This window comes from Diorhabda carinulata, chromosome 5 (assembly GCF_026250575.1).
Source record: "Diorhabda carinulata isolate Delta chromosome 5, icDioCari1.1, whole genome shotgun sequence".
NCBI lineage: Eukaryota > Metazoa > Arthropoda > Insecta > Coleoptera > Chrysomelidae > Diorhabda > Diorhabda carinulata.
The window spans coordinates 8,404,857-8,549,035 of record NC_079464.1 but is presented as its reverse complement, the minus strand read 5'-3'; the positions used below and the strand labels follow the sequence as shown (position 1 = coordinate 8,549,035).

General features: G+C 33.1%; 1 protein-coding gene across 1 annotated transcript; it reads left to right on the top strand.

Annotated features, from left to right (window-relative positions):
* Positions 1–22,789: 22,789 nt before the first annotated feature.
* On the top strand, positions 22,790–138,087 carry LOC130893840 (uncharacterized). The gene is made up of 6 exons (XM_057800258.1): positions 22,790–23,046; positions 85,417–85,625; positions 89,038–89,170; positions 123,203–123,336; positions 134,723–134,924; positions 137,848–138,087. The coding sequence occupies exons 1-6, from the start codon at positions 22,989–22,991 to the stop codon at positions 137,952–137,954; spliced, it is 843 nt and encodes a 280-aa protein (XP_057656241.1). The 5' UTR covers positions 22,790–22,988; the 3' UTR covers positions 137,955–138,087.
* Positions 138,088–144,179: the final 6,092 nt, after the last annotated feature.

Sequence of the window (144,179 nt, the reverse complement as noted above, 5' to 3'; positions counted from 1 at the left end):
AATAAAAATTGCTAATTTCATACTCAGGACCCCTAGATATCCATGTATAATACAGGTTAGTATATATACCAAAATATAGCCCTATATGGACTCACTTAGTCAAATTTCATATTATTCTATTCCAGTTTTGGAATTATGTAACATTGTAAGTTTTTATTGATGCTGCCTTCCATATCTAATGAGAACACTTATAACTAGTGACTGTTAGTTAGTTTGCACATTCTATGGAAACGAGATTTGGTCAAAGTTCAATATACTTCGCGCCATCTCGAAGTAGCAACTAGAGATCTCATTTGACTTTATGAATGGAAACTGTCGACCTTCCAATTGGATAACTTGAAAAATTGAAAGCTTCAGCTGATTCATCTGGAGTTCATTCTTTGATTTAAACAGTGTATATGTTACTGTAAGGATGAACCGCAACCGGAGTTTGTTATAAGAGAAAACACTATTCAAAAATATCTAGTACGACAATACCTATATACGAGGTGCAGCTATTAAATAAATAGACTTCAAAACATATCTCTCCTGTATTTCTTCATTGCTACATGCGAATCTTCCATTGTTTTGCCCAAACTTTTCGAATGTTGAAATTTTTATGTAAAATTTGCGCAAGTATTCGCTGTCAATTCGTCTAGATTCTTCCGTTTTTGACATGGGGGACCGAAAACATTTTCTCAGCAATCTTGAAAATGCTTAAATCACTTTGAAACACGTGGATACGTGGATGCGACAAACATTTATTGCCATACACTAGTTCCAATAAATTATAAGTCTCAGTTGCAGTTTTTCCACGTGTCACGTAGAATTTCACAACAATCGTTTTACGTCGATCATATTTACGGAAATCAAAAAAACAGGTCTTATAGAAACGTAGGTTATGGCTAAAATGGTTCTTCCACAGACACGACACAGACACGGTAGACACTTCATTCAGGCTAAACAGCTGACAGTTGCTAACCTCTGTTATCCACACCTCGTAGTACTAAAAATTGGTAAAAATAAATGAAAAAGATGAAGGGATTGATAAATTTCTGATATAAAGCGTGAAATGTATATATGTCATTTTGTTGCTTCATAAAATTTGTATAGGGAGCAGTTGCATATAAAGCTCAGCCTGATAAAAAATTTTTGAGAAGCTACGTCTAAAGATGGCAGAGGATTCTTATACCTGAATGATAAATTTCTCAAACTCAGCGAGGTACAAATTGAAGAGGAAATATTCATTGGTAAAATATATGGGAACTAATGAAGGATACAAGCTTTGAAGTCGACATAAAGGGAATAATTTCAAAGACTCAATCAATGAGCTTATAATTTCATACAAGACTGAGATGTGATATGTCTTCAAAAATGCTTATCCTGCACCCCCTTCCCCGAGAATTTGTGTTTTGTGACTGACGAATAAGGCAAAAAATTTTATCAGGACCTTTCCTTAATAGAAAAGAACTATCAAGGGAAAGTGGAAGAATTCTAGCAGATTACTGTTGGAGATCTAAAAGGTACCTACCAGAAGTCAAAAAGTCATGATAGCCTTTTATTGTACATTAAGGAATACGTGTTAGTGATATTTTTCTTCTTATCAAGATAGAATATGAGGAAAAACGAGTACATTCATTTTTAGTAAGTTTTTTTCACTTTAAAAATGATTTAAGTTGTTGTTGTTTAGGTACCTGTATAATGTATTTAATCACAAGCAAATAAACAACGAAGTAAAGTAAATAAAAAGTATGTGATGACATTGTAAGTACGGAAAATACTCGAAAGAATGAATGAGTTAAACCACTGCCAGTATAATAGAAATATGAGCCAAGTAGTTCTTCATGACCAAATGTCTTTTTATTATACTCCGACACGCAAAATGTTACCTTTGTATAAGAGAATTGGCGTACATATGTTACAGCAACATTTGCGAAATTCTCATAAATTGTATAATATTTTTCATATAAAGAATGAGAAAATTTTATAAGCTTATAATGTTGAGAATTTGTTCTTAGAAAAGGGTCAAATAGCAGAAGATACTAACTATAAGTATTCAAAGATTCAGTTACGGAATGAGTACAATGAAATGCTCAGAAAAAATGTGGAATTCTATATGAAAAGAGATGAAAATAATCATTTAGTACGTCATGACAAACCATCTAAAGATATACAGAGATATTTGATCAAAAATGTTTTATACACTTCAATATTACAGTATCTGGATGACTGAGGTTTTAGAAATCATATTTGAATATTAATTACATATGCACTGTCGACTTAAATAGAAAATCATGAGTGCAATTAGTTTTGTCATCACAATTTCAATTTTGGAATCGGGTCTTAATCTAATACTTCCTTCCATACTATATTCCGGATACGTCAAATATTTTCATTTCGTGTATAAACCCCTAACGTAGCTGGTTATTTAACTCTAGTAAATGTCACATATAACATGCCATGCATGAAGACTGGACTTGACTTCAAGTCAACCCCAACAGATTCGAATGTCAAAGGTTATCGTTGGTATATCGTCGGTGAGCTACTAATACCATCTATCCACAAATTCCGAACTTTACAGGAGACACAAAAAACTTATTTAAATGTTTATTTCTTACTTATAAGCAGATTATTTTATTTAACGCTTTGAATTGAAATATGGAATAGCCGATTGATATTCAGTTAAGAAATACTTGAAAATATATAATTGCATCCACTTAGGAGACATTCGATGAATGTCACATAGTTGGTATTGTTGCACAATAAATATCTTTCTTTTAAATATTATGTTCTTTACCATGACAAGGAAACAAAACAAAATTTGGTAGTTGATAGATTTTTGAACTTTGTATAATTTCATAAAATGTTTTTTTAATACTTTTTCAAATACAAAGCAACAGAACATGGAACATAACTTCATAAACATTATAAACCAATTTAAAAGCTAAAGTGGAAAACATGGGAAAAAGAAACTATCCACTCTGAAAACTATTAATGCGGGATAGTATCGTAAAAAGCATGACAATCAGATGTTGATACGCTTTTTAAACTCTGCAAATGTTTGAACTTCTTCTGTGAAACCGGTAACTTGTTTGAATTGAGACTTGGGCAATTTGATATAGGGGCAACTATTTTTGCTTTAATTGGCAATGATGACCATCCATCATCTTCAAACCAAGTTTTTACTTTAATTATACCGTTAGGAGTATATTTTATTTGTTTTAAATCAGTTACTGTCGGATCGTCCCCTTTTTTACCCGGTCCGATTGATGAGTATCGCAGAAATTGACTTTTAGAAAAATCTTTGAAGAAAGTATGATCAACCATTAAAGCTTCGTGCTTCTAGTGTTACTTTCAGGTAATCACTGAGTAACTTAATGATTCGGTTTTTCGATTTTCTCTCGACACAACTATAAACGGAGTCACACTCTATCTGAATGTGACCCCGTTCTAAGAACTTTTGTGTTATTGTTACGTTATGTAACATCGAAAAATTTAACAACGCATTTGACATAATGCAGTTCCTATTTTGGTACGTGCATCCGTCCGAAAATATTACAATTGGTAATTTTCTTTGTAAGCAGTGACGTTCTAAGTAGTCTAACAAGTAAGAAACGAAGGTTGAGGCATACAATGAAGAATCAATTTCAGTAGCACGATGCGTCGCTGGTGCCACAATCAAAGATGGTAAAAATATGGCAGCAAAGTTTCGTTTTAAAATATAGATTAAACATTAGGATAAGGTGCAACCTCCACTGCCTGCAAGTCCATTGTGAGCAGAATAATTTTGTTATTTTGAGCTTTTTGTTTGTCTCTAACTTTTTCGTCTCTTGCTTGATCGTTATTCAAAATGTGTTTTTTCTAAGTCCTTCTACATTTTGGACTTTATGTTCGCAGCATAGATCACACAAATCTTTTTTGGATCGAAATAGCGCCAAGTTCTCTTGATAAAACTTTCTGTCGAATATTTTTCTGCATTCTTTTGAATTTCATGGAGTTTTGATAATGATTTTATTTCCTCAATCAAAAAAAGCTTTATGGAGTCCCTGCGTACATAGTGTGAAGGTACTTTTGCCAACTGATCAAAAAATTCTTTTATAGGAATATCACAAGATAAAGATTTTCGGACATTATAGCTATTTTCTCTGCGTGAATGGTTCAATTTTTCCTTTCCGGTATGTATTGCTAGCACTGTATTCTTAACCCAACTCTGGACTGTGAAAGGTTTTAGTGCAAGTGTATTCAGAAACATTTCTCTGCATACAGTCCAGGTGTTCTCACAATCATTTAGAGTATATACGAAGGTTCCAAGTCTCCTAGAGTTTTCATCGCTACTTTTTGTACACCTTTTAGTGCCAATTCGAGAAACATGAGATGAAACAAATACTTTTCTTTGATCCCGCGTCATATTTTTCCAAAATTCTTTGAATATTTTGTTTCTTGTATCCTCTAAAAATTTGCTGCAGTGGTCCAAGTTTTCTGGCACTTCTCATTGTATCATGTTTCACTTTTCCTTCTCTTGAGCGAGAATAACCTAAATACGCCTGTCCTGTCATTCTCATGACTTTGTTCTATTCTTTTCCACTTTTCTGGATTACCATTCTTGCGTCTTTATCGGCATTCGTTCATATTTCCATATTCGTTTGCGGTCTCAGTAACGTACTCACTTTCAGAAGAAGAATCAGTTTCAGGAATGTTAGTTTCGGAAATATCATCTGCATCATCCTCATCAGTTTCTTTAGATGTACCGGCTTCACATTTGTTTTGAACAGCAAAATTATCGATGCTTGATAATAATAATATGTTGTGTTGTGTGACGTTTTCTTCTTTGTTAATCATATTATCGTATTCATTAGAAAGTGAAGTAAGACAGTGACTCACATTATCACAGTCAGTGTTTGTAGCATTAACATTATGACACTCATTTGAAAATGAAGTGAAGGAACGACTAATATCACAGTCTTCGTAGTCTCATTTAATTCTTCATTACTATTGACATTAAGTCTATCACTGATGGGCACAGATTCTATATCCAGTGAGTCTAAATCTATCAACTGATGTTGATGCACAACTACTCCAGCTTCTGGTTCATTCACCATTTCAGTTTCAGTAACGGTGTTGTCGAATTAGAGTTTTTTTTCATTGTTGTGTACTTTTGCAGCTAATTCTAATAGTTTCTTTGTTCTATTAAACATTATTTAAAATTCTGCAATTAAAAAAAACTAAATTATACATTACGAAAAATCAAAAACGTAGATTTTAATTGTTACTTCTTGGTTATGTACTATTTTTTTAAATCTAAAAAACAGAAGTTACCCGAACTGTTTAAAATAAATATCACCTACCTGAACGACAATTAATTTAAGTGATTTTCGTAGTGATTACATTAGATAGCATCTCAAAAACTTCACAAAAAGCAGACTATAATGTTACAGTTGGTAGCCAATGTACATATTTTAACCTCCAGGCCAATAACCAATTAAGTCTAAGTAGTCATTTTGTTGGTACTCACTTTAGCAGAAACAGTCACATCATACTCCACACAGTAACTGCCATTACGGTTTCAAATGGAGATATTGCCCTACGCAGTATAAAAGTAGTTTGAAATAGAATACAAAGATTATTTACATTTCTGAATTTTTTAGCATTTCAGCGCTATTTCTATTCGATCCGCAAAAAACTTTTACAGGTTTTGGTACCAGTCATAATTTCCTCCTTCATTTTTTGAGTGCATAGACTTTTTTTCTCAATTGTAGTTGGTGTAGTGGCAAGTTGATACTATTGAGAAATTTTGTTGTAAATTCAACTGCTCCTTCAGGTTGATCATTCATTAAGTAATAGCTGTAGTAGATTTTGTACTCTCCGGGAAGTTTGGCAACTATATCATCAATTTTTTCAATATCTTCGTTAACATTCGCGAGTATTGCTCTATGTTTCATCGCCTTCTAATTTCCATTGGCTTAGCAGTTACCAAAATAAGATTATTACTTGAAATAATATTCTGTGGCAAATCAATTTCTTCCATAGTATTTATGGTCAGTACGGCGTTGTCTAATTTCAGTAAATAATAAGCGAATTGTCCTTGCTCGCTATCAACGCGTATTTGTTTTTCTAGTTTAAGATTCTTAAAAATAGTCCATAAGGAGCATAGGTTCATAGAAAGATGTAATAACTCAGCTCCTAGTAGTATTATTTTTCTACCGAGAGATTCAAGATTATTCCGAGGCATATTTGTGGGTCTATGAGCTATATTCGGTTTTTTGGTGGATGGGCTGCTATCCCGTTCCACTTACCCTCCTACTTTTCTCGGGCTTGGGGTCGGCAACACAATCGCTAAGGTACTCAATCCACCCAGCGATCATGCAGGCGGAGATTTATCAGACCTATATTATCCTATGCAGCAGAGACTCGAACTGAGACCTCTAAAACGAAACGGATATTGGAGACTAAAGAAATGAAAATAGTTCGAAGAATAGCGGGAAGAACACTAATGGATAGAGAAAGGAGTGAAAACATAAGACGAATATGCGGGATAGATAATATCAATGACTGGGTACTGGATAGAAAGATAAAATAGAATGAGCATATTGACCGCATGACGGAAGAACGAATTGTGAAAATATCAAGGGACAAATCACCAGCAGGACAAAGAAGCCTTGGAAGACCTAGGAAAAGATGGAGTGACAACCTCCCAGGTGACTGAGCAGAGGCAATGACGTGAAGAAAAACAGGCGATGATGCCTATACCCAGCAGGAAGAAGAAGAAGAAGATTCAAGATTGGAACTACCCAAACGCCACCTTTTTATTGTTATTTTACTTCCAAGTATACTATTATTCTCTCAATGAAAAAGTTCATGTTTATGATTATCGATGAAGTTGATTATCGAAAACCCTAATAAAATGACATTTTCTAAAAATGAGTCTTAGCTAGATCGATTTATCGCTCCCGAAACCCCCTGTGAACCAAATTTCATGAAAAACGTTGAAGCCATTTCCGAAATTCACATTATACATATATACAAAAAATGTTCTTTTAGTTATAAGATTTTTGCTTTTATGAATAAAGTTTTCACTTTAACTACGAATCTTTCATTTGATTCATAAGAATTTGTACTTGGGCTCACAAGTAGTCCGTATTGAAAAATAACTGTATTGAGGGCATATGAGCGTTATAAGAATAGGTTTTTCCACATGTACTAAAAATAATAGTAGAATAATTATTGAGTTCAGTTAAATCAAACTACTGCCAAAGTGATAAGTCTGGTTGAGGAAATCGAAGAGAGTGAAGTGTAAATAATTGGAATAAGTGACACAAATAAAAGAAATAACAAGGAAGGAACGAAACAACAGAAGCTACTTTATCCACAAGTTGCAAGAAGGAATTTGAGCAAAAGCAGGATGAGAATGAAAAATAGCGATTAATGTCAATGTAGGAAAGTGATTGTTAAGATCCAGATCCATTAAACTCCTAGGAACGAAGCTTTCATTTTTTTCAATAAGCTATCAAAAATGAAATGATGGATTTTCGTGAAAATCGAGGTATCCATGTTTTAATAAATAAAACAGGGCTCATTATATTTGGTAGATATTTAGCAGAAGTGGAACTATTGTCAAAAAATCACAGGTATTCTATGAAAGGTTGCAACGAGAAAAGTATGTTATTGACCCAAGAAAATGTATTGATAGTTTACTTCCAATAACTTGCTCAACAAAATTAGACTTAATCTTTGAGTTTTTACATTAATGCTTTCTACGAGTACAATTTGATTTTGCGTTATTTTCTCAATGAATATTTTTTCATTTTGTCCTTTTATGCTCTTTTTCTTCAACGACTCTATAACTACCAATCGTATTTTTAAGGAAACAGATCATGTTGTGTCCTACTTCAACCGATGTTAGCTACTTTTGTTTCTGAAAGTGTATTTGTGCCATTTTTACGATGGAATATATATATTTTTCCTTCCTAACTAGTTATGAGTGCAGATTTGAATAAATATACTGTCATTTTATTTTTGAGTTTCCTCATCAAATCATCAAAGTATTACTTGATCATAGTGCTTTTTTTCGCTAACTAATATATGAACTGAATTGTTCAATGAATTGTATTTATAAATCGTCGTTATATTAAAATTCCTGTTTCACAATTAGAAACTCAAATTGAGTGAAAATCGATATAATTATACAGGTTAATTTAATTAAACGATAATTGAAGATTTCAGGATAAAATCCATTTCATTGTATTGGACACGGTAAAAGCTGCAATTCGCGAAGTGTCAATTTATTTGTTCTTATTGTACGTGTTGATTAAAACTTCTGTTAGGAATGCCTGTTTCCGACTTTTCAATTGTTCTAACAATTATCTTCCTATTTAATACTCGATATAATGACACGAGCTCACTAAAAAAGAATCAAAATGAAACTAAAATCGAAATTGAGTTCCGTTATTTTAGCAAAGCGATTTTTATTCTATTTTTTTTTATTCAACTCAAAGTACAATATATCTTAACGTTCTTAGGGAATTGTATGTGTTAATTCCAAACTTAAAAATGTGCAAGACAATAAACAAAGAAATAACTAACACTTCATTTTAGATATACTTTTTTCACCATATGGATTGCTTAAATGCTCCAATTATTTTACCTGAGAACCTAAATAGAAGAAAATCACATTTTGCTGGCAACTGTGCTGATTCCTTTCCCTTTTCCCCACCCTGTTCTCTGCTCAGTACGTTACTTTGTCATAGCGCTTGAGTAGTCAGTAGAAAGGAATTTGGATCCCATTACAGTTTTGGAAATTTTATACTTTCGCGGTCCCCTCATTTTTTGGCTCTAGAATATCATCCGATTTCCAAGAATTTTTTTTAAATCTTCGTTTTTACGGCGGATTTATGAAATAAAAAATATGGGAATAAAAAAATGAAAACTTATATTGGTTAGGTTAGGTTAGGTTAGGTTAGCTAAGGTTAGTTTAGGTTAGGTTAGCTTAGCTTAGGTTAGGTTAGGTTAGGTTAGGTTAGGTTAGATAAGACTAGGTTAGGTTAGGTAAGGTTAAGGGGGTGTGTTAAAAATTCAGAGCAAATGTTGACATTTTTTGTGTAGATTAAGAAAAAAATATAACAACTTCATTAGATTATTTGGAAAAAAGTTATCAACAATTATACGTAAATAAGTGTATTTTCATGAACATTCAAAGCCCTGAAACCAATATAAGTTTTCTATTTTTCAATTCCCATAATTTTTTCCCGTAAAAATTGACGTGAAAACCAATAGCTTAAAAAAATTCATCGAAATCGGATGATTTTTCGATTTTCTAGAGCCTCGAAAAGATAAAATTATCCACTTTTTTTTGCAGTCGAGTGTTTTATTTAAATAAAAGCGCAGACAATGTTACTACAAGTGATAAATGTAAAGAAGCGAAAACTAAACGAATTGTGTTTGTTTTGTGATAAAATGGTCGATTTTGTGAAAAATGCAAGACCACAAACGTTTATTGTTATTCAAAAAGCAGCAGTCCGCATAAAAGATGATATTAGTAAGAAAATAGAAAGTGATACAGACTTTATTGCACAGAACTGTTCCTTACATCCAGCTTGTATTGCAGCTTATATTAGTAAAGAGAAAATAAGGCGTCAAGAATTAGCATTACCAGAAGGAGAATGCCTCTACTTTCACCTCTTTCACAGAAGTAAATGATTCAGGTAACCAACGTGTCCGTCAGTCATCACAAAGTGAATTAAAACTTGATACAAATCAGAAATGTTCAATTTGTAGTAAAGAAATAAGAATATAACTAATTTTCATTTCAGCAGTGGAACAAATGATAAATACTGCCTGAAAGAAGCAAAGTGATGTTTTCACAAAAATTGACACTTGCAGATGATTTATTTACAATGGAAGTGAGGTATCATAAACATTGTTATTGTGCGACTACCATGGAATTCTGAAAATCCAGGTGGAAAAAATTCAAGTAAAATACAACATCACATACTAATAGAGGAATTTGAGAAGCCGATTGATGCACTGAAAAATCAATTCACATCTCACTCTTTTGTGTGTCATTCTTGGCCAAGCGACTAGCTGAACTCACTGGAATAGAAGATGCAATTGTAGAAAATGTTTTATTTTCATATCCAAATGAAAAATCAAAATCATCATTGGTGTTTATGGGCAATATACCACTGAATGAAGTAATTGAACATATTCGTAACGTAAATTCAACAAACTTCACTGTTCAAGTAGCTAAACAACTACGAAAATAAGTATTGAATGAATAATACCAGATTGGTATTTATGTAATGATATTTCAACTGTACAGTTTTTATAAAAAGTACAATTACCTAATACTTCGCAAAGGTTTATGCAAGCATTGTTAAGTTCATTGTTCAGAATGACAAATTGAGTGAGAATTATAATCGACGAGCGTTATCATTGTTTCATGATATGTATATCACGAAGAGTACGGTTCTGGCAAACGGAAATAGACACGTGTTAAAGTGAGCGCTTAGAAAAATTTAAAAAAGCAATAGAACAAAACAAAAATTTAATACGAATATCAACCTAACATAACGAAACAGAATAAAAATGTACAAAACCCTAATAAGACCAGTAATCACATATGCTATGGAAACAACAGTAATAAACAGAAGAGAAGAAAAACTTGAAAAAATCGGAAGAAAGATAATGAGAGCTATAACAGGCCCAAACATAACACAGGAAGGAGAAAGAATAGCAAAGAAAAACAAAGAAATAGAGAGAGAACTGGAGAAGGAGAATATAGTGAGATACATGAAAGCACAAAGGCTCAACTGGGCCAAGGAGAAGGGGCAGGCCAAGAAAAGCTCAATATAGAAAACTGGAGAGCAAAATGCCGGAACCGAAAAGAATGAGAACTAATAACAAAAGCAGCCAGAGCAAACGAGAAACTATATTGTCACTAAAGCTATCGTTATAATGATACTAAAGCATACGTTTAGTCCATTTACTAGATGTCTAAAAAGGTCGGGTGTAAAACAAAACTGGACCAAATACGACTGATTGGCGACATTCAGAATCATAATCTGCATACTTTTCTGAGTTTTAAACCATACAACGGTCCTCATATTTTCTATTCTCAACTCCATCCAGTGCCCGCTCTACGAGTTGTAGAAATTTTTCCTCAGTTACAGCTAACTTTTTTCACCAAAGGTTCCTCAATACATAAAGGCATCTATTAATTTTCATAGTTTCCACTACATTAAAATATAACTTGCGCTGTTAGATAACATGCGGCTGTGTACCTATCACAATATTATTCTATTTTGAACATGTATTCCTTAATGAAAGAATAAATAACGATGAATGACAGCAGTCATAAGAGCACGCGCATATTTTACAAGATATTGAGCAAAACTGACAATTTGATTATTATTATTATTATTATTGCCCATGAGTTGAATGTCATGGAGCTAGAAATTGATGTTTTTAATCGCAAATCTCTCAATATAAATTGAGAATAATAATACCTGAAAAATCGCTATTATTTTTGTCTGTCATCGGTTTACTCCACAAAGTGTAGATACTGATTTAAAACCACTTTTCATTATTTTTATTCACTCTGGTATATATAAAAAAAAAACAAAGTAATTGAGGATAATAACTTAAGGATTATATTTTTTGAGAGCCCATCTACAGAAATAAAAGTACACTGCTCTAGACAGGAACCAAGTGATTGAAACACAAATCACGTACTGAATCATTCACCTCTTTTTGAGGAATCACACTTAGAACTAGAACCAGGCGTGATTATTTTCTAAAAAATATTTAGCAAATCCTGAGGCCATCGGCACTGGCGAGTAAGCATATTAATGGCAGATTTCAAATTTGCACATTCGATCTTACTCCTTTTCTTTTTTGGAATAAACTCCATTCCTTTCCATATACAACAGCAGTCATCAAATTAATTGATTGGCTCACGTCATACAGCTAGAACTGCAAGAGGTAAACTACTCGTCCTGTATGAAGAATTCTACCTTGCTCTAATGGAACGATGGTGAGATCGTTTTGTTGAATTTGGCTTAAAAGATTAATGATCCATGATTCAAGGCCCTGTCAAGATCTCATAGATGTATTTTGAAACACCGCGATTGAAATTTTTCGGCATTTCTTTCCGCCAATCGACACGAGTTGTTTTGAGCCATTATCAAATTATGCGGTATCCAACGCGGGCAAATCTTTTTGATAGCCAAAGCTTCATGCAATATTGAAGGTATGCGGGTGGAACTAATGCTCAACTTTACCTCAATCTCACGGTATATCACACATATATATATATACCTTAGAATATCAGTTTACAAATAGAATTGATGTTTTCTAGCACAACAGTCGTTTTTGGAAGACCTTTACCAAACTTATACTGTAGCGAAGTGGAACCACGTTAATAATAAATAAATAAAGATTTACTACAAATCCTATGTGGATGTGAGAATCTATTTTTATTAAGCACATATACACTTGTTTGATATCGTATAATCTAGAAAACGAAGTTTTCCAATATTATGATAAAGAAAATAGTAGAGAAACTGCTAGGAAATAGGATGATAAATAAGGTCAACGAGTCACAGACTAACTGTTTGATGGTTGTTATAAGCTGTAACTTCTTAGATTTCATAAATATTAGCAGCTTAAAGCTCAATTTCGTAACCATGAGAATAATTATGTCGGTATTACTGTCTCACCTTTAGTAGTTGATAATTTCCTTTATTCTTAACGAACAAACTTTCTGCGAGTTTCTTCCATAATTACATTGAAATTTACCTTCATTAAAGAGGTAGTGTTCAAATTATGAAAACAGTCGGTCTTATTTTAGTTTTGAGAGTGTATAGAGGCGACTTCTAATTAAATTTGTGAATTATGCCCCAAGTAAGTACAAATATATGATAAAATCTAGAGAGAGAGAGATTCTTATTGTATATGCCACTCACGATGTACCTCCGATTCTCACGAGACTTGTATTACATGAAACGTTTCCATGCGGAAGTTTTCATAGCCAACGGTTAAATAAAATAAATGGCTCTTCACAACTTTTATCTTACTCAAGCTTAATAATTGGGGTTTTCTCGGTCTTAAGTATGACTTCACATTCCAATATCTTATTGTAATTAGAATTATCAAAAAGATCAATTTAATAAGAATGATTTAGATGGAATCTGAGTAGTTGAAATAGTATATACACATACATACCTAAGGCACTTATTAGACGATGCGGCTAAGTTTTGCAATCAGTCGGGCATCCAGTCGCTAGCTTCACTGTCTAACAGAGGCACCAGTTATGCAGTTAGAAAATTACCGGCTTTGAAAGAACTCGAAAAAGCAACACAACTCATAGGTTAGTCCACTGTTCAGTATAGACAAGAGTGTTTGATTAGTATGACAGTCAAGATGCTTCTTCAGTTGCTATTCGTGAAAAAAAAGGTGATGAAACAAGTGGAAACTGCATATGCATCTAATCGTTTCTTTGAAAACATTAAAAGGATGAACTATGTGCAGATGATAATGAATTTTCCAATTACAAATAAGAAAAGAAAACTAGAAAAGATACTAGATTGAGAAAATGTATCTCAAAGCAAGAAAAAGAATCTTGTAGTTAATTTAAGGTGAGTCCTTGACTTGAGCCCTAATAATAGTTTTTCTCAAAAGGTAGGGAAGTTAACTCTATAATATGTTTTAAACATATTTTTTAAACACTACTTGTTTCCCCATCACATAACAATATATCACTCAACTTAGTATCAAAAATTTTGGTTCCAACAATTGGTGACTGCAAGGGCATGTTGACAACATGGTTTTGTTGTTGCCTTTAAAAAATGTCACCCTGTCTGCATAGGTTTCAGCATTTGAAATTTCTAAATAGAAAAATTAAATTTTATAATTTCATTGCTAATTTGAAATTTCTGGAACCGTAATATTCATACTGAATACAATGTTTACACCACCACTACACCACCACTCACAATTACACCGTCTGATGCGCGTTTCGATGACCAAGTTATTTTCTTCAGACACTGAAGGTAAACAGTAAACCGTGTAATTGTGAGTGTTGGAGTAGTGGTGGTGTGAACAGTTCAGTACAGTTTGATTGTCCTACCATTTGACGTTGCAGCATAATGCTCTGCTACATAAACGTTTGTTGGAGTGATTGATTTTCCATAGGATTATTGATAAATTATCCACGTTGTTGCTGTCATTAATATTAAGGAGATACTTTAGGTGCTTCAGTCAACAAAGACAGCAAAAACATCTTGTCTTCATCATGATCATCCCTAGTACTTTATATTTCTCTTTCCTTATACATCCTTTTTGTTGACTCTCTTTTTAGATTCTCTACCAGTTCTAATGGAAGTGACACAATATAATAAATTAGGAGCTTCAATTTCCTATTTTTCTTCTGAATTAACTTCGTCCTCGCTTGAACATTGTTTTTTACTGAACTCTCCAAAATTTTTCACAAATAAGGGTCGTTTTCGAAGTCTTTTACAATTGACTTGGTCTCAGTCATTAATATTTGCTTGCTAGTCACTGTACTCAAAATTTTAGGATGTTTTTCAATCTCACAAATCAAATTTTCCGTATTAACTTATTGATTGATTAACATCTGGCACTTCAGTAGCTCTTCTTATTTCTTCTTCTTATTAAATCCTGATGCAATAGCTTCTCTACCATCTTCTTCCTTCTTCTTTTCAGCTATTGTCAGAACTCCCAACTTCACTCACTTCACTCGTATTGCAATCTTGAGACATTTTTGAGGTTAGAACACTTATACTCGTAATATGGAGCGCTATATACATGGATAAATAACGTAGCGATACGTACTTGTTAGATTAGATACATCGTGTGGTCGTAGTGTAGTCATTCGAGTCATTGGCATTGGAACGTTGGCATGGAAAGTCGATTTTTTTTACCACGCGTGAAAGGAGTAGCCAACATTGAAACCCATATTGGAACCAACATTTGTTGTACAACTACACATATTTCTTGTCATTTTGCTACGTGTTTTGTATGAAAAAGTCGAAGAATTTATAACCGTGTGACAAACACTTTCCATCCAAGCCCAAGAGCTGCTATCAGAGCTATAATGGACGAACTGGTATACTCTGAGCTGGTACTGGCTGATCCGCAAGACAGAGTGGAATCAGTAAAAGCATTAGTGGCTTCAGAATTTATTTTTGGGTAGGTCAATGTATAGTATATCTCATAACTCTTTCTAATCAGCAGCGATTGGATATCAGCGTAATACGACTATTTACTACGAGATGCGGTGATCTAATGCGTTATCTTGATGCTGTAAATATCATGGACGGTTCAAAATTTCGTTGTTGCATGAAGAACGAATAAATTGCAAACTACGTCATTGATAATTGTCATGTGCTACATTTGCGAGGGTCAAATACTTGGAGAAAGTCTAAAAATATACCTGATTACATTAAATTTGAAGCTTTTCCAGGAACATCGGCTTTAACAGTTTAAGTGAAGCACGACTGGCCTAAGAGGAGGCTTCTGTGTGCGACAGTTGCTGATTGCCCACTGTCTTTTTGATCCTCATGGTTAACGCACGGTAGTATCATATGACATAGTAAGAAGTTGGTGGTGTGAGTCTAGACTTGATAGAAAGTCTTGGACAGAAGAACATGTAGGTGGAAAATTCACAAATCATACACAAAAATAATGAAAAATTCAAAGATTTCGTATTGCATCGTGGTCTCTAGATCATGTAGTACATAATATACTTACAGGGAATTGGAAAATCAGTGGTTTTCAGAGTTTGTACGATCTTTCCAGATAAATTAGAAATACTATGACATCGATGATAGAATGTGTGAACATTAATGGAAAGTATGTCGAAGGATATGAAAGATTCACCTTCCTATTTTTCTTTGGACTTGTGCGAGCGGGAAAGCAAAAGAATCAGCTGCAATTCCGTCGATCAATTCTCAACATCATACAATTTGTTTACAAGACACTTGTAAATAAAAATTATTGTATTGTGTAATATCACAAATTGTGTTCATTGAAAATGTCGTTTTTAGTATTTTTGTTCAGAATTATTTTGGATCAATTCAAATAGCACACTGGTTAATGGAATTGACCATTCCATTTTTTATAATATTTAAATGTCCAAATCACTCAATTGTTTTGTGCTTTATTCCTAAAGTCATTTACGGACTGAGCACGCCTATGTGTGAGATGCCATCCAATGTGTCGATTTGCCAGGCAACTTTAAAAGGAAAATAAAGTGACACCACCTGTGAAAAGTGTGACAAAGAATGGGGAAAGACAGGATTCTCAGTGAATTTAGCGTAGATAGAACGTTATTCAAATTTTATGTGCAACTTTTTTGTCAGAATAAACGGAAATTTTTACGATACTGCATCAATTTTGTGATACTTTGCTTCGACGATGTTAACGAATAACTACGGTAGAAATTGATTGTTGTTACATTTTTGAAAAATAAATAACAAATATCAACAAACAAGTTTGAACGTGATTTAATCGACAAAAATATTTTTATTATCCATTCCATTCAATTGGCCGAAGAAAGAACAAAATCTCATATTTAGTCAACATTGTAGTAGTGAAAATTATTCTTTTAACAAGTGGAAGAGGATCTTACATTACCTCAGGTATTATCTTTTTAGATAACGACTTATGTAGTTATATTATTGAACACATTAGAGTCATCAAATTCCATCTCAGTTTCTGATAGATGTACGGATAGACTAGAAATACAAGGGTTGCCTGAAAAGTTTCCGACTTCAACCTAAAGATTCCCGCACTAGAAGTTGAGAAATATATTGGGTCATGCCTTGAGAGATTTTAATTGAAATTTCAGCCATTTTGAAATCTTAATTTTTGTTTTATTATCGTATAAATGAACATTTTTATGCAAATTGGAAATATTGAATAAAGAGCTCTTCTTCTAAGCAATACGACAGAAATCAGTACGTCACTTTAGATATAAAGAGAGAGCAATCATAAGAGTTCAACAATTGACTATAACATAACAAAAAAATCCTTTATCACGAAACAACGAGCAGCAGAATACAATGATGAGAAGGACCTCCAGACACAGTGATAAACTGAAAAATAATGAAAGTGAAGAGAAAATTGTATCACATCAAATATATTTGAAATAGTTAACCGAGAACTGCATAGAAGGAACTGCAGATTAATAAGAAAAATTTGGGAAGAAGAGCCGCTATCAGATGATTGGAACATCGAAGTTATATGCCCTGTATACAAGAAATGTGGCAAGACCTGTTGCGAGAGCTATAGAGGTATAGCAATGCTGGATATAACTTATTAAGTTGAGGTCATAATAATAACAAACTAAGATGAATTTATAACCAAGGAATCGGATATCATGGAGGCTTTAGGAAAAAGTGAAACACGAGAGAGCAGATTTTTAACTTAAAATCATTTCAGAGCAATGACCAAGATCAAAAATTAAAAATACATCTACTGTTCATAGAATGAAACAAAGTTACGATACAAGATAGGGTACAAAGTTATACGAGGATGATTCCAGAACTACATGGCTTGACTTATGGATGGTGGTAGTTGTTTGAAAAATATCACTGTTTTAGTGCACAATCTATGCAGCATATGTTTCAATTTTTTTAAATTAATTATCTTTATGTCACACAATACTTTTATAACAAAGGCCTTAGCGTCATCAATATAAAAGCTGAATTAGATTCTATTCTGGGCTAGACTAATCCTTCTTTATTAACAGAGGAATATTGAGTAGCAGAGTTTAAACGAGGCCGTACGACCTACGAAGACTAGCATCGAGGTGGTCGACCAAATGAGGTAACGACTCCAGAAATGTTGAAGAGAATCCAGAAAACGGTACTGGATGATTGTTGACTGAAAGTGCATGAGCTAGCAGACATAGTAGATGCTTCAAACAGTGGGTCCATAGCTTCACACTCGAAAAATCAAAACATTGGATCTAAAAGGAAGAACCAACTCCAAAGAGGGCAAAGACCGTTCCATATGCAGGCAAGGTTATGGCGTCGGTTGGGATGTGAGTGGGATAATTTCCAACGACTATCTTGATAAATTATCAACGGAAGTATTATGCGAACTTATGGCAATGTTTAAGCGACGAAATCAAGCAAAAAATGGCCGAATTTAGTAATAAAGTGTTGTTTCATCAAGACTATGCACTAGCTCACGTCCGTTATTGCAATAGCCAAAATTAATGAATTAAAGTTTGAGTTGCTACCTTATGCACCCTATTCGCCAGATTTAGCCCATTTGTATTATTTTCTGTTCTCAGTAGATTTTCTGGTGGATGAAGAGGTGATGTCGGCAGTTAATGACTATATTGAGAAGTTAGACAATAAAAGGGGTATCAAACTATTTGAATAACGCTGGGCATGAAAAAGCAACTATTTTTTTCAAATATTTTGTGTTTCTTAGATTCTTAGGTGTTTCAAAGAAACAGGCACGTTTTTGTTCATTTTAGTTCTTGGTGTCTCATGTCACGTCTCCTTGAAACCCATTCCAACAATGGAGTATTATGTATGTTCTTGGAATATAATACCGTCAGCACCGTCTTGCTGAAACATGGAATTTAATGGAAGTACCAAAGGGGAAAATTTTGCACGTATTTTCCAAATTGATTGATTTCAAATTACAATAACACAAAAACTCAAGTATTGTTGATCACGTCACTACAGAAGAAACTATCGAATATTATCAAAGAAGATAGTGAATATAGTTACTTGAAGAGTAGATACACGAACAGAAATGAACAATAGTTTGTCTAGATCTCTCAAATTTCATTTTTTTGATGTGATAGATTTATTCCTAGGTATACAATCTTATCCAATCCGTTCTATTAGTTTTACCATTATAAGCAAACACACAAATTTTACTCGATTCCTTTATTGTTATGAGGGTTGATACTGAAACAAATATTTATAATTGGATATGGTTTTATTGTTTTCCAAAATATTCTCATATTGATATCAATGAACTCTTGCATGCGTTTGAACCAATTGTCGAAACATTTTTTTGATTTGAGGTACCCCCAAAACATGTGATTTTAATGCATCAACTGCTTCTTCGAGCGTAGAAAAATGTTGACCCCACAATTTATTTTTGTTCTGAGACAATAAGAAGAGATCATTGGGTGCCAAACAAGGACTGTGCGGTGGATGTTTTGAGCTCATGTGTGAGAGTTCGCATTGTCGTGGTGGAGAATAATTCGTCTTCTCTGATTGGTCTCTCTGATTTTTTCGCACACCTCTGGATGCTGTTATACCATTCAGAATTGACGGTTCTAAGTTCCCATGATGGAACGGTGGCGACATGTTTAGTTGGCGACCATTAGCTTTGAAGTGATTTGTATCTAAACAACTTATGATGTTGTTTCAACTCACGTCGAAAGTCATAGAAAATTATCACACGAACGGCAATGTCAAATATGATATAATCACATCAGTTTTGCCATATCTCAAAACCTAAGTAGCGACCCACGTATACTTACATTATTTAGTACCTATAATTATTATTACATTGTACTTTTCTGATTGGTTTCAACCCAACGAATTTGCAATATTTTGCGTGAAAGGTTGCATACGAAAAAGATATTTGCAAGATGGGTTCTTCAATTGCTTCCTACTGATCAAGCTCGCTTGTATTAGAAATAGAAACGATGTGTTTGGATATTATCAAACGTAATCCAAGTAAGCTTTTTCGTCTACATCTTATAGTATATTAAACTTGGGTACATTATCTTAACCCAAAAACAATAATACAGTGTCAACTATAGACTTTATCCAAGGAATATGTTCACAAGCTATAGTGGTTTGGGATAATTATTTGAAGAAAGTGGTTGTCAGTATCATCGTGATTTGTTGACACGTTTTGATGCCACAAAAAAAAAAGAGTTTTGGTTTATTATGACAAACTTTCAACGGACTCCAAGATACCAATATTCCTACTCCTTCACTCTTCTGGATATTTCTGGAAGCTTTGGTCTAACAGTTTAAGTTGATAAGACTTATAAATGTAGAAAGAAGCAGACCCAAAAATAACTAATACGTTCATTATTTTCAAAATTAATTTGGAGTACTCACATTATTCTACAAAACGTAAGTATATTTTACAGAAACAATATCGAGGTATTATAAGCTAGTAGGTAGAGAATTGATTACATTATTAGAATATACGTGATGTGAGAAAGTTTTCAATTTATTTTGATGATCCTGACCACACGCAATGTCTGACGTGCCTTTTGATAAAATCACTACTTGCTTTGAGCCAACTCATAGGCTAGACGTTTGGACCTATTGGCGGAACATGTCTTGTTAGTGCGTTTGGGAAGTGTGTTATAAGCCTGACGGGTAATAAATGACTGGTTCTTGTTTGTCCTCGAAGTTGTAGCGCAAAAATTGGTTCTGCTTACCGCTTATATAAAAACTCTAGTTATCTCTGGCTTTGAGTTTTAACGGATTGGTCGTTTTTTATCTTCATAGCTTCTCCAAATTTTTCTACTTTAACGAGGAAAGTGGAGCGATGGCTTCAGTTCTATTGAAAATGGTTGTGTGTCCGGTATGAACACGATGTTGTACCGGAATGGGGGAGATATCGTAATTTGTAGCATTCAAGTGCTCCTTTGTCCTAACGGAAATACGTTATTGGTTTGACCTATTTAGGAACAGGGACAATCCAAGCAGGGGGTTTCACATACTCATTAGGTGTTTTCTGCAAAGCAGATCTTATTAAAAGGGAGAGTTCCCGTTAGCATTTGAAGATTTTGCGAATACCGTGTAGCTAGTATTATAAGTGGCCTTGTAAGTAGAGTAAGTGATTGCTGCATTCACCAAATTTTTTGTATCAAATGTCTCTTTCCAAATTGATAAAAAACTGGAGATTTACCAAATATTCATTCAAAGCATGAAAATTATGAAGTAAAATTAATTTATGCCTATACTTATTTTGTTTCTGCTCCTGTAGTTTCGAAAAACCAGAATATTCCACAACAAATTTATTTTGCACATTTTATCGAACCTCTTAAATTTGAAAAATATGTTGGTTTGCGAATCAATGGAAATTTATAGTATGAATATCGTGATAAACTAAAAAATGTTTTCGTTCTTTATTCGATAATGTCTTCATAATCGGTTGAATTAACAGTCAAATGAACAACAAAGAAAAACCTTTGAAATCAGTATATTGAATGAATGCTTTTTATGATGCATACAAGACTTAACCAGCTATTCATGATAAAGATTATTCAATCAAAATAGTTGTCGTGTATTTGTGTCTCATAGTTTATATAAAATATTCCCGTCAAGGTTATATCTAAGTGATTCAAACGCAATTTTATGAGGTGAAATTATTTTTTTTTTTTGTAAAATCACAATCTCAATTCATTACAGTTTCTTTTCAATGAGGTTCTCATGAAAACTGTCATTATATGTGTGAGGTATTTTTTTAAATCATGTATAGTTTTCAAGTCCCGACTTGATAACAGCACGGTCGGGGAGTTTTCCGCATGCACGATATGTACCTATATAGTGTTTCAAAAAGACGTGACTCCGACTCTAGGATAGGCAGAAAAGTAGAAAATGATTGGGGTTTACTCAGAAAAATATTTCTTAATGTCATTCGTATTCAAGATTAAGTACGTAGGAAAAAAATGTTTTGACGTTTCAACTACTTTTAGTCTGAAATATCAAAATTTTTATTTATTCAAAAATTATCAAAAATAACTTATTTCTTAACAGAAGATACCTAAAATCAAGAAGAATGATTATTAATTGGTATGCAGTATGTGAATTGCAAATTTGTGTGTCGCGAATATGAGACATCCATAAACCGGATAAATGTTTAAAAATTTGGATTGAGGGCTTTCCTCTCTTTTAACGTTTCACAAAAATCCATTCACCTGTATATTTTTATTTTCTCGAAATTTTCCATTGAAAACTGTCAATCATTATTAATGCTATAATTATATTTTTGAAACCTTGTTATTTGTAAAATTAGATTATCATACCGGCGACGGAGGTGGTTGGGGTTTGGTATAAGGTTAGGTTGAAGGCGAGGACTTAAAATAAGAAATCTCATGAATAAACGATACCAAACGGGCCTAACCTAACCTAACCAAACTTAACTTAACTCAACCTAATTTGACCTGACCTAACTCAACCTAACTCTTTCTTTAGGAGGGTAAATCATCATTAACATCCGACATTTTTATCGGGTAGTGTCGGACTCTTACGGACAAAAACCCCTCATATGCTGAGAATACTGATTATTAGTAGAGTGTATTAACGAAGTTCTAGATTTAATTAGGAACTGAGCTTCGGCTTTAGTATATGAATTTGTCACTGCTGCACCTTACATACATTCAGTATTTGATGATTTTTCACTCAAAACACAGAAATAAATTCTCAATTTTTTTAGCAAAAGGAAATTGATGTACAAATTTTTAAATATTGATATCTAATTATGATTATACAAACTGTTATTTTTTCTAGTCGACAATTCTGTTCATATTTGTTGGAGATTTTTCTCAAACCATATAGTACATTTATTCTGTAGAACAAAAGACAATTCCCTTGAAAGAAATAAGTAATCTAAACTCTATCCCAATATCCATCATCAACCTTTCTGAAGCCTTACCCAAATCCCCAACATCATCCAATTAATAAATTATTACATCCCTATTTTCGAAAATCCTTTTGGACCAGGGATAAGCGAAATAGAAAGAGCGAGGCGCGCAGGGCTCCGGCAGGATCGTGGTACAATTCTGGATTGCTCCTTCATTTGTCTCTGAATCTCGCCGAGGGGCACTTCATGTGTAAAGGATTTGTATCAAGTTCGGAGCGCGTCATTTCGTAAGTTTTGCGTTCGAGATATAATGAACTTATTCCAAAGTTTTAACATGGTTAAGTGATTATTATAAATTAATTATAAAGTTCAGAGTGAGATGTGATGAGGTGATTTTGTAAACAAAAATGACAAATGTATTAAAATTTGATGTGTTGTTTTTAGTTTCTGCTATTTTTATCCAAGGTAGGAATTTTGAAATACTTCACATAAATACATCATGAAATTTTGGTAATTTTTTAGAATATGTATATAGGATTTAAAATCGGAAATAGGAGTACGAGTTCAACTGAAAGATAAAATATTATTTTTGTGTTCCCGCTTTTAACGTGGGTGTGCGAGGTAATCGGTATTTTCAAATACTCTCATTAACAACTTTATATATAATTTTAATCATTCCTGAAGCAGTGGTTCTAGGACAAACATGTGAATGGGCAGAAACGAAACAGAACATTTGATTTTATTCATTAATAATATCAAAAGAATGAGACCTATGAGATCTACATTTCAATATTTCTTATTGATTCATCAGATGTTGTTTTTCACCAAAATATATATTTGTTACACATACGAAAAAAGAGATATTTGAATTATTGTGGATTTATTGACCTCCAGTGATGAATATAATCATTTTGAGTTTGTAATTTTAATGTACGGAAATTATTACCAAACATTCTGATTCCAATATTTACACCTGAAATATCTGAATGAGTAATGTTAGGTCGATTTTTAATATTTTGGAACCAGAAATTTTGAGTTCGTATTATCGCATTCTGTATATGAAATAGTAAAACAACAGTTTACTCAAATTTACTGAAAAGTAGGTCTTTGTGTAATTCTCTTTATTGCTGTGTTACCAAACTGTCATTTGTCGTACAACTATACGAGGAATCTCAACAAAATTGGGATATTTCCAACTGTAAATTTCGTAGGCAAGATGGTTGTTTGAGACAATTATGTACATATTATTGATGACTAAGAGTAAAGCGATCCCATGGTGAAAATTTGTGTTTCTCGAAAAACTTTATCGCTTTCTATAAAAGACGGTTTCGTATATAGATAATTTGGGTTTAATCAATTTGATCAGTTTTATTCCAGGAGTCTGCAGTCAAGGCATGTTTCTTTTTACAGAAATCCTATTCAATTACTAAATATCGCCTTTGTTCGACCTTATATTTTATTATACTCTTCATTAGTTATTTGGTCGACATACCCTCTCGATATATTCGTCGTTCCAGTGGTGCCCTACCATATGCTTCAATGTTTGGACTCCACATTGAGTTTCATTGACTGTTCGAGCGCGTTTGACTGAAAAGTGACCCTTTGAAGTTGACAATATTTTTGTGTCTGATGTCATCCAGCAAAATTTTACATCAATTGGAGTGATAAGTTAGTTTTAATACTCCTTTACAGTAAACTGTTGATGTTGTTGACATATTACTTTCTACGTAGAGAAACAATTGAAAAAACCATGTTGATATTCTCTTGTGTTTCGTGCCATAACATGTACCAAGATAGTCTGCTTTTAGAAGTATATGCACACGAATAATTTCGTCAATTGAAGACTTCCTTGGAATAACAGTGTAAGCAACAGGATAACCCTTTTTTTAGGAAGCCGAGTCACAATTATGAAAGTTCGTGAATTGTTTATTGAAATTTAGTATTGAATCACTCGAATCAAACAAAAACAACACATATATATGTTTTATTACGCAACAACAGATATTGTAGAAAAACATTTCACGACTAACAAAGGTAATGCATTTTTAAAGTGAAAGATACAAATTTACTTTTGAAACATAACAGGAAATCCCAAATTAATTGGGTAATTATAAACATAAAGTTGAAATATTAATAAGTTTTTTCTTCACTTGGTGAAGTGAGAAAAAAATTCCACATAACATACAATGTTTTTGCACTTTCCAGCAATGGTCATTGTTTTACAGGTTTTTCTTGTCCTTTGTTTGTCACATAGCTTTTCCCTGCTTCTCTTAATATGCGTCTTTTATCACCCTTCCATTCTGTGACGTTGGTTTTTCGTTTTTTTGCGTTTTTAAACTCGATGGTGACATCACATGTCTGCGACTTGCCAACTAGTCCTACCACTGTTTTTTGTCACGCCACAGAAAACTACCAGCCACGTCCATAGGTTAAATTAAATGTTATTCCACTAAAATCGCCTATAAGGCAAATATGTCGGTAGCAACGTTTTTCTTGGGAGGTCTTCAATTAATTCCGTAGTTCTGGAGTATTACATTTGCTAACTCGTTATAATGCCAAACTCAAGAGAAAAATGAATGTATTTCTTAAAAAAAAATATTTCGCTTCATGACGACAATGCGTTGCCTATTCGTCCACTAATATTGCAAAAATATTAGACAAACTCATTAGTCATGATTTATTACCTCCTCTGCCATATTCACAAGATTTCAGAGAATGAAGAAATAGTAGTAGAGAAAAAGGCCTATTTTACATAGCAAAAAAATATTTTTTCTTATGGTTCGAAAACATTTTAAACTCTTTCATTCAAAAGTACTTACTCCTCGGTCAAACTGCCTTTGTACTTACTGCTTTACGTGATATGAGACTACTTCAAATAATATACAAGTTAATTCATTGATTGACTCAATTCGTACATAACAAACAGACTGGAAAGTTTGTAAGCTAGAATACAAGAATTTTTTTCATTGAATTCATCGACACAATTTGTTTTATAACGATTTATCTCTTTTATCAAAATAGACTTCAGTTTCGGTGATAACCTCTACAACAGCGCAAAATTTTTATACAGCAAGCATCCTCCTGAGGTCTAAGAAAATATTTTAAGAAGTCAGATCTGGTATACCATCGTTTTCATCGATTTGTGATTTCATTTTGTTAAAACGATTCATTACTGTTCAAATGAGGTCTTTTTCTGCGATTTTATCCAATATTGCTACATAATAGTCACGTTGCTGTTCATGGTTTTCCTTTCCTAAGATAGTCAATGAATACTATACCATGCCAAAATACATGCCATATCTTTGCTAGCCGATGTTTACGTCTTTCCTTCCTTCATCACGGCTGACCTTCAACTGGATTTCGGCGTTAAAAAATATCAATTCGTTGTTGTTATTCGTAGATTGTGAACTTGCGTGTCGTTTTCAATTTATGGTTATACTGAATTATTATGTGGACTTTTTTAAGTTTCCGTCAGTAACACCCTTCTTGTGGTGTCCACTGCATGCATCGTCCTCGGTAATTATTTCACCTTGTTCAGATTCGGCATACCATTTTTCGATCGTTGAGTTTCCTGGGGCAAAGTCCAAGGAATATTTATCAATCTAAACCTGGACTTTAATAAATTTTTCCCCAACAGCATTTTTATTAACATACGATAAACTTTTTTATCCATTTTTTCGAAATAACAAAAGCCGTTTTGCTCAAAATGCTATAACTCAAAAACTACTTGACTAATAGGTGTCAATTTTATGAGCACGTCTTCTAAATGCTAGGGCTTTTCAGCCCACGTAATTTAATTCTGAGCCTAAAATATCAATATGTAAAACTCATTTTTTCATACTCATTTCCTATAAAATCTGTTAGAATAAATTATTTGGACTTTTCCAAATTCTTTGATACCACACATCCTTTAACTTACTCTGTTAGTTTGTCGCGTTAAATGGAATTTCTTAATCAAATTTTCAATTCAATAAAAAATTGATAGGATATTTAATTATATAGCGTTCAGTCTTCATTTAAATTTTTATAGGAAAAGGTTCTAAAATTTACAAATCAAACGGTGAAGTTTTATTAATGTTTAGCGCTACAAATAAGAGAGAAGATTCATAATTTAACCAAGAGATGATGTTACTAATTTCAAAGTGAAATTGATTGAGACAATAAAAATTATTCGAAAAATTATACCAATTATTCACCGACTACAGAACAACCTTAAAGGGTATCTTCACTTTGGATATGGTACGCCTTAACCGAATCTCAAACTGCAAGATACCGAAAGAAGCACACTTGAAAAGCAGGCCAAAGAAACAAATTTTGAATATTTTGCTCCTGCAATGATATGGGCAACTGTCAACCTCATATTTATGTTCCAGGTTAGCTCTTTATAATACAATAAATCAACGAAATCATGAGTTCTTTGATCGTTTCTCCATCATCACGGATATTAACAAGAATGTGAGAGGATAGGATCTACAGATAGTAGAAAGTCATTTAAATATTTCGCCATTTGTTCAATGTAACTCTAGTCAATTAATTGGTTAAGTATAGAAAAGTGTCAACAAATCCTATGAGGTCTCGATATTTGAAAAAAAAAATAGTTGTATTCGCTTTTAATAGGTCAGTAACAATATAAGAAAAATATGGTTACCCAAGCGAAAATACAATTCAGAAAATCATAAAACAAAAGAGGGGACAACAGAAGTTCGATTAGATGAGACTGCTGACCGACAAACAAAAGATTAAGATGCGAATTTTCCGATTGCAAGGAATTTTCTGCATTGGACTGCAGAAAATAACACTCCTAATGCATAATGTTGTATTTATTCACAGATATTAGAAAATTTTGTTAGTAGAGTATGTATCGTTTGGTTCAGACATTTAAAGGTCAATCCGCGTCTCGATGGGAAGATCCTTATTGTGCTTTGTGGATTCTTATCGTATTACCGGTTGGCAGAAAAATTTTTATCTCGTCGTCGATTTGCGGGAAAAATTTTTATCGCATCGTCGATCGGCGGGAAAAAACAGTTTACCTTCAGTCTCTGGTTTCAACCTCAAGTACCTTATTTATTATACAGAAATTATTCCACAAACGGAAAATCTCAAGGGATGTACTTGAAATAGACATCAAAAATATAGAAGAAAAATTTATTTGTTATTTTTTTAATATACATGCATAAAAACTTGTCTAGGAGAATTGTTTCCTTCGAAAAAAATCAAGCGTTCAAGAGATAAAAATCATAAAGAGAAGAATCAATAGATGAATACTTGACTATAAAACTATAAAGGTTAATAATAGTCGAAATACAACTGTTAGGATAGAATTTCAAATGATATAATAAGTAGTAAATCCTGTATAATGTCGCTAATTGGTTGTTATTTTATGAATACACTCCCTAAAATCAATGCATAATACCAATTAATCTGTTCATATTACGGAGACACTTGAAACATATTTAATAAAAAATATTGTGAAGGAGTTCCAAACAGAATATTAATAACAAAATATTCTTTTTCAATAGCGCTTATCTCTTCCTTTGAAGTTAGTTATAGCTTATTAGCATGTGGATTCGAATCTCATTTCTAATTTCTTTTTCATCTCATATTTCCTTGGAACCAAGATGGAGTTCATGTAAATTATGGGTCTCGTATGTGATTACTCTAATTTACAAAATTGAACTTTTTTTCATACCTCAAAATAACTGTAAATAAATATGTTAATCCACTTTCCTTGAACCTAAAAGTGTTTTCAGAAATATTTTATAACGCCTCAATTTCCTCCTGCAGCTAAATGTTTTCTTTAACTACCTAAAGTGGTGATGACACTTTATTATTTATTCGTTTGCTTCAAACGATCATTATCTTGTTTCGGATTGATTTGAAATGTCGAGTAGAATGTGTAAACAAAGTTTTTGTTACGTTTGTGGACATTTTCAAAAGAGAGAAGAGATTCGTATTTGAATTATTTTGGTTTTCCTATTGGAAATCTAGATGAAAAGTGGGTGCCTCATGTGTTTTGCGAGAGTTGTAGAATCGTCTTACTCCAGTGGTTATTAGGAGAAAATGTTGTCCTTCCATTTGGATCAACAATGCTATGGAAAGAGCCTAGTAAACATGTGTAACGAAGGCATTGGAATATAAAAAAAATACACCGAAGTTTCGTCTGTAAGGTGATATCAGGCGGTTCACTTGTTATTCATTTCTGTCTTTCATTCAGCACCCTTCATTAAGAATGGAGTGTCTAGGCATTAAATGAATCAAAAGCGATGAATGAATTTGTTAGTGAATCAATCCAGCGATGTTGAATTTCGGCATTCGGCATCAATCACTTGCACCCGAATGAACGAAAAATGAAACGTATGAAAACGAAGAGAACGTTCACTCGAGTTCGTTTGACGGCATATTCGAGGAAATGAGCGAATAAAATTCATTTTTTTGTCATTTTGTGTGTGTATTGTAAGTGTGGAATGAAAAAAAGAGAACATTCACTTGAGTGATCATTCATCCGAATGAACCGAAAAGTGAACCGTCTGATATCACCTTAAGCCTGTATTACATTCGAAAGATATACCCTATCCAGTGTATTCCGGTAATTGAGTGCTTCTGACCAGTTCTCATTCAAGAAAAACTCCACATTCAATTAACGATCTTATTGGTACAACAATGGAACTTAATACTACCAAAACATTTTTCAGAAATTAAAGCAACGTTTATTCAGAATATTTCGAAAGAGAAGGTATTATTATTGTACTGATATCCTGGAACTTTTTGAAACAATGAATCAAAACTGTGATAAAACACGCTCATTCACAGACTCTTCAAAATAAATTTTAAAATATTTTATCACACGATGGTAATAGAAAACCGTCCATATCAATAGTAAACCCAGTCAATTGTGAAGAGAGGCATGAAACGATTCGATGAAAACTGTTGGGCGACCTCTAAGTCATTGGTATGTTATTTTAATTGCAGGGCGAAGCAAAAGGTTTAAGTAAGAAAAGAATGACTTATTCAAAATGAAGACATTTCGAGGAAACTGACGAGCTATTGTTAGATCCTAATATCATCACACTAACCCCTTTACACATCCAATTGGGACTCATAAAAAATTTTGTGAAGGCGCTTGACAAAAATAGTGATGCTTTCTGGTATTTACAAAAAAACTTGCCAAACATTACAGAGGGAAAACTGAAAGAGCGTATATTTTTTCGCCCTCAAATCCATGAAATTATGAAAGATTCTCAGTTTAAAAGCCTTACATCTGTTAATAAAAAATCTGAAGAAATTGTTACAGATTTATTTGAAAAACTTTCATAGGTTGAGAGTGAACATATCTTCAAAGATTCATTTTCTGCACTAGCATTTTAGATTTTTCCCTGAATATTTGGGATGTATAAGTGACGAACAAGGAGAACGTTTCAATCAATATTTGAAGGTTTTCGAAAAGCGACATTAAGGATTTAGGGATGAAAACATCTTTAGGGATTCCTGTTGGTCTATTATAAGTAAAATTCATTCGAATAGCTATAAGAAGAAAGCAAAAATTATTCATCTTCACGTTTTTATAGTATTAATACCAAAATGATGTTAAATAGATAAATATTTCTTGAACCAGACGTGACAGATTTTTTTTATTTTCTACGGATAATTCTACTTAAATGAATAACAAAACAACAACTTTCAGTTGGGGTATGAAAATCGTGTAAACTACATCTCAACAGATTGAAATTAGTCCTGTCATCTGGCCATATTATTTCCTGGATTTCCATTCAAGATAACATGATTTTTCTGCATACTAGGACATGTTAAATATGGACTTTTTCTGCAACAATACAATAGTCCACAGTTATAAATAAGCTTAAGTAAACAAAAATCGTCTTTTTTAATTTGATGAAGTTATGGTAGGTCTAGTTATTATGATCCTTCCAAAGTCGTCTCCATATCATATGATTTCTTATTGGTAGCGCAAAGAGAGAGGGAGAGAGAGATTTTATGGGCAAAGCTACATACTTTTACATTACATAATATAAAAATACAAAATAATGGTTGATTTCAACAGTAGTAATTATAATGTATATAATATCTTACATAACAAATTGAATTATGCCTGTCTCTAGACTCTATGGTAAATTGTCAGCCACAGAATAATAAGAATAATAAGCAGAAATGCCTTTGTCAAACCTCGAAACTTATCAAAAGTTTTTACCATTTTCACTCAAAATTTTTTCGCACTCAAAATAATGGCATTTTTCACCAGATCAGTAGGTATAGTCAGGTAAATGTCAATCGTCTTTCTTCTTGTAGGGTAGGTATTGCGAACCAAACAAACAGATTCTAAAATGAAGAGAGCGGGCAGAGTTAGAATTTTGTGTTTTTCAAAATATAATTCGCAAAGCTTTCTACAAATCATAAATATAACGAATGGCTCTTTTTTGTAATTTGAAGATAGAATCGAAGATGTGCAAACTACAAGATCCCCAGAAAGGCAAACCATACCGAAGATGCGATTCGAATAACGAGTAGTAAGTTGTTAAAGCAGTACGAGAATCGAGCTGTTCTAACACAGATTCAATCGCAAAACAAGCAGAGTATAATTTTTTGTCGGGTCTTCTATATGTACAGACCATTGAAGGGCACCGTCAATATGTAGACCAAGAAATTTATCGAGTTTTGGGAACGTATTAAATCATCGTTGAGTTTTAGAGGATTTAAAGCTCCTTTAGAGGATAGAACTAAAGTTTTCTCAGTGTTTGAGCAGAGACCGTTTGCGTCAGACCATGACATAATAGTTATGGGATCATTGCCCATGGTCGAAGGTAGAGCTTGTATATCTGGAATACTCCAGGTTATACTGGTGTCATTCGCGAATAAAATGAATTGACCATTGATCAGTAGGTCTGTAGGATCATTGTGAAAATCAAAAAAAAATTGGACCCAAAACTGAACCTTCAGGCAAATCACTGCCAATTGGCAATTTACTCGAAACTCTATCATTAGCTCGTACCATTTGATTGCTACATTCAAGGTGAGATACAAACCATTTTAATGTAATATTTTGGATGCCAGGAGCGATGTTATTTCAATTTTAAGATACTGTAATAAATTATAATGAGTTTTTAAAATAAATTTAATATAGTCTTGAAATTTGGACCAAACATACAAATCTATAGTGAAGAAGTTATTAAGGTGATATTACGTTTACAGGATGAGTTTTTTTCTGACTTATAAATACAACCGCTTTCCCATTATTATACAAAGCCAGATATAAAACATCAAATCTGATTTTATGATTCCTAAGGGGTATGGAAATAGAATAAAAAACTTTTATTCTAATTCCAATCAAATTTCAGACAGCGTTTTTTGATATGGGGATTACAAAAAAAATATTAGTTTCTAGAGAAAAAATGAAATAATAAGAGAAACATTGAGAAACATCAAGAAACTTGGTTTATCCTGGAAAATCATACCTCCGATTTGAAACCTGATATGATTCCCTAAATTCCAGGCGGAGAACATACACCATTTACAGTATAATATAATAATAAAAAATGGATAAATTTCAAGTTTATATATCATCAACTTCAATGTATTTTCCGAAGAGGAACGGCGATGTCGCGACCGCATCTAACTTTTAAACTATGAATACATAATGTGAATACAAGCCAAAACAGACAATTGTGAATTGACCATTGACCCGTAGGTGTGTGAGATCATTGATGAAAATCAAAAAAAGAACTTGGCCCAAAACTGAGCCCTGAGACACACCACTGCCAATTGGCAATTTACTTGGAACTTTACCATTAGCTCGTACCGTGAAGAAGTAGATTGATGACACCTATATTTCGGATTCAATTAATTAGAGTTTCCACTAAGTTTTGTCAATTTTCCGTACATGAATAAATATTTTTATTTTCAAATTTGGGCGACTTATTTAACAGTAATAGATGTAATAGAGATATAATCTGATTTATATATTTTTAATATTGTTGCTAATTCATTTCTATATCAATTTCCTGATTTTTCTAATAATTTTTTTATGTTTATAAGATCAGAACAACGACATAATAGCGTATAATAGCGCATAATTAGAGGGAACCTAGTTAGGTGAAATGTCATCAATGTGTGATATCGATATCAAGTTTATATAAATATTTTTGTATATTGTTTAGTTTGATTTTCAATTATTCAATCATTATCAATCCAATTTCGTAATCCGTAAATATCTCTGTTTATACTAATGGAAATATACAAAATAATGAAGAGATCATTGATCTGAAATAATCAAATGCTAATAAGCTATTTCACACATTCCAACGATAGCCTGAACAATAATAAATTAGAGTTTGCAAAAAAAAACTAAGAAAGTAACGTTTCCATATTTCATCAAAGTAAAAAAAAGGTATACTAATCGAAAATAATAGATTTCACTATTATGAAACCATGAAATAATTTGTATGACATTTTTGTACAGCTAACTTTTCATTTCGAAATAACACTGGTGAGTCAAAATGTTCTAGTTTATTGTCATAGGTCCGTCCAAAAAGTGTGAAAAAAACTCTCAGAGGTTTGAAATAGTCTAAAGATTTTATTACCTGCTACCCTGATAATCCTAACAAGGATGATAGTAACCTTAAACTGGGGACTGAAAGGAACTTCGGAGATGGGAACTTCTACATCACTCAGTTTCTGACGGGACTTCTGATGGTATATCCAGTACAGGCACGTCTGTGTACGTAATGTGAACACGACTCAGATAATACCGAACACGCATTTTTTGTGTGTAACCAATTAAGAGGTTTGAGAAAGTAAGTAGAGAAAACTGTCGACAAAAAAATCCAGATAATATCGTCCAGGTGATGTTGCATGAGGTAGAATAGTGGAAACTGGTTCCTAACTACACAGAACGAATTCTTAGGCAAAATAATATGGACGGCTACCTAGCTTGATAATATTTAATTACAAATTAATTAGATGTGCTCGAAGATTTCATTGCATCGACATAAGAAGCTAATAAATCAGAATGACTATCATCTTGGTAATATCAATCCGTTCATTTGGTTAGTTATGTTATGATCAATTTATATGAATAGGGAAATACGAGAAAACACTTTTACTAAGAATATTCAAGAAATCTAGTAAAGCGACCATAGTCCCCGGCGAATGGTAGTTAGGAGTTCTGACTCTGATACATAAAAAAAAGATATCAGGATTTGTACAAATTATAAATACTTCACCTCATTAAGTATTATCTTAAGACTATATGAAGATATACTAAAAAGAAGCTGATGACAGTAATTGAGGATTTACAGAGTTGGTTCAAAGTGGGTTTAGAGAAGAACACAGTGCACAAGATCATTTATAATTAAAAAATTTATGGTAAAGATCAGAGTAAAAGAAGAATATATTGCCTTCCTAGATCACAAAAAATTTTTGGGATTTTAGCATAGAATATCAAAGATTTATTATAAAACACGTACTACGACAAGGTGAGGTACTCTGTTTTTCGTAACAGATAATATAATTTAAGCCATAAAAAGAGAATGCAAAAAAAAGGTTAAGCCCAGTACAACTGCTGGAATGCACCATTGGTGAAATGTTTATAAATCGGTATATAAGTATATAAACGGAAAGCAGATAAATAGGTAGAAATGATCGACTGCTTACAAGTGAAAATATAAAGAGAACAAATAGACTACGAGGGAATAAATGAAAGAAGAATATCTAGTGCATACGAACTGTATCATTCACTTCCAATGTCATTCATGGGCATAGAAGCAGGAAAAAAAAAACTAAAATAACGTATAAAAGATAGTATACCGGCCAATATTAATATATGTTGTGTGGAGTGAAAGCTGACTACTGAAAAACAGAAACAAAGAACAGAATACAAGCAATGGAGAATATAGTAAGGGAAGAATTGAGTATTCAATCTTCTTCTTCAAGTACCATATACTTTGCAGCGTGTATGTGTTCTCTTGTTCAAAACTTCTAATTTATTATATGAAGGCACCCCTTCTCCACGTCGACAATGGTCCTCTCCTTCCTTCGATCTTTCCCGTCATTATGAGCTTGAGAGTTGAATATCTCGGATGTGTCCCAAATAAGATATTTTTCGTTGCTAAATTACCGCTATCAGTTCTATTTCCATACCCGCTCTTCTCAGTACTTCTTCATTCGTCATGTGCTCGGTCCTTGGGATCCGCAAAAGTCTGCGCAACAACCACATTTCCATTGCTTCTATTCTGTTTAAGCATCTTACTTTCAGGGACCACATCTTCACACCATACAAAAGGATTGGCCAAGGCTTCTCGGTGGATTAGGAACTTAGTAAACTTTGTAAAAGCTGTTTTTGCGATTGCTATCCGAGTTTTAACTTTCTTGTCGCAAACCCATTTTTCATTCAAAATACGTCCAAGGTATTTATACTAATTGACTTTCTCTATGTTATTTCCACTGACTAGTAATTAAGCTTCGCCGTGTTGTTGTCTGCTTATGACCATTAGTTTGGTTTTATGCGTTTTATTTTGAGTCCAAATTTGGTTCCAATTTCGTTGATACGATTGACTAGCTCTTGTAGATCTTATACGTTATGGGCGAATATTGCAGTATCATCGACATACCTAATATTATTTATGAGAGTTTCATTTATTTTTAGCTGAAAAATTTGTTCTACGTATATGTTAAATAGCATGTATCCCTGACAGACTCCCCTAAGTATCTGAAGGTGTTCCGTAGTTAGAGAGCCGCTAGTTCGTAGTTCCTCTGTTTGATCTGAATACAGCTTTTGTATGATCCTGATGTCTTTACTATCGATATCAACATTCTTTAGGATGTCAAACAGTAAGTCATGCTTAATGGAGTAAAACGCTTTTTGGTAGTCTATAAAGCAAATGAAGACATCTTTTCTTTGATCATAGCATTTTTGAATCAGTAACTACATACAGAATAGTGCTTCCCTGGCACCTAAGCTCGTTTTTAAACGCAAACTGCGTTTCACCAATAACCTCTTCGCACTTTTTATTAATATTCAATCAATTAATTGCATAAAAAAGACACCTAGCTAAAATAGTTTTAATACAAGGGTATAATGAGGGACGATCAAATAGAAAACGACGAGAGGTAGGCCCAAGAGAAGCTGGAAGCAAGTGTTAGCAGAAATATTGGAACAAATAGGAACAAAATGTACACCAAGCAAATAGCTATTGCGAATAATGAGAAAAAACGTGCCAAGTTTATGCGTGAAATAAAAAAATCGTAGGGACTCAACCCTACTCCTTCGGGTAGACAGAGCTTTATGATGAATTAAATATAATTTTTGTAGAAAGTCCATTTTGGTTTATTTTTGTTTGTTATTATACAGCTAAATCTTATTTAAAGGTAGAATAATTGGTTGGCTATAAATTCAAACCAGATAAAATTTTTTTCAATCTAATAAGGTATGCTTCAATTTAGACATAGACAAGAATGAATATGTATCAACCATTCATACTAGAGATAAACTTCTTTATTTGTTATCCATATTGATTTCTTTTTCTATTTCTGTTTTGAAGCCAAAAATGACCCACCACAATTTGATAAAAAAATGAGGTGTAATTATCTTTGTGATTTCTATACCAAATCCATAATTTTTCTAGTGGAAATATTTTTGTGATGTTTTTCATATCAGAATAACGACATAACATGAGCTATTAATAGAGAACCTATTCAGGTGAAAGGTCATCAATGTGTGATATCGCTTTCATATTCATATAAATATTTTCGAATATAAATTGGTTTGAATTTCAATTATTTAATTAATATCAGTTCAATTTCGAAATTCGTAAATATTGGTGATTGTAAAAATGGAAATATACAAAATCATCGAGAGATGAACGATCGGAAGAATATCTGAAATAATAATGGAAAAACTAGAAAACATGTTTGATAGTCAAAAAAGTCAAAATTGTCGATTTGTGGTTCGAACTAAAAGTATCCGGTTTTTAAAAATAATTGATAAGAGCTTTGAAACAAAATTTTTCAATTAGTTCATTTTCATCAGTCCTTGATAATTGTATAGAATTTTGTATTCAGCATTTAACAAAAGTAGAAATATTACTCCAAGATCTCGATTCTGCTCTTCTGGTCATGAAAATATGAAATTAAGGTATTGACATCGATTCTTGATAATATAAATTCACCCAATCGTTCAAAGTTGCTGAGGAAAATCTAGTTCAAAGATTCAGTTGAATGTTATCCTAGCCAGGATAACTATGAAATAAATTGTACCATCATTGTCTAAGCAAATTTCCAGCACAGAAGCCCTATTATCTTCATAAGCTCAGGTAAATTTATAAATTTGTGATGAATTCCATTTCAAGTTCAATTACAACTGAATAACATTCACACAATCCCCTGAATATAACAAAACAATAAGAGCAGATACATATAGCGCAGAAACTATGACCATAGATGCACTGCACACAAAGGAACAGAAAGCCTTCGTTTAGTGGTTTGCGACAAAGTAGCTTCGTAGTGTTGTCAATCTAAATTTGCTTTCTAACGAGACGCAAAGTCGTAAAATTATCCATTATAATCGCGTTTAGTCAAGGCGCTGTCGGGGCCAGGCATTGAGATAAAGATGCGCCAAGTCGGGACAGGAATATTTCAGGTAAACGAAAAGGTAGTTTGATTAAATACAATTCGTGACAGATTCATTAAGAGTATTACCTGGAAATCAGTACCTAATCCTCTTTATGAAGTTCGAGAATGCAGAAATTATAGCCTAGAATTTGTTAACCCTTTAAATTGCACTTTTATATTAAGTTGGTACTGGGCAATTTACTATAGAGAAAAGAATTTCTAAAATTTGTATAAAAACCGTAATTTGTAAAATTCTTCATTCTTCAAACAGATAACGTGATGTGGGTGTTTGTGACAAGTTAAAAATGGCAGTAGATTTTATGCTAAGTCGGCAGAGAAACAAATTGCTTGTTATTAAATTTAAAAACGGAGACTTCGAAAAAGTAACAAAGTTCTTTGGTGCTGCTCAGTAGAAGGATGTAAGGCAAAGTGCCATACCGATTCTATGTTCTACGTGACATTTTCCAAATTGAAACATGTGCTGTATAGATCATGAACTTTCTAATACAGTGGTATTTTTGGAACAACTACCGCCATCTCGAGGTCAAGTCAGGTATTTATGGGAATATCTCTTATATTATAATCCAGGGACGGCAAATTGAAGAAGTAAAAATACATAAATATGTAGGTGCAACAGCAGAAAGCGTTGACGGAGTAGAGCAGGGATTGAAAGAGAAACTAGAAATTCTTGATGCAGTGAAAGCATCATTTTTTAGGAAAAACAAGTACCAAAAACCATACAAATAGGAATTGTGAAGGCAGTTTTGATACTATACCGTACATAGAAACATGGACACTGATTCAAAATCAAACATCCTGCATAAATGCAATGGACATGAAATTCCTCTAAAAGTACAAAATAAAACAAAAAACGATGGGATACGAAAAACCCAACAGGGATGGCAAATTATGAAGAAGCAGTGGTAGTGGAAGGGAAATAATAGGAAGGGATAAAAGATTGAAAAAAGAAAGCAAGGCAAAGTAAAAGAGTATATGTCAACTATAATGAAACTGCCTTACACCCCATGGTAATCTTATTGGCCACAGTCAACTTACACATGGATATTAATTTAAAGTACACGAAGCTCACACTATGTCACGAGACAACATTAGTATTATACAAAATCGAACATTGAACATATTTCAAAATAGGCGAATTAAATTATATACTTACCGGATGGAGGATAACTTAGTTACAAAATACATTATAATTTATTCCTCATATAAATTGTAATATAAAAGTGTGGAGACAAAAAATTCGTACAAACTGTTTGTTAAATTCAATTATCTGCACTTTACTCTATAAAACAATGGTTGGTACTACTCTATAATTACAAACATTCTATATAACTGAATCAGCATCCAGTCGACTTGCTTTCCTAATTTTTGTTTTTAAATTATAAAATACTGATTCTGGCGTTTTCACAAAATTATCTTTTTTAATTATCATTCATAGGTAGCTGCTTTCCAACCTTCAAAATATAAGTTTGGTTTTTTCAAAATTCACCAGAAATTTTCAATTTGACTCAGTTGAGAAATATTCTTTACATAATGAGCAGTTACTATATCTGGCCAAAACACAAAACTTCCTTTAGGATGCTGTTTCTTCATGAACTGTATTAATATAGATCTAACACATTATTTTTCACGTATTTTGGCGGTTATAACATTTCGAGAGGGACAAATGTATGCTGAAGAACGACCACGAGAAGATACCTACAAACATACCAACACTTTCGAGTTGAAATTTTGTGTCAAAAGTAAAATATGGCTCGTCGTCAATAATGATTTCCAAGCTTATAACGGCGAAAACTCATTGTCACTGAAACTTCCAAGTTTTGATTTTTGTGCCATTAGTGGCTTTTCAGAATATTTGAGAACCGATTTTCTTGGATTTTGAACTATAATCTGCTTTTTTAGAATGTTGCTCACAGTGAGCCGCTTCAACCAAAGCTTCTTTCTTTTTTCGACATTCTTTCGCTTCTCTGTCTAATTCTGATTTTCTTTTAATAGAAATACCTGCCTCAATACGTCGTAAATCATTTATCTGACTATTTTCATTCTTATAAAGTGGTCACCCGCAAACGATTTCTTAAGATTTTTATTCTGTTCATGAAACAAGATGGAAGATTTGACACCTGTCGAATTAGAAGAAACAATCAATTAACATTCTTAGTCAACACCTACTTTACTTATTAAGCTGTCTAAAAATGTACGGATTTTTTGTCCCACACCCTTATATTATGAATTCCTTCGAAGATTTTTATACATAATATACTTTTGTGTTGTAGCTCCTGCTAATGGTTTCAGCTGTGACAATCAAGTAAAGTAGAATATAAAAATCAGTAAAAGAAATTTCCGCAAATTACAATACTTCATGAATTCCCTGAATATTGATAATTGATTAGTGATACATTCCCTCATCCGTCGATCTTTTTCAATATCCTAGTGCCATTCGATTTGAACATTACTATTTTTCAAGAATCTAATCCCCTAGATATAAGAGGATAATGGGAAGAGGCGTATCTCAAGCTCGGTTCTAAAATAATAATTTATGTTGGATTTAACCCGTCGTGCGAGTAAATAACCTCTTCTCTTTACTAGTGGAAGACCTCCAACCTGCTTCCTGTCATATATTAGTGGCTTTTTTGCCAAGCTAGAAAATTGACGCCATTTTTTATAAATGACGCATACATTCGACAGTCATTTATTTGGGAGCCGACTTTTTCTTGACTCGTCTGGATTTTGTTTCTATTTTCTTGGAATCACAACCGCCTCTCGATCGGATTGAAAATAACAGTTTGTTGCGATATCGTTGAAAATAACTTCAGTTAATAGTCTTAATATTCAAAATATCCATTGTTTTCACATATAGGTTGTTCCAGGACTTGATACAAAAAATTCGGGAGTGAGTAGATGACGTATAAATACTGCTATAATATAAAAAATTTCTCTTTTGAGCCCCCGTTTCTGAGTTATAGGCTTTCAAAGTTCAAAGGGGAATCAGAACTTATATTCAAGCATATTCTATAAATTATACACTGAAACATTATGAATTCTCAATGCATGATTACGTATGTCTATGTAGTATGTTTTTAACGGAATAAATAATTCCACATTACTATTTAAAGGGCAGGAGTGGCTCATGCCCAATGGTTAACAATCCGTAACTTCTTAAGGGACTAAAGAAAACAATAAAAAATTTTCAATCGATTAAAAAAAGGTAGGTAGAAATGTAAATTTTTAGATCGTTGTACATTCCAAGGAAACCGTTCGTCATAAAGAGCCATTCTGAAGAAAATTATCATAATGTTATTATAATTGAGGCGTTTTTTTACAAAAACGATCATAGTCCTAAAAATTCAGATTTGACCGGGAAAGTAGGATTCTACGAAAAGAACCATAGTACGAATTTACAGCGCCAGAAGATTAAGTAGTTATACAAAACCAGCCATAATCCAACCGAATTCCTGCAAAAAGCACCATTGTCCCGTTCTGTTTGATGAGTAAGCATGCCGTGTATTAACGATATTTGTGAAAATAATGTTACAAGTTGGCATAAAAAGAAAAAAAAGTTGTAAAGAAAGAAACAGTTATAAAAGAAAATGTACGTGGTGTGGCACATATAAATCATGGGGGAAAACAAGTCTAAGTATTCAAGTTATTATTGAATAAATCTTTTGTCTTAGGTGTTCGTGTTTAAAGTGCTTTCAAAATATTAACGAGGATGATCGACAGACTTTGATAACTCTTTTTAATAACATGGCGTCAAAGGATGAACAAGATTCTTATTTAGTTGGCTTAATATCCATAAAAGCTCCGCTTCGCCGTAGAACCAGAAAAGTTAGTAATACAAGTGATGAAGAACAAAATGCGGAAGAAGGAAATGACAGAATGAAATCGTTTAGTAACAGTGCAGTGTTGTTTTTTAAGATAAGAGTGGTTTTAAAAGGAAAAACTACGTTGTTTTTCGAAATGTCACCAAAATTTTGATCAATTTTTCTGTTAATTGTTCGTTAATTATAAAATAAAATATGTCGTACAAAAGACAAAACCAAATTATGCAACATGTTGGGCGACATAAAGTTTTTCTACTTTCTCAAAAAGTCAAAACTGGACTATGGTGGTTTTTCTAAGCAACGCCTCAATTACTTATTGAAAATACTTACAGGAAGTATTAAAACACAATCAAACATTTCTAACTGAACATCGTGTTACTTGCAGAAGGAAAAAGTGGAATATAGAAAAATTCAGTTAGTTAGCCTAAAACTTATAAAATAAAAGCAAGAAAAATTAGTAATGATGGTTTGAAGTGGGCACCTTGCACTTCTACACTTCTGGAGTCTACGGAGGACATTTCATTGAACTTTGAAGAGCATTCGAATTTACCGATGTTGCAAATACCAAGCTTTTAAGTAGGTCCATATTTTTTTGATAGTAACCTGAATGGGCAGTGATACTTAGAAATTCTTATGTGATATTCCTCTAAACATACGCAGTGACATATGGTTCATGCACGATAGAACTCCTCCCCACTTCCTAAATGATGTAAAAATCATCTTAATCACATAACTTAATAACATAATAGGTCTCATTTTATTTGGGATATCTTAAAAAGCTTGGTATATACAAGACTGGTAAACACAAGGAAAGAAAACTGCGTGTTTCTTTGTGTATACACGGTTTATTCTATATATCTGGCAATGTGTACGCCTAGCAATCACATTTAGCCCACATTTGTTATGGTTTGTGTGGACTGCGCATATTTTTTTGGATACTGCCGTTCAGGATGTATATTTAAAAAAAAGAAATAGTTCTATAAAAAATACACAACAAATGTTAACATTTTATTTGAGAATAGGATAAAAATAACTGAATAAAAAATATTTCAAAAGTATATTATATTGAAATTATATGATTTTTAAGGAAGCATTCCACACAAAGTAATTTGTTGTGTAATTTTTATCACTAACTTCAACCTCAAATGCTAAGTAACACATCACAAATTTTGTGTAAGCAGGTCGATATATACAGGGAAAATGTCAAATCATGTATTTCAGTATAAGCATCGATAATAGACTCAGTCACTTTAATTTGTTTCTTTCTATTAGAACCGAGAGATTATACTGATTATAATATACACGTGGGGTATCGATACATGATTTGACCTTTTTTTTCCCTGTATATTTCGGCCAGCTTGCATAAAATTTGTGACTTTTTACTTAGCATTTGATGTTGAAGTTAGAGAAAAAAATTACTTTATGTAGAATACTTCTTTAAATTTTACGTTAATTGTGATGAAAAAGAGTTTTGGCTCTGATGGTCGCTTTTTTAAAACTCGGTTTGCACTCGAAGTGCTAAAATTTGGATACGGGAATAAGTAAGCTAACGCCACATTATGTTCTTTTATGATCATGGTGAAAATTTAGTGAAAATCATCACACTTTCATGTTAATTAAGCAACGTTGGATATACCCAATTACGATCAGCAGATGTGATTAATGACAATAAGAAATTTTTGAAATAACTCTATATTCCTAATCGCCTTTTGCAAATGGGCAGAATTCAATCAGAAGGAAAAAAAATACATTAAATCATTTTCCTCAGTTCAAACTTTGGAAAATTGTAGTTAACCCAGTTTTCCGAGAAAAAAAAATAATCCTTTGATGCTTCCAATTATTTTCTTTCGAATAAAAATTTACCTCATGATTGCTTATATGCAACTGTGGATAAATAAATCTCCAGGCCCGGGTCAAATAGCACCAGAGTTAATTAAAAATGGAACTGAAAAACTTTTTTCTCATCTGCAAATGCTTTTCCAGAAGTGTATAAATGGTGAAGCGCTACCCCAAGAGTGGAAAACATCTTATATGACTACCGTATATAAAAAAGGGGGCAGAGAAAATTGCGACAACTACCGGGGACTTACAGTGCTGTGTACAATATCCAGAATTTATGGAAAAATCATAAAAAATAAAATCGAACAGGAATATTGCAACATGGAGGCAGAAGAACAGGCAGGCTTCAGAGCGGGGAGGTCGACTATTGATCATTTATTTACGATTTCGCAAATAATTGAGAAGAAAACCGCCAAAAATCAAGAACTCCACCTTTTGTATGTTGACCTTAAAAAAGCATATGACAGCGTACCGCGAACAAAACTATGGGATGCCTTGGAAAGAACAAATATAAATGCGGCCCTAATAAAAGCAGTACAAAAGCTTTATGAAAACAGTAAATCACAAGTAAAAATAGGAAACAAGGTCTCAAAAGGATTCTGTATCAATAAGGGGTTGAAACAAGGATGCTGTCTGTCGCCCACACTCTTCAAGATATACCTGGAACACGCACTAGCACACTGGAAAAGGAAATGTAAGAACATGGGCATCCCACTAATCGATTCCACACTATATACCCTGTGCTTTGCAGATGACCAAATAATCTTGGCACAGGACTACGAAGACTTAGAATATATGACAAGAAAGCTAGTAGAGGAATACAGGAAATGGGGTCTAGAAGTAAATTTTAGTAAAACGGAATATATGTGTATTGGAGGAGAACAACAAAATTTAATACTTGAAGAAACACAACAAAAAATAAGTCATTGTACAAAATACAAATATCTAGGCATGATCATCACTGATGATGGAAGATTAGATGAAGCAATAACACAAAGAAATAACCAAGGAAGACAAGCAATAAGACAACTAAATAGTGTATTGTGGGACAAACAAATATCCGAGGAAAACAAACATCGAATATACAATAGCATAATAAAAAGTATAACAACATATAGTAGCGAAATCTGGCCTCTAAAAGAAAAAACAGTCAAAATGCTTGAAGCCACAGAAATGGATTATTGGAGACGCGCGGCAGGAATATCAAGACTGGAAAAAATAAGAAACGACAGAATCAGGGAGATCATGAAAGTGCAACATACGATTACGGAAGACATTAGGGTGAATCAGTTAAGATGGTACGGACATGTCCAAAGAATGCCTAAAGACCGCATACCCAAACAAATTTTAAATTGGACACCACAAGGAAGAAGAAAAAGAGGAAGACCAAGATTAAGCTGGAGAGAAGGTATCGAGAAGGATATTCGAGAGAGAGGATTGGAAGAAGATCTTTTGGGAAGATCGAGAAAAATGGAAACTGGGAATCGGAAGACGGCGAAGAACGTTTTAACCCGATTAATATATATATGGATAAATATATAGCTCAGATAGTTATTTAATTCGATGTCTTCTATAGAATTACGTATTGATCATTGCTACTGCATCTAGATAAATCTAGATTAATAATTTCATTTTTTCGTTAGTTTCAATAATGAGTTCTGCGATAGTAACCACCTTTTGTAGTTTCTCAGAAAATGGGAAAGATCTCTCAAACGCAATTAATCGCAAAACAACCGAAGCAATTAGAATTTTAACACTTCTGAACATGCTGAAAATTTAGAAATGTGTTATTTTTGGCATTCTATTAATATCCTGTCTTGAAATGAATAGTTAGGTAAAAACCTCTCACAACAAACTCAAATTACATTCTAATCTAGTTTCAAATAATAGCCTATATGAGTACATTTCTGTTTATTGTCAAAACTAAGCAATCTATGCCGCACCACCACGCCATTAAAAAGCGTTAGTCATGACAATAACGATTATAGAAGATAAATTCTTTTGTGTTAAACAGTTTGCAAAAACGAAATTTTCAGTTGTTTAACAACCTGTGCTCGATTATAATCCTTTAAGCGTCAATAACATTCAAAGACGATAACATCAGCGACTGCATTTATTTAATAAATAGCATGGAATAACCAAAAGTTGGTGAAGAAAGCGTTAAGCGAGTGCTAAAATCGTTCAATGGTTACTTAAAGAGATCCGTTCTTAAAGCTAGTCGTGAGTTGTAAATGATTTTACATTGTGTAGACTTTTGTTTGCTGTTACTAGTGACCAATTATATGCTATCAGGCAGTCGTGGATATAACAAATAAAGATCAGAAAACTTTTTCTACAATTTTAAAAGACGGAATCTGTAATTACTTGAAAACGTAGTTATTATTAATCAAACAATAATAACATTCAAAGACGGTAACATCAGTTTGAAAATGCCAACTGTATTTATGGAAGGGAAAGTATTGTGCAATCAAAAGTTAGTAAGAAGAGGGTTGAACAAGTGCGGAAGTTGTTCACTCGCTACCCAAAGATATATGATCGTAAGGTTAACTGTACATTAGCAATTTCTGTAACGATTTCTAGAGCTTCGCTCTCATCTTCTGTAGTTGTTACAAACCTGCATCAGGGTTTTTGTTGATAAAGGTGACTCAATACTCAATGATGGTACAATTATAACAAGATTAATCTACATCAGTTCAGAACCTCTAAGGATTCATTTGTAAGAGTTGTCGTGAATACTAATTCACTGTAACTGTTTGATACTTTTACTCTCACTCAATTATCGTATACAGTTGTTATAGGCATGCATGCAGACTATGGTTTTTGTAGCAATATGTTACTCGGTACATTTAAACCTATTTGTGGAACTGGGGATCAGAAGATCCTCATGCGATGGTACTGGTTATTCTACCGTCATGATTCATTCCCCAATTGGAAGAAAATGGACCAAAGAACTCCATTGTTCAGCAAGATGGAGCATCACTTCACATAATGGTGCGATTGGCTGAACGTCATTCAACCCGTCGGCTGAATTAGTCGTAAGGGGACCAAAGACAGAACTTCCACGGTCACCTGACCTGACACTTCTTAATTCAAGATTTGCGAATATGACTCCACTAACAGCCACTCGCATCGTTTTCAAGTCTGCGGTGTTATTGATGGTACTCACACTTTTACGTATTTATGTGAAACTATTTTAGTTATTATTTCTTCTAATGCTATTAATGAACATACTTTTATTTTATATCGAGCTCATGATATTGAATCAAGCAGCTTCTATTGTGTTTTCAACCTAGATGAATAGTGTTCAGGCTAGTTTGTCATCTTATTTTGCACTACGAGGTTATCCATTAAAATATTCTTTTTATAACTGTACACGCTCACCTGAACAAGTTAAGTTTTGTCAAACTTATCCATAAAATGTCTAAAATCGCTATTCGACAAGCCATATTTTGGGCTTAATAATAACAAAGTTGATAAGGGGAAGCTGAATCAGGTGAATATAGCTATAAGTCAATAAATCGTAACGTAGTTCGGCTAATTTACCTCAATAATAGTAGATAAATGGACAGGTTCATTATTGTCAAAGAACAAAACATTTTCCTCAATAAATGCATTCGTTGCTTCAAAGTTCGGGCCTAGAATAGGACAATCAATATGGATTACACGTTTGGAATTTCATATCACTATGATTATAACCTTTTTGGCCGAAAAAATGAGAGCACGTTTTTTATTCTAGGGTATAAGGTGTAACCAAGCTTCATCTACTGTATCATATAGCGAAAGAATTCACTTGGATTACGTTCGAATGTATCCAGAAATTTCTCAGAATTTTGCATATATCTGATGTTTTGATCCGCATTAAGTAATTGCGGTACGCACCTTGAAAATGACTTTTTTAAATATAACTTTCCAGGCCAGATATTGCGTACCTATTCGGTTAAAATCTTCCCTGTATTAGCTATCTCAAATACTTTTATTCCATGATTGGTAATAACACGGTCACGGATTTCTTCAGTCAATCAATTTCATCATCAAATATAGAATCATCCGTTTCATATGCATAAGTAACATAATAAACAATTCAATCACAGCAGCTGAATAACCACTTTTTTTTCAAACCGGCCTCGTATATTAATAAATAAGAAATGTATCAGTCAGCAAAAGTATTCGAAGTAAAATTCAAAATATTTCTGGCAGAGACAACATGAATTTTATAATTAAAGATATACTAATTAAACTTGAAGATCTGGGACCGGTTAACAAACAAATTAAGTTTGGTTGGATAAAAGCTCATCGAGGAATATTTAATAATGAGAAAGTAGATAGCTAGCAAACAACTTTGTGAATTATCCATCTGTATCGGGAAACTTATTTAAAATTCAAACTGAAGTGGATGGGTAAATATAATAATCCCACCAAAGAAAAATTTGATGGAATTATTTAAACAGAAATCCAAGTAAACTGGAGCTTAAGGAAAGATATCAAACGAATTATACTCACAATCCAATTTAACAAAATTCAAGGTCTTGTATAAATGTTCAAATTTAAAGTTTTCTACTTTTCAAATTGAGGACATAATTATTTTGAGATAGCAGATACATTTGCACATAGTAAATGCTCATAAAAAGAACCAATTTAATAAAGAATCACATTTGAGGAAAATATTATTGAGAATTATGATACAAAAAATATAGAATAAAATTTAACCAAAATGGAAGAATGAAAAACTTAATGAGAACAAGGGAACGAGCTGAAACAGCTAACACGACAGGAACTAATAAAAAGCAGCCGATTTAGTATTGATGTATCGTAAAAATAAATATATACTAATGAGATAAATTGAGGAAGCAGGACAAAGAAGGAAGACACAAAGAGAAAAATGAATAAACAAAAAATAGGAATTAAGGTATGAAACTCTTGGTGAAGCTGGAAAATCAATGGAAAATATGGGCTTAAGCTGCAACCTAAATTTGCTACCTGAAAATAGAAAGAAATTAGAGAATTGATAATATGTGAGGATTGTGATGAAAAGAGTGACAGACCTGAAGGTTTTATTGAAATTTTGACATTACTCTCCATAGTCCGTCAATGCACTATTTTTGCTCTTAAATCATTTACCAGAAATGTTCTCTTAACAGATGGAAATAAAAAGAGTGATTCTACGACAGTTTTTTCAGGAGTATAAGCAGAAGCATAGCAATGATGTCAGTCAATCCCACACACACCTAAACTTTCGGTTCCAGGTTTTAAGTCCACGGATATATCTTGGAAATATAGAATAATATTAAACTGAAATGAAGGTATGCAAATTTGAATAGGATGAGAAAAAAAGCTAACACAAGTAACATGACAAGAGTTGATAAACAAAAAACAGCTGTATTAGTATGGATGTATCGTAAAAATAAAGATAGACTGAGCAAAAAGCAAAAAATGCAACGGAAAGTTAACAGACGAAAAATGAATTAACTAAGAAGGAAAATACAAGAAAAAGGAAAACTTCGAAGGGAAGTTGGTAAGAATAGATAATATGGCTCTAAAAAGGAGTCGAGTCGATAACTCATTTCTAGCATAAAAAGAAATTAGAATATTGATAATATTTGAAGATGATGCTGGTAACTATGAGATATTTTTTGGAAGATTGTATCAGAATTTTAAAATTTCCTCCTCAAAGGCCCTCAATGCATCATGATTGTTGTTAAATTATCGAAGAGATTATTTGAGATTAAAAAGGGTTAATTAGCGACAGCTCTTGCAGCATTTTGAGCAGAAGTATAACCATGATGTCAATCAATTCCGCACACCAAAAGCTTCATAGCTTGTCAGACACAAGTCGCAATTATTTGATTTCATAGTGCACTCTTATTTTATATTTTTCTAATATATAAATATATTTTTATGGAAGATAGTTCCTTTATGAAACACCAAATTTGCCAAATCAGAACTTTTATTGAAGTGAATATTTTAAATTATTCATTCGAACCTCAAGATGAGGGTGTTCTTTGTTTAATTTGATAAAATTCATGGTTAAGGAGATTTCTATATCTAGATTTCTGAATCGTTGTACATGCCAAACTAACCTAACCATTCGCCATAAAGATACATTCTGGAGAAAATCATTATAAATTGTAATTATTTGTTGAAAGTACAGTTGGTTTGCTTACAACTTATCAAACGAAAAAAAAACTATAATAAATTTTTTAAGTATGCACTTTTCACTTAAAAGAGTTGTTGAAGAAGTTCACAAAAACCGCATTAGAAAAAAATTATAATATTGATAATGTTTGAACGTGATGCTGAGAGCAGTGAGAGATTATTTCAAAACTTTTTTCTAAATTTCAAAATTATTCTCAAAGTTCCTCAATGGATTATTTTTCCTATTAAATTATCGACCAGGAACTTTTGACTGAGAATAAAAAAAGTGAATTGGTGACAGTTCTTGTAGCATTATAAGCAGAAGTTTAACTATGACATCAGTCAATCCTGTACACCAAATAACTCACAGTTTGCCAGTCACAAGTCCCAATTGTTGGCTCTTCCAGTGCAGTCTTATTTTATACTTTTATAAAAGGTAGTTCCTTTTCAAAACACCAAAGCAACGAAATTAGAACTTATATTAAAGTATATTTGCTGAGTTATACATTCGACCGTTATGGTGAGGATACTCTTTGTCTGGCTCGATAAAATTCATGGTTTAGGAGATATGTAGATTTCTAGATAGTTAGTACATGGCCAGGCAACCGTTTGCCATAGAAAGACATTCTGGAGAAAATTATCATAAATTGTAATTATGTATTGAAAATACTTACAGGAGGTATTAAAACACAATCAAACATTTCTAATTGAACATCGTGTTACTTGCACAAGGAAAAAATTGATATGTAGAAAAACTTAGTTGGTTAGTCTACAACTCAACGAATAAAAACCAAATAAAAAACTATAATAAATGTTCGAAGCAGCCTACGGAGGATATTTTTTTGAACTTGGAAGAGCATTCCAAGATTCTGCTTCATAACGTCACAATGGAAGTCTATTCTACCTATCATTTTGTTCCTTGTGATTCCGTAGACTCCAGAAGTGTGTAGAAATACAAGGTCTTCGAACATCTATCATTTATAGCTTTTTTTTTCTTAAAGGAAATAACGTAAATAACAATCTGATGTTACTAAAGAAGCACATATGAGTATCTCTAAGAACAATTCTTCTTTAAGCAAATATTTAGTACGTTTATTGTGAACTGATTAATTTATTGCCCCATCTGATTTGTTAATAACCTATAAATAATCATGCATCTGTACTGGAAGTATATCTTTCTAGAATCTAGGTATAATTAGCGATAAGAAAGTACATAGAGAATTATGTTGACAAAAATCGAATCTAAATATATGTCAACAAAAGTATGATATTCTATTTTATATATGGAAACTTTACATAAAAAATGATTGCACAATCACGACATTGGTTTCTGAACTGTTTCGAATCTGATATATTGTAGTTATACCCAGAAAATCTGGAAGGTCCCTAAGAAATACAAAGTTTTTTCTGGAAACACCGGAAGAAGAGTGATGTTTACAGAGTGTCTTTTCGAGTTGTGATCAGAACAATACAAAAATTGTGCAGTATTGTCAGGTCAAACAATTGTCTTTTATCGTTTGGTTTCTGGTGAAGTTGAATGTTTTTATATCAACTACTCAAAAAAGAGGGGCTTTTGGGACTTTGAGATTTGCAAAATAATATAACGAAGAATATTCTGTTAAGCACTTTTGCCACCATGTATAAGTACTTTATGAATCGATGGCCCAGGGCAGCCCCCATTACAGTCACAACAAACCCTTGATCCATTGCCAATTTTCAGATGCTGTATCTGCGATAATAGGTGAGAAAATTCAACCGGCTGTACAAAAACATATTTTCTCTATTCTCTTTCACAATATAGATCAATCCTTAGATGACAAAAAAAAATTATATTTCAATTGTTCCTTAAACTTTACCGTGTCAAATATATAAGATTTAGTAAATTTTTCCGTCACATTCAATTTTGTTGTTGAAAGTTTTGAAAGAAATAACGAGGAAAATAATTTTTGTGCATCGTATATCTAAAAAATTCCTCCAACTATGCGTCTTAATTGGTTTATAATGACTAATTTTCATATTAGTCTGATACGTTCGACTAATTCAATGAGAGGTTCATTTTTCATTGTCAGACATCTTGCGTTACTTCCGAGCTGCAAGTTTTTTTAATAGATTTTTGACTCGACTCAATATCTGACGCTGGAAAATTTTTTATCTAAGGATACCCAAAGTTAAATACGACTTTGTTAACAAAATCAGGTAGGAATACCCAAGTTATTGATATCTGACATGCTCTGATGTTTCCATGATGTTTTTTTACATGTTTCAAAGTTGTTTCTCCTACAATTAGAAGAAGAAATATTTTACGAGGGGTATTCTATATATTGTGAAGCAATGGAAACGCCCACACTACATTTTCAGGTACAATTATCCTTTAGCAGTAAGAGAGAGAGAGACAGAGGGAGAGAGAAGCAAAGTTAAGCTTTATTGTTATTTGAAAAGTTTATGGACAAAGTGATTCAATTATATATTAGATGATAAGATAATATAAAATAACAGTTTTGTTTGATAATAGTAATCGTAATACATAAAATATCTTAATTCACACTAAATTGAATCATGCCAGTCTTTGTAGTCAATGGTAAATTGTAGAATCCTGCCACAGAATAATAAATTCTTTCAAGCAGAAATGCCTCTGTCAATCTCCGGAACCCATAAAATGTATTTGCCACTTTTATTTATAAAATAGAATTCGCAATGCGGATCACGAACAACTCTTTTTTGTAATTTGAAGATTGATCCAAAGAGGTGTAAACTACAAGGCCTCTATAAGGTAGTAAGCTCTGGTATCACAGTATAAATTGTTGTACCCATGATTTGTTATCTAAAGATAACCTAAAGATTTGTTCCAGTTGAAAACGAAGTCTTGAAATGTTACAGATCGCATTTTACTGGAAAGACTTATTATTTTTCCAAGTCCCAAAATATTTAGCATACATTCTATCATCTTTTCAACAATTTAAACTTTAGAATCTGACAAGTTGCCTTGAGATCGAGTAAATCCAATTCAAATTGTTGTTTTCCACCACGTTTACTTACGATTTTAAATCATTTTATTATTACGAATGCATTGCTCCATACTCTATATTTCTGCTGTCAACTCTTGCTTCATAATCTCACTAATCACCTGTCCGTTTAAAATCACACTCATTTAACAACAAACTTTAAATCTGAATTGGTTTTGTCAACATTGACAAATAATATAGCCACAGTTTTAAACTATTTTTGTTTTTTAATAAGAAAGGCTTTTTAATTAGCAACTATCCATGGTTACTAAATATCCAAAAAGTTTAATCTTGAAATACTGGTTTAACAAATATAACCAAATAAATTCCCTTTTCCTTTTTTTTCACTTTATCTATTAGGACGAGGCTCTTTATCATTAGTTTTAATTTTGCTTTGTAGAGTTTAACATTGCTGCAACCATTTTAGATTATAAAATTTGTTATATTTTGTTTTAGTGAATTTATTTGACATTTTGCATCTCATTATTTTAATTCGGATTCAACATTAACTGGATAATGAATAATCAGCTATATACATAGTATCATTAAACATATTCTAATTATATACATGCAAACAAAAAAGTAAATTTGTTAAATAATTCCGAACATCGGAAGCTTCTAATTACAAATATGATACTGAGAGCAATACAATCAGCAATTTTGTTTGCTCAATGTAGGTGATTCGGTTTAATCAACAACTATCTTTGAGTCCATTTGGGATAAGACAGCGAATTAGTATTTCAAAATAAACTAGGAGAAAACTAAGTGATAAAAATGCGATATCTCCAAATTATTACAAAAATTTTATAAACTAAGATGATTTTGAAATACAAGAAATCAGTATATTAAGGTGCTATATCTTTCAATATTGAGAAGGTACCATATTCCTAGGAATCAGATGGTGATTGGCAGCTTGATTCCAATTTTTATGAAGAGAAATTTGTTTTTTGGGAAATTGATTTCACAAAAAAGTAGTTTAAGTAGGTATAATTCATCAATTGAGGCAATGTTGAGTTTGTTCTTGAAATCTTAGATTTGGGTATCATTTTTCTAGTTAGTTAATCAAACCTCATCAATATTTTCTTGCATTATTTCAATGTGGGTACCTATAGTTTCGTAACATAATATTCATCCATAGATAATAATTGTTTTTGAAACATCTTACGGTGCGGTTTTTTGTTGTAAGCAGTCCAAACCAATTGTCTGTGTCTTTCAAAATTTAAATGAGAGATAACTCATACCGTTGGTATGAATCGATGGAATCTTTGTTTTTGATACAATATTTATTCGATTTGAATTGTTTATAGGGGTTTGTTAATGTAGTAAAATTGATTGCTTCTCTTACATAAATTCTCTGTTTACTATAACTCCGATTATTGGGTGAAAATTGACAACAAAGTTTTATACAGAGTGATTACGAATTATATTTCGTGATGATTTGCGTTGATTTAAGATTTTAATGAAACATCAGTATAAAACAATAGGTACATGACCCAGTACAGTCTTCATATTTTGATAAAAGTATAATTGTTACATTTTATTTCAAAGTGTTTTTTATGAAAAGAGACTAAAAATTTAAACAATTTATCCCGAAAGATATATAAGTAAATTTAGGAAGGAAAGGGCTAATTAAAATAAAGAATTATGGTCCTTTTTTTTAAGTATGATACAGATAAATGTTCAATTTGTGCACTTTTAGCTACTACAAATACCAACGCCGTAGCCAAAATCATCCTACACCCAAAAAAGTGTATCTGCTTCCACTCAATGTATGACTAGCATACAACTTTAAAGGTATTAAGATATAGTCATATGGTGATTTAATGTCAAATGAAGTGTGAAATCTGAGTAGTCCTCATTGATTAATTGAATATTAGACATCTCGTTACCAATTAACAAAGGTGTTGCGTAATCATTAGTCCAACTTACTAACAAGAAGAACGACCTAATTCAGATTACCAAATATAATAAAAGATAAACATTAATAAATACTTTCTTTTCATGAAGAAAGACCTTCACTATTGTCACTTGTTGAGGGCTTTCTATACCATCAACTACTTAACAGAAATAAACTGTAACCTAAAAGGTCACATTTTGGGCTCCGACTAAGCTTATCATGTTAATGTGTGTTGTCAGGGTTCATTGCAAGATTTTGTTGTGTTTAAGATGTACAAAAATTTTGTAGGCTTTCAAATTTCGAAATGGGGCGCCACTCAATTTTTTAACCTAAACTGAGAAAGGTAAAGAACTAGGTTGAGGTATCTTTTGGGAATAAAGCTACTCGTTAAGACAAAGTACAATGATCTATATTTGAAATTTGAAGTAGTAGTAGAAGAAATGAAAAAAAACCCAGGTTAAAAAAATACCCGCAAAAATAGGACCATATCCATGGAATGTGGTTAAGAAATAAAGAAGTTTAATCAGTTAGTTGTCCCGAACTAGGTAGTTCCACGAGTCTAGGTTTGACGTTAATTCCAAATTGAAGTTGCCTAAGTTTTAAACCCCAATAAAGGTTGGTGATCCCCAATAAAGGTCCTATGTCTAAAACTAAGTCCCTAATTAAGTTAAAAAGAAAAATATACAACATGCAGTCTGTGAAAAATTTTACCAATTTATGAACTACAAAAAAAAATAATTTATAACTTAAATCTTAACATTTATCCTGAATGCAATAAAAAAAGGTAGTCTTTAATTTGGAGCTTAACCTGTTCACCAAGAGAGGGAAAAAATTAAAATATACTTGAGATAAATTATGTCGAATGTTTTATATGAAACTAGTGGATATAATGACCTAATAAAAATGTATATATTTATATATATATATATATATATATATATATATATATATATATATATATATTTGATTAAACATGAGTATAATTAATATAACAATGATACACGAAATTTACTTCTACTTCAACGATCGGAAGAGATATCGAATCAAACGAAACGGGTCATTGGAAAGAAAATAGCGAAATTACAATCAACCAACTGATTAAACTGTTAAAATCTTTAGCAAAAGTTAGAGACAAGGTAGTTAGATCTTTTCAGGCTTCAAACGTTCCATACTTCTGTTCATTCGATGACTCCCCTGATTATCTAAGATTCTTCTTGGATGCTCTCGAATTGTTAATGGAAGATGCAACTGGTCACGAGGATAATGCTTTGGCTTTCATTCGCACTCGTACCAAAGAGAAAAATATCAATAACTCCAGATTTCTATTTGCCAAAATATTGAATCTTAGAAAAAATAATGAGGATTCGTCATCTTATGCAGCCGAAATCGAAGCGTTGGCCGAAAAATTGAAAAAATCACACATATCCTAAGGAGCACCATACACACATACACGTGCGCATGTGAAGTCTCGTCCCTCCAAGCATTCACCCCCGGAAAAATCCACGGATGGATGCGAAGAATATTCCACCACCCCCTGTCATGTCGACAAGTCCTCATCCTCATTCGTATCGCAGTTTCGTGTGTAGACTACTTCCTTTCCTCTAAGTTCTTTGGAAGATTCTTGTAACTCTTATCTTTTTTTAAGAGTTAGCTTGTTGGCTATAGACTCTTGTCTTCTTCTGGACGAGTGTTTCGCTGCCTCGGGTAAGCCCTTTCCAACTTTCTTTGGCAAAACAAAGATCTAATCCGAGTGGTCGTTGGCCTTCTTTACAGCTGTCCTTGATGTCTAGCTCGGCACTTGCCTATGAAGTGTGGATTTACCGTATCGGGTGGTGCCCTCTTATGGGCTGTCGGTAAACCTAGGATCTTGGAAAAAATTTTTTTACTATTGAGTGTGCTGCATGTTCTGTAGCACACTCAGTAGCTCGGGTGTTCCTTGTCCTTCTGGAACTGGCGTTTTCTTAGCAGCTAGTGTGTTGCTGCCTCCTGTTTCAGTGGTGTTCGTGGCTGGTTCATTTGTTTGTGTATTTTTTGTGGATTTTCGGGTACTCTCTGTCGTTATCCAGGTACTCTCCTCTGCAGTTCTCACATTTTGGCTTCTTTGTCCTGCTGAGAGTGCAATGCAGTGCATATTCATGCTGCACGTGCATGTTGAAATCCTTGGGATCTGTTCAAGTCCGTCGTGCCTTTTCTGCTCAACTATACTTATTTTAGGAGCATCACCGGAAGTAGCCGCAGATTATATAGTCAATGCTACAGTGAGAACTTTGAGTCCGATAGGACAAAATTGATAAGCGAGCAATTGGAGCATTTTCCACTTCTTGGGAAGTACTTATTAATTTGTTTACACCTCCGCTACTAATACTCGACTATTCTTCATTTGCAAACCAATAGGAATCCCCTTATTAGAACTAACATTTTTGTAAATCAAATTGCAGTGACAATTTTCATATAGTCGATTCTAATTTCCTATACCCGGTGACGGCATCTTGATGTGTATATTGAGTGATTCAATATATCTTCTACAGTGTGAGATTTGGGAATATCATTCGTACAAAAATGTAGATCCAGCGTAGGGAAAAGGAGAAAACAACTACTTATCTGGCTGATACGACCAAGAATATAGAATTACATCTCCACCGAAATTGGCATCCGTAACAGCTCGATATTACAAGAAGAGAATCGTCTTTCGGAGGCGATATAATTCGTGAGTCTCCGTGGTATTAGCCAGGAAAGTAATTGATAATATAATTCACATATTGCCGTCCATGGTTAGAGATCTACTTGGCTAATGGTTCGTAGTAAGTAGTAAGTAAAGATGTCGCCAGAAGACGTGTACTGATGAATGTTTAACTACATGAATCAAGTAGCAGCGCTGGCTGGCTATGTCTTCAGTGCGGATTGGAGACTTCGATCGAGAGGTCGTTACGCCATTCTGAAGAGACGCAACAACGTCGAAACTAGTAAGTGGTTACGTCCCTCTCCTTATAATTGCGAGCTATTATTAATGCTAATTTAGGCGGATTGTCGATGACATCACATTCTTCGGAGGAGATGTAATTCAATATTGTTCGTAGCACTAGCCAGTAAAGTAGTTGTTTTCTCCTTTGAGTAACTTAGGAAATTAGTTTCTTCTATAATTTTTAAAGACAGATTGATAAGGTCACTATAAGTTGTTGTTGGGTTAACTAAATACGTAATAACTTACGACAGAAGGGACTAAATCTATTGACCTATTTCATATCTTATGAATCTCACAATTGTATGCTATAGAAGAATTGAGTTGCAAGGTTTGTTTTTTTTAAGTTATCTTAGAGTAACAGTGAGAGGCTTAATAGTTCACCATATATTGATCGAAGAATTGCTATTCTATGTACTATATATAATGGCTCTGATAAAATATTTATTTGATTTTTTATGCATCTTGGTATCCACTGTAAGATGCAGTAACGAATGTTTATTCAACTGAATTATCGGTACAAGTCCTTTGAAGTTTGCTTCTCCGCTGAACGAGAGGCAGAAAGAACATGTTTTCTATCAAAAGTATAATTTTCCCTTTTAATGAGACTGTCTCATCGTAAAAATCTAATTCGTCGTTTGACGTTAACATAAAATTAAAGATAACGAATACGAACGTCTACTGCTGTACCATAATTAGGAGGACTGAAACTAACAACATAAGGTCCTATTATGGACAAATTAAAGTTATTGGAACTATAAATTTGATATAACGTACAGCGAGATACTACAGTCAGTTAATATGTTAGAGATCACTGTTCAGGTTGATTGACAGAATCTCCAGAAATTCTGAAATAGTAGAAGACGAATGTTGGAGAACTAATTCAAGTATGACAGGAAGTATCTAGGTTTATTCATTTAAAATTTAGATTAATTCAATTCTATGTACCGGGTGGTCAACTAAGAATAGCGGCTGGTCATATCTTAGGAACAGAATATATTACAGCTTGAACGAAAAAAAACGTGGCACGAAGAAACAGGTGGAAATTATTTTCAGAATTTGAAGCCCATCAATATAGGGCGTATTTGCAAACATGGAATTGAAAAAGTATTTTTTTTAGAGAGAGTTAGAGGGAAACATTGCAAATTCAAGAACAAAAGTCAATAAAAAATCATAACAGTACATTAAGAAAACTGTGAAAACCTTAGAGTTTATATCAATCAAATACTTCTTGTTTTCATTCTCCTTTAATATCTCGTAACTCTTGTCTACGTATCCCTTCAGGATTTCATGAACTTTTTTAGTACCCCTAACCAAATTATTGAATGAAGTGAAACATATAGTTCACTTTGTTAATGCACTCTTTCTATCTAGTGGGGGATTGACATTACACGAACTTTTTGTTACGAATAAGCGATCAAAAGATGAAATTTTAAAGCGTTCCAAAAATTGAGCAACCTTATGGTTCACGTGAATGACACTTAAAATAATTATTTCCTTTTCCTTTCCTAAATAAACTTACTCCCATTAATTATGTTCCTCTTAATTTCATAATATCTCTCTAATTTAAAGTTCAACTCCATCTGCCACATCAACTTCGATTGAAATTAATTATCGTGATATTGTTTCTCATTATTTTGCTTCAAACAACACTATTGGACTATTTAATTTCAGATGTTTTATTAACTGAATTTGCATGCGAAATGTACAATTTGAATAACAGATAGTTCTCGTGTATTTATAATGAAATAAATTTTATTTGGAACAAATATATTTTCAATAATCTTCATCTTCATTCCCACATTGCTCTATGTGAACCTTCCATTGTTTGAAACACTAATTAAGACCCCAACTTGTCTTTTTACGATTTATGTTTTTGTTTTTTCCTTATACTTAATCGATGTTCAATGATAACGTGAAGGTAGTGAAATTAATGTATAGCTCAACTTTGCAGAGTCTAATGAATAATCTTATGAATATCACTAAATAAAAATCATTGCTTCGAATTCCAATCTCCTCATTTGAGCTTTATTGGTTCTTGGTAAAGTTGAATTAGCTCTTTGTTCATAGTAGTGAGTAAAAAACATTTTTTATGAGCTTCTGGTTGTTCAAATAAGAGAATTTGGCATGCTAACTCCCACGATTCTAAACAAACGCTGAGATTACTGATTATTTTGACATACTTATTGGTTTTTGATATGAAAGTAAGGCCCGGACTGGAACCATTTAGCACATCTACTATTTTATCTTCAAAACCATTTAGCCACAGAAAAATGCATGCACTCTCTAAAAATCTACTGCTATATACTACGGTTGTCCGCAAAGTGTCCACTAAGTTGGAATTTCTGGAAACGTTGGCAATATTCTGTCTCTTCAGTCTGTGATAACGATAACGGTTATCGAAACGTGCGTCAGACGGTGTGATTGTGTTGGTGTAGTGGTAGTGTAAATAGTGTGTTCAGTACGAAAAGTGTCCAACCTAAATCGATACTCCTCTGGCGTATTAACTCTCAAAATAGGAGTTTATGTAAGTAAAACGAGGGTTGCATCTCAAGTCTTGAGATGGACAAATAAAAAAAATATTTTTAATTGTTTTTCAAAATACTCTTTGTTGAGATCAATACACTTTTGCATGAATTGTCGAAGCATTTTATCCATACCAATTGAGTTCCCTCTAAAACATGTGATTTTAATGCATCAAACGCTTCTTTCCATTTTTCCATATTCTCAAGATATTTTTGGCATAAAAATTAATTTTAGTACGACCAGAAAATAATGTCAAGCCTACGCGTGTCGAAATTTGATTGTCATTTGTAAGCTAATTGTGTACTTAGAATTTATTGTATAGTTATTTTAAAATTATTGTTCCTTCTTCATTCGTAAATAATCAAATATGAGTCTTATTTTTTTCAATTAGAGCTGAAATATTCAAAAAATATTAAAGGAGCATATCGGATATCGTAGAATTTTGGAATCTTTTTAGAATAGTTACGAAACATTTACGATTTGTGGTCGGATCCGTGTGATCTTTATCTCTCTGACTCTTACAAATCAGAAAGACTAAAATTAAACAACGGCATGCTGAGAGCAACAGTGTTAGCAAATCCGTTTCAGACAATAGAGAAACTCCCAAATACCCGTTACTAACCTTGGTCGACCCTTTTAAGCAGATTGGAAAAATATACAAAGTATGTGTTTGGATCCAACATAATCTGGTGGAAGGAAATAGTCAATAACCAACCCATGCAATGTATAGCTTCAGCAGTACCATATAAAACTGTTGATTTATTGCAATGGTTCCTTCCAAATTATTCTCAACGAAGTCCGAAACCAGGTTTACGAGGTGCTTTTGTATTTTTGGTGTAGTATACGTGGAATTCATCATATTCAGACACGACAATACAATATGAATGTTGGAAAATATTGATGAAATGAGATAGGAGGTACTGCCTCACCTACTATACTCCATCGATATCACATCTTTGGAAATTTATTCGCTTATTGTTATTAAATGAAACACTTGGGTGTGTTGTGGAACGTTTCATATATTTGAGTGCACTAAATCGATCTAGAATATAGTCCTAAGGTCACTATCAAGGAAAAAAATAAGTGCAATCATCCAAATTAGCCGCTTCATCATCTGGCAACTTTGGGAATTCAATCATAGAAGAGTAACCTACAAGATGAGGACAAATTATCGGCAATAATTTTAAAACGAATATTGGGAAGTATCGTGAACTATTCCAAACTATTTATTCCAAACACTACAACATTTACTTAGAGGAAAAAATTGTATGACTTGAAGTACTTTATCAAGATATTGTACTTAAAAATCAATTGATTGTCATTGGTCTCGCTTTGAAAATTTGCATACTATATGGGAAATATTGTAGATATTGATTAAAAATGGAAACTAGTTAAGAAATATTCATTTGAATTCAATATAAGAAGGCGACATCACTTTTCAGTCGTCCAAATTAGTTATTCTTCTTTTTCTTCTGCTCCTATTCTTGTTTCTTCTATTATTCAGCCTTTTAAGAAATAGACATCCAGCTTTCGTGCCATATCCTGAGAGGTGGATTTCCAATATCATCGTCTCGATCTCGTGAATCGTAATATTTCAGATCTTCTCTCATAATTTTGCTTCTTAGTTAATATCTTCAATTAACTAAGAATTAATTAATACCTTCAATAGTTCTCAATATTTTCATCTCTGCTGGCAGCAACAACATTTTTTTCCTTTTTTGCGTCCGCTCAGGCTTCTCCTGCATGTGTTAGTTTAGGTCTTACGATTGTTTTGTATATGCGTACCTCACTTATTGATATATTTGTTTTTCTATACGAGCTTCCCCAGATAGCAAGAGTTTCTTGGGGCCTTATGTATTTAGCTTCGTATATCTTGTAAATTTTTGGCGTTTGTGATAACGGCTTTTGAGTACATACATTGTATACACTGGCGAATGAGGTTGTCGTTCACAACTAGTTCATATTTTGTTAGTTCAATTGATTCTGTTTTTTCTACGGATATTTGCATACTAAGGTTTTTGGATGTTGTTTGGATTCTATATAGCAAACGCTTCCTGGTATTCGGCTATCAATATTGCATCGTCCGGTGTACATAATATCATTATTGATCTTTATCTCATCTTGTATCCTCCAGAAACTTCTTTTACGCTATTAATTGTTTTATTCGAGCAGAAATTGAACAAGACTGTCTGCCTGATGGTGATAGTCTCAGCCCAGACTGTCACCATGTCGAATTCCTTGAACTATTTTGTTTAGAATTAAGTAAGTAAAAAATTCTCATACTGAATAAATTAGTTCGAAATTTATAAACTTTTAGTTTAATTTTGATTATAAAGTTTCCTATCAACAACAACTCCTTCATTTACACTATTACCTGATACTATTACTTATTAGCTTGGGGATATTTCTCTCATTTTAATAAAATCGATATAGCGTTAGAACTTTGGTGATGTTGTTGCATAATGTTCCCTGTCAGTCAAGTTGATGTTTATCATTGAGTTAAGTACCCAGTAATTGCGTTAACCTAACTTCGTAGGAGCGCGTTTGCTGTTTAAAGTTGAGACACTTCGGAACAACTTTCCAGTTATAAACGAGTTATGTCTATGTGAGATATATGGATGGCGTTTCACCGGTAAGTGAGTTGAAAATAATTAATCTTGCTTTTAATTTCAGGAAAGGTATTTGTTATTATCGCCAGCTGCATTTCTAAGAAACTTTTCTGAAAAATTATGATAAAAAACTGCATTCATTATCATTCATTATACTGTTTGTTATCCTCCCGCTTACTTCAACAACTACGTTGTTTTCTTGTAGGTCTTATCAAATATATCTACCTATTAGTTGCTCACGAATATTTCCCATACTTTTCAACTTCATTAAATATCAAAGCATCATCAACTGTTATCATATGTATTCTATTTTTTGTACATGTTCAAGTTTACTTAAATTGTTATGCATTTATATAAACTATTCAATTTGTTGAATTGTTAATAACGATTTCAGCAAAAATAATAGATTCATTCATATATTATATATATTTATTTTAATATGAACAATTGTTGGTAGGAAAAAAAAACCAACACAAGGAGAAAGTGAACAGCAAACAATACATAGATTACAATAGATTAATCTAAAATGACATAAAAAGAGATAACATATAACAGGGGAAGAAATAACAGATGCAATTACAAAATATAGACAGGATTAGCACTAGAAAAAGATTGCATTAGAGTGGACATGCTGAATGAATCAAATGTATAGATGATACGAGGTCTGGCTATTAATTAACATCACTGCGCGCCTAGAGGGCGCTCTAGACGAGTGGGCTAAATAACGAATAGTGCGTTGAGTATCTAGATACCTTGTTCATTCACTTCACGTTAAATTTAAAAAAACGACTAAGTACTATAAATTATTGCAAGAGGCCTATGGAGATAGTTCTCTATCTCGTGCACATGTTTTTGAGTGATGTGAGCGCTTTAGTGAGGGCCGAGAGAGTATATCACAATTCAAGGCAATGTTAATCTTTTTCTTTTTCGACATTAATGGTATCGTGATGACTGAATGGATTTCAGAGAGTAAGATTGTGAACCAGGCTTACTATTTGTCAGTTTCGACAATACTGCGAAAACGAGTACGTAAAAAACAGCCCGATTTTTCACCACGACAATGCACCTGCCCATAATGCGCTAGCTGTGAAGCAGGATTTGAAAAGTAAGTGCACTCTAGTGCTCGAACACCCATAGTACTTACCAGATTTGGCACCGTGCGACTTTTTTTGTTTCCTAAGATAAAATATGCTCTGAAAGGGATCCGATTTGAAACGACGGAACCGGTAAAGCAGAAAACGGCAGAGATCCTAAAGGCGCTCACCAAAGACTTCCAGCACTGTTTCTATTAGTGGAAAAAATATATGGAAAGGTGTGTGGCGAGGAGAGGTAGTGGAGGAGAGAAGTATATTGAAGGTGAGAATTCGAATGTATAGTAATTTTTATAATAAAACCTTTTTCGTAGCCAGTCTCGTTATTTAATAGCGATTGTCTAAAAACTCTAATGATTAACCAGAAAACTTGCATAAATTATAGAGGAATCATACTAATAAAGTACAGTTGATGAACTGTATCCAAGGGTAATAGAAAAAAATGAGAAAATTAATTAAAGAAATGCCAGAAGACAATCATTACAGCCTCAGACCAAATAGAAAAATAATGGACGCGATCACATATAGAAAACTATAATATAATCAGGAGAGACGCCCTTCTGTTTCATAGACTTTGAAAAGGCTTTCGATACGATAAAGGGGAATGACGTGTGGAGAAATGGGAGGACTACTTAATGATACAACGAATGCTATGAGAACAATTCATAAAATCTCAAAAACATACAAGATAACGCGATAAGTAAGATAAGGATGTATACTAGGCCCACTGCTCTTCTCGGTTGTGTTTGATAAGAGTATGATGGACACAAGAAAAATTACCAACATACTATTAAATGGAACATTAAAATATGAAGGAGAAAATAACCAATGCACGTGATTTTGTACGAATCCCTAGTATAGAAAAAGCTATGAACAACAACTCCAGATTATACGAGTATAATAAATAATAATAAAATGAGAAAAAAACAAAAGCATGATCTACGATCCATCGTGTTCCCTTTCTTGCTGCGATACTGGGGAATCTAGTGTTTACAGCTAATGTGTTAATCTTACTTCTTTCAAAAAGTTCAGAATGTGGGATAGCTGTGGTTGCCACAGGTCTTCGTCTCCTCTACAGGTGTTTGTTGAGGCGCCAGTGCCCCTATAGGACTTCTGTTAGTATTCGTAGATTGTTTTTACTTAGGTTGATACATTCAGCATATCTCCTCTGGTGCAGTACATGGAATATATCCAAGTGAAACAAAGCTGGAATCAAAAGGTTTGAATATTCATGCTTAAAATCAACGAAAGATGGAAGAGTTGAGGATACAATTGAGGAAAATTATTTGAATGTATAGAAAATAATTCCATTAACGATCTCAGGGATAAATCTGCAGTTCTAAGAGTAATTCGAATAAACTCTTCAAAATGCTTGCATATTACTGGAACTTAATATATGTTAGGCACTTACTCGTTATGTGTATCTACCTTTACAGGTGTAAGACGTGGGGTTGAAATCTCGTTAGAACCTGTTTTCCAAAATTTTTTCAATTTATTTCGGTCTTTGATTGTGGTAGTAGTTTCTTTCCTCCATTCTCAGTCGCTTTGTGGATAGCGTCCATCTGGGCCTTCTTCTATTTTTTGCTCTTATTGTTCTAGCTACTATTTTTTTTATTTCATTCTTCTCCTCTCTCATCCTCTTCACATTTCCAAACCATTTTAGTTGATTTTCTTCAATGTACTGTTCTACATCTAGTCGTATACTCAATTTTCTGTGGGAATCTCGTTTCCGTTTTTTCTATTATGTTCCTGTGACTTTCGGTTGTTTATATTTTGGAACCAGATGTTTGTATGGGTATAGCAACTCTCATTTGATATTTCCTCAGGTACTTCATTGTTCCCTATAAAAATGTTTTTATCCCATTAATTGGTTTTCCTTCGTTTGTCTTGTTTTCTGTCATTTCTTTCTCTGATTCTCCAACCTTTGCTACCATTCAGTCAAGGTATTTGAAGTGTTCTATTTTTCTATTTATATGTCATGTGTCTTCTCTCTGTCCTTTTTTGTGCTTCATCATCGTCATGGGTCTTATTTCTTCATGTTCATACTGTATTTTTCAATTATTTGGTAGTACAAATCAAAATTATGGTTCCTTCATCTTCTGCAAATATGACTACCTTATGAGCGCAACATATTTCTGTTAGTCTAAGTTTTATTTTCCATTGCCCTACTATTTCCAGCATTATATATAGCACACATCAGAGAAAAGAAAATACACAACAAGAACGGATTTTTCATACTAATTGATACAAGGTAGTTCAAAATTAAGTCTCATAACTTTTTTTTTAAATCAGATATTTCAAAAGAAGATCAGTCCGTCTTCTAAGAGCACTAACAACTAGTTAATACTTTCATATAATAACTAAGTCTTTTTGAGCAAAAATACAAAATACATGCTTCTGAATTTTTATTAAAACAAAACCAACTTGGACTAATGTGATTAATAAAACAAAGTTCAAAATAAGTAGTATATCACATATGAAAACTTCCTAAACATGGTCCCAGAAGTACCTGGCCTGAACTAGAGATGGCGGTAGTTGCTGGAAAAATATCAATATATTCGAAAGTTTGAAGACGCTATGTTGTTTAGTATTTGATTGGCAGCCATCAGTGGTGAACGGTTTCAGTGATTTGTATACATGGAAAAAATTGATAGTTGCTAATTTGAAGGCTACAGCCCAACCAATATAAACGTCGAATCAAATTCTACGCTGGGTGAGATTTCTTCTTATTTACTAACAGTGAAATGCTTGAGCAGAATTTAAACGACCTGGGAAGACTAGGATCGCAGTGGTCGACCAAATGAGGTGACGATTCCAGAAATGTTGAAGAAAATCCACAAATCGATACTAGATGAAAGTTCGGTACATCGCATATTAATTGAAAATTTGGACTTGCCCAAGATTGGTGCTGGGTGCCACAAAGGGAACAAATATGGCTTTGTAAAGAAGTTTACATCGAGTGTTTGGCACTGTTCGACAGAAATAAAGCAGAATTTTTGCAACGTTCCATAATCATGAAACGTGGGTCCATCACTTCACATTTGAAACCAAAAGACAATCAAAACAATGGACTGAAAATGGAGAACCCACTCCAAAGAAGGCAAATACCGTTTCATCTGCAGGCAAGGTTATGGCGACGGTTTATTGAGATGCGCGTGGAATAATTTTCATCGACTATCATCGATAACCTGGAAAGAAGAAAAATTATCAACGGTGAGTATTATGCGAACTTATTGCAACGTTTGAGCGACTAAATCAAGTGAAAACGGACGTACTTGGCTAAGAAGAAAGTGTTATTTTATCAAGTCTCTGCACCAGCTCACACATCCGTTATTACAATGACCAAAATTAATGAATTGAAATTTGAATTGCTACTTGTTCCCAGCTATTCGCCAAATTCAGCCCTCTCGGATTATTTTATGTTCCCAGACTTGAAAAACTGGCTCGGCGGTAAAATTTTTTCCAACAATGATAAGGTGATGCTGGTAGTTAATGGCTATTTTGAGGAGCTTGACGATTACTAATATAAAAAGGGTCTGGTGTATGGAACCAAGAGAAGATCACGTTGAGAAGTAAATATATTTTTTTCTAAAATTTGTGTGTCTTCTTCGTTGGGCCAGATACTTCTGGGACCATCTTCCTATAAATCCATTCTCATGAATGTGTTGTCAATATTTACAGAATATTTTCTGGACAAATCTCGTATGTATATATTCATTTGACTCACAAATGTTTGTGCAACAAAAAAAAACTTCTATTACATAATTTTGCAATATCTTCCATCCAATCACTACTTCACCGATTTCAGGAATGAATTTACAGTTTTGAGAGCAGCTTGACTTTTCAATATTTCGTATATATGATATTCATGTGTCTTTAAGCGACATTGGAAGCTGATATAAAGGCAGAATATTAAAAATATTTTCCCAAAAGTGGATATTGTTTCTCTTATTCTATCGTTGTTTCCACATATACCATGACTATTGTTATCTCAAATGGATTCAATGAGTGATGTTCTTCATTTTATATTAGAAAATTTTGAAGGAATATGAGATTTCTATTGTGGAACTGATAAAATGCATAACATAGTGAATTTATTCCTGTTTACCCGCTTTTGTTCAGTTTTCGGCCAGGATATGGGATTATAATAAAATATACATTCGTTGTCTATTGAAATAACTGGAATATATCTGCTCACATGTATCCAACATTTTTTGAAACACTTTAACATAATGCTGAAATTGCATATATAATGTCCAGCTGATATTATAGAGATTTGAAGTACGTATTTGAACAGGATGTTAGTCGATTAATATGATATAAGATTGCACATATTTGAAAAACTATGTTCCACTCCTGACAAATAAATCGATAATTCATCTCAATCGAGCAAATGATTGGATGAAGAGTGTAATGCTACAGACGCAGGGATCCATCACCATCGACTTCAACGTTATTTTCAATTTTTATATGAAAAAGGTTGTCGTTGTCAATATGCAAAATAAATGAAAATGGGTTTAATCATCAATTTTATCTGGCAATATAATGGATCATGAGGTGAAAAGGAGGATAAGAAGGCGGTTGAATGAATGAGGGACAAGGAAATAAAAACAGAATGCATGATATGAACAAAACACTAATTGAAACTCAAAATAATTTGAGTATTTATAACATAACGAATTTGAGGGGATGTTGGACCAAACCTTCCCCTAGCAAAATGAGCCCATCCAAGAACATTGCTCAAAATTACTACTCTCTTATCTAATCATGTCCAATGATGTTTTAGCTGCTTCTTGCTACTTTAATGCATAATACATATTCTTATTATTCCATTCAGGATTGTGCCAAGCACTTGCTTTTGTTGAGTGTGCGTTTTCTCATCCGATTGATTACGACTAATAACGATCCTGAAGAGTGGATCAATTTTTAGTCAATGACTCAGCAAGTCATCTAAAAGGATATCCATAATTTCTTTTTGTTCCTCTTAGTGACTCGAATTTCAATTCTGTAGAAGCTGTGATCCGGACATAAGATATTTAACGTTACCTTCCATTCCTCAACTGGATGTAAGTGTTTGTCCTCAGTTCTCATAATCGTCTGCTATCAGTGTTACTTATAGCTTTTAAATTTTTTTGGTCCAAGAGCTTCTCCCAAGGTGATGTTCAGCTGATGTTAGATATTCTTTTGAAAGCTATTGACAGTATATCTTTCTGTCGTACAGATATGAGTATAGCCTCAATCAGGTGGATATTGATTTTAAGTCTCAGTTTGGTTCGTCTTCCGATGATTCTTTGTAGTAGTCCTTCTGCATTTCTCATATTCTCCACTAGATAGTCGTTACGGTCCTTGAACTCCTTGGTTCATTAAACTCTCCTTTTAGTACTTCATACAAACTAGTTCATATCTAGACTTCTTAATCTTGATAAGGAATCTTCTTTTCTCCGTTGATTTGCGCAGTAGCTTCGTGAGGGCTTTGGAAAGCTGAGCTTCTTTTATGTTGAATATCAATTCTTTGTGCCATACACGGTTGGAGATTTTGCTGATGTCCAACAAGATAGTCCTGGTTATAGGTTCTAATTGAATCCATGTGAAGCGTATTCTGTTATCTTCTGTTATTGGTTGCTTCTTGAATATGAACTGTTATTCTAGCAGAATCCCTATGTTTCCTCCAACAGTTTTATCAGGAATTCATAGAGTCCTAGTGTGAAGAAAAAATTTTTAATTGGAGGATATATATGAATAGCTAGTTATTGTTAGAATTTGAGTTGCTACTTTAGGTTTGAGACTTGGCAACATTGATGTGAATATCTCAAATCTGAGATTGCAATCATAAAGTTTGATATTTTTGATAGCTTACGTACTCAAAACGTGTTGCCCTACGACTGTTATTTGAGCTGTTTACAGATATTTGAGTCATTCATCTTAGTTAATAGAATGGAATTGAATAGCGTACATTTTCGTGCGATGATTTTCTATTACTTTCCACATGGATTAGACAAACAGCAGTGTGCCGATCAATTCACTCCAACTTCTAGCGAAGAAGTATTATCTTGAGCTGGATTTCCGAATTCAATCGTGGTGGCACTTAGCTACAAGTAGAATTCTATGAAGATATTCCAGAATCGGCTGGTATACCAGAAAACATTAATGCTGTGCGTAAATTGATATTCAAAAATCGTCATGTGACATACCGTGAGATTGAGACATAATTAGGTATTAGTTTCACTTACATATATTCAATATTGAATAATCATTTTGCTGTCATAAAGATTATTCGCGTTGAATACCGCATAATTTGACAATCGCTCAAAATAAACTTGTGTCGAAAAATTCAAACGCGGTGCTTGAAATGACGTCTACAAGATCATCACAGGCAACGGATCATGAATCTATGCATATGAACCCGGCAGATCAAAAATAAATTGCGAGTTCAACGTTTCTCTACAGCTGATGAAGCAGTTGATGCATTCAAAGCACATGTTTTGGAGGTATCTGAATCGGAATGGAAAAAATGCTTCGACAAATGTTTCAAATGCAAGCAAAAATGTATTGATCTTAATAGAGAAGATTTTGAAAAGCAATAAATATCTATATTATCAGAACTTATGCAACCATTCTTATTTTATTAGCACAAAGATTGATATGAAAGAATCATAGGGACACGTGAAGTAAGGCTGACAATAAGTCAAAAATAGATCCTATAGACAAAAATTCGTGAGAGGAAAATCAATGTTGAAGCAGTTTTAAGCTAGTTTACATTTTTATTATTTTTGAAAATTAGATTGATTTGAGAGCTCAGTCTAGGTATACATAACAACAAGCACTACCTGAACTTAAAAAACATTCTTCTTGCTTATTATACTCATCACGTGTAGACAAAACATAGTTTCATCTTTTGTGACTTCATTCCGTTACCACAAAAAATATTATTATTATCTTGCACTTATTGTATAGTTCAGTTTCTGATTACTGACCACCTTATAGGCTTTGTATTTTCAATATTCACGATTTTATTAAAATTGTACAAAATGTTCTCACCGTACGTTCCACTAAATTTCATGTTTAGTGTATTCGTCTGGAATAATTTTCTTTGTGTATGTCGTTCAAAATGTGTATGAACATTTTCACCAAAGCTTCTCAAAATTTTAACCCTAAAGTTGTCTTTTGTGAGAGACATTTTAAAACTTGATTCAATACTCCTTTCAGTAGATGCTGTGAATCGTTATTCTTTGAAAGGTTCATTGGCAAAACGTTTGATAGATGCTCTCAGAATGACGTTTTTATCATTTCCTAGAAATATGGCACGTAATAAATATCGTTTTATTATCCATATTAAGCTTATCTTCCAAAATTCATTGTTAAGTTATTATCAAACAAATTTATTTTAATTGGTAGCGATGATGTTTTAAAACAAATATTTATCAGAAATTTATTGATGAGCTACAAAGTAATATAGCAGGACAAGAAATATATTTTCTTTTTCAAAAAGAAAACAATTATATTTTTTCCCTTTTTAAGTTGACCTTCCACTAAATGATTCCTCAGCCAAGATCCCAAAATAATACTAAGAGAATTAGATTATTTTGAGATCTTGGAGAAACTACAATTACAGAACACGAACAGATGAACATATTTCATAATCAGAATTATATAAAAACAACAAGCGTTGAACCTTTACCCCTTAATTTCTCTTAATACTTAATATCTAAAATAAAATACTTGAACCGCAGCTTATTACATGCTTGTGTTAGTCCTATAATTGATTTTAAAAAGAAGCAGATATGCACAATAAAGACTCAAGTGAATTATTGATGAAGAAATCGAGAGCACCATTGAGGATAAGGAAAAGAACTGTCGCAATAAGAGCGGGTCTCAAAGTGTATCCTATACAAGATATATTCAACGGTAGTGCTATGTTGATACGATTTAGACGTGATTTGGCATTTAGGTAGTAGACGAAGTTCTTATAAATAATGTTGACGATAAAGGTAATGTATGTGAGCGTTCAAGGAAAGAACTACGACGAATAACGCAGAAACGGTGTTTTTTTGCACGAGGCAACGATGTTCCTAGAATGAGCAACAGGCATTAAAAATAAAATATCCAAGGAATAGTAGTACAAGGTAATAAAGTCAGCAGGATAAGCTATCAAAATTACGATTTCGTGAATTGGAATGAAGACGAAATTTCCAGAAGAAATAGATGTAGAGAATAGGCACAGGCTACGGTGGACGACCTGAACTGTGGATGCAAGCAAGCCCGATAGTGAATTCGATCAGCGGCTGAAAAGAAGATCGATGACAATTGTCATATTTATGTAGTTTCATGGGAAGTGTCAAATTTCGTACTGGAGAAGAGTTGTGCACAAGTTTTATATGATGAGTTAAGTGGTGAGAGTCGCGTCTGTTCTGTAGAATCATTTCAAGTCGCATGATTCCATGGGGCAGCATAACGAGAATACGAGGATGTATTGATATCCAGTTAGCCTTGACCAGTTCCATGCATAAACAAAATATTGCGTTACCATAGCAACGAACAATAACTTATTAGAAGTGTTAGTGTAAAGTTTGACGCCAAAAAATTAAACGAGAGTTACGCAATAAATAAAAAAAATGTCCACCAAAATTGTGGAAATCGAAAAATTGGAGTGTCGAGCCATCATCATGTATCTATATTCAAAAGGGTTAAGAGGTAAGGTAAGATATGCTTAAGACCCTTGGTGATCAATTGGCGCAAATATCGATGAAGTTCATGTCATGATGTTATCATACCGCCGAATTGGGCTAAAACGGATATCTGAAGCACTGAATATTTCATACGAATGCCTTCATCATATAATTCTCGTCAATTTGGTCATGAGAAAAATTGCTGCAAAATGGATCCCCAAATGTGTGAATATTGATCAAAAGCGTGCAAGGGTAGAAGCATCGCGTTCGATCTGAAATCGATTTGGAAACTACGTAGACTTCTTAAGCCGAATTGTTACTATGGATGAGACTTGGGTACATTTCTACGATCCAGTACCAATGCAACAATCGATGGAGTGGCGACACTCTGATTCTTCAAGACCTAAGAAGTTTCGAGATTACTCTTTGACATTATTGACCACTCTATGGGAAAAAATTAAAGAGAAGAGACGCGAAAAGCTATCCAAACGTGTTTTGTTTAAAAGGTCGTAAATTTTCTTCCAACGAGGAGGTAATAAAAGCTGTAGAAGTCTGGTTCGTAGAGCAAGAAGGAACATTTTTTTTTGAAAAGTCTAGAGACGTTGCAGGATCGCTGTAATAAATGTATCCAATTAAGAGGAGAATATGTTGAGTAATAAAATATTTTGACATTGAAATTTTGTTTGGTTTTATAGCAGGCTGAGAATTTTTCAATATATCCTCGTATATATTCTTTTCTCTTCTGTAACTTGGTCTTTGCCATTATATTTACGCAGTCATAAAATATCGCAAAATAAATTGACAGAACTTCATAAAAACATTCAAATTCGTATAAAAAGTGAAAAATTTTTATTTCTGTGATACTTGTGCTCGTGCGTAACAAAATTCTGCAATTATAAAAATACAAGTATTTTAGTGAAAAGTGGTATTTGATTAGAAATGCTCTCAATCGTACATATAAAAGTATGCCAATTTCATTGTTTTCAAAAGTAATTCTCAGTGAGCTTGATTTAACTTCAACGATCGATTTCCAATTTAAAAGTATATCACAAACAGAAGAAGTTTATATATACAAACCTAGTTGATATTTCTTTAAATATTCATTACATTATTTGAATAAGTAGAAACACTTGCAGCTACTTTCTATGTAAATGAAACTTTATGCAATTTTAGAAGCATTCGGAAACTACAGCATTATAGCAGCTCTGTTTTTCAATGTATATAAGGAAAATAGTCATTTATTTTTATTAGATCAGATCGTTGAATAGATAACAAGCTATTTGTATGGAAGAGATTGGAAGAAAAAAATCAATTTTTATGATAATCGTTGATGAAATTTTTTTATCAGTGGTCCTACTGGGGGCACATAATATCTCTGACACCGTAGATATATTCAGCATCGCTTCCTTTATTTAGTTCTTTGTGATAAATGTTGTTGAGTTAGCGCCTCCAGATATTAGTCTCTAGAGACAAAGTGGTAGATAGTTTCTTTATTTGCGGCTCAAACAAGTTCAATGTGTTGAAAATCGGGGTGATATGGTGGCAACATCAAAGTATTATACCCATTCTGTCCACTCCATAGTTCCTGGACATTGGCTTATACGAATTTGAAATTTATATGAATCAATTTTCAATATATCATCTAGAAATAAAATATTTTTCAAAGTAACTGTATTTTGTATGTTTGGTTTCAGGCCATATTTTTCAGTTGGTAGAGTTTATACCGTCATTAAAATAGTTGAAATTATTTATTAACTCATCCTGCGTGAACTATGTAGTAATCATTTACTTACTACAAACAGAGAAAATACACTTTTATTTTTTATTTTAGCAACAAAAAACAATTTATTTTCTAATTAGAAAGTATACGATATTTGGAAGTATCTATGTTTTTCTTTATGTATATGGTGAACTTCAGTATGAAATATTCATACAAAGAGCTTGATGGAGACCTTCATTAGGCAGATTTTCCGTTAAAAAAAACCAGAAGCACGGTCTCTAAACTGCAGTAGCAGTTTTGTTGTTTGTTACCATGTTAGCTTTGATATGTTTGTTCATACCTTTTTCTAGATTTTTCTGGCAGCAGCGACAGACATGTAAAAATTACTATTATCCATTTGGCTCTCATAAACATACATAATTTTAATTCCTCTCAAATAATAAACTGTCAACTTGAAGTTGTTGATTAATTCATAATAGTAAAATCTCACGTTGTCGCTCGAGGCTGGCCAAGAGCGTCAAATGAGGTCACGTGGTTTAATTTCGACTGAAGCGCCATCTTAAATTAATGTAGCTTCGAATATGAAATTACAATTTCAAGTTAACGCTCGAAACTGGCTTAGAGCATCAAATGTAGTCATGTGGTACCATTTTGACTAGAGCGTCATCTTAAATTAATGCAGCTTTCTAAATCAGGTATATAACTATTTCATCAATATTTATCAACTGACAATTATATTTATTTGACGCTGCATTAATTTAAAATAGCGCTCCAGACGAAATTGCTTATGAACTTACAGAAACTGATCGAAGCTGTCCGTAATTTCGTACCAGGAGTATCGAATTAGATTAACATTGAATCTTTGAGGGAATCTTGCGAAAAGAAGAAAAAATCTTATCTACTTTATGAGATGTATATTTCTGTTCACTTAAAAAGCATACACTTATATGTTTTCTACGTAAATCAGAGTTCCTACCTAATGTCATTGACAAATTCCAGATAATTCAATAATTTGAGTTCAGTTGAAGTAAAAGTGTAGGTAGATACATAATTACTCCTCAGTTAACTGAAATTTAGAAAACCACCATTATTATCATTGATGACAGCATTGAAAGTGTTAATAAACATGGTGTAATGAAAATATTTTTGTGAATGCCTGATAACTTAATATTAGTAAACATGGCAACCGGTGTCAAGTAAATTCACACAGCTGAAAAATTGCAAAAATCTGTCCCAAGGCTTGTATGCTATTTCAATGAACGGAAGTGTAAGCATATTTATATGTGATATCGATTTTGACTAGTATGAAGAATAACTGTTATTTTTCTCATTAAAAAACGTCAAGCATCAATCATAATACTTTGTTGTAGTACCTACCTGGTACTTGGTCAAACACAAGACAACAACGATGGACTTACCATTTGAATATTAATTTAACGGAAACGTTTCTGTAACTATTTCTTTGATATTGACGTTTGATTCATATGTTTAGTCGTTTTTAATTACACTGTGAAAAGTTCTATTCCTTTTTTAATTTGAATTTAACCCAAGCGGTTATAGGCACATATTTCCGCGAACTGTAAGAGCTGAACACATGGACGTGTCTTAATCAAGTTTATTTTGTGAACTGGTGGGTGACTGTGTGATTGTCATGTCATGAATACGTCAGGATCATTTGATTTTTTGAGAAACTGGTGTATCAAAGTAACTGGCCTCGTTGGAAAAAGCAAATCACCTTACAGCTGAAGCATCAAATGGTTTTAGATGTCGTAAATGGACTTATTGTTTGAATATTGATTTCACGAAGAAGTTTCTGTAACTATCTATTTTTTTTTCATAATGACGTTCAAATTGTATGTGTAGCCTTTTGTAATTACACTGTCAAAAGTTCTATTCCACAATTTTCTTAATTTGAATTTAACCCAAGATATTTGTAATTTTTATAGCAAGCATTATCATTGATAACTTTTCACGATAGTTGGTTGAGCTCACGTCAACAATTCATAACACAATATTGTGAAAACTCAAATACAAGGTCTGGCTATTAAATAACGAGACGGCGCGCTTAAAAGGCGCCCTAAACGAGTGGGGTAAAAAACGAGTAATGCGTTTAGTATCTAGATATCTTGTATATGCTCATTCCAAAACACGTTTCCGTCACTATTATAGTATTTTTGCAGTAGCGGTTTGAAACGAACATGTTTTTTTCTCGTGCCGAAAACCATGTGTGACGAAAAACGGGAGCAACGTATCAATCTCAAATTTTTCGTTAAATTGAAAAAAACTCCGACTCCGAGTGCTATAAATTATTGTAAGAGGCCTATGGGAACAATTACCTATCTCGTGTACGTGTTTTTGAAAACAAAATTAACCAAATTGTGCGTTCAGATCGTCGAATGAGCATCCGGATGATTGCCGAGGCAGAAAACGCCGATAAAGAAACGGTTAGAAAAGTTTTACACGAGGAATTACACATGACAAAAGTCTGTGCGAAGCTGGTGCCAAAAAATCTGACTCCTGAGCAAAAGCTCTTGCGTCCACAAGTCTGCTCAGATTTCCTTGAAAGATTAGAAAAAGATCTGCTTTGGAAGGGACCCGATTTGATTCGGCACTCACCAAAGAAATTTCCAGCACTGCTTCTATCAATGGAAAGATTTGTGGCGAGGGGAAGGGAGTATATTGAAGGGAGCTTTCGACTGTAGAATAATTTTTATAATAAAACCCTTTTTCGTAACCACTCTCGTTATTTAATAGCCAGACTCAGTATATTGGTTAAGATTTTTATTCATTATTTCCATTACAAGCTATCATTTTAAGCGAATTTGAAGACAAAATATTTATTTTAAGATGTTTCTATTCTACATGCATTGATAAGGATGATAAAGGATTCGTAATAAATATATTACAAAATAAGAGAAAGTGTGGAAAAGTGATCGAATATAGGAACGATTTTTATCGGAAGATGGATGGATTCCCATTAAATTACTATCACGCATTTTGAAACTTGTTCCTCCTTCTTTACCCTGATAAATCGTCGTTTTTCTACCTACACCTCCAAGTTATCTCTTGAACGTACCAAGTCCTCATTTATCAGCGTTTTCTTCATTGCAGCTTCTTATGTTTTCACTTGTACAAAAACGTTTTACCATTCATTTATTAGTCTCATATAGTTTGTTTCTCACAACTATCTTCATTCAATTATTTGTGTGATTGTTTCTTATTTTTCTTACAAGGTTTTCTCTACAAGTTATAAACAATGTAATGACAATCAATAATTTCTCTCTATCTATTATTGCTTCAGTGTTTTGTTCTAAACCAAAGTATTTAACATCTATTTTATTTTGAAATAATTTTCTATTTTCTCTTCAGTAGAATTTTTAAGATTGTCATGCATTTAGTTTTCTGGACCGATAATATCATTATAATGGTTTAGGAATGCAGTTGCGTCGATTTAATAGCTGTTGTAAATCGTCACCATCTCAGCTTCAAGTACGGCATTATCGACATAACACAGAATAGAATACTCACAATCGCTTATTTTGTATTCTCCCAGTACACGTACACTTTTTATTACCTAGTCCATAACGATGTTAAAGAGAAGAAGGATAAGAAATCGTCCCGTCGAATACCACAGCTATCGATTAAGTAAGGACCCCGTTTGCTTTGATCCAATTCGATTCCTATGATTTTGATGGGGTGATATAGGATTTATTTTATTGTGGAGAAGATATACAACGTTATGATTGCACACAGTCAAATGCGTTTTCCAAATCGCGTAAACATTTACGAGGTTTACAATTAAGTAATAATACGTTTTTTTATCATGATTGTGATAACCTTGAATCAACGAAACTTGTACCAGAAACAAAGTGTTTTTTTATGATTTAATTTTTTATGTGACAAGTGTTTCGTTTGCATCTTCAAGGAAGGTCGTGGAAGACGAAAAACTCAGGATTTCGCGATGGGAACTTTATTAAAAATTTGATGAAAAGCCTTCAGAAGCGCAAATGTAATATCGTCAACTGCAGAAAACTAGAATGGGCTGAAAGTAATCCAATGCTACTCCACCGTGTTATTACGGGCGATGGGATTTTGATTTTTCCAGTAAACTATAAAATGAAGCACCTGCGTTACAGTAGTCACTATCAAATGATCCTAAGTCAAAAAATATGGCAATATCAAATCCAAAATGACAACTATGCTCATGTTTGTTTGATAACCCATAAACCTAGCCTAACCCATAGTCCATAAAGAATTTTTTTCATCTATATAAACCGTGATTTGATTATTTTATAGCGCAGTACTTTATATTGGCGTTCGATTTTATATAGATTTTGACTTCCAGGAAGATTCCGGTGTTACAATAATCATTCTGTTCGAGGGAAATATCGTCCAGTGATTTCTTCCTCTTCCTCAGAATAGAAGCATATTTTGAATCCATTTAAAACATTCAAATAGTTGTGACGCGAGTGTTGTCAGAGACTTCAGTTAAATACTTTCTACAACGCCTGGTAAAATCGCTGGAGGCAGCATATTAATGGGGAAGGGAATTTCTCTGGTTTCATAAACTGTTTGTCATACCTCGTAGATTCTAGTCTCTATTAAGTTGATATATTTGTTACGAAAACGGCATATGTTTATAATTTGTCTGAACTGAATCATTGTTGCTCATCCGCTTAAGAGGTTTGATAGTTATAAATTTATGGAGCCTTGTCCAAAACTGAAATAAAAACTTATACACGAGAATTATTGAATCTTTTATTGTAGGAAAACTGGAAAACAGTGTATTTCAATCAAGTATTCCCAAGCTAATTTTTATGGTATATCTGGTGTGACTTTTGAGATTTTCACGGAGGGTAAAGTACCCGACTATGGTACTGGTATACCTGTTGTGACTTTTGAGGTTTTCCAGGTAGATATAGTAGGCTATTGTGGTACACGGCGGCTGCAGCAAAATGGTGTGGGTTTACATGACTGAATTAATGAATTGTTTGACTGCGAGAGCCGCACTCCACAAAGTACGAAAATGTACGTTGCTGCTTTCATTTATGATACTTTTTGCATCCTAAGATTCCGCGCTACAAATTGTTCCATACTCTGACATGGTTAGGTTACATTGGGTAAGATTAGGTTAGGTAGGGTTAGGTTTATGTATACTCTGACATGGTTTCATGAAAATAACATCGAGCACAAAAATTGGTCTGCCCAGATCCTCGACCTGAACGCTACAGAACATTTATGATTTTTATCAAAGCACATTTTTTGTTGTGTCCTGTTATGAGCATCTTATATATGATGAAAATAATGGCAGATGAATATGAGTATTCCAAATTAGATGACTCAATCAACTGTTAGCCTAGCCTAGGAGACGATTAGATTAACCAGCTATCGACAACAACAAGACATCAATGAAATCCAAAATCCAAAATCCAATTATTATAAAGTAATAAAAGCAATATGAGAATCTGCAAAATATGCGTAAAACATATACACACATATAAACGCAATAAAAATTAAAGGGAGGGAGCCTCAGAGATAGATAAAAAGTCAGGATACTAGAGAAAAATTAAACATCAAGGATATGATGAGATGGGTTGGAGAGTATGAAAAAAGTTGGGCAATTCATATCATATAAGAGAATACCAGAGAGTAGATAGACAAGAAAGATGAAAACAAACACAGAAAGACCACTAGGCAAACCACTATAAAGGTTGTATACGGCGTCTCAAGTATATCTCAAGAGGAAGCTGAATATCCGAAATTAAACAGAATAGGGTTCAATTGAAAGAAAAGGGAGAAAATTAAAGCACAGAAACGGGCGTCACTAACCAGATAACAAAAATAATTGTAGCTCCCCAAAATATTGAACACTTTGAAAATTTTTTGCTATAAAATTAATAGATTATAATATTTATATTAATTACGTACGTAGGGTGTGTTTGGTTGTATTATGATAATATCTAGCGTCACCAGTATTACAAAAACAAGCGTAAAATTCATAAACATTGTAAATACACCCTATAAAGGTGTTGTTTAACACGTTTTATATGTTATTTGATATAACTTCACGGCTACCGTGCATACATAATGGTACGAAACAGGGTCAAAGAGAGGAGATAAGTGGTCGAGAGTGGTTGCAATTATACAAGGGTTTTGTTACATTGCTAAATGTGATCGTTATATATAACATAAAACGGAACAGTAAACGCTAATAATTGCGCTTCAATTATCATACGTCCACTTGTTACGTAGCTCTTCAAAATTTCATTTGCTTGGTGCTTTTATTCGATATGTTCATAATTTAAATAGATTTTGCAGATATATAGGCGGAGAGAACTGTTTTTGCATCAAATACTGCAGATTCGATTATATGCCATTTCTGATTCAACTTTCATCCGAAAAGGTGAAATAAATTCACTTCTATGTTATCGAACATTGATTGTGCACATGAATTATAAATATAAGCGTATTCTATTTGAAATTTATCAGAATAATATTTTATGGAACAAGATGTCACGATAATATTATATTCATGAAAATTCAATTGATTTGCAATTATTCAGAAGTTCCTTATAAAATGGAGTTTTTGAAATCTTCAGTTAAATTGATCCTGAATATATTATTTACCACTGCTACTAAACCAACAAGATATGCAAGGGTACTTCCCAAACTGTTGAAATGTGCAGGAACGATTTTTAGCTAGTTAGTCCACTCTACACATTTTTTCGCTTTGTGAACATTGTTGTTTTGTATATTTTATGTATTGGAACAGAAAATATATGTATAGCAGTATATTAGTTAAACAATCTCTCTCTGTTATTTTTTTATGGATTCCTATTTTCCTATTCCATACCATTTTTCTATCTATTGAGTCTTTTCTCTGTTATATTTGCATTATTTAGCTACTTAATAGGAAGATGATCTCTGAAGTAATCTCCTTTTAGCTCCATACACTTTTTCAAACGATGTTCAATAAGTTAGAAATCCTTTTTATAATAAGAATCGTCAAAATAGCCATTAACTACTGAATCACCTCTTCATTGTTGGAAAATCTTTGACCACCGAGCCATATTCTCAAGTCTGGAAACAGAAATTAATTCGAGCGGGCTAAATCTGGAAAATATTGTGCATGAGGTAGCAATTCAAATTTTAATTCATCAATTTTGGCCATTACAGTAACGGATGTGCGAGCTGGTCTTGATAAAACAACACTTTCTTCTTAGCCAAATGCGGCCGTTTTGTTTGTTTTCTTTGCTCAAACGTTCGCATAATACTCACCACTGTTAGTTTTTTCTATTCTAATGACATTACCTGCAGATAGAACGGTCTTAGCCTTCTTTAGAGCCGATATTCACTTTTTAGTCCATTGTTTTGATTGTTAGTTGCGGTCATGAATTGGTGAACCCACGTTTAACCCATGTACATAGAACGACGCAAATATTCATCTTTATTTCTGTGAATCTTCAACAAACACTCCATGGAACCATCTTTACGACGCTGTTTTTGTTCCATTGTGAGTAACGCGGCACCCATCTTACGCACAGCTTTTCAGTTAATATTCGATGCCCCGAACTTTTTGAAATACCTGCTATGTCTGCTAGCTAACGCACTCACGCTTCGACGATTTTCTTCAGCATTTCTGGAGTTGTCACTTCCTTTGGTCGAATGAGCATTCGAATAAATTTAGAAATAACTTGCTGTGTTAGTATATCTAAGTCTTTATTATTAAATTCATACCTCTTTATTCTCACTAAGCTGTGTAATTTCATTGTCTTTATTTAAAGAAATTTATGAACGCCACAGTTTATCGTAAACTGTCTGGCAGGAATATTTTGAAAAAATTTTGTACATACAGCTCCGGCCAATAGAAATATTTTTATGTTTACGATTCCATGTTTTTATTGTTAAACCACGTGGACTCATTGTCCACCATTGTCAACAACTTGACTGTTCCTCGCATAACTGTCTTCTACAATTGATATTGGAAGAACTATACCAATTTTAATATGGAAATGGTCATATATTTCGCAATGGAAGAATTGCAAATTTTTAGAACGAGATGTTGCATTGGACGAAAATATAGATATTAGTATATTTCCCAGAGAAAGAACATGTTCTTTAAAATTTTCTCAAATACTTTTCTTAATAATAAAATAGTTCAGTCTTAGTACAGCGTTTGTTATTGATAAAAATCAAAGTTTCTCTAGTTTTTCTTATCGTTTGAGAAAAAGTTAAATGTCTTTAAAATCCCATACAATTTTTGAATCAATCGAGATTAAAGCTGTTATTCATCCTGATGTAATTACACCGTATTCCCAATAATTCATCCGTATTTTACCGGAGACATACACAATCTAAGTAATTTATAAAAGGTTCCAGAGGGATTAGGCGCAAAACAAGTAGAAAAGGCAAAAACAAGTGAAGCATTCTAAAATGAATATACGGTCCCAAAAATGTTGTCCCTTCACAACCAAAATCTCGGGTTTTTATCGTATTATTTTCTGTACTGTCCACTTCCACGCGGAACGCAGGTCGAAATATTTGGCTTTAATTTATCGTTGACCTGTCTCTCGTGAGTTTTTCCTATAAATATCTAAACTCTCATGTTACACTAAGTGGACCTGAAGGCACAGGAAAAACGTGATTAATGTAAACAATGTATGAACACGGTTATGTAGCTGGGATGAGTGGTGCGGTTGAAATTTTGAAAATGTCATAAATCACTTTAAAATAGTGAGGATTTTACGATGGCTAATATCTCTATTCAACTCTTTGTCGAATAAAAAATTAGGAAATATATCATTCATGTCTCAATATAGTTTTCATAAAGCTTAACAAATTCTCCCATCAATATCATTTCTAAAGTATCTCGAAGGAAAGATTGTACTCTAAAAAATATTCATGTAGCACGTAAGTTATTCAAGCTGTGGAAACAGCTGGAGCTCAAATTTGGAACAAATAGTGGGTGTCCAATCAGCTCTACGCCCACCTGAGCTATTGGAGTTGTCGTAATACAGTGTAACTCGATGCCTTTGTCTGTTGCAAGACATCACCTTTGGCTGATTAAAAGTTCATAAACAATTTTTTCTGTTTAGCCATGATCAAACACAAATGAATAAAAACGTACCATGAACAATTAGATGTTAGCGCGACGCCTTTCAGAAACTAATTGGTGTGAACTGGAGGTCGTATGTTATCGGTCGTGAAAATCAAGCAGTCGTGAGACATACGCAGAACGAGTAGTATTCTCGCCCAGTTTACGACTCCGTTACTTATTTGAGGTTGTAATAAAGTTTTAATGCTTTTTGGGTAATAAATAAATCAATGTTTCTAATTCTATTTTTTAATGAAATAATCTCACTTTGATAATTTTGTGCATGGTTACTGTTTAGTTTTTGGCAACTATTCTCACGGTCATCGCTCAAGACGTTTACCACTACTAGAAAGCTGTCTTTTCGCATATATATAAAAAATTATTACCTGAATCAATGTTTCAAAACATGATGTTATTAACATTTATAAGAGATTTTCAAAGTTGTTAATGTTTTTTTCGAAATTAGTTTTACTAAGCTGAATTTACTAACGCTACGATGTATCTTCTTTTCCTCACCAGTTTCTGGTTTGTTACCCCAGTTTGCTGTTTCTTCCCGGCGGTTTCCGTTTCAGTATTCATATATATATATATATATATATATATATATATATATATATATATATATATATATATATATATATAAATCAATTTCGAAGCTTCATTTTTTGGGCTTTTGAATTCAAAATTTTTAATTCATGAAACAATTTTCATAAACCCGAAGGATTATCTACATTGATCACTTTACTCCCATTATCAGCCATCGGTTAGTTAAATAATTTAATCACAACTTTGTAAAATCTATTTATTTAATATATTTATCAAATATAAATGAATAAAGCGGTTTCAATATTCTGACTACTGTACTCGTTGGATGTCAATAATAATATTAAGAACATACTATGCGTGTGTATGCTCTCTTAAATACTAATCCTATTGTATACAGAAGCTATGATTGGTCGTTAGGGTTAAATTAATACAAAAATAAGGGTAAGCAATTCGATAAGTTTACAGAAATTTAAGTGTCTAAGGGACGTATGGAACCTCTTAGGTGAGAGTTGGGTTCCATCAGGGGACGGTCGGTTTACAATAAATTAAATCTTAATGAAAACAATAACAACTCCTCACAGTCACGTTAATATGAGACAGGAATTAGATAATCCGAGATGATACGTTAATGGAGCATAGAAAAGGGACACTTGATATATGGTTAACAGATCCTAATGGTTCTCATCAGCAGTGGTGAGATAATAAGCTTTCATTTTAGTGGTTGTTGTGACTTGTACAAACCAATTTGAACGTTCTGATTTTGTTCCTCATTTTTGTTATCATTGGCCAAATGTCTGCCCCACAAAGATGATATTTTCTTATAGTTTAGAAGATCATTTTTTGTCTACGCTTGAAAGTTCTTTCAAAGGAGTTGTGGAGTACTTGTTTCTGTCTTGTCTACACATGTCTCTGTGCTTCAACCAAACGTAAAATTTCTGTGTATTGTGAATTAACACACACACACATACGCCGTCCCTCTAAGCATCCACTCCCGGATAAATTCACAAGTGGGTGCAATGAAGGACATTCCATCCACCCTCTGTCTTTTCGACAGGTCCTCATCCTCATTTGCGTTGCAGCTTCGCGCGTAGACTCCTTCTATGGGAGATTCTGGACGTCTTATCTTTTTGTTAAGAGATTAGCCTGTTGGCGTGTGTGTGTGTGTGTGTTTCTCTGCCTCGGGTAAACCTCTTCCAACCTTCTTCGGCAAGAAAATGTCTAATCCAAATGATTCTTCGCCTTCTTTATAGTTGTCCCCGATGTATAACTGCACTTGCATATGAAATGCGGAGTTACCGTGTCGGGGGGTGTCCTCTTGTGGGTTGTTTCGGTGAAACCTAGAATCTTGTAAAATGTATATTTTTTTGTTTTTTATTTTTATTTTGAAAATTTTTTACTAACCTAACTTAACCTAATGAACTCCTCCGTTTTACTTTACCTGATGAGCAATAAGTGTTGCTATAAGTGTCTGCATGTTCTGCAGCATACTTAGTAGCTCAGACGTTCCTTCTCCTGTCGTTTCTTTAGCAGCTAGTTGCGTAGTTGCGTCCTAATTGTATTATTTGTGGCTGGTTTGTTTTCCAACTTCTTTGGATGTTTCGGGCACTCCCTGTAGTTTGCAGGGTGCTCTCCTCTGCAGTTCCTACAATTTGGTTTTTCTGTCCTGTTTATTGTGCAGTCAGCCGCTCTGTACTCTCAGGCGCATCTCACACAGTGCACGTCCATGTTGCACGTGCTCTGTTCGTGGTGAAATACCTGCAACGTCTCAAAAAAAAATGTTTCTTCTTACTCTGCAAATCAGACCCCCAGCTTTTATTACCTCCTCGTTGTAAGAAAATTTACTACCTTTTAAGTTTTTTTTTCAGTTAAGGAATGAGATTATAGTCGGACGGAGTCAAATCTGGTGAATAAGGGGGGTGTTCCAGTAATTCAAACCCTAAATCACGACTTTTTTTCGTGTCAACATGAGATTTGTGTGTAGGGGCGTTGTCCTGCAAAAACAAAACATCTTTGGATAGCTTTTTTGATAGCTTTGGATAACTTTTTTGACGTCAAACTTCATACTGACACTTCTAATAAGTTATTGTTCGTTGCTATGGTAACGCAATATTTTGTTTATGCATGTAACTGGTCTAGGATAACTAGATATCAATACATCCTCATATTTTGTCAGCTCTAATTAACCAAATGTAATCTTTGTTTGTTGACTCAAATTTTTCTTTAAATTCGTATCCGTATAGTAAATGTACAGTTCATAATAAAATAATTTATCTATTCATCCTATTTTGTTTGTTTTCAGGTATTTTCGGTCTAAAAAACGTGAAGCTGACAATAGAACCTAGTATCGTTCAGCGATTCAATCAGTCTGTTCTTCATTGTTCATACGATTTGGAAAAAGACATTTTATATTCAGTTAAATGGTACAGGGGACGCTTCGAGTTCTACAGATACACTCCCAGTGAATATCCCAGTATCAAGACATTCGCGTTGAAAGGGATAAATGTCGATGTAAGTTGAATCCTAAACAATGATAGCATGAATTGAGACTAGTAAGGTGCTTTTAGAGGAAATTTGGCATTAAAAAATAAGAAAGGACACCAATGAGTAATGTAAGTGTTACTGCACTATTATTTTTCATTTCCACTTCCACATAGGCTTCACATATCAATCAATAACGTAATTTATTTAATTATTATCTACTTATGAATTTTCATGTTTAACACCGGAGTACTCGTATTAGGTCGGACAGATTCCGCGGTCCGGAATTATTCGCATTTTACCGCCGATAGCTTGGCGCGTCTTCATAATTTCTTAATTTACGGCGTGGTTGAATAAATTTAGTGTTCATGAGCGGTTGTGTAAGTCGTTGTCTGTCAAATGTGATGAAGAGTCTCCTAGATTAGACTTTGAAATCAGTTATTTATAGACAAAAGTAGATTATGAGAAGAAAACAGCAAAAATTGTTGCGACTATGGGAGGAACATGTGTAAAAGATGATGTCGTGGAATATAGATTTGATAAAGATACCTGTTAAGTGGATAGCTCTTGTTCCTATGACTATTATCTTGCTATGCCATCAGTAAAAATGACAAGAGCTGCTTCTTATCTCAGCAAAGACAAAAAAAGAAAATGGAAGAAGCATTCCCAGTACAAGAGTTAAAGTAAAAAGTTCCATCGCCTGCTGGAATCTTTTTGTGAATGACGACATAACAAAGAGATCGAGACTACAAACAGATAAAACTGAAATCAAAGCCCCGATTGGTTTGCTTTATTTGTCCGCGATGCTGAGAAGTACACTTCTGTTATTATTTCATCTTTTTGAACAATGAACTCATGACTATCTCAAAAAACTGTCGCCATCACTTTTCTGTCCGATGAAATCGGTCTTCGTATTTTTCGGAGCCGCTTAGTCCTTTGCAAATGCATTTTTGGCCGTTTCTATTCCTCTAATCTTGATCCTATAGTCATCCAGTACCATTTGGTGGAATTTTCCCTATAATAAAAGCTGATTATCATAATTTTGGTTGCCCCCCTCGTCGTCAATAAAGTTAATAATGTCACGTTAGAATTCAGCTGCCCCAAAAATTATTTTCGTACATGATGGTATAGAGTTCAAAATTTCAGTGACGCATGCAGAAATGTATTTTCCATCTTATATTAATAAGAGCTGATATCTTCGAGTTGAGGTTGGAAAATTCTCAGATAACCCTTATACCTTCTGGTGGTTCCGAGAGGGAAACTCTCACAATCTTGATATTACAGCCGAGGAGACGTCTCATGAAGATTCTTTCCTCAACTAAAATAATTTGAAAGCGAAATATATAATATTATCCAATGAAGCGAAGTTGTTGACTAAGAATACGATCCATATAATTCTTATTGTAATGTTTTCTTATTTATTTAAATTGGTTTTCAATAGTGGGGTGAATTTATTCACACAGTATACCTTAATTATTTGTTTTCCAACTTTATTTATACAGAGGTTACTGGGTGTATGTTCGAGAGTGTTGGAACATTTTCCATTTGCCCACGTAAATCTTCGAGCATTTCCAGATAACTTTGGCCCGTCACGTGACGCTTAAAAAAGTATGGACCCATGAGACCTCCCGCATGGATACCTGCCCACACCTACACCCCAGGCACGTTAAATTCTTCTTCAATGAAGACGTGAGGATTCTCGTCGTTCCAGTACACGCAGTAATGTCGATTGACCGTACCGTTCAGCCAGGTTGTTTCATCCGTCCACAAAATGGAATGTTGGAATTGCGGATCAACCTGACTACATCCGAGGTACAAATCACAAAATTCGAACTGGGATCGTGATCATCCGTGAAGTGCATGGAAGGTAAATTCGATAGTACATACGTCGTAAAGAACGATCGGATATTTGCAATTCTCCAGAAAGCTGCGATGCAGATTGGTTCGGCTACTCAACTGTGGCAGGTCGGCAACAGAGCCCGTTTTTAAGAATTTCTGGTATGTCTTCCATACTCTTCAACGATTTGGTATCTGCGAGTTCAGAAATTGTTGTTCAGATTCGGTAAACATAGTAAACTTGGATCGGTTCTTCATTCTGAAAACGCGTCTACTCGACGAGCACGTGTTATCATGACACATACACAACTGTCTGAAGAGCTTCAATTTAATCTTTTTCGAGAGCGTTGCCTGACTTATTTCCACCTCTGTATATTAATAATAGATACACTATACTTTTCACTATTCACCCAATTATCCACTAAGATTTAGCTTTTAACTAATTCATATAATTTCTTCATCCAATTGTTCAGTAATTTTATCGCTGATAAGCAAGTGCCTATTTATATAAAATATAAATGATCTTTCTAGAATTTGCCCTCCACATCCACCAAATTTTTAAATTCGATTAACATAATAGAACAGGACCGGCTTCACGATCTATATTATTAGACAAGCTCGTAACATCATGTTGGGTATTTTTTTTGTAATATACTCTAAAATTTTTGTCAGTTCTCTAGCAGTAATTGTGTCGATTTGTGGTATCATTCACTAAAGAGGAACATCCCTGCAAAAATATATATTGAATGAAAATATTAGTTCTACGAGAAATAATGTCAGAAAAAATAGTAGAAGCCTGATTGGAACATCTCCATTCTCACCCGCACCAAATGTATTTTGTAGGGATGAACTCTCTGACGTTACACAACCCTAAAATAGCTACCCTCAGTTTTCTCTTGATATTATGAAAAAAAATAAATAAATAGTAGCAAACTATTCCTCTGTATAAATGAAAAAATCGTTCACGATTATTATTATTTACACATTAGATTACTTTCTAATCATAGAAAGTAATAGTCAAGAAAACGATTCTATAGGCAATAGAATGGAAATCTTGGGTTGTTGAGAAAGTCCCCATTTTATGAAAACAGACTTGCTTAATAATTCACATTGTTGTTCGGAAATGTGATGGTATTACTGTTTAGTAGATAATGTACCATTTTTAAAAAACTTTGCAATTGAAGGTGGAAATGATTCATTCTATCGAGCGTATCGAGAGTAATTGCTTTGATCTAGTATTTTTCAATAATATCAATATGGATAACGAATTCGTCTGTACTCTATTGAGAAGAATGACATTTGTTTGATGTCCGATAACATCCATAACGGTTTTTATTTTGTAAAAATCACTATCGAACAGGATAATTTATTCGATTGAAATTGATATAACCACATATTTTTTCAAAAATATTATATTTCCATTTCAAATTTGGTTCTTCCAAAGAGAATAGGCTGTGAAATAAATCCGATTATATTTTTTATCATCGTTTCAAAAAAAGCTATCCCATTTCTTTCACGCCTTAATTGTATTGAATGGGAACAGCGATCGACGGCGTGAAACTCACACAATCTGCTATCGTTTAAAGTATTTCTTTGTCTTATGCAGGAAAAGAAGTCGAATTCAACACAAGTTGTATTGAAAGATATCGACTTCAGTATTTCTGGAAACTTCAGCTGCGAAGTTACTACCGATGCTCCATTTTCTACAGGGTTCGACAGGAAGACGATGATAGTGATACGTAAGTATTGAATCCAATAACGTTTTCGTAAGGTATACGAGGGTTTCTAATTAAGATTTGATGTAGACAAATTAAAACTAATATTTATTATTAGATATTGCTTTATCGTTTTTCAAAATATTCTCCATTGAGATCAACAGTTTTGCACGCGTTTGAACTTATTGTCGAAGAATATTTTCCATTCCCAGGTACCTCCAAAACATGTGATTTGAACGCATCTACCACTTTTTCAGGTGTAGAAAACCGTTAACTTCGCAATTTATTTTTAATCTACAATAATAAGAAGAAATTATTGGATACAAATCAAGAAATGTACAGCGGATGACTCGTCATTTCGATGTTTTGACTGTCCAAAAACGTATTTGTTTGAATTGATGTATCATAGCTCGTATTGTCGTGATAGAGAATGATTCGACGTTTGCGATTATTTCCCTTGATTTTTTTGAACACTTCTTGCAAACAAATGCTGATGTACCATTTAGAATCGACCATTCTACGTTCCTTTGATGGAATAGTCGCGACATATCCAGTTATTCTAAGAAAACAGGTGACCATTTCTTTGGATATGCTACATGCGAAGACAACTTTTATTGTATTTGGATCGCCTTGAAAAACTCACACAGTCGATCGTTATTTAGTTTCGAATTCCTATAGATAGATCTATGATTCGTTGCTTGCTACGATATTTGTAGCACCGCGACTGAATTTTTTCAGCATTTTTTTGGACCAATCCCGACGAGCTTTTTTTGAGCGTTTCAAATTATGTGGTATACAACGTAAATAAATATTTTTGACAACCAAATATTCATGCAATATTGAATGTTTGCAAGTGAAAATAATGCATCAGTTCTCACGGGTTATCATATGGTGATTTTGCACAGCCGATTTTCGACGACCATAAAAACCAGCGAAACATGGTGACTCGAGATGGTGTTTCATCACCAAAAGTTGAAAGGATTTGATCGGCACACTGCTGTTTGTTCAATCCACATCGAAAGTCATAGACAATCATCGGGCGAAAATGTTCTCGACCTACTTCCATTTTAGATCAAGATGAATGTATCAACTGTCTGTGAACAGCTGACCTAGAACTCGTATTTCAATACGTTCTGAATACGTTAACCGTTAGAAACTTTAAACTCTATTATAGCAATGTCATATTTGTCATATTCATATCACTGTTGCCAAAACTTAAGTAGTAACCTTCGTATAATGTTTAAGTATTAAATGTCCATAGACATTTAGTATATTACAATTTGGTCAACGATGACTAATGATCAATTGGATTCAAAATTAAACTAATAGAGTTTGAAATTTTAAGCTACGGTGTACTCGTTAGCGCTCTATAGAATAGATTCCTCTATAATTTATAGGGACAGATCACATTTAAAACACTGAACTAACTTAAAGGAATTGATTTTTTCCTTTTCCTAACCTAGTATTATGTTTGTTGTCCAATCAGGTTTCTGAAACATTTGATGCTATCTGCTCATGATACAATCAATCAAATTTGTTAAAAAAGGTATAAGGTAAAGGGTGATGTCAAACAAAAGTTATTCTTTCAATTACTTCAAATCGGAGGAGAACGTATTGAAATAAAGGACTTCTCAAAAACGACATTACTTGATTTCACACAACATTAGTTCTGTTTCATATAACGATCGATTAGCTTCAAAAACCCTGCAGATAACTATATCAGAAGTATCCCATATTAGAGAGAAGTTGAAAAAGTTTTCATCTTTATACGATGCATAATTTTTAAACACCTCAGAATGGTCTACTCAAAGGGTATTGTATGAATGTAGCGATTAAAGATGGAGTATGACGAGTTAAAAAGTTTAATATCATTTAATATCAAAAGTTTCAATGACTTGCTATGTAGAAAATAATATACTAACTATTCACCTCATTCCACTTTTTCATATACACAGATTATTCATAATCCATAATCAAAATGAGGAAAGCCTCTTTATCTACGTCCAAAAGTTAACCCGGCATGTACATCTACACATACTGACTTAGTTGACTCAATATTGAGAAAATTGGACAACAGAGGAAGAGTTGCTTGAGCGATCTTCAGCGTAGAAGATGATCTGGATATCACACAAAACAATCAAAGGATCACCAAATAACAGAGATGTAACTAGTACGACATCAAGGCTCATGCCAGAGATTCTCATCATTTGACTAGAAGGGGGACAGTAACATCTCATCAGTTCAACCAGATGATATCCAAGGATGGAGTAGCATTATAAATGTGGATCCTAATAGTTTTGGCATTCCTAAATGGACTTAACGACCTCGTAATTGGAAAATCTAAAAAACTGTTAAAATCAGCTGATTCCATTTGAAAATGGCAGCCGTGGGAGAAATAAATACATTTTTCGCTATTTTCTGTGTGGTTTGTGAAGTTATCTGTTGGATTTTATGGCTTATTATCTCCAGTTTCTTTTTCAAATAGCCTTTCAAAGAGTTGTTATTTTTTTTTTCGACTTTGCTTAATGTAGACGAGCGGTAAATATACTCTGGAAAACTTGTGGAAGTGGGCAGGGTTGTGTAAAACTTTTTTCCTCTAATGAAAAGGGGTGAAGCTTTGAGGTTGTCTTTGTTATCACTCTGCAACTTTTTAAATACTCACTCATCTTTGATCAACTCGATCGCATTTATGAAAATTAATTTTCAAACAACTCCCGTTATTTAAGCAGCCAATAAATACAAATACTCTTAATTTTGTAAATTGCTTGCATAATGACTGAAAAAAACTAAAGAAAACAGATATCAAAAGTATTTATGGGGTCCTCTTAATACTATAAAATGAAGAAAAACAATACAAAACAAATCTCCCTACCGGAAAAAAACCAAGAAAAGCTTAGATGGGTACATATGAGAAAATCGATTGTTCGCTCCACGATCACTATTTTGACGTAGATCAGTTGTTTTTTTAGATTGTCTGAGAGCTTTTCTGAAACCTACTGCGATTTGGTACACAGAGGTCTCAATTATATGAGTAGCTTATGTAAAAGGATGGGATTTAATATGATTTCTTACAAGTTTTATTGATAAAAATAATCTTAATTTTGAACCCATTAAAATTTATGCAAAATATATTGAGTGGATAGAGGTGGTTGAGTGGTTGATGCAGAAACCTTTCAGCTATTTCTGTCTAAGTATGAACAATCTCTGCAGAATTCGAGGAATGATTTGCATACGTATAACAAGAGGAATAAAACATGGCTATAAAAGTAATTCTTAACTCTGCATATGGCAAAATTTCAGAAAGAATAAGACACATATTGAGATAATAGGTAAAAATGGAAAACCACTTGTGAATCAGCGAATAGGATTTCAAGAACATACCACGAGACAAAACTTTTTCTTGAATAAATTCAGTACAGTAGCAACGTAGAGTGGGTTCAAAGCACTATCAATAAACAGAAAAATTATATCATCATATGCAACATTGGTTCGAGAGGAGAGGAATAATCTGGGATAGGAATATATAGGACCGGAGCGAAACACTGAAAACCTAAGCACGCCAAGTGGGAAATGTGTCGATTTCAATGTCATGAACAAATTAAGAAGGCAGAAAATAATTTATAAGCTAGATAGCCAATCAATTTAAGCGTTATCTATTGTGATCTAATCTAAAACGAAGCTAGACATGTTGCAAAATTGTCAAATAATAGATAAACGAAGAGAATACTAGAGTGGCATCCCAGAGATTGGGCATACAGAAACAGCGGACAACTGCCAATGGGATGGATAGATGATTTGAAAAAATATCTTCCAACTGGATGTAAGATGTCCCAGACCGATAAAAATGGTCTAGATTAAGAGAGACTTGTTTCAATCAATGGACGAGACAGGCTGCTGAATGATGATAATAATCATCAATCAATAATTAGCTCCAAATGGTTCGGAAATGCTTAGATTGAACATAAAAAATTATGCAGAACTGATATAGTTGTCATGTTGTGTAAACCATTCAAGAAACAAAATAATTTCATTGGATCAGCACATATAAATAATATTGGAATGAATTTATGAAAAAGGGGTAGAATTGCTGTGTTTTTAGAGGTTAGACAACTAGCAAAAGATGACAAAGAGAAGTCTGATATAATCATTGGCCAGCGTATATTTACAGCTAGAGATCTACCAAACGTTCTAATAAAATGCAGCCTGAATGGATTGAATATCAAACTGTAGGAAAATGTCGATTAAGCTTCTTTGGCTTAGAAGAGGAAACTATCTATCTAATTACTGAATGTAATGCATTGCGGGATCTCAGGATTGGATAATAGGGATTTTAGTAAAAATATATAGAGTAAAAAAAATTACTTGAACTGTAGCAAACGGATGATTCAAAAATCGTTAGAGGATTGAGAACAAAAGGACCACTAGTTTCAGACCTCAGTGTATCATCAAATGAAGCATAGATTCTTTCCTGTGATACTTTCTCACAAGTTATCTCGAGTTTTCTTTGTTTGTTCTTATTATTACTTTATATGAAAGTTTTGTAACTTTTAGCTAATACAAGAAATTATATCTTTGTGGATATTTTTATTGAGTTCTACATAGTTTATGAGATAATATATAACAAATTTCTGAGAAAGGGCTGTGAATAACTTTTTCATTAATTGCTATCCTCAAAGAGAGCTCAAAGTAAAATAGTTAATCACTGTCAAGACGGCTTTTGGCTAAATTCGGTAATTAGTTGGAAAGGGAAAATATATATCATTTCAAAGCTATTTTTGATCAGAAATCTCGTCGTAGAAATGGGAATTGATGTACGGTCCCTTTCTTCTTTTAATAAACTTTGTAGGTTCGCATTCTTTTTTTAATAAAAGCTTCATTTTTTATGAGTAATTGTAGATTCCGTTCTGGATTTCACAGTTTTGATATTGAAATTGAGATATATAATCTGATTGGCTGAAAGGACAAATTTCAGTTATGGAGAATATGAAATACCGTGATCGCATTTTGGTTCCTTCAAACAAAAAAATTTAGACCAATTAGAGACTAAGTAAATACGAGGGTTGCTATGAGAGACGAATAAAACAAATATTTATTACTTGATATGACTTTATTTATTTCCAAAATATTCTCCATTAAGATCAATATCCAATTGCATGCGTTTGAACCAATTGTCGAAGCATTTTTTCCACTTCGATTGAGGTACCTCCAAAACGTGTGATTTGAACACATTAACCGCTTCTCAGGTGTAGAAAAACGTTGGCCTCGCAATTTATTTTTGATTTTTGAGAATAAGCAAAAATCATTGGAGCGATTGACCCATCAATTCGATGTTTTGATAGTTCAAAAACATTTATGTTTGAATCGATGAGTGAGGGCTCGCATTGTCATGGTTGAAAATGATTTGTATTGTGCGATTGGTTTCCCTGATTTTTTTAACACTTCTAGCAAACAAATGCTGATGTACAATTTAAAATTTCCAGTTGTTTGTTCTTCAGTTTCGCCTGTCACAATCTAATAGACGTTTTTTCAAGCACCGCGAATGAATTTGTCTAGCATTTCTGCATACCAATCGAGACGAGCTTTTTTCAACGATTTTCAAATGATGCGATATCAAAGGTGAACAAATGGAATATTGAATGTATGCGAATTAAACTAATGTCCAAATATTCATCAATATCACAATATATCACATGACGATATTGCAATATCAGTTTACGCACATCATCGATGTTTTCCGGCACAACAGTCGATTCTAGACGACCTTTTACGAAATTCAACCTGTACCAAAGTGCGACCACAATTGAATTCGGAAAACTAGCGAAATACGTTGGTTCGAGACGGTGCTTCATCACCATATGACAAAGCGAGTTGATCTCACGTAGCCGAACCTACCAGAAAAGGTGTAATGGACACCATCAAAGCTATAAAGACCCAAAAGTCCACAACCGAAGATCTAATATCTGTAGAACTTCTTAAGTACGGAAGCGAACAACTTAAGGCAAGGATCCATGAGCTGATCAGGAAATTGCGGCAAGAGGAGTTTGTGCCAGAAAAATGGAGCACAGCGTTCATCTGCCCTATCTACAAAAACGGTTCATTACTAAAATGCACCAACTACATAGATATTTTCCTTCTAAACATTACTAGTAAGTAAGGGCCAGTATAGTGGTCTACACAAAGCGAGTGATAGGAGAGTACCAATGTGGTTTCAGGAGAGGTACAGAGAGGGTCAGTCCCGTCCTAAGGTCAATTGTCATGTGCTTCTGAAGCCTACGGCTACAGACGAACTGAGACTCAACTCTTGGGAGGGAAAAGTACTTCGACGCATCTATGGCCCAATCCAAAACCAAGGAGAACAGCGCATCCATACTAACACTGAGATTGACGCCCTGTATGGAGAGTCCAAGCTGGTAGCAGAGAGCAAGAGTGCGAGTCTAAGATGGCTTGGATCGTCGAACGGATGCCGGAGAGCCGAGGGGTCAAACTTGCGTACCGGAAAAAGCGTCCGAAACTAACGAAGAAAAATACAACATCGAAAAGAATGAAGGACAGAGAAACCATACCGCCAGTTGGTGAGGTAAGGTAATGTCAAATTTGACATATTCACATCATGAACATAAAGGAGATTAACGATACGGAAATTATCATAAAAATATAGATAAGGACATACATCTTCATATACTTCCACATACCAGATATTGGTTAACAAATTTGAAATGACCTTTTTCTGCCGTTAAGAGCTGAGAAGCTAAAATGAAAAAAGGCACTCATTTTTATAATTTCAAGTGAACTAAATATGGTTACACATGTTTCTATTTCACTTCCTGTTGCGAAAGAGATTTTTTTTTGGTAATAGGTAGCACTGGATCAGTATTCTTTTTCCTATTATAAAAATGACAATAGTCCAGTTCCTTTTGGTGAGCATCATCTATAAGATTTCTGTAGCTGTGACAGTTTATCGTGAAGGTATTTTAGAGTGGAAGAATCATAAAAATATTTCTCCATTTCTACGTCCCCAGACACGTTTTAGTCACTATTATAGTATTTGTGCAGTAGCGGTTTGAAACGAACGTGTTTTTTCTCGTGCCGAAAACCATGTGTGACGAAATACAGGAGCGACGTATTATTCTCAAATTTCTCGTTAAATTGAAAAAAATTCCGTCTGAGTGCTATAAATTGTTGTAAGCGGTTTCGTGATGGCCGAGAGAGCACTGAAGATGACCAGCGCCCAGGTCGCCTGTAACTGTTTCAACTCCGGAAACAGTGGTCAAAATCAACCAAATCATACGTGCATCCGGATGATTACCTAGCCTGTAAACGCCGATAAAGAAACGGTTTACTCGAGAAATTACAGATGGCAAAAGTCTGTGCGAAGAAATTTGGCTCTTGACCAGAAGCTCTTGCGTCAACGGGTCTGCTCAGATTTTCTTGAAAGGTTAGAAAGGTTGTCGCAATGTCAGCAGTAATTGTAGTGCGTACTTGTTTAATGTTTATCTGTCGCTCATAATCTAGCTGTTAAATAATACATTATTGGTGACTCTTGTATTTTTATTAAAAATCATAGGAAGAATTGATATTTTACAAAAATACGGTATATACTTACACCAAAAACCCCTACTAATTCTGAAGAATCGATTCTAAAATTGGTTTACTTTGAAGGCGATATGATATTTTTTTGGGACATATTGTCAAGAAGGATGGAGAAGAGAAGAAAATGATGAAGTACCAACAGAAGAAGAGATCATAGAAGCGTTAAAATAGCTGAAAAATGAAAAAGCAACAAGATGAGTGCAGAATTATTGAATTGTAGAAGAGATAAGTTGTATGAATGCTGAAGAAGATACGAAGAAAAAAACGCTGCCAATAGATTGGAGGGAGCTTTTGATGGTTACAATAACATAACAATGATATCCGAAAGATTGCGAAAACTTGATGATTACTGCATACAACTAACAATACTTATACATAACATACTAAGTGTAACATGTAGAGTAGGAATAGGAATTTTATTCTTAAATTTCCAGAGAGCCTTTGACGCATTTGGAAGAATGAATGAAACTTTGAAATACAAATTGATGAGATCAAAATGACCGTGGAAAACTGTGTGCTACAGAAGAAAAGGCAATAGAAATAAAGGGGGCTGATTAAGAACGTACGCATACGATATAGCTTTGGTATCAGAGAATAAAAATTCAATCGAAAAATTGGAAAATAAATCATAAAATTCGAATACTGGGTCTAAACATAGAGACATAGTATATTAAGTGTAGTGTAGCTAGAAAGAAGAGAAGGCAGAGTGAAAATTTGAAGATGTGTGAGTTCTATGTAATGAAAAAATTCCACTACCTAGGTGTAGTAATAGTGAACATTGGAGATAGACCAGAAATAGTGGGAGAGGAGATACAAGCAACAAACAGAGCACTTGGTGCAAATAAAAATCCAAATAAAAACAAGGTTTGGAATATATAAAACAGTAATGGGGCCCAACATGACTCATGCTGCACAAATATCGAGTATGACAGAAGTTGAAAATAAGTAAGAACGGTGAAAACATTTATAGTACCGAAAAACGGAAATGACGAAGAACAGTGAAGAAATAGGAGTGGTAGAAGCAGAGCAGGTGTAAAAAATATTGAGAAGTGGGATGCCTGCGGTATACGTAAAGAACTAAAAACAATGATAAGAATAGGGCTTTGCAAAGGTCTGAAGAGTGGCCAAGCTCTACACATGTCGTGCCATTCTATATAAAATTGTTCGTGAATAATTTTGTGATTAATTATGGAAATCGTTGATATGATTTGAACAAAATATAGAACCCACTGAATGTTTGGTCAATTATTTTTATTATGTCGATAAAAATCAAATTTGTTGAAATGCTTCATGCACTATATTTTCTGATCGGTATGATGATTGTTTTACTACTCTATTATAGTTTGTCGATATAACCCTGAAAAGTTTAATAGCTGAAGTTTTATGACAATTTTTCGATTTATTTTCTGGTTTCACGCAAATCTACGGCTGTTATTCGTCGGTAATAATAAGAAACGAATTTCCACGAACTTCATTTAGTTTTATTTTTCCAGCTAGACAAGTGTTCGGAAACAAGTTATTCCATTTTCAGTAGTTTGAAAGAATAATATCCGTTTCATGACTCCCGAAATTCTTATTCTAGAAGTGAGTGGAAAAGTAGGAAAACAATATTTCTATTTCTTCTAATTCAGGAGAAGTACATTCAAATATTTGTGATTCATTATGAATCATTTTCAGCCTACTCATCTTGTTAAATAATAAGGATGATCTTATTGTATATGCAGCAGACAATAATATGATTAAAAATAAATTATTTATGTACTGGATGGACAAATAAGAACGGCCATATCTCAGAAACGGATTATAATACAGCTTCAGGGAGAAATAATTGTAATAAAAGTGGCCCCAAGAAACACTTTAAAATTATTTTCAGAATTTCATGTCCACTACTAGAGGGGGTATTTGGAAATATTAAATTAGAAAATCCAACTTTGTATTTAATAATCAAATTATTCAACAAATTTTGCGCATATTCTACTTCTCAAGTTTTAGTCTATCCCTTTAAATAAGAGATGGGGGAGAGTGGGCACCCTGTTATGAAAAAATTTCTCTAAATCCAGTTCTGCTTATAGTCCAGGCGCTGGATGGAGTCGAGTTTGTATATTGTGAGGACCGGCAACTATGCTCAAATTCTTCTACCTGAGACCCTAAATAATAGAAAATCACATGTTGCTGGCAGCTGTGCTTGTCCGTTTCCCTTTTCCCCTTCCCCTTCTCCCTACTCGGCACGTTGCTGAGTCATAGTGCTTGGAGTAGTCAGTGGAAAAGAATTTGTAGTCCATAATGGTTTATTTTTGCGTATTTGAGTAATAATATTCAAGTTTTTTCGCAGTCGACTGTTTTATTAGTAATATTTATTTACATAAAAGCAGGGATAATGTCACTACAAGTGATAAATATGAAGAAGCGAAAGATAAATGAAGTATCGTGTTTGTTTTGTAGTAAAACGGGTGATTTAGTGAAGAATCCAAAACCACAAACGTTTATTAGTATTAAAAGAGCAGCGGATCGCAGAAAAGATGATATTAGTAAGAAAATAGAAAGTGATACAGACTTTACTGCACACAATTGTAACTGGCATCGAGCTGGTATTGCAACTTATATTAGTGAAGAGAAAATAAGGCGTCAAGAATTAACATTACTAAAGCAGGAGAATGCCTCTACTTCCACCTCCTCTACAGAAGCAAATGTTTCAATTAGCCAACGTATTCTTCGGTCATCAAGAAGTGAATTAAAACTTGATACGAAACAGAAATGTTTAATCCGTGGTAAACAAACAAGAAATAAGAACAAAACTCTTTTTTTATGTTATGAAATTTTAGCAGTGGAACAAATGATAAATACTGCCTGAAAAAAGCAAACTGATGTTTTACAAAAATTAGCACTTGCGAACAACCAGCTGATTTATTTGCAATGGAAGTGAGATATCATAAACATTGTTATCGTGATTATCTGCGACTACCAAGCAATTTTGACAATCCAGCAGGCAGACCTTCAATTAAAATAGACATACTAATAGAGGAATTTGAGAAGCCGATTGTTGCACTCAAACCTCAATTAACATCTCACTCTTTTGAAGTGTCATTCTTGCTGAAGCGCCTAGCTGAACTCACTGAAATAGAAGATGCAATTGTATAAAATCGCGTTATGAAATCACTGCTCATCAATATGTATGGTGGAAATGTTTTATTTTCATATCCGAGTGACAGATCAAAATCATCATAAAGTCATTGAATATATGCGTATCGTGAATTCAACAAACTACACTGTTCAAGTAACTAAACAACTAAATATTTGATACTAAAGTAATACCAGATGGATATTCATGTGATGAAATTTTAATTGAACAATTTTTACAAAAAGGTCAATTACCGAATACTTGGCAAATGTTTATGCAAGCATTGTTCAGTGCAAAGGATAATAAATTAAGTGAGAATTATAATCGACGAGCGTTATCAGTGTTTTATGATGTGTATTACACGATTACTGATAAACAGGCTCCAAAGCATATAGCTTTAGCTCAATCCGTACATCATTTGACTCGATCGAAACAATTAATCCTTATATTGGGTAAATGTGGGCATTGCATCAATTACAAAGCATTAAAAAACCTCGATAACGAAGTAACAACGTCAATTGTGTGTGAAGATATAGACAAAAAATTACTTATACTCAAAAATATAGTTCGAGATTCATCGTTACTGGAAAGTAGAAAAATATTTGCACCTATCTTTTTTCAAAAAAAACTTAACAGCTGATGACCCTCGGTATAAGTTAATTTCCCAAAATATCGGTTTTGGCTTAAATTTATCAAAAGTTATTTGCACATCAGATGTTCTACATTTAAATCTATTAAGAGCTTCAGCACAAACATGTATGGATAAATGCTGACCAAACTCAACCACAGTCAGTTGATTACACCTTCTTAGGCCTACGACAAATGACCAAGCAACCGGAATTGTTTATTCAACCGTGTAAATGTGCATCTAATTGTAAAACAATGGCTTTCTCTTATGAAAAATTACATATTTTTTGTATTCCTTTATGCAAATGCATAAATGGGTGATTCCGTTCTAACTGTGATATTCAATGTCCTGTATTGTTTTTTTGTACTAGTCATTAATTAATAATCAATTAATAAAAATTTTGTGTTAATTGAATAATTCTTAAGATATTTAAACATTATTTTTATACAATATAACTTGCCACTTAAAGAAAACTTATACTACATCACTTGAATGTCAGTACCGTGTCATGTCCATTCCTAGAATTTACCGATAAATTATTAATTTTTTTTGTCGTAACAAATGATTTAAACTAATTACCTTATAAATTCTAATGTTTATGATCAAACTGAGGAAAATTGATGCACTTGTTGTTTAATATCTTAAGTTACCATGTCAGTACCGTGTCATGTCCATTCCTAGAATTTACCGATAAATTATTAATTTTTTTTGTCGTAACAAATGATTTAAACTAATTACCTTATAAATTCTAATGTTTATGATCAAACTGAGGAAAATTGATGCACTTGTTGTTTAATATCTTAAGTTACCATGTCAGTACCGTGGATAAATGAGTCAGTACCGTGGAACTCAAAATCCGACATTTGTGTCTTGCTCGTGATACTTTGAAGTTGTAGTAAATTCCTCTTAGAGTTTTATTTTTACAGTAAAATAGATGAATAATATGCATAAAAAAGTTAGAAAAGTTAAATTTTAAAATCTTGAAATTTTGAATACAAAAAATCACAGTTAGAACGGAATCACCCAAATAACGATTGTCAGAATAAAAAAGTTTGATAATTATCATTTTTTCATTTATAATATATGAAATTGGATATTCTCACTAAAACAATCGTTATAATGATATCAAAGTATGTGTTCAGTCCATTTACTGGATGTCTAAGGGCTGGGGTGTAAAAAAATTGACCAATAAGGCTCCTGAAAATATCCAGAATCCTAATCTGCATGCTTTTCTGAGTTCAAAACCATACACCGAATGCGGTCCTCACATTTTGCACACTCAACTTCATCCAACTCCCGGTCTATTAGGAGATGTTGATTGGAAAAGCATTGAATTGATTTTTCTTGACAAATATGAATCAAAACATAAAAGTTGAAGTAGGTCTCTCTAAACTGAACTGAATTAACATTGAAATAACGAAATCCGCATGTCGAATTTATTTTTTTCTGTTCCGAGATATCTTTAGAAATGTGTAAACGGCGAAAATTTCTTTTCAAAAGTCTAGTAAGCTAGTTCACTCGAGCGGAAGTTGGTTTATTCTGGATGGTGAGTGCTTACATTGGCCTACATGTAACAATTTAAACTATTCTCATAATAATCTAGGCTAAGAACTAAGTTTCTATTTTCATTATTTCAAAAAGTTATATTTGCTTGCCAGTGATTATAAGTATGAAATATAAGTTAAAAATTACAAATTCGTCGGACAATAGCAAGTAAAATTTTAAATGTGATATAATTGACGAAATCAAAACGAGGAGGTGATGTTTTTACTATGACAAAAATCAAATTGCCTGTTGAAAACAAGTGAGCGATGACTTTCACGCATATGCCAAAATCCACTCATCATATTGAAGTTAATAATTAATTAGTGGCAGTTAGTACAAGCGTTTGACATGTTAGCGTAGAATGTATGAAAAATACAACACCATGGTAGGTGTATAGGAAGTTTATTTATTCAGCCAACCAAATCTCCAGACCCAAGTTGCTCAGATTTGTATTTTTGGGTCCAATAAGAAATCTATGTCCTATTCACCCCTCAGTGACTTATTTCATGTATAGAAAATGATTGACGATATTTTGAACACCTCGGCCGCCATTAATTACGTAGGTAGTTATTGAGTTGTTAGTGTCAGATTAATTTAATCGTTTATTTCTTGATTAGTTCTCATTATTAGTAATATCAAATTAACATTTACATTACGCCATCAGGCGGCAATAATAAGATTATTTTTTAAATCATTACAGTTGGGCCAATATAAGAACTTTCCATCCAGAATAAATTTCCAACTTCTGTTTGGACGAATAACTCTACTGTATGTTTGATGAAAAATTCTCGTCATTTTAAGGTTTACACTTCTTTCAAAATATTTTGCATGCAATTCTCACTCTTTGAGTGTTAATTTGAATTAAAAGAAATCACAATATATGAAATATATATAACATCGACCTCTAGCATTTACGTTGCTAATTGAATGATTAGAATTCATATATTTAGAATTACTGAAAAAAGCTTTTTTCAATAATTTGTTCGCGTAAGATACCAATCAACAAGAGAGATGTTTACATAGGGATCCATAAAAGAGATGTGGTTAAGTCCTACAGCCTGTAATAATTTAGTAGCTTCTGGCTGTTTGGAAGCGTATCATATTATAATGTTTTTCATATTTATTCGAAAAACTTTCATACGATGAGTTACATTTATATACACGATGTTTCTTGCTTAATTACCTTATGTATAGAGGGCAGCGGAAATTAAGAAAAGGGATTCGAAAAAGGCAACTTCATATGTTCAAAATGATACACATCTTGATCAATGTACTTACGGAAAGACATATCCGGCGAAGCATATCAAGCTATCTGCGAAGAGTTTCAAATTCTTCATAAATTGCAGTTTGGAGGTCGGGAAGGGTGCGTGGTCCTCTTACAAAAATGCGGTCCTTGAGAATGCCTCACAGGAAGAAATCACATGACTGCGCGGCCCACTCAACGAATACTCGTCTTCCTATCCATTCTCCAAAATAAATATTTAGGTATTAATTAGTGTTAGATCATTGTCCATTCGCCCACGTGAATCTTCGAGTATTTCTCGATAACTTTGACCCGACAAGTGACCCTCTAAAAAGTACGTACCCGCGATACCTCCGCATGAATACTTGCCGATTTTATACACTTACACTAAGAACATCAAGCTATCCACTATTCACTAAATTATACACTGAGACTTATTACTAAACAGTCATATAATTCTTAACAAATTTATTCATTTGAACACGCCACCCCGTTCACTTGTCTATTCCGATGTGTACGGGATGACATCAGACTTAATCGCTAATAAATCCTTTTCATCCAATTTTTCGATAATTTGGTTCAAGAATGTAAGCAAACAAAAGGCCTTCCTAGAAATTGATTCTAAGAAAACGTCCTCAGAAATTTGTACCCGGCGCATTCACCAAATATTAGATCCCATTAAAATAATCGAACAGGATTCGATTCACGGTCCACGTGGTGGACGAGATCGTGACAAAATTTAGGTGATGAGGAAATATATATTATGATCAATTGAAAACCAAAACAAACAAACCAAACAAAGCATAAGAATCTCTCCTCGCCAAATGTTCAAAGGTTTCCTCAAGCTCACCAACTGTTGTTTTTTCTTGAGATAGATAAAAAAACCTCATTAGTTTGACCAAAGTTTGTAATAAATTTTGTAAATATCAATGTATTTATTAATAGAATGATAGTTATTTTTTTCTTAGTATATAAAAATATGGAATATGACTACTATTGAAAATAAAAAATCTCTCTCAGATTTTATTTTGATATTCATCCTAGTTGATAGAAATGAATGTTAGACTTGTCAGTATCAGGTTTTATTCTGATAACGATGAAACTTATTTTTCTCCACGTCATTTGTCCGTAGGTAAAGTGCCTATTGCAAAAAAGTGTCACAATTTTCAATATTCTTTTATATGCTTAAGTAAGTAAACCTTGGATAATTATATTAACTGGTTTCTCGATGAAAAGACCCGAGTAAATTATGATTCTATTTACTTCAGAATAGAGTTTGAACTCTAATGGTTTTCCACCCTGACCAAAATTTAGTTTCATGCAAATAGAAAAGTCCCTCGAGAGTAGTTTGAAGGATACTAGTGAAAAGCTTTCAACATTCAATGGTCTCCCCTGGTCCCATCTCGCATGAGTGTGTAAATTTCCAGTTTGACGTTATACAAATAATATAATATATCTTGCCTCTCTCAGATTAAAGGAATTTGAACTTTATTGGGAACGGAGCGGAAGGCTGCTCGAACCGGTAGCGTTTCGATCGACTGATCTTCAATAACAATTCTGTTCATTTAGATCAGTAATTGCCGTTTTGATTAAAGACAGAATATTTATTTATCTTATACTACAATTACACAGTCTATAATTTTCAAAGATACATCATGGGCTTACAAATACAAGATATAACTGAAAGGTAGATCGGGAATTGGAATACATATTCAATCGTTAAAAATAATGTAATCTTTTTCTTATTTATTCATATGATTTCTATCTATGGGGTTAATTAATAATCACTGCCTCTTACGTTCTCAATTTATTTGAATACTTTACACTACTTCTTCTTCGGTTGCCATCTCCATTTAATGAAGGTTAGCGACAATTTCGGCATATTTATTTCGGTCCTGAGTGGTGTGAATCAAATGTGATGTGTTCATACCAGTCCAATCACGTATGTTTCTTAACCATGAATGTTGTCTTCGATCAGGTCCACGTTTTAATTCGATTTTTCCTTCTATTATTAATTTCAGTATGCCATACTTGTTTTTACGGTATATGTGGCCCAGATAAGCGGCCTTTTTTCTTTTTATTGTTATAAGTAACACTCTTTCCTTTCCCATTCCTTTTCTATACAATACACTTAATTAACACTACACCTACACTTATCACTATCACTTTACTAAATGAAATAATTTATTTTTTGTAATTACTTCGCTAATTCGTTCTGTTCACCATGACTATTTATTATAAACTGAACTAACTGCGATATATAAACTCCTTAATCCTAAAAGAATTCTCTATATCTAGAAAAATAGAGAAACAAAATAAATGAATGAATAGACCTTCATAGGAAAAGAAGTAAAGTGAATAAACCACTTGCTATAAAAAATTGCTTACTTCACACCCTTTCTAAACTCACAGTGGATATCATAATAATATCATCAAGTGTGATGTTTGTTCTTCTTCTTCTTCTTTCAGTGACTGCTTCATTCTAATGAAGGTTGGAAGGTTGGAATTCCTCACGATCTTTAGTCATGCGTATTAGATTTACGGCATCACGTACATGGAACCAATCTCGAAGGTTTTTCAACCACGAAAATCTTTTTCCACCCAGGCCGCGCCTGACTAACAAGACATATTTTTTATTTTTAAAAAAGTGGCTAAAGTAGGAAGCCTTCCTTCTCTTTACAATGGTTAATAGTTCTCGTTCTCTGATCATTCGTCGTTGGTCGTTGGTCACCCGATCCGTCCATGGTATTTTAAGGATCCGTCTAAAGAACCACATTTCAAAAACTTCCACCTTACGCATGCTGGAGACCTTCAAAGTTCAGCTCTCAACGCCATAAAGTAGAGTAGTCAAAGCATAGCAATATGATTGTTCACTTTATGTTTCAACTCAATGACATTATTTTTTTAAAGCCATGACAATAAATTTCAAATTTATTCAGTATGAATTTTTCATAGTTTCTACATGATCAATTTCTGTACTTATATTTTTCAATATATTCTTTTACATCTTTGTCATGATCAGCATCTATTATTTAAATCATTATCAAAGATCGAATTCACCAAGATTCACTGCTAAAATTTAAAGTTAAGTTTCCAATATATATTTATATTTTTTCCTATTTTTTATAGCTAAAATATCATTATGAAATCGAGTTAATTTAATTTGAAATACTATCATTTAATTGTAATTCTGATTCAAATAAAAAATTAGTATCTACACGCGGTGTTATTAAATATTTCAGGAATATTCCCATTTTTTTAAATTATATCAGATGAAGTATGCGATTAATCAATATGTTGATTAAAAGTAAGGGAAACTTTGATTGGGAAATTTCATCTAAACAAACAGACAAACCAAAAGAGTAAGTTAAACAAAGTGTGGTCGAAAGAGAAGGCTTTAATGAATCAAGAGCGAACAAAATCGGTATGGTTATCTAGAAATACAGATGTAATTAATATAATATATAAGCTAGACATTGAAGAGGTTTAAGAACTGAAGGACAAAACCTTCCAATCAGGAAAGAAAGTCATTATACTTATATAAGAATAATCAAGGATGTGAAAAATACTTTTATTTTAATATTTACGGACTATGAAAAACAAAATTACTGAATGGATTGTAATGAACAGAGCACTGCATACATGACAAAACAATGAGTTTTATGAATATCTAGAAAGCAGAGACTAAATTGAAAATTGAGTGTTTTTGGCGAAAAATAGTAGAAAAATCTAATTCACATTACAATATCCAGATATACGGAGAAACAAGGGAAAGAAGAATAAAATAAACATGAGAATAATTTCTCGAACTTGATTATAAATTCCACGGAAATCACAGAATTCAACTGAGGTAAAGGAATCACTGCAAAATTGGAAGAGAATTAGCTGATACCATTTTAGTTTTCTATCATAAAAATGATATTAATCACGAGAAAAGTAGAGATCGGTGCAGTAGAAATTGTCTTAGCATATGAAAATCGAAAATTTAGTCAAAAACTGGTGAAACTCTCTGCAAATATTAATCAGCTTCGAATTAATTCTCGGAGAAACTTGTTCATATATCCCATTCTTATCAAATGAAAGATTATTTCTGTAGCTATTACAAGGAATTAAAACATTATTATAACAATTTCTGTTATAGCTCTTCAATCTCCACTGCAAATCTTCACTAGACTTTCCAATACGAGTCTACTAAATTGTTTCTTTGAGCAAATTTCTATCTAACCAATCAAATGTAAAGTTATTTTTCAATAATTGAACTCCAATTTTATTACACAACTTTTAAAAAGCTTGCTATTTAGAAATAATTTTTTTTGAACAAAGTTCTCCTATTCATAACAAAGGATTATTAAAATGGGACGTAATTTACTATGCAGATTTCATATTTTGCTCCATAATAACTTTTTTTATTTAACCTCCTCTATAATCGTGGATAAAGTATTATTCGATCTCCAGCTATATTGCGATTCCTTGAAACTATAACAAGCTTAGAGGAAGTCCTGTCACAAAATATTTCACTCAATTGAACCCTCGAAAACAAAATGCGCAATGATCGCTTCATCGGTCCATTGATTGATGGTTTAGAGTTGACGTTGTAGATCATTTAATTATAGTAATACAAACTCCTCAAGAGTGGCTAAAGTGTGATGGATGGAGAGAAGAGGAAGCATGTACCTAAGCACTCTGTCACTCTGAAGATTGATTAATCGTTAGTTGTTGAAATAAATACGTTGAAGTATCCACGTTGCAGTATTTTTCTTGTTCAATTTTGAAGTCAGTTATTTTTTCGAAGAAGAAAAATTTTTCTGTTAAAGAATACAAGCGTTGATATGGAAACAAATTTATCGAATAAGGGATATAGTACGTTGGAAAGGATCAAAAATTGTACAATAACACATTCATCGAAATATTTCTTGAAATTTCTTTCAGTAATCGAATTATTATTCGACTTTCATCGTTTGAAGTCGTGAAAGTTTGAGGAGTTAGAAATATTTCAGATAAAAATCAGGATGTTTCTTGTCTGATAATACAATTATTTTTTCGAAAGATTATACGTAGATGTGCTAAACAAACAACGATTTTAAGTTACGTTTTGTTCAGTAACGTCTCATAACAATCTCGTCCATATGTACCTCATTTTGACGATGTTTTATCGAAAGTCTGTACATCCAGCGCTTCCGAGCATTGAATTACTTTATCTTACTATCAATTTTATAAATTGCAGAACATATTTTGGAAATAATGGATTGGAGAATAGTAAAAATAGGAAAGAAATGTGTTACTCAGCAATTTAAACAAATCTTTCTAGCGAATCTCCCCAAATGATCAATTTTCAGTATATAACTCATGCTTACAAATTTCATAATTCACACACTGTCAGACTGGTCTATTATGAAGTGTACTGACGTAATGATGGCATGTAGTTAACAAAAACAAACCTACTCCTCAAGAAGTTTATCTCCCGAAACCACTAATTTAGTTAAAAGAATTAAAGAGCTGTTGATATGTAAACTATCCACTGAAAATTCATTTTCCTAGCAATTTGTTTCCATTTTGCATCTGAACAATCTAAAGTCTAAAATATATAATTTTGAATTCGAATAATGTTTCAAAATGTTCATTCAAGGTAATATGACAGATGTTTCGTAAACCAAAAAAAGAATGTTTGTTTTTCCACCTCAATGAGGCCAGTGATTAACAAAAGTGTCTCTTGTTCGAAACTATCTTCGAATGACAAACGTTTGAATAGTATATTCCAATGTTCTAAGCATTTTCATCATCATAATCTTCCAATAGAATACGTATTGCTAAAATGTCTATTGTTTTTCAGTGATCAAGGCCCTAGTTTGTTTCATTTGTTTATCCAAGACAATGCCTCTCTAGACATAATCGATAAAATATTTCACTTTGCGGACGATACTAGTTTCTCTTTGAGCAACCCTAATTTCACCGCACTTCATAGGACAATATCTAGTGACTTAATTACTTTTAAATCATAGTACGATTATAACCTGTGTCTCAACGTATTTGAAACTTGAGTTTTCTAAAGAAAAACATTGCAGCCTTTTTTATTAGATAACACCACCATTGACGATTATACTGAAACATTCTTAGGGCTTGTTGTGGATAATTCTTAGAAGTGGGAATTAAATTTTATTGCTTTATCTAAAAAATTAAGTTCTGCCTTTTTTTTGCTAAGATCAGTGTCCAAGGTATAAATCCACCTTCATAACAGTTTTTATGCACTGATTAAGTAGCATCTCCGATATACACTTTTGGATATTTAATCAGACTAAACATTAGATTAGTTTTATAGAAAATTCAAAATATTGACTCTTCCTATCTTATTCGTCTTTGAATCCGTTTGCCTAATTCTGAATTACGCTTCTCGAATTTTAGAAATATTGCTATCCATTTAGGAACGAGAAGCTTGACCTTTATCTACCTACTTCACGTTCAGAATTATAATAATTTATAGTGCAAACAATGCTCAATCAATTGCGTATTTGAACCAAATATATAACATCTTTTCTCGCAATTATCAATAATTTGAAGGCATATTTACTGGAAGGTGCCTTTTTTCAATAATACTAATTATTACCTATCCAAGTATTGCCCTGTAGTTACTTCATAATCTTGTTTAATTTACATGATGTATACATGTATTATATATAAAAGTTTTCACATGTTTCACATTTTAAAAAATAATTTCGTTATTTATTGTAGTTTTCATGTGTATAGTTCATATTTAAATTTCATTTTAATGTCCTCATTTAGTTATTAATGTGTTTCTTAGTTTTTCACAAGCTTTTTGTCTATAAATTGTGAACAATTTTTTAACAACAAAGCATTTCTCTCTATACCTCTGTGAAAGAAATAACAGTAATATCTCGTCAGCCCTTCCTCCAGTCTCACTGAAATTGCGTTAACTTATAAAATATCTGCAACTTTTAGCGGTTGTAGCTTATTTTGTCTAGAGGGTGGTGTTTATTTTTCGTAGGGTTTTTTCATTGTCACTGAATGGGTAATTGGTATAGATGGTTTAAAATTTCCACACCGCTTTTTAACAATATTTCTATGAGCAAGCAAGTGGGTTTTACTATTTAACACTTTCACTGCGGATGTCATTTTTGCGGAATACGCCTGTTACGAGTGCATTTATTCTACCTGCTATTCATCCCCTGCAATAAAAGGGCAAAAGTGATTCTCAGTCGTTCAATGAACAGTGAACAGTAAAAATTGAAGTGAAAGTTGTCAACTGCAGTTGTCTGTAATTTTGATTTCATCTATGCATAATAATGATGAAATCGACAAAGACACCAAGAAGCCAGAAATGATTATAGATTATAATACCACCAAAGGGGGAGTTGATACTGTCGACAAATTATGTACCAGTTATTCGGCGAAAAGAGTAACAAGAAGATGGCCGATGGTAATTTATTATCACATAATGAACATAGCTGGGATCAATATGCAGATATTGTTTACTTCAGGATTACCATCAGAAGCTCCTGATCGAAGAATTATCTTTCTAAAAAATCTAGCTCAAGATCTGATGAAAGAACAATTGTATGCCAGGTCAGAGATAAGAGATCTTCCCATTGACGTGAAAGCTTTTCTAAGCCTTCGTTTTCCGAAAAGATCTATTGAAGACGTCGAAGAGACGGCTAACTGTTCAGATGCAGTGCCCACAGAAAAGCGCCTAAGAAGTTCGTGTAAACAATGCAAATTAAGAAAATCAAACACGACAAAATCGTGTGAAAAGTGTTCAGCGTTTGTGTGTGGAAAACATTTCAAAATAATATGTGAAGATTGCTTGCACGCCAAGGAAGATGTTAGCGAAGGTAGTTCAAATACATTTTGTAATAATATTGTGTGATAAAAATATTACCTTATTTTTAATAAATTAATTTAATTTTTTTGTTAATATATACTTTTTGTAATATATTGTATAATAAAATTATGAAATTTAAATAAATTGTTGTTAGTTTATACTTTTTTCGCCTATAAATGAACAATATTATAATGATAGCAAATAAAATCATCCCTAGGAGTGAATTGGTCAGTGAAATAGAACAAGATTTGTGCGCCTGGTGGTGTTGCAAAGCCCTTAGCGCCTGACGAAAGGTTAATGATTCTAATATAATCCAACAAAAAAATTAAATGGAAGTGCATTTCCGGAAGGACAACTCGTGAGCAACGGATTCCACCTGCTTTGCGGGTTAGTATCAATAGACATCCATTAGGTCAGTTTATGCTAGACCCGCTGCACCTATATCTAATGTTTATTTATTGTTAAAGAAAACTCAAGAATTGTTGACAATTTTTATTAGAATAGCAAATAACAATTACTAATTATATATAGTTATTAGGAGGGAGCGTAACAAATTCTTTACATTATTATTTATTTTATTTTCTTGAGCAAATATGCATTCTTCAAATTATAGATCTAAATGTGGAGTGAAATGTATTAAAATACTTTTTTACAATAAATGTGATAAATAAAAAGCAAAAATTACCCGGTGACTCCCAAGAATCTATATCGAACGGTGATTTTTACAAATATCCTTCGTTATTTATCGAAATCTACAACAAAAATTCAGTAATTTAATGAAAAGTGTTTAAATATATTAAATCATGAAATAAATATCCATTTGATAATAAATTATACTTACTTATAAATAATTTATTGAAGAAAAACTTTGAAAATTCATAAAAAATCACCCAGTTGGAATATTCGAAAACGGAACACACCGTTACAAAGCTCTAACGATACTGAATGCAACTGTCTCTACCTGAAGTTGTAAAAGTGAAACCCCTTCACTTACGAACCTTTCGAATCTAGAGGGGCGTCCCGTAAGGTTACCCGTAAGCGGGTAGCGTCGCTTCTGTCCTTCTATAAGGTAGTAATGACTGTTGCTTTCGCAATACTAAATAACGAATTGAATCATTTAACTATTTTTGAACAACAAAATGTGGATTGGTGGAAATGGAATCGACCCGAATGTGGGAGCGGTACATTGTTTCTCAGAGCTTTTCGAAGAACTGTTATTTTCACTCTTTCTGGAAACAATATTGTATTAATCCAAAGGCAACGTCGGTACTAGAAAGTTTCATTATGAGAAAAACGTCCCATTGCAGATTGCAAATTTGAATATTTATAATCACATTTCTCTTTTTCGTGATATCCTCCAGTTCTTATCTTACAAAAATAGCAATCATTAAGATCGACGGTTGGTTCTCGTCATAATATTGGAAATGCAAAATAATTATTTTCTCTTCACTTAACTCTTCACATTCTACAAACCAACTATTTGTCTTTATTCCGATTATGTCAACAAGATACTGGACATGTTTGAAAAGTGGATTTAAAACATTATTCAGAATTTTACGATTTCTCTTTATACTTCGAAATACCATCCTCCTGCATCAAAATATCTAGAGATTTCCATTTCCATAGACTTCTTGGAATTCGTGAATGGGGATGTCCTTCAGTAACCTCATCATTACGGTACTAATGTCATCCAGGTCCTCCAAATATTGACTCTGATCTTTTTCGTGGGTAGCTTTTCGAGGTAGATGGTCGTGAGGAAGGTCAAGGCGCCGAGACCATTTTTAGAACCCTTTGTTCCAATCTTTGTAGTACTTCGACATAAATTTCAGCAGTAAAGGGTTTTTCAGGTTTTTGGAGTGTTTTCTACCTTTTCCAGGCCACCTCGGAATATCTTGTGCTACTTGTTCGACTGATATTTCGTGAGACAAAACTTGATTGCGTTACGTTTTCATTCTGACTTTAACCGCACTCCGAGAGACCCATGCACTATTTCGGACGTCCAGTTGCTCCAGGAGCTCACTACAGCCCGGTTCACGGTGTAGCCAAGACCCCCCGCTATCTAACCCGAAGTTGGAATGCGCTCTTCGACGTACAGTCGCTTTAGAAAAAAGTGTAATTGTATAGCTTGTGATTCCACTATAAATTTCTTGCCAATATAATATCGCTAGTCAGAAGAAATTTTACAGCTGCCGCACGCCATTTTGACGTTGGAAAAATGTTCGTAGCTCACTTTGAACTGAAATAGGAAGATAAATAACCAATTTTATGAAATCTTGCTGCTTACAAATACATGCTAATGTATTAAGCTCCTATATAATTAAATACCTGCAAACAAAAAAGAATCTGAAGAACATATTGTGAAAAAGTAGGAATTAAGAATATAATTTGGTAGTTATTACCATTATAAAAATAATTGGTTGAACTTTGTTAATGAAATCGTGTAGAATTCCAACTATAATGACCTACTCTTGATAACCATGAAATTAATCATAACACTATTTGTTTCTAATTAACACTTCTAGTGTTAGTGATGAAAGTATGTTTCTAGAGCTCGTTTAAAATTCATCGATAACTCAAATGCAAAGAGGAATTATCATTTTTTCAAATTATTCTCGGCTGTGTAGGGAAATTCCGACCCCGAAAATTACATTAAAAACTCAATAAAGTTACCAATTTGACTCCCTACCATTCTCCGGTCCTCATCTAAAACCGAATAAGGAAAGTAAATAATGTAAATGTGAGATCATTTACATGATCAACTTAACAAGCTTCTTCCTCTAATCTCTATATTAATCATTTTAATTTCAGGATTGTTGGAATTTTGAACCAGGGGTGGCGCGCTGTAGAAGTTTCCATAGCAACACCCCCATCTTGAGTCCATTCACGATATTTCAATTAATTTTTTCGCAAGAGCAAAAATACGAGAAACGTAAAATTGCTTCACAAACGTGGCCGAAAATTAAATTACGAATAAATAATATGAGAGATGTTTTCCAGTATAATCAATGGAACCGAGATGATTTCACAAAATACGCTTTTTAATAATATCCCTAAATTCCTAATTAGCCCTTTAAATTGATAATCGGATAAATTTCATCAGGGAATAATAGAAAGGATTGGTTGAGCGGCAAGTGATTTTTTATTCCCTTTTTCGCTTTTATTTATGCCGTAGAATGAAAAAATAATTAACACAATTTTCTTACATTATACAATATTTCATCAGTTTTCAGGCAATTTCCTATATAGCGTATTGACTTGAATATCATCATAAGATATCTTCTAAATTTTTCTAGAACAATTGTAATACAAAGTACTTATCATTCGAACTAATCTTCAAAGTACTGCTTTCAGCTGGAAATCCAGTTATTTCTTCTGGAATGGGTTTAGTTTGTTCAGTTGTAGCCTTATTTATATCATAAATTGGGTCAAAAAGTTTCCCTTTCAACACATTTTCTAAGACTACGCTATCACTATTTTGTGCCTTCTTGTGTCTAAAGTTAGCAATATAACTTTTTTATTTTCTTCATTATTATTTCCACCACTGATTTTATCATTTTCTTGTTAGTTCAGAAAATAATATTCGTGGACGAATGTTAAATGATTCAACTAACTTCAAGTTTATAGGTTTTTTTTCCATATTAGTATAAAATTAGTATAAAATTGTGAAAACTAAATAATGAAAGTTGGTTATTTGTGAATGCATGGGTCACAATATTATATTCTTTATTGCTTTACCATTCCTTACAGAGTAATAATCGGTTAACTTAGTTAATGATGAAAATGATTATTAGAAGAAGGCTGAGCTGTTGCAGCTTTCAATAATGATCTACAAGTGGTTTTATTACAATCCTATGGTAAATAGTGTCTTAAATACTAGCTATTGTAATGAAATACCAACCTAGTACAATTTAAGAAAAATAATAGGTGTGGTTTCTAGAAAAGAATAAAGAAAATGCAGTACTCAAATGTAATACTTATCTTTGTACATTATAAATGTTTTAGTTTTCATGTTATGTATCGTCTTAGAGCAACAACAATGTACTCAATAAATCACAAATATTTTATAGATAAATATATTCATTTTTCATTGTAATCTACCTTTAAGCTCCACATACTTTTCTTGGCAATGTTCCAATTACCCTTTTTAAAATAAGAATCGTTAATGACCTTAAAATAGTCATTAACTGCCGAAATCACCTCTTCATTGTTGGAAACTCTTTGACCGCCGACCCATTTTTTCAAGTCTAGGAACAGAAAATTATCCAAGTGCTTATGGTGGTGAAAAGGGTGTATGAGGTAGCAATTATTTTGGCCATTGCAATAACTGATATGTGAGCTGGTGCAAAGTCTTGATGAAACAACACCCTCTTGTTAGTCAAATGCCGCCGTTTTGGCTTGATTTCTTGGCTTAAACTGGACTGGACGATGCATTATTCGGTCATGTGTGAGGTAGAGAGAGATAAGCTTTATTAGCACTAGAAAATTTTTACAATTTTATGGACAAAAGCTTCATAATTTTATATAACATAATATAAAAATACAAAATAATGATTGAAATCAATAATAGTAATTATTATGTTCATAATATCTTACATCACAAATTGAATTATGCCGTTCTCTAGAGTCTATGGTAAATTGTAGAATTCAGCCACAGAATAATAAGATCTATTCAAGCAAAAATGCCTTTGTCAAACTTGAAAAGTTTCTACCATTTTTATTTCAGAAGTTAGATGATTGAATAATTTTTTCGTACCGAAGGCAATGGAATTTTTCACCAGATAAGAAGTAGGCATAGTCAAGTAAATGTCCAGCTTCTTTCTTCTAGTAGGGTAGGTATTGGGAACCAAACAAACAGATTCTAAAATGGAGAGAGCGGGCAGAGTTAGAATTTTATGTTTTTTAAAATATAATTCGCAAAGCTTTCTTCTACTCAAACCAAAAATACAACCAATAGCTCTTTTTGTAATTTGAAGATAGAATCGAAGATGTGCAAACTACAAGATCCCCAGAAAGGCAAACCATACCGAAGATGCGATTCGAATAACGAGTAGTAAGTTGTTAAAGCAGTACGAGAATCGAGCTGTTCTAACACAGATTCAATCGCAAAACAAGCAGAGTATAATTTTTTGTCGGGTCTTCTATATGTAGAGGGATCGTCAATATTTAGACCAATAAATTTTATCGAATTTTGGGATCGTATTGAGTCATAGTTGAGTTTTAAAGGTTTTACAGTTCCTATATGGGATAAAGCTGAAGTTTTTAAGTGTTTAAACAGAGACCGCTCGCATCAGACCAAGACTCAATAGTTATGATATCATTGCCCATGGTAGAATGTAGAGCTTGTATGTCTGCTCTCCAGGTTACACTGGTGTCATCCGCGAATAAAGTGAATTGACCATTGATCAGTAGGTCCAAGTTTCAGTCCTTGGTATAGAAATAACTATCCTTTCTAATTCCAATCAAATTCCACACAAAGGGGTTGTTTGATATCAGGATTTCCAACAAGATATCAACCTCTAGAGAAAAAATGATATGACTAGAGAAAAATTCGCGAAAATCATAAAACTTGGTTTATCCTGGAAAATCATACCTCCAATTCGAAAACTGATATGATTCCCTAAATTCCCAGCGGAGAACATACACCATTTACAGTATAATTTGAAAGACTCCAAAAATTTTAAGTATATATATCCTAATCTTCAATATATTATCCGAGGAGGAGCTGTAATGTCGCGACCGCATCTAACTTTTAAATTCAAATAATATTTACAAAGTTAAACTGTTAAACATAAATTAGTGCTACCAATCAACCACCTACGATACGGTGTAATTTCCCTGAATTCAACAATTCTTCTATAAGTAAATAATGTGAATACAAGCCGAAAAAGAGAAAATAGTATGAAAAACAGAAGGCAATTCCAGTATTACTCCAGCATTTAGAACACTCACTGGAATGAAACGCCTTCTGTTACTCATATTTTAATGTAACTATTTCATTATTTGTACAGTTACTGATTTGATATTGACGATTGAATCAATTTGCAGTTGAAATCAATGAATAGTACAACTCAATCACCTAATGCAAACTTCTACCCAATATATGGCTGTGTTCTGTGTTATCGCTTAAAAAGTGTTTGTGAGGAGAGTTTATGATAAAAATATCCCTAATGCTGAAGGAATATTTTTAATTAGTTGCATTTGCATCAAGTTAAAGGAAATTTTTATCAAGTCAAATACAAAAGGTCTCTGTACTATGAAAGTAAGAATTGAAAGGATTTTTGGGGTAGTTAATATTTTGTAATCAGATTTTACATAAATTTTACAAAATGAGAAAGAATGTGATTACTCGCATAATATTATTAATAATTTTCTATTCGTTTGTACCATTTTTTTATTCGTTTGCTGTTTTATATTTTCGAGAAATCAGTTATGATTGTGTTAAATCGGGTTAATAAGGAGTTGCCAAAAAATCGCGAAACAAAGCGATTTTTGTAAGGGGTCTCATTACAGTGAAGAAAAAGAAAGGCTTCGGTCCATTTTCAGACAGTTATTTCCTTTATAATGAGGGACTATGATTGACGGGTGGGATATTTATTGTTAATCCATTTGGTAGCTCTAAACTTTTGTTACAAAGTGCATTGAAATATTTTAACCTGTAGTGAAATTATTCAAAACTTTTTTCATATTGAAATGAAATTTGAACGCTTTGCTCCATGATCCATGTTCCTAGATAGATTCTACAACACCATCTCACTAATGCGCCTAATATAAGCCGTCACTGCCTGTCTCAACACATCAGGGTAAGAGACATGCTAGTTTAAAGATTAGGGATTAGTAGAGTTATGCTGGTTCTCAACCCCAAATTTGAATTTTGATCTCAGATTAATATATATTCCGGTGATCTTGAGCTCAATTAAATTAATAGGTTCAGCTTTCCCTTTAACAATAAATGGATTTCTAAATCTCTATTCCGAGTTTCTCTCAGGTGGTATCGTAATTTTTAACTCAGATAATTGTTATCTTGTTGTGCTCATGAACCTTCAATTAAAAATAAATGTTAATACTAATTTAAAAATGTCTATTAGACCTTAGTACTCCTACTGAATGTGAAAATCGAATAATGTTGATCAAAAAATTATGATAAAAAACTCAATAGTGTCTCTTTTATATTCCAAATTCATTCAATAGACTTCATTAATTCCAAATCATATACATATGTATGCAAGAGAAGATAAACTGATTTCTTTCTCTTCTTTTGCTTCTCATTTTTCTTTTTAACCCTCTCTACGGCGTCGGAAATATTAATTATTATTTCAACTATTTCTTCCATCTTCTACTGGCCTGTACTGCTATCATCATTTGATTTATTGACCTTTCTTTTCCTATATCTGCTATTCATTCACAATATCTAAGCCATTAGAGAATATTAACCCTCATTTATTTTTTTAACTGTTATAATTTGTTACTTATATTTTTACTTTTTATTCTCTTTATCCTTGCTGCCCCTAATATTTTTTGTTTATTCATTAATTCATTCATTCATTGCGTTTACTTTACTATCTATTTTATTGTCAGTTACATACGTTTCACTTTCCTACGTCAGTATTGGAGTATTTGTATACAGCTCAGTTTTACTTCCTTCGACATCTCCTTCTTATTGAACATTGTTTTATTCGATGAATACTATATATTTGATGCTTCTGTATTCTTTTTGTAACTTCCACTTCTATATTGCCGTCATCTGTTATTACTGTTCCAATGTATTCAAAAGTTGTGATTTGTTCCATTTGTTCTTCTTTTGCTATAAGTCTGACTTTGTTTTCATTCTTCCCGTTTTTTATCATTGCCCTGCATTTTTCAATGTAAATTTCCATATGCAGTTCTTATACCTCTTCTATCCAAATTTCTCTTATTGTTTTCATTTTTTGCCATTCCCTGTCATATTCACGAAGTCGTCTGCATATAGTAAGTCAAATTTATTGAGATTATGTTGAGGTATCCTTTATTTAATCATAAGCATCTCATCGGTTTCTCTACATTCTTCATTATTCCATCTTTCTGATCTTTGTCCATTCAGTTGTTCATTCTCTTCTACTTCTTTATATACTCTTATTGCGATAGTAATCATTTTGTGGTATTTTTAATTTGTTTTATATCTCCCAAACGTTTTTCTATTTGAATTGAGTCTGATTTCTTACAAGATGAAAATATCCCTTTCTTAGAAAAGCCTAGCAACAACGATACTAAAAATTGGGGAACCTTGTCGGCACCATTTGTCTATTTTCCTTTACAGTCCCATTTGTTTCTCTCATGTTAGCCCATGTAGGCTCACATTCAGCTTGTAAGGCAAATTTATTGCCTCCTATAAATCCCCTGTAACCAGAGATTGCGACCAACTCTACAACCCTTTTATTAGATGATTGATGAAAGTTCTACTCTCCTTTTTAGGTTTTACTTTTCCCTAAACCAACCTATTATTCCAACCAAAGGTGTGATTCATTACTATTGACGTTGGTACATTGTACAATTATCATCCTTGCAAATGCACTATAAACTACCATAGGCCAACTCCTTGTTCAATAACAACAATAACAGGCAATACAATTTTGATCTTAAACATCCTGTAGATCTCTGATGTCGTTCTATTTTTTGTTGGTGTATTGTAGTATCTAGAGTGAGTAGAAAAAATATGGACAAATATATATATGAGGCAAGAGCTCTAAATTTACCTACCGTGTACTTTCATTTAGCGTTTCTACGATTGTTGGACCTGTGCACTTAGTCGGCAAACTCCAAAGAAGTAAACTAGTAATTTTCTGTTATATAAGAAATTAATAAGGATAGAACTAATGTCAATCCTTTACTTGTAGAACAAATGATGAACGGCTCATTATTCTTTCCACAGTACCAGGCCAAAAAATAAGAGATTTTGACGAAGTAGATTGTAGAAAGATTTATAAAAGAGACTCAAGACGAAATAATTCTATTTGCAGAAGTACGACTTAACTACCGATATGTTTATAATTTATTATTAAATAAATCTGTTCCTGCAATGATAATAGAGATAATAGAGATAGAAGTATTAGATCTCCTGCTGTAAAGGACGATAGATTTTTTGTGCTATATTATAATGGAAAATATGGCATATAACTAGTCAGTATAAATACCATGGTAAAATTACTATCAAAGATTGCCCATAGGGTGTACCTAATGTTAAAGGACACACAGGACATTGTTTCAGATGCTCGTCAGTGTCTCTTCCGGCAGACTCATGAGTGGACTTTCTGAAAATAGAGCAACACGGAGAATGGAAATCTAACAATGTAGACGAAGGCCATGTTGAAAGTTTATTAGAAAATAAGAGAAGAATTCCAGAAAACATTCTGGGCCAAGCTCCTAGCAAACATGTAGATGTTCAAGCTTCAAAAGAAATTAGATAAGAAGTTCAATAGAATATTCACCCAGAAAATGGACTCACCTTGAATAACGGTATCTGCAATAATGTTTTCTCAATATTTGTGAATCTTGTGAAGATACAATTGAAATGAAATATTGAGTTGATTGTAAGTTTAAATAATGGAATGATTGTCGGTTTTTACAGTTATTAATGAATTATTCCTTGAAACTGTTTTTAGGTAATTACTTTTCATAACTGATATATGGAGGTTATGAAACATGTGACGTTTCCTAATGTCAAGAATTGATTAAAGTGCCACTGATTATGCATTTTATCCAGGAGTCTGTACTTATAGTCATCACAATATGAATAATACGAGAGTTTGAATATTGAATAATGAGATTTACACTGTGACATACTTTATTCTCAATGCAGAAATCAACTTCAATATATAATTTTTCTTCATTCTCACAATGCTCCATACAAATCTCTAATTGTATGAAATAGTGTTAGAAGTCTTCTTCCTTCAGTTCCAATAGGAAGCGTGACGCTTTCCCTCTAACAGCTACATCGGACTTTTGGCTTTTATACGTAGATATTAACTCAAATTAAGCTCAAACGATGCAAGATTGTGGTATCAACTTCTTTGGTTGTGTGCATAGACTTGATATTAAATATAAGAAAGTGCATAGGTTTTTTATTTTCAATCGTTCTCGCAAATTTTGCGCTGGTACCTTTTAATCCTGTTTATAAAAAGTATTAATCAAGAAATAAATATGAATAATGTAAAATTGTTGAAAAATTTTAAATGTATTTGGAAGAATTGAGATTGTTAAATGCATCAACACTTTAAATAGGGAAAAAAGCTTTCCCGCTGGAATTATTTTTCGCATGAGGAAGTTTGGTGGTAACATTTAGTATAGAATAGGTGGATCAAGTTAATATTCTGTGGACACTATAAGTTGGTTATACAAACGCACGACAGACAGTGTAATTAGGAGTGTTAATGTACTGGTATTCTAAACAGTGTATTCAGTAGTGTTATAACAAATTTTCTCCCCTTCTGTATAAGCAGGTAGGGCCCATTTGAGCAAGGTCCCATATCTTGCAGACTCTATCTCTGATATTAAATCTTTGATTGTATGTATATCACTTATTATCTATAATCCATTCTGCATTCTTTGCTGACACGTATTCTAAGTCATTGTGTCATCTGTCATCCATCATATGTCCATGATCTTTCACAAGTATTATCCTTCTTGTGACATTTCTTATTATTTGGATGGGATTCGCTCTTCACTTTCTTGAAACTACCGCGACCGTTTAGTCAAAAATTGATACGAGTCACCTCTTGTTTTGGTGAGAATTTTTCACGATAGAAATATGAAAAAAATATTTTCAATTATTGAAAATATTTTATACAATTAGTGGAGTAGATTAATTTAGGAATGAAGAAGTAAATGTCATTGTGAAGTTGGTTGGGTGATATAGAATCTCCACGCATGGTAGTTTCTATGTATTACTGTTGCTGAAAATAATCCTATCATGCATATACAAATTAAACTGGATTGTTCGGTTCTTCGATGAACCCTTTTTTTATCATCCGCATTATCATTTGTTACAAGCTTCCTCATTGTATTTCTATTTATTTATTGAAAATAAAAACTCGTTACTGTTATACGAGAGCTGCTAGTCAAGATTAACAAATAAAAACGAATATTTATGATTAGATGTTACTTCGTTGTTGTACAAAATATTCTCCATTGAAATTAATACACTACTGCATGCGTTTAAATCAATTGTCGAAACATTTTCTCCATTCTGACTGGAGTACTTTGAGCGCATCAATCGCTTCTTTGGGTATAGGAAAACCTACAATTTATTTTTGATGTACCGAAATAAGAAGAAATCATTTTAATGACACATCAATTTATTGTTTTGGTTGTTCAAAAAGTTTTTGTGTGAGAGCTCGTATTGTCGTGGTGGAGAATGTTTAATTTTCTGCAATTAGTTTCCCTGAATTTGGTCGAACACTTCTGGCAAACAAATACTGACAAAATTGATCGTTCTACTCTCTACGTCCGATAAAAAAGGCGACGATTCGTGCGCGAACAACTTTCGTTTGGATTTGACTCGTCTTGAAAGACCAATATAGTGGATTGTGTTCCAGAATTTCTTTGCACCAATCGACACCAGCTTCTTTTTGAGCGATTGTCAAACTATTCGGTATCCAAATCGAACAAATCTTTTCGATAGCGAAATGTTCATGTAATATTGAGTGCATGCGAGTAGAACTAAAGCCTAAGTATGCGTTAATCTCATGATTGTCCCATGGCTATCGTGCAATCGTGCAATATAATCAATGCACGGTTTGTATGAATTTAGGATCTCGTATACAATGCGGCCCAAAAGATCTATTGTATCCCCTTTTCTTGCTGTTAAACTGGAGAGCCCAGTGTTTACAGCTGATCCATCAATCTCACATCTTTTAAAAAGTCTAGCAATCCTCGTATGAAAAATCCAGTGAATATTAAGACAATTGAAACATCCTCATTCTTCAATCTTCAATGGAATTGGATACAACAGTCTATCGAGGAATTTCCCGGAGAATTTTGAACAAGTTCGGTGGTATAAATGTAGGAGTTTTTTTATTTAGGAATCCATTGACAAAAATTTCTCATATAAGTGTTTTTCTTTTCAGAGCTTCCAGAATTTCCACCAACGATAAGTGTGGAAGGAGAGCCTTTAGATTACTTGGATACATTGAAAGCGAATTGTTCTTCCTCGCCTTCAAAACCGAAAGCATCATTAACGTTTATATTAAATAACGTCACGGTAAGTGTTATAATTTATTCTTTTCAGATATAATCATAAACTACAGTAAATGATTTTATCAATAACAATATAATGAAGTAATATTAAATTGGTTTGATGCAATGTCGAATCTATAAATGGAAGTATTTCTGAAAGGCTTTCGTATTATCTATCGTAGCTCCCTTAATTTCTTTTGAATCACAGATTTCATTTTCGAGAAGAGCCAGTTACGTGATGGTAAATCTGGAGAAAATCAACCAATCGAACACGACTTCTGATACATCGCGTCTTGATAATGAAGAAGAAAGATGTGAAATCAAGTCTTCATAAATAACTTTACAATTTTCTCGAATATTCAAATGCTCCTTAAATAAATACTCTCAGAAAGTTAGTAAGAGATGAACTAATATTACTGAATTGGTTACTAATTTCAATTTCAGGCTGAAGCTCTAGGCTATTCCATTATATACAACACCTATATTATAAAGAAGAGATAACGTGGTTTTAGGAATATGTATCTATCCACTTTCTATAGAGTATAGCCTCTTGATTGTCTTGCGACGAAATGAATTTACGTTCTTGCTGCTCTCTCTACTTACATTTGGTAGATGAAGTTTCTACATTTGATGATTATTCAAGATGACTTCGAGTGATAAGCCCTATTACCTCATCATAACTCTAGCAGTACGATGTACTCGTATATACCGTGTAACAAAAAATAGAGCAGCTGGACTCGTCTTCTTTTCAGCCTTGTTTGACTATCATGTCTGAATATAACAGGGATTGAACAAAGAAACTTATAACATCCAATTTTTCAATTCCACTCTAGTTGTATATTGCACAATGAATCTGATTCGACGACCAAGTTCGTCTTTGTTGATGAGGAACGAACGAATGTTTCGAGTTATTGGCATTTGCTTTTCTGCTCACTTGGTTTATATTTTTGGTTCTTCATGAGTTTTCTTTTTGGTTAGGTTAGGTTAGGTTATTCTTATTCTGTTTATTCTAATATCTATTTCTCCGGATTACAATTCCTTGACTTCAGTTTGCTATTGATGATTTTGAAATCCTTCATTTATTTATGATGAACACTTGAAACTTTTGTGAAGCAATGTTCAAAATTACTCGAATAAATTTTGTGAGCTTGTTTCGTACTGGGTCGGTTTTTTCGATAAATAGAGAAGAAAGAAAATGAAGTCCACGAAGAACAAAAATTTCAATCTGTTATCAAATTTTGATTAAGAAGATGTACTAGAAATATTTTGCTTTGGTCCTGGTTCTCTCATTTCTCACAACAGATCTATTGAACTCAGCTTTTTCAGAAATTTCGAATGGAATAGCTATGGCGGCCAAACTCTACACTTTTTATGTTACACATCCAAGTATATTTTCTTGGAAACTCAAAGCTTTTCACAGTTGTAAGAATGAGGATAGTTTCGTCCTCTTCAGAGCAGAATCTGTACGTTGTATTCTCTACTAAGCTTCTCTACCAAGCCTAGTATCTACTAGTGTCCACACAAACTGACAAAACTATTAATAATTATATATTAGGTATACGATACATTATCTAGCTGAAGGCTAAAAAAAGAGGATCTTGGTCTATTTCAACCCTCGTTGGTTAGCCCAGTAATTAATTGTTGTGATCTCCACATATTCTTTTTTATTATTGAAGAAAGCAGAAAATGAAAATCGATTGTTTCTAATAAATAAATTGCTGAGCATATCAAAATGAAAATATATACATCATTTTGTGAACAGGGATCGTTTCCATATAAAACCATGAAATCTGTACGTCCCATAAAATGTTTAGTGACTGAAAATTTCTATTCGATCCAATTGAATTAGTTTTCTGACACTCAATAGATGAATTTTTTATTATTGTTACCGCTAACGACTTTTTCGAGAAACAAGTTTTAATCTAGATATATAATATTTTCCATTATTCCTCGAAAAAATTCAGTAACACAAAATACGATATAACTGCGTATTCATTATTTTCTGACGGCATATAAAATGTATACAAATGTGTAGTATTTTCACTATTTTCCATAATACACTTTCATAAAGGTTTCCATTTCTTTAAATACACATATCTTGAAGAAAAATTGGCTTCTTACGATTTGAAAACGTAACCCATACGGTTAGTGAAATCTTGTAGTTTCACGATAATTAATCATATTTCCAATAAAATCCACATCAAGTAACTTATAATTTGACCTTATGCTTCGTCAAATATTCCAATGAATAGAAAATTAACATTATACACATATGAAGAATAAATACTGAAAATATTTTTTTCAAAGTGGTCATCGTAATTGTCGGGTACAACAAAAACATTGTTGAAACTGCTGAATAAATTTTTGATAAAATCGAATGATTCGCTTTTAAAATCAAGCAGTTTATTTCGTATATTTAGTTTATTTCACAGTCTACTAAATTATTATGAATCCAAACATGATTTTTCATTCACATTATTTCATCGTGAGTTTTCAGAAATATGAATAAATGGTTATAGGTTTCGATTCTGTTGACGCGAATATATAGGTAACGCCATATACAGGGATTGTCTTATAAGTGGTGTCGGTTTTCATATGGGAAAATTCCTGCGCCTCAATTTGATCGTAAGTCGTAAGTTTTTAAGACTAGTATCTTATTCTGTGAAGAGTACAATTGCTTTACTTTTTTTTTAATCATTATTTCTTTCTATATCGATGTAGCAGTACCTTTTTATGATAAAGAGACAGTAAATGAGAGAAAGGCAAAGCGTAGGTCATCCACCTGCGTGATATTGAGGTTATAAAGGGAGTACAAGCAATAGAAAACCAACTTAGTATCAATTTATCAGACGCATTGTTATTTGTAATCATAAATGGAGAATCAGCGGTTAGACAAAAGACATTTACCAAATCCCTCGTATCCTCGTAAAAATAAATCAAATCGATTTATTGGCAATGGATTCTCTTATAACAAAATGATGCTAAGTCACTGTATATGTGAAAGTTAAGCGGAAGAAAACCGAAGAGCTTAATGCTATCAAATTCCTACCAAATCCAGAATTTAGTCTGGACCTTGCACCATCAGATTACTGCTCATCCATGTTGAAATTCTTTAGTGGAGAAAAATTTCAAAAATGATAAAATATATAGCACCTAAGCACAAAGAATGGTTGCACTAAGATCTCAAAAAGTTTGCTGAACTTTGGATTGAAACCAATGAATACTATGGGATAGTATGATACTTCGAATATAAAAGCTTTGTTCTTGTATCATCATTTAATTAACAAATTGGAAACCAATCTCATTTATATATATTTCGATGTACAAGAAATGTACATATCTATCCAGAAATATTATTTACAATTTATACATCGTCAAAGTTTATTTGGTATTCGTCTTTAAGAATGATTCAATTGTGTATACTTTCAATCGAAAGTTCCAAAACGAAAAACTTGGTGCTACTCATATTTTGAAATCATCTAAAAAATTGATTGTTCCATATATTACCAGATATCACACATAAACAAATCTGACGGATAGTATAGATTGACTAATACATTATTGTCATTTTGGTATAGAAATACCTTTAGTTTAGAACTTTAGTGCAAAATTCCTGTGAGAGGATAAATCTTTGACATTTGCTCAATAATAATTAGTAATTATCCAGAATAAATTATACAACTTGATGAATATCAAGGGAGAATTAACAACCAACAAAGTGATAAACATTGAAAGGTCCTGTAGATCAACTTCTAAATTCAAAATTTCCACCGAAAATTGAACACGTCGGTATGTACGCTGAAACTGTGATCAAAATCTGTTGATAGTTGATCTACTTGACGTCAAATCATAGCTTCCCAAAACCGCTTAAGTCTCATCGATTGTGTGTACGGTTCTTCTAATCGTTGATATTAAGTAAGGATGTGTTTTATACCACTGATATGAATTAAAAATCATATGGATTATAGAATATAATCGTGTATGAACCACATTCACATTATCATTCAAAACACATTTTGGATGCTATATAATGAATTTTATACAAATTCCTGCCTATACGTGATAATTATGAAAATTTATTGTTAATAGTCTGGAAAACTATGGAATTAATATTCATAAATTGAAATGTTGATGGTTGTTAATCTAAAATTCACCACAGCGATGTGTTGCTGATAGTTTTCAATGTGTTTTCTAATGATCAAGAATATCTTATTTCAACCCTCACATTTGTAACAACAACTTTGAAACAAATATATGAAAAAGCCGTGAAGGACAAATTTGTGGGAAAAGAGCGACAGACAACAAAATGAAGAAACAGCCGGCTGCAAGAGGAAAGCCATAACTATGGCTTACAAATACATATACTATCAGGGGTAACATCGCTCGACATCGACGCCAAAATAGTACATAAGAGATACACGGAAAGGAGACAACAATTGAAAGAAATGAAGATATAGACTTACCGCATCCAACAAACAAGACGACATGCATAAAAAGTAATTTCAGATGCACAAACATATACATGGACACAAGCGACGAAGAAGAAGAAAGGATAATAGGCATTTACCTACATAACTACAAACAACAAAGACATAAGGAAAAAATACAAAAGCGACACTGAATATAGATAATCTTAAGATGTTAATATTAATAATCACAGATAACATACATAGATACAATAAAATACAATTAACATTCAACACAGATTCTGACAATGTAATTGATACAACAATAGAGGAAACAACAGACATAAAACAGCAATACACAACAACAAGAAGATAGTAATAATTAAGAAATGTAATATGTAATGAACGCAAAGATCCCGACGACATAATAACGATTAGCACAAATACGGACATGAAAAGGACAGGACAGAGAGACAAAATGGTGGCGAGGCAAGTGAAATGGGACAACGATACGAAAGATGAGAAAATATATGGGAAACGACATAGTTGATAGCGGGAGTCACATAAACGCATATTATGAAAGATTTAACTAAATTACACTACGCACATTGTGTTACGATAAAAAACTATACAGGGTGAGTCGGGAGGAGCGCATTAAACTCTAAGAGTGTATTATACAAGTGAAAATAATGTAAAACAACTCATATTTTCTCATCCGATTTTCATTTGTTCTCAAGTTACGGAGTAATTGAAAATGTTCATCTAGTTTTCCTCTTATATCTGAATTTTAACATTATCAAAGTATGCCTTGTTCGAGGCTCAAAGGCATTTGATAATTCTGACATTTTGCTGACAGCTGCTGCTAAAGAATATCGTGAACATTTTCTACACCAAAGATATCCTGATAAAAACGTATTTATTAAAGTTTTTAACAAATTCTGCGAGACTGGTAAGCTTCCCAGTGCTAACATATCTGAACGCGCGACTCGACAAGGTGTGGTAGAAGTAAAAAATATTCTGCATCTAGTAGTAGAAGAAGATGCAACTACTAGCTCACGGAGAGTTGCCACTTAATTGGGAATTCCACAAAAAAAGGTGATAAATACACTTAACGAACAAGGTTTATAACCTTATCACGTACAGAGAGTACAGCCCCTACAACCAGAGGATTACGCTAACCATATGGAGTTTTGTCGGTGGATATGTAATAATCATCGTGTTGTAACGAGTATACTTTTCACGAATGAAACTACATTCACTCATGATGGCATTAATAATACTCGTAACTATCATGTATTGTCGGACGAAAATCCCCACGCAACAGTCGAAAGCAATTTTCAACATCGGTTTTCTCTAAACGAGTGGTGTGGTATGGTTGACAGTTATTTAATTGGCCCTTCCATTTTGAAGAATCGTTTCACAGGAGACAACTATCTAAATTTTTTACAAAATGAATTACAAAGCCTACTAGAGGATGTTCCTGTAAATATTAGAATGCAGATGTACTATCAGCACGATGGAGCTCCTGCACATGTCGCTCGTCAGGTCAAGCAGCATTTGGACAAACGTTTTCCAGGACGTTGGATTGCTCATGGAGGTTCCATTAATTGGCCTGCAAGATCTCCAGACTGTATATCTCTATATTTTTGTTTATGGGGCTGGATGAGAAATGAAGTCTATAAAATTAAAGTGGACACACGGGATGCACTAATTAGACAAATTGAGAATACTGCAGCCATATTAAAGAAGAAATAAATGAATCAATTGGGAGAGCAACAAACGCTCTTCGTAGTCGAAGCAGAAAATGTTTAGAAGCCAAGAGCGGTATTTTTGAACATTTATTGAAAGAACGCTATGATTTAGAAAATTTTTATGTGATAATTTGTTTATTTGTAAATATGCTATAACTTGAAAACAAATGAAACAAGACAAAATGTTAGACCAACACTAAAAACGCGATCACAACTAATATTCACCCACAAACATCGATTTGAACTACATAGTAAGTTGGAGAGACGAGATGCTACTTAATGACGAAGCTTAGCACTAGGCAGAAGTAGATGAGACAAAAGAAGAGCTAAGTTTTTGTTATTTGTTAGTCAACGGTTTATTCTTATTATTTTTCCTTTTTTTCAATTATGTTCATTGTTTTGTGTTATTATTTCCTAAGAAATTATATAAAAAATAAGGGTTTGCTTTCTACGGTAATTTTTGAAGTGTGGCTGTTGAGATAGGTTCTTCTTGGCAGTGGCCTTGCTGGACGATGAAAAGCTACCAGCCATATACTGAGAGAAAGCAGGTCTTTAGTCGAAGAGGTTTGCCACTCGCATTTGAATGATGAATATTTATTACATGTCTCTATGTGCAAAGTGTCAGAGAGCCTCTACTAGAGTTAAATTACACGGAGCATATAGCAGCACTCGCTCGAACTAGAGACTCCAAACAAGAGGGCAGTAGAACGCTCTGATGAGATACAATAGCTTCGAAGCTAGTCATATTGGATTAAGCCTCTCTACTTGTGAGTGATTTGAGATGTCGATATCAACAAAATGGTCGATTTTCAACAAGCTTATGGGAGGAAATATAATTCAATATTCGTTTTTGAATTTGAAGTAGTCGAAACAAAGGTTCACGGTGGAATGATATTATATTAATAAGTTTTCCAATCGCCTTATTTCTTGTTCCAATGGTTCAGTTTTATCAATGTCAGTGTCTTAATCCAATTTCCTAATCACGTTATTTTCGAACAGTATCTGTAATTTATGATATTCCAGCCCTCGCTCACGATTTTTCACTTATTTCTAAAAATTTCTGATTTAAAATGCTGAAATTTTTATGAAGGCATTTTATATTTGGTATTCAATAACCACATTGACAAGTGGCATACTTGACGTTAACATAATCTTATTATTTTCCATTCGCTTCAATATAAATTTAATGTACTCTCTCGAGATTGCTATCGCATGAGTTGAAATGGGTATTATATCAAAAATTCTCTTTGTAAATCATTCAATTCAAACATTTTAAATTTTAAAATTACTTTAGCTTCATCAATGTCAAAAGAAAATTTTTGCTCTAATTGGTTCATATATAATTGCAATTGAGAAAGAAACTTGAGAAGCATTTGAAATTTAGTCGCACTGATGTACATCGGAAATATCATGGGCAAATGCAGTTACTATTATCGAAGTACTAGGGTTAAATAATAAGAACTCATAAGTAAGAGAATACCTTCATGTGATAAGAGAAGAAAAAGTGGATTATTGAGGTTATGCAAGGTTATTAGAGCTAAAGTAAGTGGAGTGAAAACTGTGAAGATCATTACTAACTTTTAATTCGAAACGAAACTTTGAATAGGAGAAAATCTTATATATTAAAAATATTGATGATTTCCATTCCGAGTCCGTTCAGGCGTTCTACACAACCATTTGCTTTTTTCAATGTAAGGTATTCATGCACAAATCAGCCATCAACCATCGGATTTCATCTAATTTTCACCATTCTCAAGTTATAATCAAATGCGATTTCCCCCTGTACATTACCTATGGGAGTTTTTCACATACACACGTTCTATCCTCAATATATCAGGTTCTATTCAAGGTAGAAACTTCGTTTTGGTTCAACAACACTCGCTGAAACATTCTCTTTCTTTTAAGTTTTTAAACACTTGAATCGGTTGAGTTGGAGAGGAGCTAGGCGCGGACATTCAATGTAGAGTTATGGATTTTTGTAGGTTTTTGACAATTTTTCCTTATTCAAATATCTATATCTCAGGTTATAATATAGCTACAGAGTTCGTTTTGATTTGAGAATACTCGCTGAAATACCTTCTTTCATTTGAGTTTTTGAACACTTAAATCGATTGAGTTGGAGAGGAGCTAGGCGCGAATGTGTAGTTATGGATTTTTGTAGGTTTTTGGCAATTTTTCTACATTCAAAGATCTATATCTCAGGTTCTAATATAGCTGCAGAGTTCGTTCTTTTCTATTATAATGATTTCTGATACTTATTTAATGGATTCGATGCGAGCGAAGTCGCGGGCAAAAGCTAGTAGCCAATGAATTACAATCTCAGTTTACTTGCACAGAATGTCACTCAATACGCATGACTGACGTTTACAAAGTGCAACCTAAGATTGATAATGGATGTCAACACAAAAAATTGGATAGAAAATAAGTTTTTCAAGTACCAGTATCACTATGAATGAACGTAAATATCAATGTAGATATTACACAATGGAATATCTTCCTATGAGAAATTCTTTTTATAAAAGGTTTGAGCCTCTCAAACACCTTTAACATTTACACCGTTGTTCCTGTAGTTCTCCAAGATGTAATCAAAAAATTACTTTGCTAACAAGTAATATTCATTATCCATACACATTCATAGAAAGCGATAGATTAGACTTGATCGAATTTCATCAAAATGCCAAATATTTTGGTGCTTATCAATTAAACTGGTTATACGCCTAAGACTAGGCGCATACATGTAACTTAATTACACAACTATGTTGTGTTTGTCAGAGGTCTAAAGGATCAAATTGAAGTGCGCGGACAACAAGAAATGCAAACGGAAATTGTTTATCTATGTCAACACAAATAATAATAGTGAAATAATGATAGAAAAGAAGTCTTTCAAAATTTTTTCTATATCTATCAGATACTTCACATTTGTATATTTTCATATGGGATATTCTTTTCATAAAAGGTTTGAGCCTCTCAAACACCCTTAACAATTAAACTGTTGTTGCTGTAGAAGCTTTTTTTGTAATAAGTAATCAAAATATTACTTTATTAATGGGATGGCATGAAAGTGTTATTTCTCAGATTTACAAATTTAGCTATAACCTATTTACTTATCGTTGTATTTTCGGTATCCAGTGAGCGGTTGTTCCCTGAAGAAGGAGCTTCTATCACCAAGGAGAGAAACAGCTCACCGTACATCAGGTTGTCCAAATTATTATTTTTAAATTCTGTGTTAAAAAAAATAAGTACTCACGTTTTTTCATGTTAAAATAAAACATCGTCAGCTCTATGTCTATAGCCTTGTATTGAGATCACTTGTGTTTTAACGATTTTGGATGAAGCTAAACTTACTCGAGTACTCTCGACATGTCACGACACTATGTGTGGGCCAATTAGCCAATTGTCCAGGGTAATTCCTCAAGTTACCATGTAACTTTTGGAATTTACCATTTAGTAATTTGTTGCTCAAAATAGCATGCCAGAGTATCTTCGTCTCTTTTTCCTCTTTCATAGTATCATTTTCTAATCACTACACTTGGAAGGTTTTTTCTTATTTTGATTACTCTTTGGATTACTTTCCACATTTCCGATATATATATACATTACATGGAAAAGTTTACAATGGTTTGAAAGCACACCCAATATATACCATTTTTCTAATTTTTTTTATATAAAATTAGATTAATTTCACAGAAAAAACTTGTAGAATATCCTACAATTGGATGTAAACCAATAAGAGAGAACGTTTTTATATATATTATGTTTACTAGGTATATTCAGGAATTTCTATTCACGTAGATTTATATCTGGTTTAGATTGATATCAATTTTTCTTCATATTATTGATTAACTGTCTCTCTTAAAGTAGCTTAGACAAAGGTCAAATATTTTTCTCTTCAATAAGTTGATCCTAAGAGCTGTCTTATATGGACATGATTAGGGAAACCTTATGGAAAATCAATATATTTCAAATGGGGTTATCCTGATAATAGCGTCTACCTCGTCAAGTTTGCCACCAAGCTTCAATCTGATATGGTTATTATGATGTTTCAAGGAAATGAGGAGAAAATTTTAGTCAGGTTTATGCCTGTTCCAATTTATAGTTCGTATTCCATTCAAAGAAGAACTAGAGGATAGCATAAAAAAATTTACCTCTACCTTCGGGCGTCGAAAGAAATATTCATGGTTCAAAACCGAATCAACAAAATGAAACCAAACAGTCAGTTGCTAAATTAAAATCAAAAAAACGCAATCTGCTATCCTGGAACTCTGCTTAAGATTCGGCTCCTGAACCGGAGTGTGTTACGATTCAAGCGACTAGGTAGACAATTTTGAAGAACTCTTCCTATTTTTACTCCGAAGATGTCTGAGGCGAAGAATGAGTAACGTGGCAGATCTGCTTCAAATATACTCATGTTGAATATGTTAGTTATGAAAATAGTCTGTATATTTGTGACTTTTGCATTTCTGAATATTTTGTTTTATGTTCTCTCTATATGATGACTGTTTCTTGTTTATGAAAGATGAAACTTTTCGTTGGGTGTATTTATTTGATTTCCATAGATAAATATTTCTCAAAAAAACAAAATAATTTTTAAGTGTATAGTTTTTCAAAATTAACAGCATAAATTGGGTACCCCATATTGCGAACGTATTGTACCCCATACTAGGATATCATATGCCACTAATTTGAGATAGTTCACGTTTTCAAACTGCATTTTTTCATCGGCTGTATTTATCATATTGCTTCTCCTTATATGCTTGATAGAATATGCAACGAAACATGAGATATGAAAATAATGCTTAAAAGTACTTTTGTTATTTTATTATGGTGTTTTGAGAAAGAAGCTACCCCATATGAGTGACCTTTCCTCTAATTATTCACCAGTTGAATGTTAAATAAATACTAGTACTAATCTATTTGTGAACTAAATGACCCAGTTACCTTCATTTCGCTTACAGTCGATTCTTCAGTATTTTTTTTAATATTCATTCTGCTATTCGGAATGCTGGGTCTGCTAATAAGATGAAAAAGAGAAAAGAAAGTTAATAAGTCCACAATTTCATTATGTCAGAAGAAAATAATGAAACACCTTAATTTCTTCTAATAGTCAATAAAAAATTGGATTGAAAATCACAATTTCACATTTTGAATTATTACCTACTTGTTATAATTCATTTTATTCTTACTTTTCTGAATTGAGTTTTATTTTTATCAACAGGAGTCTAAGTTTCTAATTTGTTCTCATCCATTGTTTCAGATTGCAAAACAGGAGCCTATACGATCTAATAAATTCAACGAAATGCCCTCATGGAGTGATTTGAACGTTAACATGCTCCTTTCACAAGAACATTTCGACGGTGGAAGATTGATACTACGTTGCATCGCGGAGATTGGAGATTTGTATCACGAAGAGGCAGTACTCAAATTACGTAGTGTTCGTGAGCCCGTCCCAGAAAGAGGTGAATTCCTATTGAATTAGTAAAAACATTTCTTGCATATTTTTGTATCTGAAAACCTTGCTATTCCTATCAATCAACAACAAAATTACCAATTTTAGACTAATTGAACTGTTTGTTTTTATATTAATTGAAGCAACTGAATTTAACTGTCAATTGTGCTTATACTTCTAGTAAGTTATAGGTGTTACGAGGGTTGCCACTTAAGTTTTTAAATAGGCAAATAATAACATATATTTATACACTTTTGATGCGTTTAGGTACCTTCAAAGTTTGATTGCATCACCAGCTTCTTCAGGTGTAGAAAAACGTTGACATTACAATTTATTTTTGATCTGCGGGAATAAAAAGAAATTATTAGGTGTTAAACTAAGACTGTACCGTGAATGACCCATCAATTCGATGTTTTGACTGTGTGATAGTCCGCATTCTCATGGTGGAGAATGATTAGTCTTCTGCGATCGCTTTCCCTGATATTTATGAACAATTCTGGCATACAAATGCTTGTCCACAATCCATCATTGACCAATTATTCTGAGAAAAGAGGCGTCCATTTGCTTGGAAATGATTCGTGCGCGAACAACTTTTCTAGATTTCTCGTATTCAAAGACCTATACAGTCCATATGCATGGATCCATCATTCGTCACCTGTCACGATCTCATAGACATCTCTTGAATGTTATTCAAGTGATTGAATTTTCTCAGCAATTCCTTTCAACGATCAAGTTTTCTTAGTGATTGTCAAATTTTGTGGTACCCAACAAAAACAAACTTTTTTGGCCGCCTAATATCAAATGTACACGAGCGGAAATATCGGAATATCACGCACAGTATCGATGGTACTGGTAAAACAGCTGATTTTGAACGACCTGCACTGAAAACAGAACTTATATTTAAATATATTTGCTAGATTATACATCATGAATTTTCAATGGATGATTAGGTATGTCCATATGTTTAAAAAAATAATTCTACACTACAACAACAAGCGACTCTGTGCTCAACTTGATAAAAATCACGGCTTAGGAGATATGTAGAGTATTAGATCGTTCTACATGCCAAGGAAACCGTTTGTCATAAAGATATATTCTTAAAAAAATCATCATAAATTGTAATTATTTATTGAAAATACTTACAGGAGGTATTCAAACACAATTGAACATTTTTAATTAAACTACATACTGTCGAACATCGTGTTGTTTACATAAGGAAAAAATGGAATGTGAAGAAATTTAATGGGTTATCCTACATCTTCAATCAAAAATACAAAAAAACTATAATAGATGTTCGAAGTGGGCTAATTGAGTGAACTAGGTTCCATTACTTTTTGACGAATGATATTTTTGGAAGGGCTCTTCTAAAAAAAGTTGGCGAAGGTCAAGAACGAAGTATACGAACAGCAGCTTTAGAGCAGTTGATGTTCCCACAACTAGCATACGCAAAATGTCACTATAAATTAACGCATCAACGACAACTATTCATAGGTGCAGCTTGAAGGCCTTTTACTCAGAATCGAGGGCTCGTATTAGAAATGTTTTTCCATGTCACTGCATTATTTTCACGTCCTCTAGTCATTCCCGAGTTTTTTGCAGGAAGTCCCGGAATAACCTGTATAAAAACGTTACAAGACAAGCTTAGGCTTTGTCAATACAGATTAGGTTCTCATCAGATCGATATGAGTGAGGAAAATATTCCAAAAATAGTCTTTAACATAAAAATGGCAGTACGAATATATCCGCATGCGCATGACTGAAAATGCGCTTGTAATATTTCACCTGCTAGTTACCACTATGCATACTGGTGTAATCGTTCCTTAAGTAGGAAAAAAACTTTCGGAAGGCACTACAATAACACCAATGCTGGAGTTACAGCTAGAGCAATTAATCAAAAGGTTAGATATTGTAGTGTACCACCCACCGGAACTTGTCGATGGCCTGTCCATGTGTTTTCTAACCATTTAGATTTGGCTATGATAAACGCATATTCATTGTACAAACTGATCACAATGTAAAACATGTTGCGAGACTTATCAGAAAATTCCGCGACTTCGTGTGTAGAATCCCGTAGAAGAGTTAGATGTCTTGGCGCCTGCTGGACCTAACATTTCAAGTAAGGATAAATGTCACATTACAATGAACAAAGGCAACAAAACGAGGGATAAATACTCAAGAATGTCAAAACATGATGTGCAGCAATTGTTATGTGTAACGTTGTGTACCTTCTTCATATATACAAAATCTTTTACCATTGTATGGATTTATTTTTGGTATCTTTTACCTATAGACTTAGGCTTTAGAAGCAAAAACTTGAGTCAAATAATACTGGCTGTACTTAAGGGTGCGAAGTTACACCAAAGATAATGATTTTTATCGATTAATATCTTTTCTACAATTCAGCTTTTTCCTTTTTATGTATAGTTTTGAATAACTTTTCCTTTGTGAAAGATAATTTTACATCGAGAGGTGCGAGATGACTCATTTTTTACAAAAAGAGAGTAAAATAAAAATCCGACGTTTTTTTTTACCGTGTACCACCAGTATACCTTTATAACAATCATTTTGGAAACGATTTTAATTGCTTCAAATAATTTTAACTAACGATTCTGCACGAAGGAACTCATTCAGATCTAAGTCTAGGAGGCAAGTGAAGCACAAGGGTCGATTCACTTCTCGCAGGAGTTGCAGGTAGTGCAAATCTCTCGGTGTTCACCATAAAAACAGCTGATTTGGCAGCTTCCCAAATGCAAAATGTGTAATATTTTATTATAATATAACATTACTTGTATGTAACTATCAATGATTCATGAGATGAGTTGAAATTACTGTTTAATTGTTTAATTGGACAAAATATTTCAATATTTGCTCTAGCGGATTCAACTACGTCTATGTATAAAATTATTCTGAGCAATTATTTTTTTTTGTTACAGTAAGCGCCTATAGCATTGCCCCGAATTGCAGATCGTCTCACCCCGCTCTGAAATTGAGTATTTTAATTTCAACGATGTCAATTTTTAGTTACAAGCTGTTCAAATAACTTTTCATGAATATGTAAGAACTTGGTAATAATGTAATTTTTTTGTTCAAACATTGATGGCTGAATCAATTATAGATGTTAAGAGAGAAATAATTGTTATTTGTTGTTTATGCAATATATTTACACAAAGTAATTAAACTGTTTATTCTTTCCAATTCCTTTGCTAACCCAAATCATTTTTTCCTTCGCAATTTGAAAATTTTTAAAATACTGAAAGGTACGTAATTCATTCTAATGTAAACAATTAGAGAATACGATGAAAAAAAAATGACGAAAGATTTGATTACTTGGGAAATTTAAGTAAAACAATTTTTTTATACCCATATATAATTTTGGCAAAGATGAGTTTTCATAGTATAACTGGCTAGAATGTGAATTTTAATATTTTGATCACCATAAACAACTTTTGTTATCAAAATAAAGAATTTGAATTATTCTTATTTGTAGATTGTAGATTTCCACTTCATTGTTTGACATCCACCTCGCGGACCGTCATTAAACATTACTTAATACGCATAATCTTCGTATGTATAATTTCTTCTTGAAAGATAGTGTATCATTCACATATGTACCAAATACTGAAGGAAAAAACTTACCAACTTGTCATTGGTAAGATTGAATATTAATTTTATTTCTTCATACATAATTGTCAAATTTCTATATAAGTGGACGAATGTTTTCAATCACTAAACGATTTAATTTGCGTAGTCTTGTTTGATGTACTGCAATCTATTTATTGAGGATAAAACACACAATATTACGGGAGCAGTATTAATAAGGTGAGTTCACAAGGCCATCTTCTGCTATCAATAACTCAATCCTTTGGAAATGACGAGGTTATCATCATCACAATGAGGTTCGAAACGAAATTTGGATTATATTATAAAAACGGGCATTTCATAACTTGATTTTAGTGAATTATTTGGTGTCTCGAAAATATACAGTTACTGTATAATTAGTTATCAAAATTAGAAGAAAAATGTCACTCCACCCGTTTCCCGTGTAGCGACTCGATTAGCAAGCTACGTCATTAGCCCCCAACTAGAAAATTAGTCTGCTCAATATAGTGTGTTGTAACGGAATGTACAAATACGACATTCATATCTATATAAATATAAGAATTAATTGCTATTTCCCATGGTCACAGAATCACGCGTAAACGGCTGGACTGATTTCTCTATTTTTTTGTTGTTGTGTTGGTTATTGTCAGGAGAAGATTCTTATGAAATAAAAAAATTTAATAAATGGCGCGGAAAACTAGAAAATTTAAGTATACTTGTTCAATAATACTAATTTCTAATCTAAATTTAGGTCTTTAGATAATATAAACTTTTTTATTGTAATATTATGACGTTTGACATAGAATTGACAGAATGCGTACTGCAAATATCATCAAGGAGGATGTTAAAACAAATGCTTCGATCGAAGTTATTTTTTTGATAAAAAACACAATTAATTTCTTATTTCCCACAAAAAGGATGTAAGAAAACTGAATTTCTTCGTGTACATCACGGTTAGTTCAGAGCAATTACGCCTAATATTACTAGACATAGTACTAGTACAAACTTAAGTCGCAGAACTCGCAATGCTGCGAGTCAAAGATATACAAGAGTAAATCAAACAGACGAGCAACGCGAAGCGCGGAGTGAAGTTAAACGGAATCGATATCAACAACGTGTGTGTGAACCTCTCATAACTTTTGAACGACTTGAGCGATTTCCTTGCAGTTGAGGTCATTCGAAAGGACTTGAACAAAATTAGATTTCGAATACAATTTGAACCGAATCGGACTGATAAATTTTGAGAAATCTCAAACAAAATACGAAAACATTTTTTTTTAAATATGGTTTTTCATCGTTAACTCGGGACAACGTCTGTCGGGTCACCTAGTATCAAATAGTATTCATTAAAGTGTCAAAATGAGAAAAAATACGGCAACGGAGATATAACAGAATTTGACCTTCCGCGATATCTTTGATTTTTGAAAACCTAACAGAGATATCTACTGGAGACCATGTTCATTTCGACCAATAGAATTTTACAGAAGTCGGAGCTGGTTCTTCACTTGTCGAGCAAATTAAAGTAACGTCTAAAATTGTCATTTTCCAGCACATTCTGAGGCTGGTACTCGTAATGCGTATTGAGAAGACCGAACTTGATGGCTAGTTTTTGGTGGATGATGTTGCACACTTGGTTATGCCGGTGTAGTAGTCAGTATTAGCTAACACACTACAAGCAGATTTTATATGCTGAATGGTCTTTGATGTTTGTTGACACTTTCTGCATTTATCAGATTCAGTGTTCAGATCCTTGATAATATTTTTCCTGCATTTATTGTGTTATCCTTGATCCTGGATAGCCATCATGGAGCCTTCGGTCTCTGAAACATGCGGCTGGTTGAGGTCGTGATGATGTCTACCGTGTAGTGCCATTCGTCACCACTGTTTCAGCTTCTCGGTGTCCAATACTATATTCAAGTAGATTCTGGTGAGGGTGATTATTATTATTATTAGCGAAAAATACATTGGAAATAACGATAAAAAATTTGAACTTATTACCTTGAAGCTTTCAAGCTGCGGATTTCATCACTTGAAATTGTTATTTATGACAAAATAGCTAAACAACGCAAAGGATGCTATTTGTAGCAAATTGTCTCATTGACCATGAAGAAACACCTGCTCTATTTTTATCAAAAAATGTATACTTCGATGTATACTCTTTGTCTCAAAAATAGTGACTCTAGCCAGTAGCATTTTGTAAAATGGACCGGACTCTCTTCTACACAAACGCCGTTGATGACGTAGTACCTATTTTAACGGATATCGGGCGGTATAAAGCTTAAGGTATTTAAAACTTTTCAACTTCATAAGTTTGGTCATATTAATTTTGTCTATTTGAAATAATTATCATTATTCTTATGAAATTTAGTTGAATTTATTTTCATTTATATAAGTATATATAAAGTATATATTTCTTTCGAATTTTCCAAGCTAATTGGGAAATAACTTTTTGAGCAATAATTATCTAGACACACATTTTTAGAATCGTCATTCCGGCCACAACGAACTGCTTCATGTGTATCAGACCTCAATACATCATTCCATATTACTGCAAGTTTCGAAATAGACAAATAAAAACACATATTGATAATTGAATATGGCCTTATTACTTTTCAAAATATTCATCAAGAACAATACACGTTTGCGCAGCTTTCGTCGTCGAAACATCCTATCAGTTTCAGCTACCCAAGGAATATTCGACATATTCGGAAGAATTGTTAACAATCTCCAAAGCCCTGCATCATATAATCCAACAGCGCAAATCAAAGACATTAATTTTTACTGATTCCTTAAGTGCAATACTGGGAATATTGATGGTATACCCAAGCCACCCAATGTTATGCCAAATTAAAACCGACCTTGAAGCACTACACAATAAGAATAAACAAGTGGAGTTGATGTGGATTCCATCCCACGTCGGTATAATAGGAAATGAGAAAGCCGATCGGTAAGCTAAAGATGCCTGCAGTATCAACAGAATAGAAAACTAACCTCCTGAAATTCCACATTCCGACATTAGAAGCTATATTAAACAACATTCGGCGGAAATATGGCAAAAAATGGGAAAAACTCAAAGACAATAAACTCCAACGTATCAAACCAAATCTACTACCAAAAAGGAAAATATCACAAAAACGAGGGGATTAAGTGATACAGCATCGCATGAGAATAGGACACACCAAGTTAACCCATGAGTACCTATTGAAGAAAGAGCAACAAAAACTGTGCTTCGCCTGCGATACTCCTCCAACAGTAAAACATATTGTCCAATGTCCACTATACCATCAGGAACGACTAGAAAGTGAACTTCCACGTGAAATGAAAAGTGCGCTAAACTATGTCGACAGTGATGAATAAGTTTCTAAAAGTTTCTAAAATTGACTAACACTATAAATTAATATAGTGCTTAATTGTTTTGTAAACTTAGATTAAGACTTTACTCACATTGTTCCGCCGCCAATAACCTTTCATGGTTGATGCGGTTCTTTTTTAATAAAAAAAAAGTCCACATCGAAAATTGTAGAAAATCATCCCAACGTCAGTGTTGCGATATCTCAAAACTCAAGTAGCAACCCTTGTAGCAAATGCAGATTTTGTTCGTAAGCTATCTGTTGAAGTTGCATCATGAAAACTTGGTCTTTTGTCTATCTTCCGTACAGGCTCTCCCTAGTATTTGTTATCATCTACATTCAAAAGTACTATTCCGTGGTAGTTAATACCATGTATTCCTTCTAAATCAACTACGGTTTTCTTCGAAACTTCGTTGTATTTTGAAATACGTCTGATGTATTTGTTATATGTTGTTATGACTTCAAAGTATTATAATATTTGCATATTTAATGTATTTTGTTTTTGTTGTTTCTGTAACTGATTCTGAGAGAGTTCAAAGATATCTAAAAAAAGTTTCACAAACGAATATATTGTTTTTTAATAAGTAAATTTCTTATATATTCCACGTGCTGCTCTATCAGAAGGTTATGGAGTATAATTTTCCATTCTAAATTTTTCGGACTCTATAATATATGCATGCTTATGAAATTGTTTCAATCTCCCCTGTTCCTATTAACTCTCAGACTAATAGCCAATTTTCGGGAATAAATTGATTTTATGGCTTAGAGCTAAAATTCCAGTTCTATCCCATTCCTACATTGGATCGAATCAATTGAGGTGTAAATCAGTGTTTGGATTATTTAAGTTTGTAAAGCGATAAATCTAACCTAAAAATAACTCTGTATCATCCACGTACCAATAGTCAGATATTTGCACAAAAAAGGCAGAAATAAAAACATAGTTTTCTCATCGTCAATAAAAGGAGAATAACCCTTTGGATAGTCGAATAAAATACGGTGAATTGAATTAAGAAATGACTCGTCGCAGATTTTTCATCAAGATAAAAGCACACATTAGTTAATGGGTTGCGAGCCTCAAGTAACTGCGACTCTAAAACTTATGGCTTCTGATCTAAATAGTAAAACTTGCTGTCTTCGGTTGGTGGAGTAATTTTTCCTCTAATTGATTCGAACTTTCACTTTGAACGAATGACCGTTTGATTACTCTGCCATTTGGAGGGTATGGTATTTTGAGTTTAATCTATTTCTGAGCTGTTACTTTATTCTCTAATGCAACTAAAGGCTATTTTATGGCGTATTTGTTTGAAATTGGTCTCGCATTATTTGAGAATTTCAGAATTATTGATAATCATTAATTGAGTATAATCTTTATTATGGTGTTTTCAAAAATATATTAGTACGGTTCAGTATACTACAGTGATAAAAAATGAGAATGTCCACAATCTGACGAAGTCTCTGAGATTTTGATACCACTGAGCGTTATTTTACTTCTGTCTTTTTGACACCACATTATAGTGCTCCAAAGACGTCAGCTTCTGTATGAAATAAGGACGAGGTCACCATTTGACTTTGATGGTTCCGATCAGCGGTATAAATAAAAATAATTACGTATATTGTCAATTAGAAAGCAAAATATTAATATTCTCCCCTTATTTAGAAACACTCTGTATATTCTAGCTTTATTCTTGGTATAGAATATGTATAATATTGTTTCACATAGATGAGGTTAGGTTAGGTAAAAGGTAAAAACCAAATGCTTTAAGTTGAAATACAATTTTGAAATTTTTGATGAGAAACATAATTCCTTCATGCTTTTAGATTTTAGCTCTTAGATATTAAGAAAGCCAAAACAAACTGATAGTAATTAGAAACGAGAATAGACAAATGGAAGTAGAAGTAAAGATCAGATGGTTGAGAAAGAGATAGCAAAAAGACAAGTCTAGAACATAGATTCTAGAGGTTTATAATGCCTTGAAAAGAAAATATGTAGAAGAATTTTAATATGGATGAAAAAACCGCATCAAATCTGTTAGATAAACTACGCGTAGTAGATAAACTATTGAAAAAATTGATTTATTACGGAGAAGAATTTAATTGAGAATCTTAGACTAAAAAATATTTGGAGAGCAACCAACGGAAAGTTGGTAACAAGCGACAAAGTATGAAAATGGGATGTAGGCACGACTACAAGAGGACAACTTAAAATACTAACATGCAATAATAGTCAAAGCGGCATCCAAGATGACAATAATGCAATAGATAAAAAAATAACGTGAGTTATAAAAGAAAAAATACTACAAATATTGGAGAGAGTA

Coding starts and splice junctions, on each gene's coding strand:
- LOC130893840 (XM_057800258.1), top strand. CDS start 22,989: ATGACAAATGTATTAAAATTTGATGTGTTGTTTTTAGTTTCTGCTATT. Junction 85,626..89,037: donor TGAAAGGGATAAATGTCGAT/GTAAGTTGAATC, acceptor TGTCTTATGCAG/GAAAAGAAGTCGAATTCAAC. Junction 89,171..123,202: donor GAAGACGATGATAGTGATAC/GTAAGTATTGAA, acceptor TTTTCTTTTCAG/AGCTTCCAGAATTTCCACCA.